This window comes from Mchenga conophoros, linkage group LG13 (genome assembly GCF_057382185.1).
Source record: "Mchenga conophoros isolate Kocher_MC1m ecotype Shallow Benthic linkage group LG13, M_conophoros_male_GT1.1, whole genome shotgun sequence".
Lineage (NCBI taxonomy): Eukaryota > Metazoa > Chordata > Actinopteri > Cichliformes > Cichlidae > Mchenga > Mchenga conophoros.
This window is the reverse complement of record NC_140538.1, coordinates 11,329,081-11,450,976: the sequence shown is the minus strand read 5'-3', so window position 1 is coordinate 11,450,976 and position 121,896 is coordinate 11,329,081. Positions and strand designations below refer to the sequence as shown.

Sequence of the window (121,896 nt, the reverse complement as noted above, 5' to 3'; positions counted from 1 at the left end):
CCAGGGGGCTGCAGCTCACACTTTGGGAATCACTGCAACAGGGGGTTGAGAGAACTCATTGGTACGCCCCTGAAATCAGACTTTATGCTGGTGTCAGGGGGACGAAATTTAAAGTTTGAATTGGTGCAATGATTAGTTGAACGTGTGCTGTAAACTAATTAAAGAAACACTTGTTTTGCCTCTGGGATATCTGTAAATAGTTTGCATTGCTGCGGCAGCAGCCACGGGGCGGGATATAACTTCAGCAGAGTGCGCGAGGAAAAAAAAAAAAAAAAAGACGCTCCTTTGACGTCAGCAACGGTAGGTTTCAGTAGTCCAAGATGGCGGCGGAGAGCGGGTTGGTTAACAGAACTCACTTGGAGAACAACTACAGCCACGGACTCGATGGCAAAGGTAAAGTATTTTTATTTGTGCGAAAAGACGTGTGACAGCGAGCTGATGGGGAGAGTGAAGCCGGGACAGCGTTTACGAGTTAAAGTGTTTATGTTTCGGTGGTCTTTGTCCCAGTCAGGGGGGTTTACCGTTAGCCAGACGTTTCTGTTTTCAGTTGGAGAGACCCGTGGTGTCCTGCCAAATGCCCCAGCCAGAATGTGTCTAGTGTAGCTCGCAAACAGAGGCAACTTGGTTTAAAGTCTGCGAATTTTACTTGAGTTGAAATGAGGGTTTGAGTCCTCACTGTTAAAGTGTGGGTTTTTTCTTAAGTAACTTGGGGAGAAAACGCAGCTGTAGAAAAGTGATTCCGACCCGGATACAAAATTCAAACGCGACACCTGTCTGCTCGTTTGTCCGGGCCGTCACTTTCACCTGGTTTCAGGAAGGACCCACGGCTTGTCCGCGCTTTTTTTTTTTTTTTTTTTTAAACTTTCCACATCCTGCATGCTCACTATAAACTGCCTTAAAGTGCTTTCATTCTTAAGTTTGAAACCAATGTCCTTAAACCGGATTGTAGGCAATACAAATCGAGTAACGTCGCGCTAATCTCATCCCACTAATGACTGGGATATTTTTACATACCCTATAAGTAGTCTGCTCACTTTGTTAGCAGACCTAAACAAGGTAATTGCCAATCAGATCTGCATTTGCTTGTGTTTTTTAGCAGAAAATAAAAATATCATAGCCGTGAACCTATGAAGATAATGTAGATCATTTGTCTCCTTTTTCATTTAGGTTTTTTGTATTGAATTTTATGTATTTTGTATATTCCTTGGCAGAGTTACATTAGCCTATTGCCATTGAGTGTAGTTGTGATGTAATACAAAGCTCTGACTTATTAACAATTTTAACACAAACGAGAGAATTTAACGTTTTCCAGATGATGATAACATGTCTTTGTGATAAAGCTTCTTAAGCCTTCTTTTCATCCCAGTGGGCAACTTCTATACCGTGCTGAGGAAAGTGGTTTTGCCATTTGTGTTTTTATTTTCCCTCCCCACACATTTGTCACACAGATAACCTGAGTAAATACAATATTCAGTTTTTAAATGAGGATGTAATTTATTAATGGAAAAAAGGTTAGCTACCTGGCCCTGTGTGGAAAAAGTAAGTAGCCTCCCTTATAAAATATGACTAAACACATTTTTGTGACCTTTCACTAATCACACCCAGCCCTGATTACTGCCAGACCTGTTGAATAAATAAATTATGCAAACTGAACCTGTCTGACAAAGTGAAGTCGGCTAAAACGTCTTAAAAAGTAACACATCAAGGAAAACTCTACTGAAACTCAACAAATGAGAAACAAAATCATTGACATCGATCAGTCTGAAAAGGATTACAAGGCTTTGAAACTCCAGTAATTCACTGTAAGAGCCATTATAAACAAATGGAGTAAACTTGGAGCAGTGGCGAGCTTTCCCAGGAGTGGCCTTTGGGAAAGTATTCTGTGTTCTGATGAAACAAAAATTTAAACTTTTTGGAAGTCAGGATCTGGCCTACTTGCTCTAATTGATGGAACCATAAATTCTATTCTCTACCACGAAATCCTGAAGGAGACTATGTGACTAGCAAGTTCAACCGCACTCACATTATGCAGCAGTACAATGATCTGAAACACACCAGAATAGTCCAATTCTGAATAGTTTAAAAATAATCATTTTGGAGTGACCTAGTCAAGTCCAGTCTTAAATCCAATTCAAAGGCTTTGGCATGACCTTAAACAGGTTGTTCAATCTCAAACCCTCCTGTGTGGCGGAATTAAAGCACTTGCGAAAAAAGAGTGGGCAAAAATTCCTCCACAGTGAAGTAAGACTCATTGTTATAAGCCCTGTGTGTGGCACAACCAGGTGTTAGGTTAGGGACCAGTTACTTTTTCACACATCAGGTGTTTTGGGGCTAATTTTCCCTTAATAAATTAAATCATTAAAAAAAAAAGAATATCTTTGTCTAATATTAAAATTTGTTTGTTTTTAGTTATAAATCAGAAAGGGGAAAATACTTTTTCACAGTACAGTATATTTAATTGTCTGCTAAAACTACATAGGCTACTACCTCAATCTTTTATAGCATAACTTTTTAGTAGATTTCATTTTAGGGTACAAAAGTTTTTTGACACCCAGGAAAGGGATTGTGACCTTCCCATAAAAGGAAAAATCCACAGGACTATGATAAAAATACTTTTAATCAGTTTAGAATAGAATAGCCTTTTATTGTCATTGTACAGAGTACAACGAAATTGGAGTGCCACTCCCTTGGTGCAAGTTTCAATAATAAATATAAATGTAAAATATAAAAAGTACAAAAAAACAATCGTAAGTACTTTGGTCTTAAAAGTTGGGTTTAGTTTACTTAACCTTAAAATACACGTTTGGTTATCAAATAACCATAAATAACATGAAAAAACATTTTGTTAAGTAAGATAACTGTTTACATCAATAGATAACCCCTGAGAGAGCTAGATGTCATATAAATAGTCTAAACCTGCAAAAATAAATAAGGCAACTAAATCTATATTCCTTTACAGGTAGAAAGAGAGGTATGGAAGGATTGATTTCAACATGCAGCAAATTTTACAGGAAATCTGCCATTTTTTATAGATCGTGCCAGGCTAAACCAGCAGTTTGCATAGAGACAATTTTCATTTTACCTCATTAAGACTGTGGTCAGGCAACAAGATATCCTTTTCATGTTTAACCCTGTTAAACAGACGGTTTGATAAAAGATTGTAATGGCTTTTACCTGCAACAGTTCCTTCAGTAATACAGTGAACAGAAGTGGTGTGCTATATCTTTGCTACCAACTGTGTGTAACAGAAAGGAGAGGCTGCAGCTTCACCATAAACCATCATATAATAGCTATTGGTCTAAATTGGACTGTTAACTTGCCCATGATACTTTTCACTGTTTTACTGAGCTGTGGTCATAATGGTATGTTGAAATCTACAGTTAATGTTAAATGTTGTTAAAACCTGTCACATCTTTCCCGTCTATGTTGCCATAACTTCAACTTGTTTTACAAATGTAGAAAATGGTCTGTTGTCAGCAGTTTAATGCAGCGTACATTTGTTAAACCAATTCAAAATATTTGACTGAATACTAAAGAGTTGCTGCTGTGACAGTCAGGAATCCTTATCGTGATAACCCTTATGTCTAGTTTGGAACACACCAGCTGACTCTGTGGCAACAACAACATTCACTCCGGTTGCTCTTAATCTGCACTTTGTCCTCGCAGACTTCACATTGGTCTGCTTGCTGCAACTCAACATTTCCCCTTGTTGACTCGTGTCCAGAGAGGCCAAGTCAGGTTGTCTTTTAGTGTTGGAGTGCAGGGAATTTAGCATAGCTGCATCTTAATAGCCTACAGTGAACTCCTCCTTCTTTATGCATTGAATAAAAAAGTATCACCTAGTAGTTAACATGTATATTCTGGATGTGCTATGGCTGGAAGAAGGAGTTTTAACCAGGCTTGTGACTAGCTGGTGTTACTAATCTGTGGTTGCAACAGTAGATTTTTGCTTGAAATTTTCTCCTTTTTTTCCCCCCCAACACTTTAAATGCCATTTTTCTTTCTTGTGACTCAACTAGAAATGTTAATTGTTTAATCATGCTTGACTAACTGGATATGTTTTCTTTTTATAGTACAGTTTTACTCCCAAAGGCCAGTTTCTTTGTAATTTTTGCACTCCTACACAGATATTGCCTGTTTAAGGTAGGAAACATTCCATATTTAGACAGCTGCTTAAGTTACTGGACTGTAGCTTTATCAAAGTCTGCCTCAGATGTAGTGCAGGAGTCGAGGGGAGGGGGTGAGGGCAGGGAAGCTCATTTGGGATATGCTGCTGAGATGTAGGCTACCTTGCATACTATTCTTGCACTTGATAGTTAAAGATAACTGTGTAATGCTTCGGAAACCTTACTGCACTAACCTGATGTTCACTAGGGCTGGGTATCGTCACTGATTTCTAGAATCGATTCAATTCCGATTCACAAGGTCCCGAATCGATTCGATCCACAATTCGATTTAATTCGATTCGATTCAATTTAAATCTGGGAAATTTTGACGGTCAGAAATATAATTCAGATCAGTACATTTACATATTTTTGTATCTATAAAAAGGAAGCTGACACTCGCAAGACTTTATCCAAGCTGTGAGCATCACAGCAGATGCCTTTGTGTCAAAGTAGCTGAAGATAAAACACAGAAAAACATGTAGGTGATTTTCCTGGCCTGGGATTTTATAAAAAATATTCTGCAGTACATCAAAAACGAAAGAAAACCATTAATTAATGAACATTACCTCTGACGTTACAGCGGTTTTATTAGAGACACGGCTAAGCATTTTGCATTTTGAATAATTTTAAAAAGTTTAAATTTGTTCAGTATTGAACAGCAGAAATGAGGTTTTCTTTTCGGAAGAATGTAAAAGGGAAAAAAACAGCGGCCGACAGCGCTGTAAGCAACAGTAGACTTGTGCGTAACAAGCAAGCGAATAATGAAGAAAGCAAAACTGTTCGAGAGAGAGAGAGAAAGGGAGAGGGAGAGAGGGAGAGAGAGAGAGAGCTGCGCATCGCAATGGAAGCAAAACAGTAAAAGAGTGAATTCATGACGATGTTTATGTGAAGCGTTTGGATCTTCTTTTGCTGCTGGTTCGGTCAATATTGTTTGGAGAGAGATCAAACTAACAGCCTTAGAATCAGCGCATAAAGGGCGTGAACACAAAGCGCGGACCCGGATCAGCGAGCTGTCGGCTTTCACTTTCAGCCCCGACTGTGAGAAAGGCGACATCTAACTGATTCTGATCCGCGGGTCACGCCCTGTGTTTAAGTCTATGTGAAGAATCCCTGTACCTGCTCTCATTTACTGTTTGGTGGTTCTTGAAATTTTGTGAGATGTCACCAGAGATTCTGGCATTTCGGACAAAATAAATTTATATTAAAAAATCGATTCAGGATTTTAATGAATCGATTTTACGTTATCCAAGCCAGAATCGATTTTAATCGATGAATCGATTATAAAAACCCACCCCTAATGTTCACCTCTACAAATGACAACATCTTGTACTATACTATTGTTTCCTTTACATTTCTTGTTAATCTTTCCGCCATTATTCAGATTTCGACGGCATAACTACAGATCACTGCAGGCACACAATGCACAAGTATTAGTTCTAGCAGCAGTATTGGTCAGTTGCAGACTTGCATTCTGTACATAGATTGATCACAGAGGAATAAATTGCCCTTTAGTGTCCTGATTGTGTTTACATATTGCTCCAGTGCCGATTAGAGCTGACTACACCACAAGCAGCACTGGTTTGCATGGTTGTTTTACACTTTGCTTGTTTACATCTTTCTGTCACAGAAATTGAGATGTTTCAATCCATCCCGAGTAGCATTGGAGCATTTCAAACAATAGTTAACTGATGGGGATTGTTTCACATTAACACTAGGGCTGCCACAAACGATTATTTTGATAGTCGACTAGTCACCGATTATTTTTGCGATTAGTCGACTAATCAGATCATCATCCATTGGACGTACAGCGTACAGCTTATTGCACCAGCAGCATCTGGTCTTATATAACTATCATTAGCTTACAGCTTGAAGTGTTTGTGCTAACTAAAAATAAAGACAAGATGGTAGTTTATTAATTTTTAATGAAATTTGCAGATTGTTTCGGTGAAGTTTAATAAACTCCTTGCTTTCTAAAATATAACAGGACACCAGAGTATATTCTCCAGCGTCTCACACTTCTGATAATCAGCTGTCTGCTTGACAGTTTTAGCTGTGCAAAAACTATAACTTTAATCTCAGCCAAACTGATTTACTCAGGAACAAATAAAATACTAAAGAAAGCCAAACAATAACATTTTTAAGTTATCTAAGTGACTTATATATATGTTTAACCTGACTAGCGAAAGACGGCGGTGGGTTTGAAAACGATTTGCCGGGAGTCCGGTGTTCTCACGGCTCTAGTTAGCCTTGCCCCCGCCTAGCTAACGAGCTAGTGGGTAACAGACGTCTCCGAAAACGTCGGAGCGCTTTTGAAAATATGTGGTGTCTTGATAAACTGAGCAGATATTTGAGGTTTACACAGCTACATTCTCGCCTGAAAATATGTTAAACGTTTATTTTGTGACCCAGAAAGAATAATAAGAGTAAAGTTAAAACTAACTAGCTGCCGCCATTGTTGACAGCTGCGCTATGAATTCTGGGACACAGCTTCTTCTTCTTCTTCGGGGTTTAACGGCAGCTGGCATCCTTGTACATGCAGTGCTGCCATCTTCTGTTTCAGTCCGTTATTACACTCTTAAATCCTACTACTCATTCCTGCGTCCTTTGTGATCTTACAAAGCTTCAAACGATGCGTCGACTATTAAATTAGTCGTCGATGATTTTAATAGTCGACATAATCGTGACTAGTCGACTAATCGTGGCAGCCCTAATTAACACTTACACTTATTAAGAAAATAAGAAGAATTTGTCTTCTAACGTCATCTAATGAGGGATCTAGTGTTTAAATGGCTTGTCAACTAGTCATGCATATCTCTAGGATTTGTGTGCTGCTTTATGCTTGTGTGATGCAAATTCCTCATCATCAATTGTGTGTCAGGGAATCGTGTAAGCCAGTTAACATCTGCTCTGTGCCATCATAAGATAACAAGTTAAGGAGGCTAATTTTAGGCCTGTCCTCATTTTCTGGAAGCGGAGGAGCAGGGCAGTGCATTTGCTAATATATCATGAAGTGTTGTAGTGAGTGCACATATCAGCAGAGCTAATGGGGTTTTACTGTCTGTTATGCTTTCTTGCATACTCGGCCTGTATTGTTTTTGTTTTGCAACATAGGCCCCTCACAGTCCTAGCAGAATAGTGTCTTTGTGTAGGTCTCTGCAGTCTGTGCCACTTCATTCTGCTAAGTGTTGCTTTGGTCTTGATGGAAACCTGCAGTGCCACAGACTAAGGAAATGCTCAGGGCTAATTTGTGTGCAGAGGAGATTACTGTAACTGCCCTGTGCTTACAACACTGCTGTGGCCCGTTTGCAGCTCCAAGAGGGTCTTTGGGTGTCCTATTTACAGTTGTTCTCTTAAGAAATATCACCTGATGTTCTCAAAAGCTTAAACTGTTAGACAGCTGTAATTAATCTTCAGGTTATTTAAAAAAAAAAATTGATTGTTTGCTTCTCCTTTGTGAGAAAACATTGAAAAACAGTGTTGTTGAACCCTGAAAACCTAGCGTAAGGTTCCAAAATATTAGACTAATGGTAAAGTCCAAAGATCCACATTATTAGTAGAAGTAGAATATTACAGAAAGAAAAGAAGCAAGACATCATAGATGAGGAGCTTAGAAGTCCAAGTATCACACCATTAGAAAAGTTTGACCCATCACCACAGAACTTTCTACAACCTTATATATTTCAGAAATTTTCCCTTTCCTTTACTTTGGTACAAATAGAAATTTATTATAGAAGTAAAGAATTAGGTAGACAAATATAACAGGAAAAAGGTTCAGTTAAGTAAGGCAGGACACATTCTTTGCTTCAACGATATTTAGTCAATCACGCTTGCATGCAAAGCCACTCCCAAATCCAATTTTGAGCTAGGAAAAACTTGGTTATAAAACTTAATTTGAACATTTAAAATGTATATGAAGTTAAGCTTAAACCCTAAGTCCACACTTAATGGGTGTCTCTCACAGGAAATACTGCTCCTTAGTTGCTTTAAAAGTTCTGCAAGAAGTTGAGGCGTTATTTCTATTATTTGTGTATTTCACAATCAAACATAACTGCCCAAATGGCTGCCGATCTGAGCTAGTTTTTAGTATGCTCTTAAACAAAGAATAATCACCTTTGTTACTTTCCACCATTGCTTTCCTTGCTGCAGCTGCTTATATTCTCTAAAGCACGCCAACTGTTCTGTGCTGGCTGTGTTCACTGCTGTGCTGCCAGCAGTGAACACAACTGTCACAACTGAAGCCCTCTGTTAGCTGATGTTCTGGTCATGTGCTCTGAATATTTCCTGATTGGCTTTGTTTCCCTGAGAAAAGACCTGTAACCAAAGTCATTTTCAAAAATATTTATTTCCTTTTTTAAAAAAAATTAAATTAAATTAAATTTAAAATCTGTGTATTCTCACATTTGAAGAACAGCAAATAATTCAATTTTGGCATTTTTCTTGATTTAAAAAAAAAAAATCTTTTGTGTACATGCTCTACCGGTACTTGCACAACTTTTTTTTTTTTTTTTTCCTTCTTCTTTAGGATTTCCACTTTATCTAAAAACATGCTCAATTTCTGTAAGAGGCCACGGACTCGCAAAACAGACTATTAATTTCAAGACTTGACTTTCTTGTTTAGTTAAAATGTTCGACTGAAATTTGTGTTATACATAAGTGATAGCGCTTTTTAAAATAACTTTCTTGTAAAATGACTAATGGCACAGCTTGTGGTCATGAATAGAAGAAGTTGTGTATAATTGCTCCATTTGTTTTTCAGTTAAACACACAAGTAATGCATAACCTTCCACTTTCATAATTGTGATGTCTTATCTTGTATTGTCAGTTTTGTTACTCCTGATAAATGCTTAGTATCTTGATGGTGTTTATGAAGCAGGAGCTCATAGTTATACATTTTTTTTGTAAATATCAGGACTTCGATGGAGGTCATGTACTTATCAAGAATGCCAAGCAAATTAGAAGAGACTGGTCACGTTGCTTTCCAGACAGCCCATTTGAATCTTGTGACAGACGTGACTGAGACAACTTGGTATGAATGGCTTGTAACCCAACCTGTTTCATAGGCTGTCAATAATTTATATTTAAGTACACAGTGAACTGTATATTTAAATAGTGTCATTTTAGCCTTTACCTGTGAATATTCTGAATCTTTAAAAGAAAAAATGATACAATGTTTTTGTTTTAAAAGATGATTTTGTATGTCATTCAAAGATGCAAGAAGCCATTCATCTGTAAATAATAGATTTTGGAGTTCATCAAACTCATGTTTACTGCCTTTATGCCAATGATACAGGAAGAAGTCAGTTTTTAAGGAAAGGGATTTAAGAGTTAGTAAATATTTACAGGACATTTTGGGGAAAAGGCTGAGAACAACACTAAAAGCACTGTCCTGCTGACTTACTTTACTTGTCCTTTTTTCCTGGCCCTTTGTGATTTTTCAACACATAGCTATTTTAGAGCTTGACCTAGTTGAAGGGAACCAGAGTGGATAGCAGTATTTAGCCCAATACACAAAGCTGGAAAGAGTCCCGTCTTTAGTTTGATCCATGTGGCATTTCTTTTTTTCTCTCTCTAGCTTTACAGAACAGTAGTCTAAAGGAAGTTATTTTCCTTAGAAATAAGGAAGTAAGCTTTTCCTTAGAAAATAAGCTGGTCGCAAAAGTCCCGTTTCTCACTTTATCTTTTATCATCTAGCATGGTGTTATGTAACCACTTTCATTTTAGCTTTTTATCTCCATTTGGTCTTAGGCTCTAAAGGTGTCAATGGATTCAAAGATTGCACCATTTCCCAACGCAAGGCTCCAAAACCTGAAGCGAAATCTGAAGATGACAATGATTTGTTTCCCAGAACCATGGATTTGGGCAAAAATATCAGTCCCACCCCCCAACCAAAGGAAGGGAGTCAAGAAAAAGATGTGAAGGTTTGATGTGTTTTCTACCATATTAGTCTATTAATGAGATTTAGGATATGTAAATATAACAATACTTTTATAAATGTTTGAAGTAAGCAACACTTAGGAGAATAATGTGACCAACTGAATTCTTTGAGGGTCACTACAAAAATCACCTGAACCTCCCCGACAAACCTGACTGTTTGCAAACTTGTGTCTTCAGCCTGTGGAAGAGAAAAAAGTGGCCGGGCCCATCCAGATTGTCCAGGCAAATGAGCACAACTTTGAGCTGAACGCCACGGCACTGGAGGAAGTCTTGCTGCAGAAACATGTGAAGGACCTGAACGTGGTTGTTGTGTCTGTGGCTGGAGCCTTTAGGAAGGGAAAGTCCTTCCTGCTGGATTTCATGCTGCGCTACATGCACAACCGGGTGAGACGACTGTTGTATTTACACTTTCTGTAGTAGGGATTTAAAAAATAAAATAAAATAAAATTTTAAAGGTACACATATTAGTTGCATTACATTTTCCAAATATTTAAAGAAATGTCAACCAACATGCATTTCTGAGCTGTCTCTTTCTGTCTGAGGTTTGCATCTTTTTCTCTCAGCCCGTGTGGCTGTTCTGGCTTCCTCCTACAGTCCAAAGACATGGAAGTAATTCTAAGCTGGCCATAGAGTATGGGAACATGAATGAATGTGTCTTTCTGTATTAGTCCTGGACATACACTAGAGACCTGTTCAGGCTGTAATCCACTACTTTCCCTATGACTTCTGGGATAAGCTCATTAAATTACACTGTGTCAGACCTGTTGTTGTTGTTGTTGTTAAAGAGTCATTATTTAATCATATTGGTACAACAACCCGGAGCATTAAAGATATTCTTTAGATATAAATAAAGACAGTCAAATTGATGTCTCCTCATATATAAAATTTACTACTTTCATTTGTACACAGTTTCACTGAGCTGAGATATAGATTAGTGCTAATTTTGAACCCAAGATGTGTTTACATGAGCTAAGTAAACATAAGAGTTTATCCTTGCTCAAAGGGTGACTATTGAGTAACATTTTCAGTCAGTAGAGATTGTGAAATTGGGTAGAAATGAACAAGGACAGCAGAGGACACTTCAACTAGTACTTGCATGCACAGGTGACGTGCAAAGACGAGTGCTTCCAGTTTTGATTTTGTACTGAGATACTTGCTGAACCAGGAGAGTAAGATTTTGAGTGTGGTCCACGTGAGCACAGTATCTTGTTTATTTCCTATAGAAGTGTAAACGGTGAGTCTTTGAGCCCCTCTAACAGCAGTTGGACACACAGAAGCAGTCAGGATCACCTTACACTTATTTTCAAATAACACACACGTGAACACATACCAGGAAATACAAAAGGGTGTTGCAAGTATGGTATTTCTCAAAGTTGTTGGGCATGAACATGGGCATTCATAAAGTTATTGATAATTAATTCAAGTTTATTCATGACTTAATGGTACCACTAGACTTAATAAGTGTGTGCAGCTTTTTTTTTTGTTTTTTTCCTTTTTATTACAGGGAGTATTGTCTGCAGGTATTTATTATCTGTCATCACATCACACTTGGACACTGCACAGATATGTACTAATGGGGAATCAGTACTCTGATGTACTCTGACCTTTAAATCACACATTTGCTTTGAAGCTGCATTTCCTATTTGTGGTCAGTGGGATAAACATTCATTGTCACAAAGAGTTACCATTAATTGACGTTTGTGCTCGCAATCACAGCAGTTGACTGGCAAAAATATACTATATTATGTGAAATTCTACATTAAGAAATCATTTTTTTATTCTACATTAAGAAATCATTTTTTTATTCTACATTAAGAAATCATTTTTTTATTCTACATTAAGAAATCATTTTTTATTCTACATTAAGAAATCATTTTTTTATTCTACATTAAGAAATCATTTTTTATTCATCTGTTTGTTCAGCTTGTGTTGATATCTCTTTGAACAATGTTTAGTTGAAACGTGTTGCTGTAATCATCATAGATGCTATAAAACATGTTGATGGTGATTAACCTTTGGTTGCTTTTCCTTCATTTGGCATACTGCATTAGTCTTACATGCACCATTCCAGAAACGTTACAACACACTGCACTGACAAAAGACCTCGGGTTCGGCCCCATTGGGCAGTGTACCTGTGCAATTTTCACTTTTATCTTTCATCCTCTCCCAGTCTTAGACAGGAATTCACATGGATCTAGATGACAAACAACCTTGGTTTTCATCTCCCTCTGTTCCCTTCTCTGTCTCATCTTGAATCTTTCCTTTTCAGGATAAAGACTCATGGATAGGAGGTAATGATGAGCCCCTGACTGGGTTCACCTGGAGAGGAGGGTGTGAGAGGGAAACCACAGGAATTCAGGTCTGGAGTGAAGTGTTTGTGGTGGAGAAGCCTGATGGCGACAAGGTAGATACAACACCTCCACTCATTGCCAGACATATTTATCATGAACAGTTATTTTAATATTTTGTTAATGAATTTTCAAGCATTTCAACACAAACTTGTGCTGAATGTGTTTTGAACTCGTTTAATCTCATCCCGACAGGTTGCTGTGCTCCTTGTTGACACACAAGGAGCATTTGACAGTCAGTCTACCATAAAGGACAGTGCTACAGTTTTTGCCCTCAGCACAATGACCAGCTCTGTTCAGGTGATATTCAAAGCATGTCTTTTCTTTAAATATAATATATTTACATATTTATTTTAACATATTAAGATGCAAGCCTTGCATTACATTTAAGTTCTGTTTTTTGTTTTTGGTTCTTTCAGGTGTACAATCTCTCTTCAAACATACAAGAGGATGACCTGCAGCACCTCCAGGTTTGTGTCATTTTGTTTCTTCTCTCACCAAAAAGTACCATCAGAATATTCAGTTCTTTCATCGTCATTTATTTTTCCTTTCATATGAAGCTCTTCACTGAATATGGCCGTCTTGCAATGGAAGAGGTGTCCGAGAAACCTTTCCAGGTACTGGCTTTTTCTTTTCGCTGTGTTTGTTGCAATTCACAGTGTACATTGTTTGAGGTTTGAGTCAGCCCTTTTACTGAAAACAAATGTAGTGTGGACAAGTAAAAAACTAAAAAAAGAAGAAAAATAGCCTCATTTATTTCAGTTACAATGTTGTTGTTTTGTTTATTTTTTTTTTCATAAAATGAAAGATATTCTCTGAGTTTCTGTACTGTTGGTTTTCTCTTTTAGTCTCTAATGTTCCTCATTCGGGATTGGTGTTTTCCTTACGAATTCTGTTATGGAATGAAAGGAGGCAATGAATTTCTGGATAAAAGATTGCAGGTGAGAATTATATTTCAACGCAGATTCAGAAAATAAAAGGGGGGAAAAGTGTCGGAGGTTACAGGCTTCTAGACAGAAGAAACCTACCATACCATACCCTGATGTTCACACAATGATTATTGCTTCCTGCAGCACAAATAATTTTAACAATGTTCCTGTTATGGATGGCGCATCTCTTCTTGAAAAACACAAAGTCAGTAACAAGCTCACATTTTCACTGTGTGTCGATGCAGGTTAAACATAATCAACATGAAGAGTTGCAGAATGTGAGAAATCATATCCAGCACTGTTTCTCCAACATCAACTGCTTCCTGCTGCCACATCCTGGCCTGAAGGTGGCTACTAACCCAAAATTTGACGGCAGGCTGAGAGGTGAGAACAAGGCACAGTAGTAATGTAGACTAATGGCTAAAGACGTGGTAGGTGCTGGTTGTACACGGAGCCTGCTCAAAACATTGCAGATTGGCGCCTATATGTTGTAGCTGTTACCTCAGCCAGTTTCAACTCTGCTGTCACTCCCCTTTCCTGTTCATGGCAGTTTTTCAACCAGTCAACTGCCATGGATTTATGCATGGCATTGTCCCTGTCAGGCTTAAAACCAGAAACCTGAGAGAGAGAGAGAGAGAGACGGAGAGAGAAAATTGTTTGAGTGGTATTTCTAACTTCAAAAATGATAGCTGTCCTAACCCTTGCTAATACTGATAAAAAGAGAATTACAACGTGTCTTCAGAGTGCCAAGTTTTACTTCTAGGATTATGTTGCCATAGCTCGTTGGACTGAAATTACACAACTTTCCATGTTTTAGACATTGATGAAGACTTCAAAAAAGAGTTGGCCCAGCTCGTGCCTCTTCTTCTGGCGCCGAGTCAGCTGGTAGAGAAAGAGATCGGAGGCAACAAGGTCACCTGCAAAGATCTTCTGGAGTACTTCAAGGTGGTGCATAATTTTAAATAAATACCAGTCTATGACCAAAATATGACCTATTGTTGTTAAGATAAAATTACATTTAAAAAGCGACAGAGGTCTCAGTGTATACAGGATTACAGCTGCTTGCACAAATGATTCCAGTGCTTTTCATACTGACCTCCTGCACTACAAATACAAAGCTTCAAATTGTACACCCTTCTGCCTTTTTTTTTTTTTTTTTTTTTTGATAAATCACAAAAGCTTGAGAGTGAATAAACGACACAGCAATCCAGAGCTTTTGGTAAACTGTGGTCTCACTGACAAAAGTATTCAGTTCTTTGTCATCAGATTTCATTTCTCCAACTTTCCAAAATAAGTGTGCCCAGTCATACTTGCATTAAATTTTATTTAGGGGTTTTTGCAGTATTAAGTCATTTTTAAAGATAACATCAGCCTTTTACTTGGAGTACTTGTTAAGTCACCTACCTGCCAGAGTGTTAACTAAAGAAACACTTTGGTGATGCTGAGACTCATTTTTCTTTCCTGCAGGCTTACATAAAGATCTACCAGGGAGAGGAGCTGCCTCACCCAAAGACCATGCTGCAGGTCAGTAATTGGGAATCTTTTAAGTCATCTCATTTTGATTAGGGTTGTGTTCAATCTTTTTGTCTTTCATTTTTTTTTGATAGGCAACAGCAGAGGCCAACAACCTGACAGCTGTGGCAGGAGCCAAAGACCTGTACAGCAAGAAAATGGAGCAGGTAAGGACCGGTTTATCCCTGATATTCATCGTGAATGAAGTCTAAAAGGTGCCCAAGTCCAGGGAGCAAATATGGGAATATCACTGCCTGATTAATTGACCTGCGCTTCCTACCTGATAATCACCTGGCATTTTGGGCAATAAGTTTCAGGCTACATTTTCCAGCCTGACAATAATCCCTGAGACATTGCCAGTGCAGTAAGAGTGTACCTGGATAGAAAAAATCCTCACAGTGAATAATAAAGTGAAAAGAAAAGAAAGAAAGAAAGTGTACTTTATTGGTCCCCGTGGGGAAAATCCCTCTCTGCATTTAACCCATTCACTCAGTGAACCAGTGGGCAGCCATTGGGTGCCCGGGGAGCAGTGTGTAGGGACGGTACCTTGCTCAGGGGTACCTCAGGGTAGCTGTTCAGGGGAATCGAACCCCCGACCTTCCAATCATGGGGCCACGACTCTACCTACTGAGCTATCCCTGCCCTTAAGTTCATTAGAATTGTACAAACTCTGCCTTTGCCTTATCAGTGCATTTCTATGTACGTTCGACCATGTTTCAGTAAATCACTGCAGCGTCCTTCCTTTTTTCTTTTTCTTTTCACAGTGCTGTACTTTGAGTGCTGGTAATTCTGATCGATCTAATTTTCATAGTATCGCAGTCAAGTATTTGCATGGATGCATTAAGTATATGAAAACTATCTTGCTGACTAGTTTTACATGACTGACTCAGGAAAATACAGTAAATATTTTCCTGTGTAAATGTAATAAGGTACCAACAAACAAACAGAATGACTTAGAATTTCATACTACTTAGAAATAAAAATTTAGAAGGAAAGACTTTCTCCTGATATCATCTCCTCCTCCCTACAGGTCTGCGGTGGGGACAAGCCTTACGTCGCCCCGGCTGATCTGAAGCGCTGCCACGAGGAGATCCGCGATTACTCTGTGTCTTACTTCCGCTCTGTGAAGAAAATGGGGGGCAAGGAGTTTTGCCAGCGCTACCAGAATCAGCTGGAGTCAGAGCTGGAGGAAACCTACACCAACCTCTCCAAGCAGAACGAAGGCAAAAACATCTTCTACGCAGCACGCACCCCTGCCACGCTTTTCGCTCTCATGTTCATCACATATGTGGTGTCTGGAGTGACGGGTTTCATCGGCCTGAGCACCTTAGCCACACTGGCTAACCTGGTCATGGGCATGGCGCTGCTGTCGCTCTGTGCCTGGGGTTACGTGAAGTACTCAGGAGAGTTTCGGGAGGTGGGAACGATTATTGATGAGGTGGCAGAAGCACTCTGGGTGCAGGTAGGTAGACAGTGTGAGAGGAGGGAGAAAAGTGTGTGTGTCTCTGTGTGTGTGCACAGACTTCAATCGACTGGCTTGGTTTTCATCTCCTAATTTTTTATGGTGGTTTTTTGTTTGTTTGTTTTATTTTTTTGTTGATATTGTGGCATTCCTTTTTTTTTTTTTAAGTCCAAAAATCAGTAATAGTTCAGTGCCTTTATATACTGAAAGCTAGCCAATAAGAAGGAAATCATAGTGCAGAAGCACCAAAGATCAGTTTGCAATAGAGGTTTGTCCTTTTTACATTTAAACCGAAACGTACAATTATGAACCTTATCGATGCATGAGTGTTCATCAAGCATAATGATCAGCCAGTTGTAACTCAAAAGAGACAGATTGACAACCATTTGATCTATTAAACTGTATCTCTGTTCACTGCGTCATTCAGCAGCAGCAAAGCAACGGTTACTAATGGGAGAAAGAACAAGGCTAACAGCAAAGAGTCAGTAGTTTGTTTTTCACAAATAAAGACAACATTTTTGATTTGAGCATCTTGTTAGACACTTGTCAAAGCGCTATTTGCTTGTAAAGTAGCCAAAAAAAACCTTGCAAACTCCAAGAAGGGCTTTTGTGAGGCACTACACTAAAGCAGGGACACATATATATTCTGCGTTCACAAACTTAATCATCAGACGGTTAGCACGAGGGTCCGTGCTGACATCTGCGTGCCTGCTGGTTTTTGACCATACGAAGCAGGGGCTCTCCCATTGAGAATTTACATATCATCACATTACATTTACATTCTGTCAACCAGGAATGACAAGTATAATCTAGACTTAAATGTGAGAAACTAGTGAAGAGAAATTCGAGTAGCTTGCAGCCCAATCTGATGCTGAGATGAAGTGAGAGTAGTTTGAATAATTCAGGTGAATAATTGGTTATGTGGTCCATCTTGGGCCAGTTAATTATTATCCTTCTAATAATATCCACAGAGTATAAATCTGATGGATTTGTGTATTTGTTCTTACTGTTTTGTGTATTTAGTTTAAGTTGAAGCTTAATGTAAAAGTCATTATGTTAACAGCTTATTTTTCTCCAGGTTCATTATATCTGTGCACATCTGGTTTATTTTCTTCCTTACATGCTTCTCTTCCTCTTTGTCTTCTAGCCTTTTTTTCTGTCCTCTTATCCTGTTATCCTTATATTCACTTCACCTTACAGAGCTCCAGTGAAACCCAGCCAGCACATCCTTCATCCTCGTTTGTTTGCCTTCCCTATTTTTTTTTTTTTTTTTTTAATATGTTTTATCACTCAACCTTCCTGTCTCTGTTTGTGCCTCTCCTGCTGTTTAGAGGATGGTAAGAAAGGTGAGCGATGTTGATTCCAGTTTTTGTCTGCCTGCATCATATCATTTCCTTCTCTGTTCTGATTTTATTTATCATTTTATTTATTTTTCCATCACTTCTTTCCCACGGCCTCTTCCAGTATCAGTGCCTGGTTCCCCTCTGTTTAACTCCCCCGTTCCTCCCTGCTTTCCTCTCAGGTCATTTCCAAACTTTTGGAGCCCGTCAGGAGCTGCCTGGCGTGGCCTATTTCTCTCCTCCCTTCCCTCCCGTCAGGAGCAACACTGGAATTGAAAGCTCTGTCTCCTCTCAACGACAACTACAAGAAGACCAACTAACTGCTGGTCAGCTGGTGGATTTGCAGACTCGTAAACGTGTATATCTTGTATCAAAACCTTCAGTTTGCTGGCCTCTTGATTTTTAATTTTCAGTCTGTTGATGCTGGATTTTTGTACTGGGTGTGAGCACGGAGCACGTCTGGGACACGGAGGCTGCACAAACGGTTTATAATTTTATTCTGTGTGGATAGAAACAAAGGTTTTCTTTTTCCTTGGCTTTGTTGTGAATCACGCGTCTTAAGAGTTTTCAGTTGTTTCCCTGGTCAGCACTTTGAAAAATACATCCTTTTTTTGTTTTCATTCCTTTTAAGTGCTTTTCTTCCCTAACCTACTTTCTTTTAGTTTCTGTCTCCTTTATCGACTATTTGTAACTGATAATCAGTTTGATCATCCGTTCATGCAGATCCTTTTTTTTTTTTTCTCCTCCTGCAGGTTCTGAAGCCAGTTACTGAGCAATACATGGGGGATAACATGAGACAGACAGTGATGAACTCTATTAGAGCCAGCTTGACAGAACAAGGCTCGCAGCAAACAAGGTTAAAGAGTGATTGATGCTCTTCCTCCTCAACTCTACCTGTTATCTTCATTATCATCATCCTCCACTGACTCGGCGTGTTCAGTCCTAGAACTGTGAAACTAGTTCAACACCAAAGCTGACCCACTTTTTTTGTTTTTCCTGCCAAATGTCCTTCATCACATAGCTGCCCCCCTCTTTATTTGCCTGTCGAGGACTTGAGGCCCTCTGCCTGCTCTGCTCTTCATCGCCCCCCAGTGCCTCAGCTCAGATATTGCATGTTGACTGAGCAGAGTCCAGCCTCCTGCCAAAACACCTGACAAATCTTCTCCAGTGTGCCATGCTGCATTGTGATGCATACTGAAGGCTGGCACACACGCGCACACAGATTGATGCTGGTAGTGAACTGCACTCGTATCATGATTAAGCTGTAATTCAGGGAAAACTGACACAGCTGTGGGCAGCTGTTATCAGCATTGGATGCAAACTGAATTCATTTCGTCTTACAGGCCAGCTCAGTTTACTTCCTCTTCTGCCTGGTGATAGCTTGTCCTGCAAGAACAGACAACTAATCGACTTAAAAAGCTCATGAAGATGTGACGCCCAAGTTTCTCTTGATTCTACTGAAGTGAAAGTAAATTAAAATCTGAGTCGGAGGCAATTTAAAGACATTTATCTACCACTGAAAATGTGACTTCTGGATAAAAATCAAAGCTGTAATTCTTTTTTTTCTCTCTCTTCTGTCTGCCTCCTTTATTAGTTTTCTGCACTACATTTGGAAGACAAGTTAATCAGGTAACATTTGTATAATCCACATCTGGGCTCCCATCTTTGCGCTTGTTTCATATTCCATTATTATCTCTTGAGTCTCAATCCTCTTGTTCTTTACGCGTTATATCTGGACTTCTTGTAACAGACCTGACAGATTTTGGCCCACTGCATGCTGTTAAGAGGAGCTGTGTTATATCATGAGGAGCTTTTAGAGTCCAGCTATAGTGAGGTAGTTCAGTTTAAGTCACACTAGTGCTGATTGTTTGCAGTTTTAGGACCTACAGGCTGTAAGTTTGACTGTTGCTTTGGGAGCCCCAGCTCAGATGTTTTGTACATTATTTATGGTAAATTTGATGCTTTTGTTTTTTTATAAACCTTATTAAAGGATTAAGTTTGAGGAGCTATGTTTGTCCACTTTCTTGCTGAAAGTTGGATGAGAAGCAACACTCAGCTGCTGGTTAGTTTAGCACAAAGACATGATTCAAATGAAACCAGTGTCGGTGAAGCTAAGCTGATCAGCTTTTACTTTAACTGACACGAGTGCTGTAGGTCTCGTCTTCTCAGCTCGCTCCCCAAACCCCTTACCTGACACTTTACCTGCCTTTTTGTTGAGGCAGCTGTCAGAGCTTCAATCTCCAGAATGAAATGAATAAAATGTGCTTGACTGTTAAATGATCTAAATAAATCTACCCTGTCGGTTTAACTCGTCGCACCTGTCTTTTTCACATTGATTCCATCCACTGCTCACCTTAAGCACCAGTCTTGTACTGTACAGTCTTTTGTTTTTTGGGTTTTTTTTTTTTTATGTGTTCATACTACAAATCGGGCATGTACGTTGGATTAAATATTTAAATAAACTTTGTGTACATTTTATAGCGAATCAGTTAAATGGTTATTTTTTTGTTTTCCTCTCTTGTTGATCAACTTACCAGTCTGTGGTTTAAGAATAAGTTGCTGCTGTAGGTTTAGTTTCTCCACGTGAGGATTGACGTTAGCGGAAACGCGTGAATAAATCTGACAGGAAAAGCATAGATTGTGATGCGCGGGCAGGAGAAGGTGTCTGTCTCTTTTAAAGATATCTCTGGTAATTTATTTTTGAATAAGATGTTTACCTTAAGAATAAATCATCAACACAACTCTTTCGGCTCCTTTTGTCTTTTATTCCTTGATGGAAGCATCTAAAAGGACCAGCAAGCAACACATGTATGTCGTGTATATGAAGAGTTGTCTTAACTGGGAAATGTGAATATTTTCTGCAGACTAACCAAACCTTTAATCCAAAATCTGATCATCACACAAGTGTAACAAAAAGAAACCACACTTTTCTTTGCATTCATTTAATTTGTGTTTCAAACACATTAAATGAATGCAATAGGTTTGGATTCATTCATTTTGCCAAAGGGATTAAAAAGATTCCACTGTGTTTATATATGTAAATATCTGTATTTACATATAAACATACAGGGTTTAACAAATGTGTAAGACCTGTTCAAAAACATTTTCGGAATCTGTCAAAACCCTGTTTAACCTGAAATCATGTTTTTATATACTCGAGCTGGCACACTGGAAATCTGAGGTCAGATTAATAAACTAAACAGTTCAACTGTTCAGGAATGCAAGTAAACTAATTTGGCATCTTAAAAAAATACTTTAGCCTTTTTGTGGATGCAAATTTGAACATTTGAATAACAATTATATTTTAGGGATAAAAATATCAGTTTGATCAAAGGGCTTGTGCATACTGGTGGATAAAACAGGATTCTAGTAATTAACAGTGCTGTTGATTTAGGGCACCTGTGACATAAACCTGGTGGACTAATAAAGCACATGGTATACATAGTAATAGTTCATGTGTTTCTTTCCTGATTGATAATGTGGAAAATGTTTGGGGAGGGGGTTGTTTGTTTTTTGGTAACACTGCTTTTGATACTAGTGATTTAGAATTGTAAATCTCCAGAGTTTGAAAAGAATACATTCATTTTCTCTCCTAAATAATACACTTAAAATAGTTTTTATCCTGTAGGATTATCGTATATTCCTACATATCTAAACACATTTAATGTTGCAAAAATTGAGAATTCTGGTTAAGAGATGAGGCGTCTGTTAATGTATTGTAAATGACTTATGGCTCATGTGCAGCACCAAGGAGCTGAGGCTCACGTTTACTGTTATTTACAGGTTTTATCTTGATGTGAAGCATGCTGTCTTCCTATATTTAGAGAAGGTGAAATCAAAGATGGAATAAATGTTCACATTTTACTCCCTCCCACTGTAATCTGTAATGTAATGACTAAACTCAGTGAAGATGGAAAAAGATCTATTGAAGAAATCTTTTTTTTTTTCTTTTTAAGGGTGAAAGGTTTCAGCCTGGTTTTACTGGAGGTCTCTTCCAGTTGAAAGGAAGTTCTTCCTCCCCACCGTCACCGAGTGCTTGCTCACTGGAGACCTTTCTGCTTTAATTTTGCAGGGTCCTTACCTTACAATATAAATCCTGTCTGTGAATCCCCGGAAGAAAAGCTAAAACTAACAGGGATCTGACTAAAGACTGAAAAATATAAATCACCCTGAGACAGCTGCTGGTGTGAACTGGCATTACATGAATAAGACTGAACTGAATGGGCTTGGCATCGCTTATATTTGGAAAGCAATTACACCACAGTCCCCAGGTTTGTTGTTTTTGTTTGAATTTACATAGAGTATTTTTATAGTATGGATTTCTTTTCTTTTCTTCAACAGTTTCTTCAGCACTGAAATGTCCCGAGACGTGAAGTGCTGCATTTCCAAAACTGACCAACAAGAGGAGCCAAAGTCTTAAAAATACACAGAATGACTTTATAGTGAAATACAACATTTTAATGGCCTGTGACAGATTCCTACCCACATTCAAACAGACTATAGAAGCCCAGACCAGAGTGCTTATAAACAAGCAGGCTGTTAGTATTCATAAGAATCCTGTGTACAATTAAAGCAGACTTCTTAGAAAATAAAGCCCTACAAGGCCACCAAAATGCAACAAATGACCAATTTTTATCTCCTATTGAGATACGAACGGCTCCCCAAAATAAGCTAAAAACTACATTTGCTATAAAACGTACAGAACATTTAAAAGAGAAAATACGCCATTTTTAAAGTCCCAATCTCACTCACATTGCCATGTAACGTGACTGACGGCTGCACGTTTTGCATGTTCATGATGCATTTATTCACAAAGTCTCATTTTTATCAGGTAGACGCAGCAATTTAAGAAAAAAACAAAACGTGTGACATCTGGATGAGTCAAACTGAAGCAAGAGAGACAATAATAATAATAATAATAATAACAATAATCTGAAACTACAAATGCTCGCTAAAACAAAGAAGATTCAGCAGGAGAAAAAAAAGTTATTTATAACCTCCGCTTTAGGATTCAGTCCATCTTTACATTCTTTGAGTTTTGACGTCTTTGTTGAGTAAAAAAAACTGAGCAGAGAGGAGTGAAGCAGTTCCTTAACCGAGTGATGGGTCAAGATTTCCCTTCAGAGTTCAAGATTTTCCCGTGTTGTCTTCATTTATTTGGCTTGATCCGCGTTAAAGACTGCAACGGTCTGGAGTGATTAACAGTTGCGTTTCATGTCTGATGTGTAAACGTTTTCAATTTACTGAATGAGCCACCGAGCACCATCTAAAAACCTCATTAACGACAGATTTGTTCTTTAAAAATGATTCCTTGAAGTAACTTATTTTAAAACATTTTAATCCTGTTTTGTTTTTTTAAATAACAGTTGATCAATGAGTCTGTGCTGTAAAGACTTTGTGCTCTTCTATAACAAGTACACTAAAACTAAAAGTTTTGGTTTTGATTTCCACTCCAAATATTGATCTGATCAGTGGTTACCAATTAGAAAATGTCCTCAAAAACAGGAGAAACAAAGGTTTGCACACTGTGCTGCTGAAAAAAAAAAAAAATCCCATTTCAGCTCTTGTTGAATGGATGAGTCTCAACTGTACACATGTCGAAAACTGAGGTCCTCTAGCCTGCTGTGCAGTCTCCTCTCTGTTACTGAAAGCTGCTCCCATACAGGATCATGACAGGGAAGATGTTGGAGGAAAGGATGGTCCACCTAAATCTACTTGAGGTTCTACTGCAGGTTTTAGATCGCAGCCCGGAAACCGAAGGAGACAGCAGCTCCCAGTGCCAAGCCGAGGGACAAGAAGAAGGCCATGATGGCCCCCGCCGTCTCTGCCTCGTGCTGCGACACCTTCCTGTAAGGTGACAGAGGGATAAAATCAGTTAAGAATGAGTCGTTAAGGAACACAAAGTGGAGTGTCAGTTCTGCTTTGGTGCTTTTTGAGAAATGGTTCACAAGCTGGGAGTACCATCCTCATTCAGGTTTGACAGGGTTTCTAGTAGCTGATGGCTTGGGCAAAACTTGAAGATTGAATCAGGTAGCTGGGCTCTGATGAACACTGGCACTGAAGCATTCTGGGATTTTGAGGTTGGAGATAATGACTCAACAGCTGGTGAAGTCTTAACGGTGAGTTTATCTTATAGATAGAATATGGAGAGGGGATTGTCTGGCTGGTTAGACTACCTTCAATGAAAACTTTCGTTTCATAAAAAACAAAAGGTACTGTTTGAATTCGGAAGGCCTATTAGCAAACAGCTTATAGTGCAGGGGCGTAATATATAGACAAAGAAGAAGAAGGGGCATGTATGGAGGCACGGTCCCACGCCTGAAATTCAGATTATTATCTCCACAAACACATTTGAGAACTGAAAGTTATGTAGTGTTGGAGAGAAACAATCCACAGAGGCCAAATGTTGTTTGTTTTCCAGTCTATTCATATCCCAAATTAACATGCGAGTCTATGGGGATGGGTTAGGTTTATGAAGCCGGCCTCAAATGGTCACCAGAGGAAATGCAGATTTGGAAACTTGAGCACTGGCATCATTTTCAGCCCTGCTCACAGCCACTGATGTCTGCAGTAGTGTGGTGCCAGATTTGTTGCTGCTTTAGGTAGAAACACATACGACCGGTTCTACGTTAGGCATCAATTTTTAATATTTTCTCTCTGCTATTACATGTTATGTTTGTTTTGGGGATATCATTAAAGTAAAAGCATGCTGCAGTTACCTCAGTGTGGACACAGAGTTAAAACAACCAGCAGCTTTCAATGGAATTCATTTGATTTTTACATTTGATCAAATTTGTATGTGGTTCGCAGTTTTAACTGAAGTTAGAAATGGGAACTATTTAATGATTTATTCACCGACTTGGCTTCTGTAGCTCTCAAAAGCCAAGTCAGCAGATGTGTACGAATTAATAGTTTTCATATTGTTTTGATTTCATTTAGCCTTTAGAGGTCCTGTTAGGAACAAGGTTTTAGGACAGGCAGGAAATATTTCTCCCCCCCGCCCTGATGGGTTTGTGATTTGTAGGTGAGCAGTCCTTACTTGGGTCCAAAGCACATGCAGAGGCTGGCCAGGTATCCGTTGGAAAAGGAGAAAAAAATCATGAAGATGATGTACCAGGCATCATGGCTGAACCACACGGTTTGGGAAATCACACGAGGCTGGACATTACAGAGCATGAAGAGGGGGATGAAGACGACCCGCAGGCCCACGAGGATAGGAAGCCAGATGCTGTCCTTGCCCGGCTGGAGAGAGAGAAACACAAAGAGTATTGATTGTTTGTCAGACAAAAAAAATATTTGAAGAGATCTGTTTGGTATCCAGAAACTAGCATTAGATAAGATACAATGCAAAAGAAGGCATGAATGCAATAAGTAATGAGATATAGATAAGATTAAAAACTTTCGTTGATTAAACACAGCACATAACAAAACAACTTAAATATTGTGAAATAGCTCAAAAGATAATGTGAAATATGACAAAATGTCTCAATAACATGAAGAAAACAAAAAAATTACACCGACCAGAAAAAATGAAGGTAAAAATAAACTCAGTTCAGGCCTTCTCTCACAGCCCAAAGATTTTTCTTTTGAATGAATATAAATCCAAAATAAAATAATGTGTTTATCATGTATTAACTCAATATATAGTAAAGCCCTTCAACAGAAGAGCATTTTCCCCTAAAAGATGTAATATGTTAAATATAGAAATCTTCTAGAGCAGTGGTTCCTAAACGTTTTTGTTATGAGCCCAAAAACACAGAATCAGCATTCTAGAGAAATTAGTGTGATTTTTTCCCCCAATGTCAGCGATATAAAATAATATCATGCAACGTCAACGTGCTCTCGATTTTTTTGACTTTCCAAAAGGCTCGAGCAGCATTAACTCCACAGGACAAACACAGATGTGGAATCACAAAGAGAGGAAAACAGTCGCCAATCTTTCATCTGACGATTTAAAAAACACATCACATGGTGCTGAATCAGCTGACAAGCGTTATCTGCAGCGAGAAGCTGCATTCCTGCCAGGTCAGAGGACGTCAACAGATTGTACTGGGCTTGATGATTAAATTAGATGAGTTCCTCTGCCGCACAGGAAATCTGACCTTCTTGGTAATTTGTTTTTTCTGGACGAGGTTTCAAAAGGTTTGAATAAATGTTTTTACCAGAAAGGAAGCGATGATTCTAAAAACAAACATCAGCATGACGCTGAGAAGTGGTGAACAGGATGAACTTCTTTCTTTTTGTTGTTGTTGTTTTTTTAAATATGCAAGTGCCAGTGTGTAGGATTTTCATCATTATCAAATGACTGGATTATGTGTTTAATATCTTAATCTTTTTATATATGTTTTGCCTTCCTTAGTAAAATCATCCGTTTGGATGGCCCTGTCACACGTTTGTGATTGGTTATCAGCTGCAAACACCGCCTCCTTCAAGTCAATGCACTTGTAGCTACGCTGGGCTGACTGGGCCTAGAGACTGGTTAGCAACCCCCTGGCAACCAGCGGTCGCTTGGGAAAAACGTGTATTGTCTGACCAGTTGGCAAGAGGTTACTAGAGATTGATGATGTATTTATAACATAGGATTGATAAATGACAACAGCATAAAGAAGTGATGGAAGAAACACCCATCAACCATGGCGCGCATATTGATATAGCATGGTTTGTTCACCAGAGGGCGCTCTGCAGCTTCCCCGTTTGCAACACAAAAATGCCACAAACAGGCGATCCAAGCAGAGCTGGTAACACCACATGAGGAAAACAAGATAGTTTCCAAGTATATTATCATGTCATCTGCATAAGTTTTCAGAAATAACTACATAACAAATGGGAAATCACTTAATGTTTTGTGTATTTGAAAGAAAAGAAAGAATATCGAATTACTTTGAATTACGAGTTTGACGACACTAAGCTTTTTGTTTTGTTGTGAAGTCTTCTGCATAAAAATGTCTTTATTACATACTTTTGGAATATTTAGCAGAACTGATGTAACAAACCAGATAAATATTGATGACTGCCACTTGATTTTCAGTTTAATATCAGCTAAAATATTTATGCATCTCTGTTGCAAACCTAAAACAGTCTATTAAAGCTTGTAGGAGAATAAAAGTTATCCAAAAATTATTTCACAATGGAAACAGACACCCGAGGGCTTTCTGCCTTTCTACCCAGGACCCATTGTTCATCCAGATGTGAGGGAAAGATTAGCAAACCCTGAAAAACACCAGTCACTTTTTTTTGACCCCTAAAATCCCTTTACACGCACAACACGTATGTGCGCGCACACGCACACACGCACACAAACACTCTTTCCTCCAATACAAACCTCTGATCTCAGCAGAAAAGCTCGTCCCTGAACGTCTTTTGTTTTTCCATCGTTCCCTTCATGACTCAGTTATTCATACAAGGGCAAACATTTTATGCAGCCAGAGGCTTTCTTTAATGTTGTTTGTAAATGCATTTAAAGGAGTTAATAATCAAGAATACTTGATCATCTGGTTCAAGCACTGGTCACTGTCATCGCTGCATATTTGTACAGGTTAAAACACGCTTAAGTAGTGTATTATATACTTTCAATGTGTGAGTTTTTGATGGATAAAGGCTTGTTAACTTGGCCGTGCAGCTATTTGGACCGAGCTCACAAACAAACAAAGCCAGCTCTGCACTCACCTGAAACCTGAAAAATTGGCTCCACAGCAAACAAGTTTCAACTAACTGTGGCTTTTTTTTTTTTTTAAGCTTCGTGATGTGGCCTCACTGGTAATTTTGGTAAGAAATCTCATTTGTGATTTACTGACCCACATACAGATGGCCGTCAGACTCCTGCCAGCCCAGTCCATCACGTTGAAAAGGAGGAAACACGACACGGGGATGAAGTACTTTTCTGAAAAGAGATCAAAACAAACCGACTGTAATCAAGAGCAACAAGACTGCAGAGATGCTTTCCTCAAATAAAAATACACAGGAATCCATTAAACCTCTGCTGGTTTAAGAGGAGGAGGTGAAGTTTGCTTTCACTTTTACGGAGGGATCCAGAGAACACCAAAGTAATTTCTAAAACTGATCTGGTGACACTTTAAACCTTATAGAAAAATGATGTTTAAATGGAAATAATTTCTAGAATTTTACAGGCTGCTCTGAAGTTCATAAATGAAGTCTCACCCATAATATTTTCAAATGAAACTATGCAGATGAGCACAAATGTCAGGTTTAGTGACTCTACAACACTTAAGTCTGAATTCTGGATATTTTCCACAGCACTGCTGGAAACACTGTGATTTCTAAAAACACAGCTCGTGTGTGAAAACAGAGAAAATGAGCAGCAATTTCATAGCACGTTGAACTAAAAGCCTTTCAAAAAACAGACATTTGGAATCCACGTCAACCAGCAGGCACCCCCTAGGAGATAGGATCTGATCAGTTTTTGTAATCTTCTTGTCATGATTATTTCGTTTTTATAAGAACTGGAAGGCGAATGAAATTCAATAACTTGTCCAGGCCTTAAAAATTCCCCATATCATGATTGGAGGTTAATGGGTAAGCAAATGATTCCCAGTTCAATCCTGGAAGGAGACAAATCCTTCTGGGGAAGAGTGTCCAACAAAAAACCCACTGTAACGACCACTTTCAGAGAAGAAGTTGAGAGCAGTTTCCATTACTGCTGGAGTTTAGGAGTTAAAGATTCTTAGCAGTCATCCAACTCCAATATCAGATTTTCAGAATTCCTGGCTCACTGATTACTGTAACAGTAACTGTTTGTATGAAAGGGACCTGCAGACTCACCCCAGGCACTTTCACCAGCAACTGTCGACTTGACATCGACGGTCACGGCTGGAAAAACTCCAATGGTGACAGTGAAGATGAAGCACACAGACAGAGCCATCACCCAAATCTGATTAGAGAGAACAAGAAGAGCTTTATCAATATTATGTAACCAGTCTGTCACACAGGTAGAAAATGCTTGCATGGAACAGATAATGTCCGACTTGTAATGAGATTGCTGGCTGCACAGCTTCAGTAGTAACTAGTTAATGTGATAGAAGCTTCTGCAACTCAATACACGATATTTATGATTTGAAAAAAAGACTCAAAAGTTTTGCCGGTAACAAAACTGGAGTTTCTGCCTTATAAGTTCTCATCTCACCTGCTTGAAGATGTTAAACACAGACGAGGTGGGTTTGGTCTCATCTTCCATGAGATTCACCACCGGCCGCTTTTCAGCTTCACGTTCTCAGGGGGAAAAAAACCCAAACTATTTATTGGTCAAGCAGCACCTGGAGTTTAGAGCATCATTACTATATTTGAGTGGGTGTACACACAAGATCCCCATTGTTACATCTTATATGTCAAAAGGGTTCCCATTAGGTACTCCTACTCCCTATAAAATTACACTGACTCAAGAAAATAACCTTTCATATCAAAGGAAACATGGTAAGAACTCCCGAAACAAGATGACTTCCCATTTATTTTCTCTAAAACCTCCAGAACTGCAGGAATCCACCTCCACCCTGGATTCCTGCAGCTCTGTTCACCCGCTTTAATGCTAATCGTGCAGCCTCATCATCATATGTGCAGCTGTGCAGAAGTGAGGAGGGGGTTTATTTTCACTTCTAGCATTAAAAAAGTGGGCAAAGGTAGGCACACATCAGCTGAATGTTTAAAGGTTTTAAAGGTTTTCAGCTGATAAGCATCATTTGCCTGGCTCTTTATAAAGAAGCGAAAAAAAGAGCAGTTTTCTAAACTGTCTTTGTGTGTTTAAACAGTTAACAGGAAGTTGGGGTGGGGGGTGAGGGGGTTCTTAGGAATAGTGGCTGCCACGCCTGTAATTACACTGGCAGAAAGACTTGTATGAAGCAAGCAGATTGAAGCCTTGGATGGAGATAAAGCCCTGCAGTCTGAATCCCATTTACCAGTCACATGCAATCTTTTTAAATAATGTCTTTGTCTAATCTAACAAGAGAAACAAAAGTACAATTTCCAAAGTGTTTCATCGTAGGAAACAGGCGAGGATGGAGCTTACTGAGTGCTGCCAACAGCACATGTGAGCTACAGATTGCACTTAATAGAAAACAGGTTTGTGGAATCTGCAGGTTTTGAGATTCTGGATCAGTTTAGATTTCAGCAGAATGTTGTTAAAACTACCGTTTAGATCAACCCCCGGGCTTTGGACCGGTACCGGTCCGTGAGTCGTTTGGTACCGGGCCACGAGAGTTGAGGCTCAGGTGTGAAATGTATGGTTTTCAGCGTTATTTTGTTATTGTTTTTATCATTTACTCGGTTTTCCTGGGTCTTTTCACGTGTGTTATGAATAAATTTTTTTTTCGGTACCGGTACTAGTTTTATTTTGTTGTATTTATTAGAGATGGACCGATCCGATATTACGTATCGGTATCGGTCCGATACTGACCTAAATTACTGGATCGGATATCGGAGAAAAATAAAAAATGTAATCCGATCCATTAAATATCACGAAAGCACCTGGCAAAACTTGCAACACGCCGTAACTCACCTCAGAACGTTAGCAGTCGGAGCAGTATGCATCACGTGATAGAGCAGCTGTGGCATGCCGGACCTGTCGGTGGTCTGGATAGCATGTGGAGCTTCGCTAGCAACCTGGCATTTCATCTCCGACAAAGTTATCCCCGAGAGAAGTAAAGCAAGTGTGTAAGTCCATCTCTGAATGTTTGTAAAGCATTCCCACGTTAAGCTTAACAAGCGACTGCCTCTCGCTCTCCGGCTGCTACTTCAATCATGAAACTGCTTAAATGATCAGCTGATCGGCTTTTCTGTCGCGAGTCCGTGTCTCTTGTTTGTTTTTGGCCCACTTTGCACCAGAAAGAGGAAACCAGCGGCTGAACAACAGCAGAACGTTTAAGCTTGATAAGCTGTTGTTAGAATTTATTTAATATTACTTTCTACACCAGGATCTTTTTCTATGTAGCTGACGCTGGTAACTGTGCAGGGGCGGATCTAGCAAAGTTTAGCCAGGGGGGCCGATAGGGCATGAACAGGGAAAAGGGGGCACAAAGACATACTTTTCTTTCTTATTCTCATTTAAAATGTCTAGCTTTTAATAAATAATTATCTGACACCCAAAGTTTTAATTTGATGTAAAATGAATAGAAGTCCATTACTGTATATAGTGACTATTAAGTCTAATATATATACCCTAGTAAGCTATAGTACTTTTTACTTTGGGAAGGTACCATCTGTGCAGTCTGCAATTTTGTTGAAGAAAGATGTTGAATCTATTTAATATTTCTTGAAAAATAATTGATTTCTGTGCATTTTTTTTCACACTGCATCAAATTAAGGTTGATTACGTCGATTAAGCATCATGAGGTGGAGTGTGAGGGGTGGTTCCCTATTTTTTATTTATTTCTTTTTGTTGTTGCTGGGAGTTGGAACCCTATTAGTTAGGTTGCTTAATATTTACGCTAAGTACTCTTTAAAATACCAGAATAGGGAGGATGGTGTAGGTCTAAGTTTATTAGATTGATCAGTATTGCTGAACTATGAAATATTTTTTTTGTATACAGGTATAACAGAATAGCTTTAGTGTAGTTGTTGTTTTAAACTTGAGTATGAACTTGCAGACTTGCAAAATGCAGCAAGATATTTTAAAAAACAGTTTTGTTGATTAAAAAACACTATATCGGATTCATATCGGTATCGGCAGATATCCAAATTTATGATATCGGTATCGGTATCGGACATAAAAAAGTGGTATCGTGCCATCTCTAGTATTTATCCGCGACACCTTAAAGGCCGGTCCGTGAAAATATTGTCGGGCATAAACCGGTCCGTGGTGCAAAAAACGTTGGAGACCGCTGGTTAAGATGGAAAAATACAAAACAGATGACAGAATTTCGAGAATCTGATCTAGCAGGGTACACATGTTGAACTTTATTGCTCTCCATGTGATGTCAGTTCTTGAGAATTTGCACAGCCAGAATCAAAGTCTGAGTTACAACAGCGTTATGCTTTTTTGCATCTGTAACATCCAAGAGGCAGAAATTTGTGACAGCACAGCCTCTACGGTACAAGCGGACTATAACGTAGCATAACATGAAAAGCTGTGTCCTAGCTTTAACCCCCTGACTAAAACATCTGCATTAGCTTCATTGCTGCTTCTTTTTTGCACACATCTAAAAGTTTCACACTGTTGTCCTTTTTTATAATGAGCAGGCCGGTAAGCACCTTTTTTGAGCAAGTCCATCTTGTTCTCCTCATCGGCTGATGGTGCAGATCTACTGCTCTCCATGTAGTACTGGAAGAACTCCTGTTAACAAAAACCATAATTAACTGATTCCACTAAACCAGCAGGACAAAGATGAGCAGCTTGTTCCCAGAGAAACTGAATTTTATTCGCCATCAATCAAAACGTCCTTTTCAAACAAATACCTTGTGAATAAAAAGCACTAGAAAGGAAGAAAACCAGGAAAAAATGTAAGTTCTATTTATAGATTGAGGCCTTACCATCTTGGGAAGAATGAGGTAGGACATTATAGCCAGAAGAATCACAATACAAGCTGTGATGAAGTAACCAAAAGCACTGTCCTGCAGTTCTGACCCACCTGAAGACAATCACACAGAGTCATTAGTGTGTTTTGTTATTATTGGATAATTTCATGAAAAATGAATCAGTTCCTCCCAAGTCCCTCAGAATCAGCTGATTTATTTCTCTAATAACTTAAGAACACTTAATAAAGCCACAGAAACTTTTACATTCTCGTTATGAACATTGTCAGAGTTACAGACCCCTGAAGTCCACAAGGGCTGAAATCTTGTGCCTTTAATTTCACATCATTTTTCCAGCCCTCATACCTTCTAAAGGACAGGACAGACTCAGGGGACATTAATAGGGCTGAAGAACACATTTACTCACTCAAGCATCACAGACTGAAGCCACTGGCACCGTGGCTTCACAAGTGCTTTACTCTGTGAATCACCATGTTGGGGGAGGAGCATGAACTGTGGGGTAAATTGACCCTTGATAGGGTAACCCAAAGCAAACTGGTTTTGGGTGAAGACAAAATGTGGTGATCCTGTATAAACTAAGTTACCTCACTTGGAGAAGGGATAAGGGGGAAACCACTCTGCAACCCTGGCCTTGTTGGCAAGTGCCTGCTCAAATAAACCACATGGGTTCACCACCTGCAAGAGGAGCTGTGGTGGTCTGGTGTTTTGTGGCAGTGACCTTGTCTGTTTGTTTTTTGGGGGCAATTCAGTGTAGTAGACATCTTGGGGTAAGTTACAGAAGCTAAAGTTTTTCATGGCTTCATTTAAAGTTGATGAACATAAAAAGTAAGCCGACTCAGAGGAGGGTCAGAACTTTTTCAGAATATAAGAAATGACCCCCGTATATTGTTTAATCCCAGACTTACTGGCCAGAGCGCAGATCATGGAGAAGGCAGCGAAGGTGCCGGCCAGCCCCTGTCCGCTCATGATGGGAGTGGTGTAAGAGGCAGGTAGAATCCCAGCCAGCCCGAACAGACTGCTCTGAAAAATCGCCCCAAACGCTGGAGAGGGATGAAAAAAGAGAAAAACACATTTGAGGAATTACAGAGTGACTGTGACACAGAAACACAAAAAAATGATCCACATCTACACAGTTATAGCCAACAAGCATGTCAGAGAGAAACAACATCCTTCTGATCAAAGTATTCAAGATAAGTGTTGCATAACACTTCTATCATTTTAATTGTCTCCCCTAAAAAAGGTTTTTTGTCAGTACAGACTTTCCAGACAAATTCCTTCCGCATTACAAACGAGTTAGTAGCTGCAGAAATCTCGAAACGTGTGAAACAGAGGAATGTGCCAACGCAGATATCAAAGCCTCAAAGTCACCGTGTCCTCCGCTCTAAAGCAAACACGATGGGCTGTTCCACATGCGAATCTGGGGGTCAGGACTGGCCCACTGGGGATAAGGAGGGGGGTAAGTTCATTCCTGCTGCTCTGTGGCTTATTGTAAACAAGCAAACACTGTGAGAGCGCAGCTTGTGTATCTTTGTCTGTGTGAATTTTCCCAACATGTTCAGGGGACGATTTTTATCAAAGAAAGATCCACAGAAATAATCAGTTATACGACTTCAACATGGAAATAAGGCCATGAATTAAATTCTTATTCTAATACAGATATCTTCATGAAGCTTATAATTGTTAGTTTTCTGTTTCTGGGCTCTTAAATTTATGATTATGTTGCTAATGCAGGATAATTCTTTGCAGATGTGCAGCAAGCTGTGTATCTTCATTTGCCTTTGGCACGTGCAGAAATCAGAAAACTCTCTGAGGCCTTTTCCCCACATTTTCTGTTTAACTGAACTACTTCTGTGTCATTTTTCCCCTTTTTGTACCCCTGGTGTGTGATTTTAAATGAATTTGTTGGTCACATCCTCATGTTTTGGCTGCTGTACCCCCCCTTACCCCCAGATCCCCGTTCTTGCTGTTGCCATTTAGATGTACTGTAGTTTGAATCAACATACAGTTTTCAACCCTCCATCATCTGACAAAGAGGTCATCTAAATCAGCGGTCCCCAACCTTTTTTCCGCCACGGACCAGTTTATGCCCGACAATATTTTCACAAACTGGCCTTTAAGGTGTCGCGGATAAATACAACAAAAATAAAATTAGTACCGGTACCGAAAAAATGAGGATTTATTCATAACACACGTGAAAAGTCCCAGGAAAACTGAGTTAACGATAAAAACGATAACAAAATGACGCTAAAAACCCTGAAAACCATACATTTCACACCTGAGCCTCAACTCTCACGGCTCGGTACCAAACGACTCCGGTCCATGGCCCGGGGGTTGGGGACCGCTGATCTAAATAACTGTGGCTGTGGATAATTAATGAAATTTGATTGTCCTCTGTACCAACGTTTAAATTTTATTCAGTTTGTCACCTGAAAAAGTTGATTTTCTGGGGTTGAACAGGGACACTAATCTGAGCGGACAGATGAAATGTTTTGGGACTGAAAAGTGGTGTGATCCCAGAAGTGATGCTTTGTGACCCGGATTCTGAACTGCTAGCTGCTGGAATCTGTTTCGCTTGCTGAGGTAATTCGTCCTTGTTTTTGTCTTTTGAATCTAGATTGAATCAATATATGCTTTTTCATCAGCTGGCAAAGAGGTCATGTAATTGACTGGATGTGGACATTTAATGGATCCTGACTGTCCTCTGCACCACTTACAGGACACGAAGCTGAACACTTATCCAACATCCATTTCAACTCCACTGCCCCAAGCAGAGATGTAGAAAAACTTCATAAAAACCTCCTCCCACACTACCTGCACTCATTTTAAGCTCTCTATTGTTTCTTTTCATCTAGTATTATTTAAATTTAGATTTACTGAATTACGTTTTTCACTTTATTCTTCTTCAACAAAGTCATTTAACATTTTCTCCACATTGTACAAACAAAGGGTTTACATGGCCTACAGGTGAATGCACATAATCAAAGTACCAACACTGCTCTTGTTATCAAGTAGGCTAGTTTAGCCTACTTTTTCTGAAGAACTGTGCATTTTTTTAAGCACTAGACACTCACAGTTGATGCAGACAATTTTGACCATGGTCAGGACAAAGAAGGGAAGAGGAGCCAGTTCTACTTTAACAACCACCGCTGTCACCAGAAAAACCACCAGGATGACAGTCAAGCTGCCCGAGATTCTCAATTTCTGAGGAATCCTGAAACAAAGAAAAACCACATTTAAAAACGCCCATACTGAAAGCACACAAGCATCACTCAGTTACTGCTCTTCAAAGAAATGCAAATTTCAAGAAAGCGGAAGTGCTTGAGTCAGTTGCAGTGACTAAGCCCTTTTTTTTCCCCATCTTAAGCTCATTTTTATGTCTTTCTGAAAGAACAGCAGTACATAGAAATGGCACATAAAGCAAAAACTAAGTGGTAAAAATGCTGAGAAATGAAACCAAGGAAGAGAGGGAGACAGAGGGAAACCAAAGTACAGCAAACCAGGAAGAGGTAAAGAAGATACATGAAGTAGGGAACATAAATAACATTCCTGAGTAAGCAGTGCAGGAGAAGGGTTCATTGTGGTTGAGGGCCACCCGGGATTGTTCTCAATCCTACTCTAATTAAACCAAACACACTAAACATAAGCTCATACAACAGGATCACGTTACTCACAGTGGCACGGGGTGACTGAAGGTTAAGGGCAGGAAAAGTTTACACTGTGCGTGTTAAGTCTTGTGTACACAATCTTCTCCGAATTAATTAAAAAAAACAGCTATGGTAAAATTACTTCATAGTACAGAAAACAGTTATAACTGAGTTATTACACCAGGGGATTTATATTACACTGAACTTGTGTAAGTAATGAAGATGATTAGAAATTCGAGCAATTAAAAGTTTGAGCCTGATGGATGAATGTGGAGGTCTCCTAATATACTAGCTCCATTGAGGCTAACTGTTTAGACAGCTTGCCTTGTGAGTGATTGGTTACTGTCGTTATGACGATTGTATCAGCAGAGATACCTCCCCAGAGATTAGACATAAGCGCTGTGAACCACTGAAGAAAAATCTAAATGTAAATTCTGCCTCAGAAAAATGCTGTATTAATAAATATTAGCTACTGGTGTACTCTCTGGAGACTGTCGATATTTATAACAATTAAAAACATTTTTTTTTAAAAGGGTTAATCACAATTAAAACAAAAGGGCAAAAATGTTTGAAAAACATGAAATATACTAATTAAAAATGTCTCAGTGCCATAAAATGAGAAAAGATACTAAACTGAAACCGAAAGCTAGTGCTGTTATTTCATTATAATGCAATACTGTGGCCACTAAACCCCAACTCGTGTTCCCTCAGATCTTTTCTCACTTCTAGCTTCATTAGAAATATTTACAGTTTGCCTCTTAATGAGTCGAGCTTTTTATTTAGACTGACGGTAGTTCGATACCTTTGGTGTATGAAGGAGTTGAGACAGGTGAAGATGAGCAGAGGCACCATGGCGCACAGCGTCATCACGTTGTTGAACTTGGACTCCAGCACATTGCGAGAGTCTCCGGCCGTCACGTTGGCTGTCTGATTGGAGGAGTGCACAGTGGGCACGTCCTTCAGTCTGCTGGTGAAGTACTGAAGATAACAGAGGGAAGAACACACATTTACCACAAGGGTTCTGCTGCAATTCATCACTAATATGGAGTCACAGGTTTATGTCACATGAATGTAATTTACAGAAAAAACTGAACTATGGGTGCAGTGTTTATTGTAGGACTCCTGCAACAGACTGAGGGTAAAATTTTGAGTCAAACTAAGCTGAATGAACATGATTTTTACACTCAAACAGTTTCCTGATGGTGTCAAGCAGAGCTGAGCAATCTCATTTTAATTTCAACTGAAACTTTGATGTGTGACAGCCACTAACATTAAGTGTATTAAAAAAAGAAAGGTACACCAGCCTTTGTTTTGCCAACCTTCCCATTAGTGAAGCCTAACCTTTCAAAGAACTACTTGTTAACCACAAAAGGCACCACCAGGGCTCTTCCTTTTATTTCCATCTGTCTCCTGATCTAGAGATAAACCACATTGGCCTGCAGACGCTCTCGCAATTACAAGATTAAAATTGTACTTTACCATTGTTGCCGTCATGAAGAAATTCCATGGCAAGAGGGTTCCCAAGCCCAGGATAAAGAAAATGAGCCATACTGAATTGTATCTGGGAAAGAAGCAAAAGGAAGTTCGCATGAAGGCACATCAATCAAGTCATTCATGTTAGTATCAACAAACAAATCGCAACAATATATACACTGGGACTCAACCAAATTTCAGTCAGAGAATATTAATGCCAAGATAAAACCCAACAAAGGCACAGCTTAAATCGTTTAAAAATTCTCCTCTTACTTGTCCCGAGGCGCATTGATGGCCGTCATGGTTCTCGATGGACAATCTTGGGGTCCGTGTTCAGTGTTGGATTAGTGCAGCACCAGGTCTGCAATGTGCAGATGACAAATGGAAGGTTACACAAGTAAAAATCTCCGACGTGTTATTATCAGCAGCCATTTGTTTCTTTCTGTATTTACATATTCACATGTAATAGAGTGAGCACCGAGTCTTGTGGATGCCTCAATATCCTCCACTTTCTTTCACACGATGCATTGTTTAACCTGGTTAAAATGTATACATTTCTCACCTCTCCTCTCAGCTGCGCTTGCAGCTTTGTTATACATTTTAAAAGCAATGCATAGCCTGTGATATCAAGTATTTACACGTGTTTTTTTTCCACTGGTAACTTTATTTATATACTGGTTAAACTCGTCCTGTAAATGAATCGCCTTACAAACTCGGAGTAGGATGAGCTATTTCTAAAAGAAACAATTGGAGCTTCTGCCAAGAGGAGGTCAGAACAAGCTGGCACGAGCAGGCCAACAGCTACTCACTCCCAACTAGGGCACTAACTAAAAGAGCAACTGAGCTTATTACGCTGCTGCTTCATTTTTTGGATTCTCCACCTACTCCACATGACGACCTTTTTATAGTTCAGAAACCCCCCGTTTTTGGTTTCCAAACAACCTCAGATTGAAAATCTAATTAATACACAAATTTCAATAAAAGCTTAATTTCATTTTCTAATTTATGCAACGTGAACAACCCCTCAGTCATTCCATTGTGTTTACAACACAAACTAACCGCAGCAACAAAGAGCAGCTTGACACTTCAGCAACAATAAGCCAGAGGCATCTTCCCACAAAGTTTTGAAATTCAAAAGTTCACAGCACAACTCCTCTTAAACACAACAAGTACAGGAACAAACAGCAAATAAACTTACTCTGAGAGGCGTTCAAACACAGACGGAGGCTCTCGCTTTCCACTGATCAGATCAGGGCTGAATAAGCTCTGCCTCGCTTATACTATACAGATGTTTCGTAGGCTGACACCCAACTGTCTTATGACCAGCCCCCTTTGCATCTAAGTGCCCATCCCTCCTTCTTCCCTTTACCTCGAACATCTTGTTCTCCTCGAGCCCTTCCAGCCCTTCCTACACATTTTTACATTTGGAGCACACAATACTCTTGTCATACAGACTACTACGTTACATAGTTGAGCAAAACCAAAAAAACCAAAAAGAGAAGAGTGATTAATTAAATCCACCAAGCGTCCCGTCTGCGTGATCCTATTTTTCCAATCTATCCATCCGCATGTTCCCTTTCATCCCCATGTGTCCTACTGTCTGGTAATTTCTCATCTCATTTCATCCACTTTTCCTCCTCAGCAGTTCTTTTATTATCAAGTTCACACTTTCTTGACCTGCTCCATCTATCACTTTCCCATCCACTTTGCTCTCACTGCCTCTTATTGACTTATCCAGAACTATTTGTGCTTCCCCAACTCCTTTCAAACCTTGAATCTGATGGAAGACATGTGCTCAGATATCTGTGTGACACACATCCAAACAGAAAATCTTCACTAGAAAACACTTACCCCTTTAAAAAAAAACAAAGCAATTTGGCATCAAGTCAATCCAAACAACATAAAGCAAAGTTTAAGCTAACAAACTGCACTATTCAACTTTAATGGGCTGAATTTAAAACGGTATCCTGTGGACTTGACGTATTCACAGTGGGTGCACTTCTTTGCCTCTAACATGGAGGGGAAACCTTTTTCGGTGAGAGGAAGCGTTACCCTAATCTGTCAGGGTGATCAGTGTTTATGGTGAAATTAAACACTGATATGGTGGTATGGTTCACGGCCGCACTCTCTTGTATCAAAAAGTCACTTTGTTTTGTTTGCATGAAATAGTGATTGGCTGATATGGCATTTTTATTATTAGTAGCAATCAGAAAGATTGATGACCAATATTTGAAGCAGATACAGTTTTGTAGTTTTGATTAAAAAGCCACACTAAAAATGAAACAAAACTTTCCTTCAAACACTCGTGAAGGATCACACACACCAAAAGTGCAGTCGGACCTGCTTGCACAAGCCGTGCTTGGGTGTAGCTCCGGCTTGTCGTGCACCTCTCCTATTGGACGCAGATGGGTCAGCTGTGACACCGGGAAAAACAAAAAAAAAGGAAATGTTTAAAATACTTCAAATTTAACCAAAATCATCAACAGAATGTGAAGTTAATCACATCAAGGAAACATATGTATACAATTTGACTTAGCTACAGTTGAATTAACTGCCTTTCCAAAGTGTGATAGAAGCTCTGTAGTGCTGCTGAGAGAACTTATGAATCCATGACCAGCCAGATCTAACTGGCTGGTCATGAGCGAGCTATGAGTGAGGACAGAGGGTCCTCTATATGCACACACAGGTTAGCTAATCGTACAAACATGGGACTGAACAAGCAGAATCCATCTGTGAGAAACCCCTGTCAGTGAGACGGGTCTATATGGATTGTTAGAGGGGCAGAGGACCAACAGACAAATACTGCAACAACGTCCCCTCACACTAGAAACAACCTTTGTTACATTTGTTACACTGTGCGCAAAGTTAAGGTTACAATATGCAAACTGAACGATGTGATTAAGAGTTTCAGCTTTCCTTTAAACACAGACACTATTCTTTTAAAAAATAGAGTTTGTCCTTGCCCACTAAAGGTTTTCACCATCTTCTGAATATTTCCCTACTTCCTTTTTCTTCCTCCCATTTAATCAACTAGGAAATTATGTATCAAAGCACGATTCCTGTTATGAAGGTCTTTGGCAGCTAAGTTTGACCTTTTGGGAAATTATCTTCGTGTTTCTGTTCACATGTGCCCATCCTGTCTCTGTGCTGCCTTCCTCCAGGTACTCAGGCTTCCTCCCACAATCAGAAGAGATGTTTGTTAGCTTAATTGATGAAAGTGAGTGTGTGTTTCGGTGTGTCTCAGTGTGATGGGTCTTACAACCTTTAATGGGATGAGCAGCTAAGAAAACAGATGTATGGATCCACAGGAGCACATATTGTCTGAGCTTTATTTATCCCCGTTTCCCCACACCTTTTCAATGTCAAAACTGAGAGAACTGTGACTCAACATTTTGTAACTTTCCAAAACCACTAATCTGACATTGACGCTCTTTTCACACAGTGACTAACTGGCTGCAGCCGTGCAGAAGTAAGAAAGGACCAGGATTAAACTTCTTTCTCCTGAAAAGCCTTTTGAGAATCACACCACTAAATCAGTATTTTAAACATCTCTCTTCTCTAGATAGACTGATAAATGTCAGTCTATCAGAGCAGCTTATTGAGGCTTGACGTTGACCATAGCCATACACTACAGTGTGCTTAAAATTCACCAGCTTTGCCTTGTCCCAGATTCCTGTAAAGTATGCCTCTCTCAACCTAACATGCCATCAAAACGAGCCAGTTGGCATAAGCTGCCTGGTGCTGAAATGGTGCCCAGCAAACACACACTCACTCACACAGGCACTTTGCAGTCTGTAGAGTGGTGCACTTTAACACTTTCAATGGCTAGCCTCTCAACGATGTCCAAGTCCAACAATCAGCACTTCAGTTAACAAAGACTTAACAGCACTGGTGGTAATTTATTGTTTCCTCCTCTAGGAGAACTAGGGCAATTCAGACCAGCCCAAAAATGTATGTGAAAAATCTGGTCTGGTCACGCCACAATGATGCTACAATAAAGTGGGCTTCTCATCCCGTATTCACCTCATTTTATACTTGATAAAATTGAAAAGTCATTTTTGTTCTTCTCACATTTGTGTCATTAATCCAACTATAAAGATTTTACACAGTGTAAAAATGATCTTCAAACTTAAATATTGCAAGACCCATGTTGTTTTTGTGTTGGAGCACAAACATAAATCCACATCCTCATCACAACCTCAACCAAATCTGAGCCAAAGCTCATTTACAGGAACGAATGAGAAAGCCCTCACAGACTTCTACACAAATCAGGCTATCTAAAACCACAGGGCTCTTTCTCCTGGTGGACGTTACAAAGAATGCATGTTTCAAGCATGTCTTTTATTCTGATTACAATTAAATCTTGAAAAGTTCTCATTACTAAGGTAAAAATGAATTTGAAATTATTAATGTATGTACTCAGAACATAAAACTTGTGACTATGTACCTATGTGTATACTGCATCAAAGCAGAGACAAAGAAACTCTATTGGCATCCTTTTTTATAGCAAGTCAAAGCTTGCTGTAAAATAACCTATATTGTGTAGGCTTAAAAGTTAAAGAGGTTCTGAATGCAGTTTCCTCATTAAGTTAAAACCAAGCAAAACAGCACACATAAGGAGTCATGTGCTCTGGGCATGATCTAAACTTTACCATCCACACTGAGAAGTTTAACCCTCTCAAGGCAGGCGTTGCTGATTTGCAACAGTTAAAAACTAACAACCTGATTACCCCACATACATATTTTATGAGGTTTTTTTACTCAGAAGTACCACTGCAGGACTTGGTTGTGCATTAGCAAGAAAAAGTTTAATTTGAGCCTGAGAGGGTTAAAAAGCAGTCGTTGAACGCAACATTCTCCATACAAATGTGTGTCCTGCGGGTATAGGTGGAACAATAGAGGCTGATTCCGAGAGCACAGATGGTATGACCATCTTCCTCATTGTGATCTCTCAGCAGTTATTGCTGGCATGTGAAAAAGAGTGGCACGTGTTATGGAAGTAATGCATGTCTATGTGGCGTGTTGGCCTGAATTTAGAGACAAGGACAGTGACAAGGGGTTTGGTGTATGGGGAAGTGAGCTTTTCAAAGTGGGATACAGTGGAGGGTAAGAAGTTAGAGTTAAAATGCCACTTAAATCAGAGCTAAACATGGATGGAAAAGGTTAGAAGTTCCTCTTTCTCACCTCTATAACAGAGACGCCTTTATCCCCAGGCTGAGTTACAGAATAGTTTGATGCTGGTCATATGATGAGGTGTGTGAAGAATAAACTCTCTCCTCGAGGTCATGTCCCAGTGCTAATGGGAGCCAAACCCTTTTCAAGTCACAGCATTTTGACTTAGTAATATTAAACTGCAACTAGACTGGAACTGGATTGTTTTTCTAGGAATTAACCAGAGGAAATGGATATGGTGGTGCTATTTATTTTAGCATGACTGCTGAAGACTGGATAGTTTTATACTGAGAATCTTGAAGAGACATGTCATGCTCAAGTTTGTGAACCCTCCCAACCCTGTGAATTAAATAACAGTCTGAGCAATAAGCTATCAGAACTTTTTCTGCAATTTGTACTGTTGAAATTAGACTTCTCTTTCTTAAATTGAGCTATTTTAGGGATTCAATAGTAGTTAAACTTCTTAACACTCACAGACAATGGAGCTTCATTGGTCAGGCCCACTTAAGATCAAAGTGGGCTGTATGTGGCCCACGATGTAAAATGATTTTGATATCAGTAGCATTAGCGTGTGCCATTAAATGATCAGTGTGTGCAACCAGTAGGACGGAGGGGTGTTGTTAAAAAAAAAACAAGCAATATGTAGCTGTGATTGGATAGCTTTTCAGGTCCGAAATTTCTCGAAGACAGAGCATGGAAACTACCACAATAGTGGTTTTGATCTACAGCACTTATCATCAAGCTTTCCAATACATCCCCTCCTACAGCGTGGGATTCCCCATCAGTATGTATTTACAACTCTCTATTCTAGCTCCACAACTGCATCCCACCACCGCAACACAAATAAACTTCCCACTAAATAAAGCCCTAAAAATATTAACCTACAAATCTGAATGTTTTTGGAATCCTCTCTAAGAAAAAAAAAAGGAATTTCTGCAATATTAACCCTCTGAGTCGTCATTGTGACTCGCTCCAAACTAGCTCTGAACCCGAACCTGAACATTCCAAGAAAGTAAGTTGGAATGATTTCCACAGGAGAACTTTTCTGAACTTCAATATGAGCAATTAAGGCAACAACAATAACAGTAAAGGATAGTGTTGATTGGCATATGACGGGGTGGCAAATACAACAGTTACCTAGGCAACTGTTACCTGCAACACCCACTAGCAATTGACCGTCAGCTACAAAGGGATGTGTGCTGAGTGAATCAGTTCCTGTGTGGACACTCCTTTAACTTTAACTGGCACTTCCAGTCTCCTGTTTTTGCTACCGGCTGGCTTTTGGCCCAGGTTGCTCCTTTGGCCGCCCTTTAGGCCATTCAGCACCTTCCCAGAAAGAATCTCACACAGTTGGATGTACTCCAATTCAACCTCAGGGACTGCTTGCTCTGCTCTGGTAATCTGCTGTGCACTTGAGGGCCAAATTAACCACAACCTGCAGGAGGTGAAAAGCTGGTTCATGTGCCGCTACGCTGAGCTCACCGAGGCAGCAGAGCAGAACAAAGACTACAAGCCGGCTGCTCCAGAGTTGGAGTTCATAAGCACTCACACAAGAGGCACATGGATATACAGCTGTTATTTTCACAATTTAGTTAGCAAATATAATGTTTGCAAAGTAAAACTTCGGTGTTTATTTGTGATTAATTGAAATCTGCACCTGACATCTTCATGTCTTTGACTGTAATATTTAACATAGAGAGGGAGAGAAAGGGCGAGAGCAGGATGAAGACGGCAAAGAGAAGGAGCAAAAATAAACAGGTAAGACAGGACGTGTAGTAAAATTCACTAAAAATTATAAAGCTGTGTTGTCCCGTTATCGATTGTGGATCCCCCACTTGCTCTTATAAATTATTATAAGGTTATATTTTTGCCATTTTTTAATTTCTAGTTGAGTGCGGAGGATAGAGAGAGGACAAAGGAGAAAGAAGGAGGCAGCAGATGGTGAAGTTAGCTGGAAAAACAATACTTGGGTTTCACAAAGTAGTTTTTCATTTATTTCATGGATGCTTTGTGTGCTTTCCAGCAGCACACTTAAAAAATGCCAGTGGATATTCTAAACAACGCATATTAATATGAATGGTAGTTTATTCAGGATTCATACCACTCTAAACATGGCTCAAACAGGATGACTGCCACTACACTGACGAAGAGACTTCAGATCTATTCTCTAGTCATAAAAATTGGGATATACGACGATACTTCTTTCCTGACTGAGCCTTTGCCTCGGGTTTGATAACTAAAGCCTCCACCCTAAAATGGCTGGATTAGACTGAGATCTCCGACTATTCACTCGGCTTATTCTTAAACACTACAATAGGTCATCCAACCAATTAGGTTGCTTTTGAAGGTAACATGGTAAAGCAACTCCAACTGAATTGAAGTTTGCAAATGTGAAAAGGGCTGATGACATTTGCAAACGGCATATCTTTTTTAATTAATTAGAAGGCACTGTATGGATAACGTTATGATTGGGAGCTGAAACCCTCTAGAAGTTTGAACTAGAATCGCCCTGGGTTCAAGTATGACACACAAACTGAGGCACACACAGAAATTTCTGTTTGCTCCACAGCTCAGACTGAGGACACCCAGGAATACTTTATAGCTACGTTGTAGTATGTTGACTTTTACAGTCTTGATTTCAATTTCACGCAGTCTCTCCTCCAGTTTGTGTCATGGACAGTTTCACTATCTTGATTCTGTCTAAAGAGAACAACAAACTGAACGACTGAAAAAAAAGGAGGAAGACATGGGTGAAGCAAAAAATTCCATTTTTAAAAAAAAAAAAAGGGCCAGAAAAAATTTTCAACATGTTTGAGCTCATTTTTGAACAAAGAAGAGAGAATAAGAGAGGAGTTCTGGGTTGAATAAGGTTTACAGCTCAGTTTCTCAAAGCTTAAAGTGTGAAGCTGCGTTATTGACCATCACTTTATTGGCAGACTACATAAGGAAGTGGTTTACTCTGGTTGCCAATTCTCGTAGAGAGCGAGCAACCACTCACCCTGACTTTTATGCAAGTTAAGAGCAATGAACAGCAAAAAACTGCAACACTTTCATTTGAGATACAAGTTATATGCTGTCAAAGTATATATGTTGCTACAGTGATGTGCAAAGATCTTGAGCCACCCCTCATTTCTTTACATTGCGCTATCAAGGAGCTAGAAATGTGTCATTCATTTAGTCCAGTCCTGTACTTGACCGTTTTCAGACCAACCTGTTTTTGTGTGTGTGTGTCAAAAGAATTATTCAAGCATAAAAAAGGCACCTAATTAGAGGTGTGTCTACACATATGACAAAACCTAGTTTAAACTATGTGTCTAGTCACTTTGTTACACATTTCAATAAATCCAATGCATCCATTTCTCATGTTTCTATTCCTAATAGGATAAAGAACTGAATAAAGATTTGAGGGATGGTACAAGACTTTTACATGTACTTTATCTCTTAACGTATTTTAGGTTCACATGCTCATACATGTTCTTGCACACCCTCCTGCCTCACTGCAAACTAAGTACAGTAAACAGTAACACAATATCTTCACACTGCTTTCCAATTTTCACTGGGCCATGCATCAGTATAGCAACCACCTGCCCTGGCAGCAAATTTATGCTGCATAAAAGTTCAGTTTTTCATCACCTCAAAGCTGCTATTTGGTGTCAACGTCACAGTCAGTGGACATCACCAAACGCCGTGCCTGTACAGGCCTTTTATTCAGTCAGTGATAAAATAAATAAATAAATACAAACAATGACTGTGACAGCTCATATTCAAGGAATATCCTGAGACGTTGGCAAATACCTTAATCTCATCACGTATACAAAAAAGGGATTTGAGTTGTCACGTTCACAGCAAGCAGACCTGCACAACAACCCAATACACAATGAAAGCAGATCAATGAAGGTAATTCAACAAACCTCTAACATCACTGGAGCTGGGAGTGGAAATACAATTGAAACACAATATCTGGCTTATTACTCATAACTCCATCTATTTACGTATAAGAAGTGAAAAACAACAGGAAGCACTCTCTACTGCAATCTTTATTTAGAAACAAACTACTACCTACTGCAACCATGCTGTCTAGGTTTTTCCCCTTTTTAGATTTTACCTACAAAAGCAATCCAGTGACTTACATAGATTGCTGTCTCAAACTGGGAATAATTATTTGCATGGGCAAATAAGAGCAGGAATCAATAACACAGGGAGATAAGGGAGACTTCAGTGAGGTACTGAGAGTATCAGGATTATAAATCCTTAGAATTTACAAAGAAATCCAATTCACACCAGAAGAAAGGGTGTTAAAAGGTCTCCAGATCTGTTGTCTTCACTGTGACCTGCTGTCTTTACACTCATTTTCCTTTCCCGCCACTCTAGCGGGAGCAGGAACAAAGCCTTTCTCCAGCTGCCCATCTTTTCAGTTGGTTCAGGTGGTTTGGATGAATAGCAGACTGGCAACAGCAGCTCCATGACTGCACTACAGTCGGCACAGTTGAGTTGAAATACAAGGCAGTGAGTCAGTTTAGCCTAATCATTTCCTTCACATTAGCCAAAAATGATCTATGCTATATTCTGTAACCAAGAAGACTGGTTAAAGCTCAGGAAACAGGTGAAAACTTAACTCCCACTCTTACTAGTCACCCTGTGGTGGTCACAGCACCATCAGCTGTTCACTGGGGGGGGGGGAAGTTGCCATTCTGGCGCACTCTTCTCTCTGTTCAGGGGTCACAGAGTCACAAATAGACACAGATTCATGTGACCTGAAGCCAGGCCAGGAAAGACACTCAGTAAGGGAGAGAGCCTGCAACAGAACTACCCCCTATAAATCATCTAAGTATCACAAAACCACAAGAGAAAGAACCCCACAGGATGCCCACTCCCCTGTTCCAACCACACTTATGGTTTCAGATTACAACTGGCACGCTTAAGCGGTGAATGCATTCATTTCACCTGCTCATCAATTCATTTCATTAGCTCCTGTGTGATACCATCACGCACGTTGAAGAGCCCATTACAGCTGCCAACACACACACACACACACACACACAAAACCAACCACGTGTCCAACGACTGATCACAAGGTTATCTAAAAATGTAGCACTGCTATATGCAATTCTTTCATTCGACAAGAGTTTCATTAGAGTCTTTTGTTTTTTAATCACAAAATTCGGGAAGAAGCTGCAGCAGTGGTTTAGATGTGTCACTCTCGTGCTGAGAGAAACAAAAACCGGCGAAATGCGAAGCGCAGGAATGAAAAAATGCGTTAAGAAACAGCGTTTTTTAGCACCACAATGTTTCCATTAGTCAGCCCTCTTCTCTAGCCGGACCGTCTGTGTCTAATTGCCGGGATAGAGCGCGAAAACGTGGCGCTAAATTTAATTTAAATCAACAAAGGACACACGCGGCCACGGAGTAACGAAAGCCCCGGTCAGTCTGCCTGTTTTTCTACCTCTTTAGATTATTTTAGGTATAAAAACGAACCACGGCCTCGTAACTTTAACATAACAGCACAAATCAGCATCCGATACAACAGCAACGTTATTTTTACGCTTAATCTGAAGGCGGTTTCAAACTACCGCGCATTTATGTGGCGATCCTTGATGATAAAGGTAAAATAAGCGTCTGTGAGTACAGACTAGCGCTCATTGACTGCAGTGTGATGTCTTACCTTACCGGAGTTGGTGGAGTTTCTTGTCCCCATCCACTCGTCTACTCAAATGAACAGACAGACACGCCTTCGTGGCATGATCATCACCCAATCATTTATCGCAAGTTTAGAACAACAAAAGGCGCACAGGGGACGAAAATAAGCCTGTTATTGGGTGGTAGCCCGCCAGGGTATAAAAACAAATATCTAAAATTAATAAATGAGCCCAAACACAACACGAAAGGATCCCTTTGTCACAGTCTGTGAGTTTTGCTCCGAGCCTTTAAGTTTTCTGCATTGTTTTTAATTTGTAGTTCAGGCTTATTCGTTTCAGACAGTGTTTCATCGAGCTTTTTCGTTTCAGCACTATCCGCAGGGGCGGATCTAGAAGGGTGGCATGGGGTGGCATGCCACCCCATGCCACGTTTTTTGTGTGATTTCAAATCCGTTTTGTTAATACAGTATGTCAGTGAAAAATAACTGACATAACTAAGGTTATTTTTTTCCTATTTTTTTGTTAAACACTTCCCATTTACACTTACTACAATGATTTGACATGCTCAACTACAACTACTAGATACAACCTTGCAGCTCAAGATTATTAATATATAACATAATAAACAAACAAACTGCTGTGTAGTAGAAGGCTGTTATATTAGCTTTTCCTCAATAAGCATATTTTGACACTAGTCAGGTGTACTTTTTTCATAAACAATGAATAAAAAAATTACTCATAAGAAAGTGTTTCTACACTGTAATTCTATTTAAAAGGAAAAAACGGAAAGAATACAATTTATGGAAACACACTATAAAATGTTATGGCTCGGCAAGTCAACTGCACTTTCAAAATCATCCCTGAATGGCACGCCGTGAAGCCTAACCAGTGACGAGGCGGAGGAAGCTTGAGTATTCGATGTGGGACGACAATAAAATGTCATCTGCCACCCAAGACTTTCTGGATGTGTAATGCCAATGTCTGTGACTGTTTTTGAAACATCTCTGATGAGTAATCATATCACTACTGATGTGACCAGCACAACCATAAATGTGGCAATTATATCACTCTAAAGAAGCAGCTTGTGGTACAAATGAAACCAAGTAATGCAAAAGTACTTGCCACAGCACAGCATGGTTTTTCTTTGTTTTTGCTACAAGAATTCAGAACTTCAAAATAACAACGAAAAAAACAAAGTAAGCAAAAATACCACCAACTAAATATATTCTATAACAAAGCAACCACCTTTTGCTTTGATAACACCTTTGCACAGTCAGCATCATAAGCAAGTCTTGAGGGAGTTTCCACATTTGCTGAGCAAGAAGCACGAAACAAAGTTTCTGCAAGGCACCATTACATAGATTGGAAGTGATGCAAACAGAGATAAATCCAGGTTTGAGTGATGTTTCAACTTTGGTCATGAAAACCCATCAGCTGCGATTCTCCCATAGAGGAAGAAAAGGAATTTAATGTGTCTTCTACTTGAAGCCTGAGAAGCAATGATTCAGAATTCAATCACAAAGTTCGACAATCCTAATGAATGTATTCTTTGATCCTATTCTCTGATGTAGACAGAAATCAGTACATAAGGCAAAAACAGAGTTTGTACAGTTATAATTTTTGAAAGAGTTTGAAAGTCAATATTTGGTATGAGCACCTTTACTCTTCAGCACTGCCATTCTCTTAGACAAGCTTTCTAGTAATTTCTTAAAGTAGTCTTCGGGAATACTTCTCCAGGCTTCTTGAAAGACAATTAAAGCTTTTCTTTGAATGCTGGCTGCTTTTTGCTCCGTTTTCTATCAAGATGATCCCACACTGCTTCAGTAATGTCGAGTTTTGAGCTCTGCCAATCCATGACATGACATGCAGAAAAATAAACCTGTTGCCAAAAAAGACATTTTTCAGATGGTATCAGTGGTTTAAAATCAAACCCTTCTTTCTGCATTCCCAGCTCCATCAGTTTTGACAAGATCCCCAACACAACAGGCTGAAATGCAGCCCCACACCATGACAGAGCCTCCATCATATTTTACAGATGCTATAAACACTCATTGTTGCACCTCTCCTCACCTCCTCCAGGTGAGGAGAGGTGAGGTCAGTTCCTTGATCATTAATATGCAAATATTCATGACTACTGATCAACAACCACTGATCTTTTGGGATTTCCTTACCTGGATGATTGAGCTTGCATCAAAATGGTTTTCTCAAATGTTTTAAGGATAGATGTTACTGAGAAATATCTAGTTTTAGCTAATATAGCTCCTTGGGAATCACCTTGTTGGGGCAACCACTTTTTAAAATCAGATTTTGCCATGTGCCATGAGTTCGGCACATTTTATGCTTGAGTGATTCATAGGTCTGTGTTAAGTGGTTTAACAAACAAAACAACATTCTGGTCAGATACAAAGACTGGACTGACAGTGAGTAAAAAAGCAGCCAATATCCAAAGACAAAGATCTTCAGAGAGCCTGGATAACTATTGCCCAAGACCCCTTCAGAAAATTACAAGAAAAGTCTGGCTCCTTGGAAACAAAATAAAGAAATAAGAGGTATCTCAAGAGTTTTGCACAGTACTGTATTTCCAAAGCAGCACAATACAGATAGTTACCAGTAATTAATTCGGTGTTAAATATGGAGGGAGTTGTTTTAATTAAAAATGTACAATCAATTATTTACCATGCATTACTAATATTCACACTAACCTACAGTATTTTCGAATGCAAAGACATTAGGCACAGGAATTTGCCCTGAAGGCCAAAGCTGACTAAGTTTAACAGTCTGAGGCATATAGAGAAGGGCAAATCACCCACAGACAAGATTAGAAAGCCTATTTAGTATTCCTAAAGAGCTGTATTTGTGTAAAACAAAAAAAATGCCGAAAACATTTTTTTTCCCTTGTACTAGAAGAACTGAGTCCAGTTTTTGTCGTGATCAAAAGCTGGAAACAGATGAAATCGGTTATTGCTGTTGTGCAACACTTTGGCCTGCTGTATCTCTAAATAAAATACAAACATCTTACAGAATCTTTTAGAGTACAGCTTGTCTCAAGAGTGTGCAAAAAGAGACACCAGCATATAATTTCATCATAAAACGTGGGCCGTTGTTTGTGGACATTTTTGTGTCGAGTCTGGATACACTTAACCCTGTTTACTCATATAGTTGTGGTAGGTACACAGTCATCCACACCCTGTCTCCCCTCCGTCTAAAAAAAGCTTGCGGCGGTTTCGGACAGAAACCATCTGTGACGGAGAACAAGTCTGTCTGCTTCCCTGCAAACCCAAACCCAGTGAACGACGAGCTGAGCAAAGAGGACTGAGGGTCCACTGTCTCTCTCTCTCTCTGCTGGTGTGAAGACACAAAACTGCACAGCATTTCCATCACTGGCCTTTCAAATGTATTTTTGTAACTATATATGTCTGTGGCTTGTTTATTGGCTTGTGTAGCCAAAGAGGAAAGTCGGTTAGCAGCTTGTCAGTGCTGTAAGGCACAAACTTAACTGGGTTTTTCCATGAAGAGGACTGAGACTGCCAGGGAGAAGGAAAATAAAAGAAAGGAAAAAAAGAGAATATGGGTTCTATGAGAGACTTCTTTCATGAGGCAATGTTGAGCATGAACGCAGAGATATCTGACGGGTAATGTGGGAAAGATAAATGCAGGTGACGACCAGAAAATTGGGGCAGAGAAAGGAGCAGCAACTGTAACCCAACGGGTGTGCGTGTTTGTGGTCTTTGGCGAAAACTGACTCCTTTGGAGCGCCTGTGTGACATCTGGCAGAGGCGGTTTTAGCCTGCACAAGCTGAACATGCAGCCAAAGCAACCTTTCATATTGTCAATGAGAGCCTGAAAAAACAATCAATGGCCTTCTTCTTTTTGTTGTGTTGCTGTCAGATGAAATGCTTAACCCCTTCGCTTCCCGCTGACCCACGAACAGCTTCCTTGTTTTGCCATTTTTAGAACAAAAGTTAAGCAAATAAACATCACACGTCTAATTCGAGAACATCTTGTGAAGTTTGTGGCATAAGAGGTGCACGCAGAGAGAGGAGGAGGGCATGACGTGAATAGGCTGGAAGTGGCTTTCTGACCACATACTGAGATTTAAGAAGACAGTGGTAAAGAAAGGAATCCCAACGGATGGCCTCTAAACCCCCGAATGGCTTAGGAAGCAGGGTGAAGTAAGCTCTCTACTGGAGGATGAGGATTTTAAGACCTGGCTCCATTTTTAGGGTTTAAAACTTGGACTGAAGTGATAAAGACAAACAAACAAAGAAAAACTCCTCACAAAGATATGTGAGAGTGGAATCCCTGTTTTCATTACCTCAGAAGCCCCTTCAAACTCCCAACTGAGTGCGAGTCGTTGCAAGGGTCACGCGGTACTATGAAATCCCTGTCACAATGGACCATCAGCAAATCTGCTACTGCACAGACAAGGAATTCCCCTCAATCTGGAGGTGCGTTGAGGGACAGGATTTTGAAACAGTCCATTATGGGATTTACATCCAAATCCAGAAAATTTAAAACTGGCATTAGTCCCAAATTGTGCAACTTGAAGAGTTGCTGCTCACATTCTTCTGTGTGACCATGAAATAAAACAGAAACCATCAGACTTTAATTTGCTGAATTCCCTTAAATCACTTCTTCATATATCACTAACTTGGTATGTATAAGTGTTGATAAAAGCTTATCTAAGCGTATCTGAAAAATGAATCGCTCCTGCACATAAAAATGATCTTTTCCATCAATCACTGAGCTCATTTTTCATTTCAGGATGGACAAACAGGTGTGCACATTTATACGAAACTGGAGACAGAGAACAGAAGTTATTTATGTCAGTTTGAGCAGGTTTTAACCTTCCACTGAATGCTGTTAAAATGTATGAATTACATGATGTTAAAACAAAGAAATGCTTCATTTTACAAGGTGTGTTTGTTCTGTACACAGAAATTTTGAGTCCATCCATGTGCAATGAACACACACGGAGAAGGCAGCGGGGAGAAGTCGGGGGGTTAGGTGCCTTACTTAAGAGCACTTGACACGTAGATCTTCTGAGATAGCGGGAACCCACCCACAAATTTCTCACACCACTCTCAGTCACAGTTGCCCTCAAAAAAACAGTTGCGAACAGTTGCGAGTCTGTTCTGCACATGCGGAGGCGGAGGCTGTGTGAGTGTGCATTCTTGTCATTTCTACATTTCTATTATCCTTAAAATTAATTTGTGTTGTAGCAGATTTGTTCTGACAACAGGACAGAGACCAGTTCTCTGGAAAGAGCTGCTGTTATCCCAGGAAATAAAGTGGTACTAAAAAAAGCCCAGAAATATGGAAACTGGAACCAACAAACAATTAATTGCTTTATTCCACAGTTCATAACAAATGGCAAGTGCTTCTCAGGCATAAAAGGTCAACATTTAATACATTGAAATGTTTGCAGTGCATTTCAATCACATTTAATCCCAATGTGGTGTAAGGAAGGTGTCAGCAACCTGCAGCTCTGAACCCAGATTCTTAAGGTGGCTTTATCTGATTTCATCCTTAAGACTGCTGGCTTACAGGCATGGTTAATATGCAGCTGGAGTTAATTCTAAATTAACTGAAGAAATCCTTCATTTTACAAGGGGTTGGGGCTCTAGGTGCCTTACTTGAGAGAAATTGGCCCTTTATTTTAGACTCTTAACCAGTCTGTTGTAGGGCTAACACACCATTGAGTCTCACACCTACATCCAATTTAGAATCACCACGTAACCTAACATCTAACATCTAACATCCATGTCACTGGACTTCTGCAGGAAGCCAGAGTAAGATGCAAACTCTGCAGGGTCCAGGACCTTCTTGCAATGAAGCAGCAGGGCTAACCAGTGCACCACCATGCAGCCCCTAAGCACAAACCAACATTCAAGAATATTAAACAGGAACTCAAATCTCAAAGCATCACGAGGTACCAAGACTTCAAGCCACGAGTTACATTCACGTATCATCATCATCGTTCAGATGAGAATTGCAGAAAGATAGAAAGGTATAATCGGTGACCAACCGAACACAAAGCAAGAACTGCGTGACAAACAAACCAACCTAAAAAAAACATCCACGTTTTCCCTCACTCATTCTAGAACTGAATCCACACAAGCACTGTCATAAAAAGCCTTCCCACAAAGCTCTATATTGGCTAATAAGAAGCACTAAAAACATGCTCTGTGCATCCCTGATTAAAGCTCCTCCAGCAAGTCTCCTCTGTCCTTCTGATGCAATCTAGGAACTGATTGCATTCAACATGACACACTGAAATTGCTTTATGTGTCACAGGCAAGAAGACAGAGGGAACGAGGAGGCACAAATTAAAGATGACGAAACGCTCTGCCTCTATGTCAAAACAATGCAAACAGTGTCTGAATATCTATCTATCTATCTATCTATCTAAGGTCAGTCAATTGTAAGTGAGCTAAAAGTGTGTTTTCATGTAGAGAAAAGCAGAAACTGCACAGAAAAAACTTAAAAACATAAAATCCCTGTTTATTATGGAACGCCAGGACTGCCATAATGAATTAATTAAATACACCATTAAATAATTAATTAAATGTGTCAATGATTAATTAAAATTGGAATTAATTAATTAAATAAATAGTTATGACACATGTAATTAATTAATTATTGACACATTTAATTAATTATTTAATGGTGTATTTAATTAATTCATTATGGCAGTCCTGGCGTTCCATAGTTTTTATGTGGGCACTAGCTAACTCAATCTGTGATGTCACAACATGTGTTTTTCATAACTGCTTAACAAGGTTAGTGTCTTTGAAATTGTTGAATCCAAAGTCTCCATGCCCAGTTTTACTATGAACTAACCGCACAGACATTCACCGCGACACACACAACAAATATTAAACTGCAGTAAATGTGAGAAATCTCGCGATTCTGCACATGATCTGAACTGCAGCTGAAGTCCATGACTGCATGCGTGTAAACGTATACGTGTTTGCATGCAGCCGCCTGTGTTTTCTTTGAGTATCTACTTACATAACATCATCTGTGAAAACAGCTCAGGAAATCTGAATTCCCCACTGACAGACAGCTGTTACAAGACTTTAGGTCCGGAGTACATTTGGCTATCAGATCATGACCATCTATAGATCTACTCTTCTCCTTGATGTTGTTTGCCACTCTTCTTAATGCCATCAGTTTTCGCCCAGGCCCTGCTTTACATCTTATCAGGAGCTTACAGCCATCCTGTTGGTCTGTCCCCATAAGGGAAAATAATCAAGCAGAGGTAACCAGATGCAAAGGCTTTATTTTTTTAACATTTTGGAGGTCTGTTTTCTGTGGTGTGGTTGCCCATTTGAAACCCAGTACTCAATTGTTCTTGATTTCCCAGTCTTATTTAACCTTGACTGTTTTCATCTCCCTCCACTTCACACACAGGCCATCTGTTGAAACCATAATGGAAACAAAGGCACACTTGAGGCTGTAATTGCTTAAGAAATGTGTTTAGTGAAATTATATTTTCACAGTGGCACAGCACATAATTTCAGACTGTCAGAGTCAGGTGATGAGGCTCTCTACAGTCACTTTAAAAAAAAAAATTGCAGTTCTTCAGTTTCACCCTGGATTTCAAAGGATTAGTAATGGAGTCAGATATTTATTTAAACTATGGAAATTTTCTGCATAGTTTATCCAGAACATTAACAATGAATTGCAGTTCATGTTCTGCATGAAAATACAGAGTTTTTTCTGTGCTTGGTCTTAGGAATTCATATAAAAATGTTGTTTTCACTCGCTGGGCCCATGTCCTCATTTTCGGTTTGTCAGCGTCTTAGTAGGTAAAGGTGAATGGCTTGGACATGAATTGAGCTGCGGTTTGGGGAAAGGGGAATGGCTCCCGGGCCTGGCAGATCCCCATGTGCCAAAGAGAATTGAAGAAGTTAAAGAATTGAAAAGGGGAGGGAGGGTGGGGCACGTAAATGAGAATGAACAGCTTGTAGAACTGGGGGAACTTATATAGATGAGAACTGGAAGGAGGGTGTTGGAGGCAGCTGCTAAAGTTCATTTTTAATTGTCAAAAAAGTAAAATTAAAATTGCTGGTTACAATAAGCCTGTGTGTGTACGCAATGACTGCAGAGCTCCAGTTAGTTAAAAAACTGGATGCACTTCCAAAAGTATGAGTATTTTCCTCAGTCTCCTGACTAGTCGTGGTGTTGTAGAGCTTTATATTCTACTTCCATCTGAGAATAGTTTGAAGCATCTACAAGGATGTCCAAACAGAGTGGAAGTGTGTAGGATGTGTGGGCAGGATTGGTAGAAAAGTAAAGGGACACCTTTGTGGTCAGGCTTTATTCTACGTGGCCATCCTTCCACCTTTCCCAACCTCTCGGTCCTTACCAACTATATCCAGCATAGAGACAGTTACAACCGTGGGCCTAAAGAACCGTATCTCTGGTTGCTTTCTTTCAAAATTTTATGTCATAATCACTGATCACATGAGTGCTCCTTGATGGCAAGAAGAGTCTGGATGGTCAGAGGAGTCATCAAAAAAGCAAAGCTATACAACGGCGCAGTATAAAGTGATAAAAACAGATTTATTCTGTTTTATGGAGAAAAAAAAACAAGACTTTGGTGATATTGTTCAAGGTTCAAGGTTCTTTATTTGTCACATACATAGTTATACAAGTATAACACACAGGTAGAGGAAGAACATTATATATATATATATATATATATATATATATATATATATATATATATATATATATATATCACTGACCCTTTTTGAAATAAGTTTAAACTTGAAATTTTATTTATGATAAAATAAATGATAAATGATTATTAAAAAAATTACAGAGTTTTGGGCACAAGCTTTTCAACTTTTGAAAGGCGGCATTTAAGAAAGACAGCCACTAGCTTAAAGAGAGGTAGAAGGACACTGTAACAGCTTGTTTCACACTGAGGATGAACTGTAGGCTGGCCTTTATTTGCTCGTTAAGCTGACACCAGATCCCTCAGCTGCGTGTGGACCACATGGCAGTGTGACACTTGATGATTAAGTGTGAGGCATCTGCCACATGCATGGCCAAACAGTGACTGTGAGACGTGTCATGGGCACCATCATCAATGCATCTCAAACAGAGATGTGGGAAAGGTTCAGTTCTACAGTTTTTCATTTATTATTAATAGATAATGAACAAAGGAAGCATGTTTATCATATATTATATTGTGTTTGTTTACATGACACCTCTACTCTCTTTTAGCCTCAAGTTGCACTGCTGAGACTTTGACCACAAGTGGCATGACATCATCACACAGACGATCATGCAACAGACCCCGACATCTGTCAACAATATCATTATTTGGAGGCGGAGTTAGCATTTTGCAAAAGCATTGTTTGATAAAGGTGTGATATGCTTTTAAATGTTTAAGGAGGATTTAAGATCTCAGTAAATCAGAGATAAAAGACTAAATGATGCCTCAAGGATTTTAATTTTTTCCAAAAGGTTTTTTAAAAAAACTGAATATGAAACAAACAAAAACAAACAAACAACGCAACAGTATCTAGAATCTAACAACATTCATTTTTGTAAAGAAAATAAAGATAAACATTCTCTTTTTATACTGACCTTGGATTTATCTATTGTTTAGGATGTTTTAATAGACGGACTTATAGACATTACCCAAAGGAGGTGAAAGTCTTTTACCTGCCAGCTCCCAGCTAAAAAACGATGTCATGTCTGATTGCACTGACGTGAGAACACTCCAAGTAATGGGGCACAGAATTCCTACCTTGCAGATATGCTGCCTCCAGCATGCTCACTCTAAACCAGGGAATACACGCAAGAGTGAGAATACTACTGATGCAGCTAGTCTCCTGCTGTGTGCTACATATGAGGAAGGACGAAAAAGGACACTGACTCTTCAAACATATTTAAACAGCTACAGACTGGAGAACACTCTTTATATGATGTAAAGATACCAAAACACAGGAAAGCCTGCTTTGCCCTCTTATGCATGCAACCTTGTCGCACTGGTGTGCAATGAGCTTGTGGTTGTCTTGCAGTCTAGCCTGGTTGCAAAATGTTTTCAGAATTAAGGAAACCATAAACCTCAAAAGACGTATACTGTGTGCTGTATGCGTGTATCACAAAATGGCATGCATATATCAGTCTGCAGATTTAGATATGTTGGGCAACAACATTATTCACATGACTTGAATGTTTTTTGAGTAGACCCAAGTCATCTAGTAAGTCATACATTTCTATCAATAGCCTCAGAATTGTTTCTCTTTCTTCTAAATCTTAAACTTAGTATTTCCCAGATCTTTGGGTAAAGCTTTGTAGTCCAGATCAAAGAAACTGGGCTTAATTTCAGTGCAAGTGAGAAGAGAAATTACAGTCAGCCTTGTGCCTGTAATCCATTTAGTTTTCGCCCTTGGCTCACTCTTTGTGTGTGGTCTTGACTCTTGCTCATTCTCCACAAATGTCCCAATTATACCACAGTATCAAAATCAGCCCTGTCCTTTTCTTTCATCTTTTCTTTCTTTTTTCTTTTGAGGAAAAGCAGCAGCAGCAGCAGCAGAAAGCTGTGATCCTGGTGTAACGGAAACCAGATTCACAGCACTCAACATGGCATATCAGAATAAATACCTCGTACCAACTGTCAACCTTGGTGGTGAAGACGTGATGATTTAGGCTTGTTTTGCAGCCACAGTCACCATTTTTTGTAAAATTATTCTTCACAAATCTGATATAAGATCGGATTAGGAATGTCTGATAATTATCTGAATTTCTGCTAGTGTTTTCTCAAAGTGTGTAAAAAGCCTTTTGCTCTGTTATTTACAGGCAGTTTACTTTGTGGACACTGAAAACAACAAATTTGAAGCTGCCTGGAAGTTAAACAACGTTCCAATTTTAGCTGAAAGATTTAAATGGCAAACATATGTTTCTGATTATTTCGAGGAGTTTCCCTGAACTCTCATCATTGGTATGTTATGTAATCGTAACTTCTATCTTCACATGAAAAAACATGAAGCAACTACCTCATTTTTATGAAATCTACTTTGCTTGACCAGCAACGAAGACAAATAGGCGTGAGCCTTAGTTGACAAAAACCAAACTGACCTCAGTTTGCTCAACTAAACTCAACAAACTTCTGTGTTTGTGTAAAATATGCCTTATTCGACTTCTGAAAACAAACCTGAGATTATTTACTGATGAAACTTAATCAGACCACATTCCTGGGTATTTTCTGCAGAAATACGCTCAGGTTATTTGTAATCTCAGACTTCTTTATTTTTAGTGACTGTAGAAGCCCTCTCAGTTTAGTTCAGACACCCTCCTTTTGTCCCTTTTGTTTCTATAGTAAGTTAATCATAATATCCATCATGGAAGTCTGTATACATACTAACAGCTTTGTGAAGTTGTAGTTACATGTTAACCAGTACTTAACTAGTGATACACTGTTATCAATGCAGATGTTTAAAATAACTAGCTGACTGCAGTTTCACTTTTTCTGTTTCTTGCTTTTGTTTTTGTTGGTATTTACTTTGTGATAATGAACTAAATAAACCTTCTTTAGATGAGCACAACTAATTGTTTAAAGTCTTTCAGCACTTAATCATGCTTATTTTGAACATTTCACAAAGACAAAACTGCCCTAAAACATTTCAACAAACAACTGCTCTTGCTAATGGTAAAACAACACTGCAGAAAGCAGTGTCACCTGAGTATGTTAGCACACAAACTAGCACTACTTACAGTAGACTGTAAGTGAGATGCACAAGGTCAGCAACAATACTGAGGTTTTGGGTGTTTAAATGATCCACGGGTTCAAAGTGCGCAAAGAAAATATGCCCCACACCCTTACACTACAGGCACTAGCCTGAACCTTTGTTACATGCCAAGATGGATCCATACTTTCATGTTGCTTACACTAAATTCTGACTCAGCCGAATGTCGCAGCAGAAACTGGGACTCATTAGATCAACATCCTATTGTCTAATTTGTCTAATCTGTTTCAGAGATGCTCTTCTGCAGATCAGCAGCTTCTACAATACTCAGACCAACAACCATGCTACATTCACAGTCACTTAAATCCCCATTCTTGCTCATTCAGCAGATCATCTTGACCATGTCTACATGCCTAAATGCATTAAGTTGAACAAGTGTCCCTAACAAAATGACCATAAAGTGTACATTAAACAATAAGTAGACATCTGAAGCGGTTTGTGCCACCAAAGATGAAGAAAGGTTTGGAGGTAACCAAAGACACTGGGATCCTCCTCTGGGCCATGTCAAAGCAGGACAGGATTTCCTTTCCTTTGCATTTATTTCAACTGTTGTTTTCATGAAACTGTGAAGGACATTTCCTTCTATTTCACCAGTTAAATACATAAACAGATTGGTTTGTCTCTACAAAATAAAGTCAGTTGTGTTTAAGACCTTGATTCAGTTTTGGTTAGTCCACTGCATCATGTTACCCTGCTGCACACTCACACTACGTGCTGTTCCACCCCCGTCTGATTTTCAAATTCAACTTTCTAATTATAGCTGCATAATTGTCTCAGGGCATAACGTCCTGGTAGGAGATCAAAAAGAGAGAGCTGCAGAAAAGGACAGTAAACTGGGCTCAGTTAATAAGGTGCTGAAGGCCGGTTACAGAGCTAGTAGGGAGTTCAGCATCTTGCTCAAACTCACAATGATCCTCGGCTTCTGCAGTCTGTAATCTAATCACTTCTATCTATGTGCCTCTGTTACAAGAACAAGAGAAAACAATCAGGATGTCACATAGTTTTATTGTTTTCCTAATGAATAGGAAACTTAACAGATTTTGCAAACAAAGGCCCATTAACTAGTAAAGTGCTACTCACTGGGGTGTTGCTAAAGTGGGGACGTGGGGTGGGGGTGGTTTCTTTTCCCCCTGGAATTTGATTGACATCCCCTCCCAGTTTCCCCCAGAATTGTTTTATCAAATCAGTGCAAGTGGGAAAAACTACAGGAGGGACGAGGAGGTCTGGATCCAGTGATCGGGTTCACTGCTTAAAGTACCACTCCCTAAACTCCATTACATTTCAGATGTCAGCCTAAAACTCTGTTCTACAACTGAGCAGAACAAAACATGCTTACAGTTGCAACCAGACTGCACTTTGTTGAATCTTGGCTGCTATGTTCTTATAGGTCAGCTGCATCTCCGAATGCATGGCTAAATTATGGAAACCGGTAATGTTTTTAAACCTCCGAAGGAGGAGGAGCAGGAATAGCTGACACCCGATGATGTTTTAGTGATGTTTATGGTTTTGTATGGTTTGGGGTTTTTAATAATCAGCATATAGGAAATGTAGTTCTCCTTTAATTGGCAAGTCTATAAAGTAACTGAACATTAGGAGCGGCATGAGTTCACAAAGCTCTGCGGTCATCTTGCCTTTATCTTTTGTCAAGTTCAAATCCAAATATTTTCAGTTTCAGTGAGATAAGACTGAGAACAAATCAATTCTTCTAATGATCAACTACATTTTTGATGACTGTTTTTGAACTGAGAACATCAGCTCCAGTGAGGATGTAACCTGCTCCTCTTTACATGCACAGCTGTGTTCACTGCAGGAGAAAACCAACAGACCATATTATCACTGAGAGAATAGCAGCTTTCTCAAAGCCACAGGAGCGCTGATATGCAAGCAGCTTTAAAGGTGCAACACACTCCACCAACATTATAGCAAGCACACAGAGGACAGGGAGAGAGAGAGTCTGAAATGGTGTATGAGCACTGAAAACACCAGCCAAATGTTCACATGATACAGTAGTGTTTTTAGATCAGTGGGGTCTATTCTCGGAGCTCTTTCATGTTATCTCCTGCTGCATAGAGTGTGTGTGTGAGTATTTGAAAGGAGGGATCTCCATTCTCACACTGCCACCTGCTGTGGCACCTCAACTCAAACCGTGCACAAGTCTCAACCTCTGGCCTGCACCAACGTTGAGTCCAAACGAGTCATCTTTCAACTTCCTCTGCAGCTATCACAACAAAAACGCGGGGTTTGTGTGGACTGTTCCACAGCTATTCCGCCTCACATCAAAATTCGAGTACAGCTCTCTGCCCTCAGTCACGCGTCATCTGGCGCACTTTCAGCACCATGCGCAGCATTTGACCTTGTCACCGGTTCTGCTGGAGTTTCACCAGCTCGTCCCAAACAGACAGGAACACAGACTTACCTAATGCAACCAGCCTGCGATAACCTCACATTCGAGCAGCACGGAGCTTTGTGGGGAACAGCGTTGACGCGTTCATTCGTCTGTTTTCTCTCGTCTCATTCAGCCGCGAAATTAGACCCTGTTCGTGCAGCTGGCACACATAGATGGGCTACTGACTGCAGGGTGGGGGTGGCAGGCGAAAGGGATTTCTGTGACTGGTCTAGATTTCGTCAAATAGCGGGCCAGGGTTTTTACAAATAAGCCACCAGATTATAATCCTTTTAAAACTACAACCAGAGCTTGATACTGGGTCAGAGAGAGAGAGGACACAGTTATCTAAGTATTCGTCCATGCATTTTGTCACCACAGTCTGTCTCACACTGTTGTGGACCAGCAGCCACCTACTCTTAACCATAAGAGTCTCATAAGAGTGTTAATTTATGCACTATTAATTGTATGCATCCTCCCAGGTCCCATGTATATCTTCTACATATACTGCAGCTGTCTGTGTTTAAAAGTAAACATGGCTCAAATCGTTGTAAAGACTTGGAAACAAATTAGATACACTATCAGTGAATATTTCGCAGGCATGTTCTGGATGAACATTTCGTGACTTTTTTATCGGGGAGTGCTGATAAGAAAATGCAACCCATATGGCATTATTTTCATTAAAAACACGGAGAGGTATTTATTGTTACAGAGTAGATGTTGCGAATCTGTAAGAAGTGAGAAATGTTTTAAGTAAATATTTTTTCAAAAAATAGCTTAAACCTGATATTTATGAGCGAAGTCCGGCGCAGAGATACGATTTCCCTTTCGGGATTAACTTGGTGATCGAGAAAGGAGGGTGTAATTTGAGAAATGTTTGCTTGAATTAGTGATGGTATATTCTGAAACTCACCAATAAATTAGAAGGAAATCATATTTATGGTTGGGTTTTTTTCTCACTTAATGTTGGATAAGAAATGTGCGCGCCTTCTGTGGATGCTTTACAGCACAGATGGTTTATTTTGTAACCCCGAATTCCATTTTTTATTCATGTTGCTGGTTTGTTATAAATAAAGTTACAGATGACAAACGAGGCTTTGCTTGATCCAGCTCTGTGCAGAGAGCTGGGACATGTGAGGAAACAGCTTCTACCCCCAGCTGCAGCATCATCATCAGTTATTCTTTCTTCTTTGGAATTTGTAAAATTCCTGATCATGGCTGAATCCCAGCTCAATTCAAAGTCTTATTACTATACTCAGTGCACAATACTACTTCTCAGATACCCTGCAGACACACACACAAACACACACACTGAGAAAAGCATAACCCTTCTTCTCATGAGCTCAACTGTGAGACACGTCCTGACCCACATAAGGAAAATTCCTCCAATTCCCTTGCGTAAGTTTCACATAATTTAAATCGCAGGAGATTAACCACTTGACTGTTTTTTTTTCTCAACAAGGTATGGGAGGATTATATCAAATAACCTTAGTTAGGATCAAACACTGCTGCTATATAGAGACTATACACTCTTACTTACTGTAGCTCAGACTGTCTATAATGAAGTAGTGGTTGAAGCACATCAAGCCACGTCAGGGAACTGTAAACAAATTATCTGGTGAGGTTTGAGCCACTGAGTCCCCATTTGGGCTGGACATGAACAGACATGTGGGAAATAGTGTCCAAGGATCCAGTGGTGTCTGCTGATGATCCCGTGTCTTTGTGGGTGGTTGCATAACCAGATTAGGGCAGTTAGTTTTAGGCTCTGGGGTCACTGGGGCCTGATTATGCTCTTTAGCTTTTTCAATCTGAATCGCCTGAAGCAGCTTCCCAAACACTGAGATTCCTGAATGTGCTGCTGTTCTGTGTGAAACTTTTAGGCCACATGGAAGAGATTCTCGGGAAAGGCCTAAAAAAAGGCTTAACAAGTTCCTGAACAAGTCATAGATGATGGCGAATGTAGCTTTCCAGCTGCTGTTCTCAAGAGTGAGTGATTAAAATTGAAAAATGAAAGCTCTAGAAAAAATATAAACCATGACAGAAAAAACATTTGAGGAGTAAATACCAAGTTTAATAAAGGTTTTGAAATCAATGCATGAACAGAGTTCATTTAGTTGACTAAGATGTGCTACATGTCATGATTAAGCAGGATTGTGAGGCAAGCTTAAATACAACAATTGAAATGTTCAAAAATCAACTACTGGAGGTGGGAAAATATATTTTCTTACACCGACTGAGACGTTGGATAGATAAATAAAGGTTCTTGCAGTACCACCTAGTGGTGAATTATTTTCTTCTCAGGCTGGACAGAGGTATGCAAAAAGTAAAGTGGGTAAACGCTTCAGGGTAAACTCCATTATTAACCAATCAAAACACACACAAGACACTGCACAGCACACTCTCTGTGTTGTAAACTGGAGGTCATATATATCACTCAGTCTAAAAAATCAAAAACCAACTTTGTTCCTCAGCTTTAACTTCAACAGGTTGTTTTGATTATATCTTCATGTCTAAATGCATTGAGTTGCTGCCATGTGGCTGATTAGATATTTGTGTTAATGAGCAGCTGAACAGGTGTACCTATTGCACAATGATATAATTCACTCCCAAATTTCCCAACCTGCGCTCAGTGTACAAACATTCACTCGTGTGCAGACTGTTTCGATGGTTTTGGATCTATTCCCTGGGTCCTTGTGTTTATCTTCTGATTTCTGTTTACTTTGTTCTGGACTTTGTTATTTTATTGGACTTATTTCAGCATTAATGCTTGTTTTTTTCATCAATCATTCTATCTCTGGTGTCCTGCTTTTGGCTTCTCTTGTCCACATAATTGATGATAATTCCAGCTCTTCTTTTACTTTTTAAAATCTGTTTTTAAAACTGTGTTTTGTCACGTTGACCTCTGTGCATATTTGAATGAATGGTGCTGTAAAAATGACAATGTAGTTTCCCACCGTAAGCAAACACACTTCTAGAGAGAAGCAATCATCTTGAAAATAAACACTCTTATTCATTAGACTGTAGTAGTCCATGATAATTCACCACTACAGCACACTGTGGAGGTTATATTTCCAAACTGACATCTGAAGATTGTTCACTTTCAGAGTTACATTCAGATACTCTTGAACTCATCTACAGCATGAAGGCAAAACATGTCTGGATGGAGAAACAACCAGTGAACTTTTACATCCAGAGATTCTCTGCAGGTACATGAGGTCATGTGACCAGAGCCTGCTGGCTGTGCATCACACAGACTCCCCAAGAGCTCTCGCCCAGTGTGAAGTTAGTGACAAACTTGTGATGAATGTAAAACATCTAGCTGGTAAAGAAAAGTGTCCTTTTGAGACCAAAAAAAGAACTGAAAAAGAAACAGAGGAACAGAAACCAAAAAAAGAAAAGATTTGCTATGTAGATGTTTTTTAAACTTTTAAGCTGATTCTGAATTTCTTCCGTTAGTAGAAAAAAAAACAATTCAGCACTCGTGGTCCATCTTTACATAGAAATATAGCTCAGCGTACGCACTAATGCACTAATCAAGTATAACCAAACCCTCATTATTATTTTTTTTAGTGATGGGAAGCACAGAAAAATATGACTCTGCATGTATGCAAATCTTCATTTCTAGAAAAATAAATCAGTAGTGATGAACGAATGCTTGAAACTGAGCTACTTTCATCTGTAATAAGAACCTACTGCTTTGAATTAGTTGAAATGTGACCAACTGTGGTCTTTGCAGACCACAGAAGAACATTATACAGACACAAATCATTTTCATTCCATCATTTCTATCTATTTGTTCCTAATGACGTGACAATGCAGCTTTGTTGTGTGTTATTGCTTTTTAAAAATATAAATGTTTTGGGGTTGCAGGTGAATCGTGTCTGCAGTGGTGAAGAGAGAGCTCACTATGAAGCTGTCCATTTATAGGCTCATATATATTCTGACCCTCAGCTTTGGCGATGAGCTCTGGGTTGTGACTGAAAAATTAAATTGTTGATGTATGCAGACATGAGCTCATTGTCAAGAATGTCTAGGCTCTCCCTTACAGATAGAGATGTCTTCACATTGTTTGGGTATCCAACCAGAAGGCCTCCTGGACAGCCCTTAAATATGGGCAAGTTCTAGGAGGACTGAACCTGATAGGTTATCACACAAACATGTCATATATGTTTACTGGAGTTTGCATGTTCTCCCAGTGTTTGTGCTGGGATAGGCTCCCGCCTCCCCACGACCCTGAATTGGATAAGTGGAAGAGAACGGACGAATGGATATTATTTGGCTATTATAATTGCTCTTAACAGTAAATTATTCTTGGTGTACCCAAAGATCACAGGAAGTACATATGTGAAAAAATGTCAGTGGGATGATTAGTAGGAAAATTACTTTTAATAATAAAGGTTATAATTAATGAATCACAGAGCAGAAGAGATCTGGTTGATGAAGAGGTCAGCACACGGCTCTGAAAGTGTGACAGTGTTTTAAGTTTGCATGACCAGGCGAGCTGCAGCTGTACCAGAGAGCACATCTGCTGAACATCTGCTTACTTGAAAAATAAGAGTGGAAAAGGGCACTGTGTCCCACTTTGCTCTTTCTGAGTAAAATAAACTGATGATTTAACACCAATCAGATTCTGTTGTATAAAAGCAATCATTACAAGCTGGACGTTATCGGCAATGTTATTGCTCAAAGTGGGGATCAGAGGTCATGTCAACAGTAAAGAGAAACATAGTGTGAAGCTCAGAGCCTGCGCTCATCAAACTGTTAAAATACTTTTCCTTCACTTTACTTTTTAGCTGGTTACACTGCTTAAATTTAAAAGAGGTTTGCAGCTTTCTTTAGCACTTTTCATGCATCTTATAACGATGTTATAAACAAACACTTTTATTTAAAACCCAAGTTAAGAATTCATTTTCTGCTCCACTTTGGTTTTCTATAACACATCTTTCAGTGACATGTGATTTTTATTAAAGAAAATGAATCAGATACATCAGAACATACAGACGATTAATCACAGTGTCACCTGATAGCAGCTATTAAAGAGAAACTACAAAACAACAAAGTGTTAACTTCCAGAGGAAAACCTTCCTTAAAAATGTATTTTAGGGGAAGTCATCGGACATTTTAAAGTGCTTTATTTAGTTTTGAGATTTAACTGGTGATTCTATACATGCAGCATCAAATTTCAAGTTAATTTAGTTCATGCTTCAATTGATTTCTCAAAATAATAACCTGCTGCTGAGTGCAGAGACTTGTTTTTACAAGGGTGCTGCTCAGAGGACCTAAAAACATGTTTTTCAGGCAGTGGATGAACTGGAGGGCTGCACCGAGGCCCAGAATAGAATAAATAAGGATTATTTTGAACTGTGAATCATGCAATGCCCAAGAACAAAAACATGGAGCTAAAAATAATTGAATTAGACCCACTTTAAATGTTACTGACATTTTGCTTTAAGCATCTTTATAATGGGTCTTCTTGCTCTTTACAGCAAAGTTTGGCGTCTCTGTTGAACATTTTTCATTATTAAATATGAGCCCAGGAGGATGAATGAGTCAATATTTCTGAGTGTGAGTCCCCAGGTGATATTTCAAGTGTGCACTCTGTAGAAACCCTCTGCCACAGATACCACAGCGGTGAGGCCTCTCGCCTGTGTGGCTTCTCATGTGCTTCCTCAGGTGTCCGCTGTGGGTGAAACTTTTGCAACAAAAGGAGCAGCAGAAAGGCTTCTCGCCCGTGTGAATCCTCATATGTATCTTTAAATCCCCTTTGCGGCTGCACTCTTTCCCACACACGTGGCAACGATGCAGTTTCACCCCGGCGTGGCTCGCCATGTGCTCGGTCAGTGCGGTCGTGCTGTTGCACTGCTTACCGCACATGTGGCAACATTTTGAGCCCTTGTGCGATTTGAGGTGCATGTTAAGGCTTTCGGTGGATTCAAACATCTTTCCACACACGGCACAGATGGCACCTGCGTCTGCTGAATGCACGTGGAAAGCATGATTTATCAGGTGATGGCTGGAGGAAAATGATTTATTGCACAAATGGCAATGATAGTCAGGTGCAGCAGAGTTAAAATGAGGTAACTCAGTGGATTCTCTGAAAGTGCTAAAGGGCGCCTGGGTTTGTTCTGATGAAAAACTAGCAGCAGGTCTTTCGCTTTCCCTTCCGTCCTGGACGCTTTCACTTTGGGCTAGAGTTTGTGAAGAAGATGTCAATGTGAGAGGCAAAATGAACTGCACAGTTCTGGTTTCCTGCTCCTCCAGAAACTCCTCATCACGTTCACAGTTTTGCACTTCAGGCTGCAGAGACGGTTTCGTGTCCTCTAGCTCATTTTCCTCCCAAACAGAAGAGTGAGGTGGATATGAGGCATCAGCATCATGAAACTCTTCGGCCTGTTTTTCATCTTGCTCCTGACCAGCCCAGAGTTCGCTGTCTTCCTCTTTAATATGTTGAGGCTCTGCATTGCTCTTATGGACGCTGATGCTCGGTGTGCGCTCACATGGCTCCTGCTCAGGCGGTGACTCCTCTTTACAAACAGACAACTGAAGAACATCTGAAAAAGAAAATGTAATCTTTCTTTTACTACTTTATTACTATAAACAAGGATTAACAATCATGTTTGTTACTCTCAAAAGGTCCTTTAAAAGCTTTCAGATGATCAAATACAAATGAATTAAAACCTTATCATTTACTGATAAAAAGCAGATATCAGCAGTTTGCTGGTCTGGAGCATTCAGGTGTGTGTTAACACAATACTACAATCTTCCCAGGAGTGGACGTTCACCCCAACTCACCCCCTGAAGCTGAAAGAAACCCAAGAGCTACATCTCAGGCTCTATAGGAGAAAGCCTCAGCAGAGCTTAGAGCAAACCCCACGACTTCTGACACAATGTCATGCCGACTGTTGGTGGTGGAGGGGTAATGATTTAAAGCTTGTTTTGCAGCCACAGGTCCTGGGCACCTTGCAAACGAACACTTCTTTGTCCTAAAGTATCCTAGAGACAAATGTGTGGCCATCTGTTTGACAGCTGAAGCTTGGCTGAAAATGGGTCATGTAACAGAACGCATTGCCAAGCACAGCAGCAAATCTCCACCAGAAGGGCTGAAAAAGAAAAGATTCAAGATGTTGCAGTGGCGCAATCAAAGTCCAGACTTCATCTGACTGAAATGCTGTGGTGGAACCTTAAGAGAGCTGTGTGTAAACAAATGCCCAGAAACCTCAATGAACTGAAGCAATGTTGGACAGTGGGACAAAATTTCTCTACAATGATGAGAGAGATGTATAGTTGTACAGAAAGCGATTATTTCAAGTCACTGCAGCTAAAAATGGTTCCATAACCTACTGAATGATGTGGGTGCAGTGAATCAACTTTTTCACATGAGAGTATGAGGTCTTGAATAATCAGGCCCCAACACAGTGACCACAACAACACCTCATAGTATCTTATTATTGAAACAGTGTTATTCTCAGACTGCAGGCTTACTTGCACTTCCTAGAGTTTTTAAAAGTAGAATGGGAGGCTGGGCCTTCAACTATCAGGACCATCTGCTGTGGACCCAGCTCCCACTTTGGCTTCAGGAGACCGATACCCTCTCTACTTTTAAGATCACAATAGAAACTTGACATTTTGATAAAGTTCATAGTTAGTGCTGGATCAGGTGGCCCCAAACCATACCTTAGTTACTACTAAGTAAATACTTAATGCTTGACTATTATTTTTTCACAACATTTCAAAATTCCTCATTCAGGAAAATCAGAAATAATATGAGTTTTAGACTGTCTTCCAGTCAGTTGCTGGAGCACAAATTAAAGTGTTAAATAAAATTAAACACACTTCACAAATTACGTTGCAGAAAAGAAACTTCGTCTGCAAGGTTACATTTTAGGTTAATAATTCCAGTCTAGTCGGACACCCACAGATAAGTAAAAAATAAGACCCCACAGACCTCTTTTCTGGTTTGTCATGAACTCCAGCAGCAGACCTCTGAGTCGCTCGATCTCCTGCTGGGAGCTGCTCGCTTCTTCCTCATATTTTTCTATCGTCCTCTCAAACACCTGAAATATTTCCTCCGCGGCGGCTGTCAGGCGCTCGGTCACGAAGGCCCTGAGAAGAAGCGGTGAAGACATTTTAGAATACGTGTTACTCTAGAAGCACGGGAAGAGGTTTAAAAGACAGCGGGGGTTGCGCTAGCTAGAAGCTACGGAAGCAGAAGTAAACAAAGTACCGAGAGGAAGAGCGCTGACAGCACCCACAAATCAGACAGGTGCTGCCCTCTGGTGGACACCAGCGAAACTGCTCGGAAACCTTTAACTGGGCATGTTCTATGCAAGGTGATTAGACTTGATGATTTTATAAAAATTATAGTTAACTCAATTAACTACCCTCTGCACCATAAAATAAATATTTAGCTTTCAGTTGCAGGAAGTCTTCATTCTCCTGTTGCTGCTTAACTGCTCACCTCAGCATCCTGTGCTTGGCCTGTCTCCTCCAGCACATTTTAGTGCATCATTTGTATTTGTATTCTGCTATTTTATGTTATTATGATTATTATGATTATTATTATTATTATTATTATTATTATTATTATTATTATTATTATTATTATTATTATTATTTTGTTGTTTTATTTTACTTCACAAATGTGTTTGATTTGTTGTGTATTTTTTACTTTTAAGCTCCTTTATTTACTTTATTTATTATAAACATAGCTCTTTCATAGTGAGTATTTGTTTTTTTCTTTTTAAGCTATTTTGATTGACTATATTGTATTTAACTGTGGAACTTAATTGGCACTAACACAGACATCTCACATTTTTTAATAAATTAAGTATATCTTTATAAAACTAAAAGAATCAAATAAAAATGTAAGCATGTCTTTAATATTATTTTTTGTTATTTTCACATTGAACACAAACCCTCATTCTCATTTACTCAGAAATTGTTGAAAACTCCTGCTAAAACCGGGCAAAGACCCTGTATACCCCTTAAGCTATCGTCCAATATCCCTTATAAATGTAAACCTTAAAATAATCTGCAAAGTGCTTTTAAAGAGATTAGAGAAAATAACCCCCCTCTTAATTCATCCTGACCAAACTGGTTTCATAAAGGCACTCATCTCATGAGTAGGCACTCATCAACAAATACACGTAGATTACTTAATTTGATTGACTACTCATGCAGTAAAAACATCGAAACTACAATATTATCTCTAGATGCAGGAAAGGCGTTTGACAGAGTTAACTGGAAATTTTTATTTGCAACTTTACACAAAATTGGTAATCAGTCTTTATGCAGTTGATGTGTTACTTTTTCTGGGGTATTTGCATTGATAAACTCTTTTGCAAGAGTATCAGATTATTCAATTAACTGGTCAAAATCTTCAGTCCTTCCGATTAATTGCTCCTTCCTAAATTCTTCTTCTACACCACTGCAATCGGGAAATATAAAATATTTAGGTCATAATGTTTCTCCCAAGCTTGCAGATTTAACTAAATTAAACCATATCCCACTTTTAAAGTAAGTTGCTGGATGGAAATGTCTACCCATATCACTCAGGGGAAGGGTTGCCGCTATAAAAATGATGGTCTTACCAAAAATAAATTATTTATTCTCAATGATCCCAACTAAACCACCACAAGATTGGTTCAGATCTCTAGATTTGTATATGTCTAAATTCCTTTGGGAAGATAAACCACCACATATAAGCTTAAAAACACTACAAAAGACCAACAATAAAGGAGGATTCGATCTACCTAACTTTCAGGCTTCAATTTATCTCAGGATGGCTAAAACATACCTTCTTAGACGACCTTGGCTAGATGTAGAACAAGCACTTATAATACTCTAGAGATTTCAGACCTACCATTTATCAGCTCAAACATCCAACGACATGAATGCTTTAAAAGCGTCAACATCAGCTCTTCTCTGACAGCATGGTGGGAGTTTCTAAAATTGATGGAGTCTTCATTAATCCCATGCAAACGTACACCTATCTGGAACAACCCTGACATATTACAAAACAATAATATGATAAACTTGTCAGATTGGAGTGGTAAAGGACTCAAATACTTAGAACATATATTAGAGGAACAGAATTTATTCCATTTGACAGACTAGTTACACAATATGGGATCAACAAGAAAAGATTTTTAGAATATCAACAAATTAAATCCATAGTAAAAAAGAAATTTAAACCGGGTCAAGTTGAACTACAAACACCATCAAGTGTGGTTCAATTTCTTACTTATAAAACCCCCAAATTACTTTCCAAAATATACAGATTGCTTTCTGTAAAACTTTGTATTCAATTAATTCAATACAAAATATTACATAGAGTACACTATACAGGTCATCGGATGATTTCTGTGGGTGCTCCGTCTCCAGGCTGGGGCTCTGGCTGGACCTTGGGGGCTTGGGTCCTGGTTGGTGTGTCACCGAGGTTGTGTGCGGGTGGGTGCATGGGGGCTCAGCCCTGGTGCGGGGTGCCTCTGGTGCATCAAAGTTGAAAAGCATGAAGCAATAAAATGAAAATGTATAAAATCAAATGTTTAGTTAGGGAAATATGCTAAAATATAAATCAAATGCATGTAAGTCAAGTAAATTTCATGTCCCCAGATTCTATTAATTTAGATTTATTGTATCACTTCTTTGTATTTTTGACTACCACATCATCCTATTTGTTGCTGGTATTTGTCAGCAGGTAGGAACTTGAAAGATTTATGCCAGCCTGACTAGAGGACTCATCCAGTGAGTCTCGATTAATAAATTAATAAATCCATATTGTTGTTTCATTTCATAAACCAAGGTCAGAGTGAAAAACCTTTGTAGCATTAATTTATAACTGACTCCACAGAGTCTGAGTCGTGACCTGGGCCCACTGCTCCCACACTGTGCTCTCCTGTCTACCCACTTGACCATCTGTCCCACGCTGAGCTCAAAGGAAACAAAAGGGACATGATGTAAGCTGTACCTGGCACCGCTGATGTCCATCTGCAGCAGGTAAACAGTTAGACTTTGTATGTAACACTTGTCTAAAAATACTAGGCAAATTGCAGACATACTTTTATATTGTTTTATTTTAGGTTTCTTTTCACTGCTGAGCCTTTGTCAAGGAAACAGTTTCAACCAATCCAGTAATGCTCCAGGGATATTGGCCTTGCATGCATTATGATCACCAGCAGAGGGAGCTGAATAATAAGAAATATATCTCATATGCAGTACAACAAGACTGTGCGTAAGTATGTTTTAACTTGGTTTTAATGAAAAGCTTGCTCCTGTTTCTGTTCATTTCACTCCTTGACTAGCAGGACTGTAGTCTGCAGAATATTTGCTTACAGTCAGATTCTGAAAACTTTAAAGGCTCAATACTGCACATGCTTTTATTCGACTTATTCCACTGTGGTTTGAAGCTGCAGCTGCAGAGGTCCTTGTGGGTTTTCAATCCAAACTTCTGTATCTTAATTGCGATTTCAGACTCATGCACAGAGTGTACCGCTAACTCAAACAGCCTTCATGTCTAATATGTAAGTTCATGTATTCGATCACAGATTAAAGACGAGAGGTTATCAGCTCACTGACTTGCACTCTCTGGTGAAATGTGATCTGTCATGATTTATTTGATGGCCACTGTGGCATAATGTGGAGTAACCTGCAAATAAAGCTGTTATGTTATTACAATTAAACACCAACAATGATAATAATAAGTTTAATAAAGTGCTTCCCATTAAACTCATAATTATTTAGACACGTACTTTATGCATCCAGCGCAAGTATTTCTCCAGCTTTTATTGAGAAAATGAAATTAGTCTTTACCAAAATAGTAATAAGTGTGTTATTAACTGTTAAACTCCCTCATATATTAGCCTCCAGGCAATCAAAACATGCATATATTTATTAAGAGGAAACATTTAATCTTTTCTAAATCTAAGAATCTACTGGAATTTTTGAAATTACTTAAAGAACATATTTTTTCTTGATTTTTCCTTTCTTTCTTTCTTTCTTTCTTTCTTTCTTTCTGTTTAAACTTCCATCAAGCAGACAAACAAATATAGGAATATTAACATTGTGCAAGCTCAGAAAGTTTGCTATAGGAAAGAATAATAAAGTACTAAATTTAACCATCTCCTAGTATAATAGTACCAATAAGTAATTTCAATTGTTTGTTTGTTCTTTTTAAATCAAAGTGTGATAATAATGAGTCGTACTTAGGTAGAACAAACATAAAAACAAATAAATAATTAAAATACGATAAAACGGGGAGTATTATTATCTCAGAAGAATGTTGTGCTTTTCTTTGTCTAGAAACAGAAGCTGCACAAAAAGAAACGTTTTGCTCATTGACAAAACTGAATTTTATTGTGAAAGGACTGGGAAGAAGAATTTTTCGCACATGCGTAGAATAAGCCAGGTTTCCGGTTCGGCTCAGTTGCTGGTAGTTCCTCCAGTCTAGGTCGGTGAGGAGTGGAGACAGCCAGGTACCGAGCTGAAATGTCGGACAGCGGGAGTCAGGAAGCCCCGAAAACACGGATACCCAGGCCGACGGTTGGCAACAAAGTGACCGTGGTACTCGGCGCTCAGTGGGGCGATGAGGGGAAGGGGAAAGTTGTGGATCTGCTGGCACAGGACGCGGACATGGTGTGCAGATGCCAGGTACGTTAGGTGAGCTCTGTCGTCAGGAGAGAGTCCGCAGGTAACTGCTGCTCGTTAGCTGAAACACCCGCCTCTCTGATGTTCTGCCGCATTCTTTATGAAAACCTACTGTCAGCTTCCGACTTCCAGCCACTCAGTGGGAGCTGTCACGCCACGGAAATATTGCGCGAATCATGCAAATACAAATCTGCACGAACTCGACAGCAATACATTCAGCTCCTTTTATACAGCACCTCTGTTTCGTGCCGGGCTTCACCCGTACTGTCCCGAACTACCAATACCCAACATAACAGGTGCGATTTCACCAATTTCACACCTCGTGAAAGTGGTTAGCACCGGAAAAAGCGGGGTCTTCCTCCCCCTTTTTTCTGTCATCCTCACAAGACCGTGTGAATTGAATCCAACAAGCCAGCGACTATTTCCTGGCTGACGAACATCCCAGGCAGGCTGGCTCTCTGTGTTTTTGCTAAAGTCACCTTGAATTCCTGCTAGCTGCCTAGCTCCCCAAACACCTGTAAAGCTGTGGTGACTTCATGTGCACACGTAAAACAGATACCTAGAGCTGGTTATTTAAAGAGAGAAGGCGCAAAACAGCGGCTATCCTCGGTTTGTGTTTATTCTCGCCGAGCTCTTCATTAATGCTTGTGTCTTGGCGGTATTGGCACAATTAAAGTTATCTTAAGGCATTTTCTTCTTCTTTCTTTTCTTCTTTTAAATCTTAATTGCTGTTGGCCTCAAAATTGACCCGTGTTGACATTTGACAGCGTTTCAAACGTCACCCAAAATACACAAAAATATAAACTTTAAAAATGTGCAGGTACTACAAACTCTAACACACTGATGCTGTTGGAGTCAAACTAGAGAATCTTGAAACTCTGAAGTTGTACATGCCATGTCTCTGTGTATGTTTTTATGGGACAGTTGTGACATGCGATCTATCTGTGCACCTGCTGGTCTCTAAAGTGTCATGGGAGGAATTGCTAAACAGTGCAATAGTAAAACAGCACAGGAGGGATGTGTATGGGGGCACAAAAGGAATAGAGGTCATACAGAGGTCAAAGGTTTCCTTGAGAGAGGGTACCTCAGTGCCACGGTGGAAAAGTGGGTAATGGTGTTGCTTCACATAAAGAAGGTTCCTGGTACCAAGCCTGTCTGCGTGCAGTTTGCCTATATGAGTACTCCTTTTCCTTGTACAATCCTACGACACACATTGGTGAATTGATCATAGATGTGAGTTGCAAAAAGTGCTTGAAGTTTACAGTACTGTATGAATATGTGGTTACAGTGTAACTTGCAATTAAAGGCACTTTGAGTGGTCAGTAAGGTTATTTTTCCTCCAAAAACAAGTGTTGTAAAACCTAAAGAATGCCCTCTTCCTGCTTTCTGAAGCATTAATTAAGGATTACTAATTGATTACTAATAATCAGCATTTGTTGTAGACACTTACTTTACCTCATAATAAGTGACGCACTTCAATTCTTTTTATATGAGGACTTTATATACACTCCACAATGCTTTTGTATGTTTTATACAAAAGCATTTTAGAGCCATGTTTATACAAATTCAAAAGTAGATGGAGAGACTGGCATAAGGACTGTTTTCAATACTTGGATAAAAATCCTTTGCGGTCAATGACTGCCTGAAGTGTAGAAACCATGGACGTCACCAAATGCTGCGTGTCCTCCCCTGAGATGCTCTGCCAGACCTTAACTGCAGCCAACTTCAGCTGCTGCTTGTTTGTTTGCTCTCTTGGGTTGAGATCAAGTGACTGACTATGCCATTGAAGAATATCCCCTTTCTTTGCCTTGTACGGTTTCTTTTAAAGCATGCTTTATTTACATTGTTCATTTGCTCTGTGAAGCGTTGCCTGGTCAGTTTTGCAACATGGAGATTTGGGTGAATCTCCATGTTATAAGGAATATTGACGTGACACTTATGGTCCTCTGTAAGCATTACCACGATGGTCACAGAGTGGCACAGCTTGCTTTTAGAGAGATTTTAGTGTTTTAGCTTTTTTAAAACCTGTTAACTGCATAGACAATGGCTAGAGCCACTCATTGGTTCTTTTGACCATCTTTTGAAGCCAGACATGACAATTGAGGCCTGACGGTGACACAGAGGACACTAATTTCAAAATTCAAATTCAAATTTTTATTTGTCACGTACACAGTCATACACAGTACGATATGTAGTGAAATGCTTGGACAACTGCTCGTGACCTAAAGAAAACAAAAAAGGAAAAGGCTATGAATAAGATAGGAAATAAATATGAAAAATTAAAAAGGGTAAATTTAACTACGAAGGAATAAAATATAAATTAAGGTTAAAAATGAAATAACTGTACAACACACTGGGAAAGAATAAGATAAAATATATAAATTAAATTGAAAATAAAATAACTGTACAACAAAATACACAATATAGAACTATATAACTACACACTCATTGGCTAACAACTTGTAGTTGACAAAATCATGAGCCAGTGAGCATACCCTAAGTAGTCCTCCAGACTCTAATAATGACCACAATCTACAAAATGAATTTCACCTTTTTAATTTAGCAAGACTAAAGACAGAGCCCATAATCTCACATAGAATAAAATTAAGCTTGCTAGTGAAATGGTGACAGTACAAAGACTGCAAGGACTTTTGAATTGCATCCACTGTGGTTTCCTCATGCAAAATGAGTGGATTCAACTTTAAAATACCCGGATATGTTATCCCTGGGCTTTTAATATGCCTCTCCTCTTTTTGTCCAGCCTGTATCTGCCCTTGATCTGCTTAAATAAAAAGGTTTAAAACCCTCAGTTAAAAAGAAATTCTTAAAACCCTGCTGTTATTGTGGAAAGCAACAGAAAGAAGACTGCTGACGTCTGGCAAGGCTGCATCAGACTGCTTATATTAGGGCTGTGATGTATGTTGTTACGCATCATACAGTGTCTGGATTTGAAATGCAGCAACCTTATGTTTTGGACTGGTTTAGGTATTGCCTTAGCAACAAAACATGCAAACTAGTCAGCTGAGTGTGTTGTGTTTGCAGAACAATGCGCAGGACTTCCTATTTTGGAAGAAAAGGCATCAAAGCTTTGCAGATCGCAAACAGGCAGTTTGTCAGCCTGAATCTGTGCATGTAATGCAGTGAGGAGTGGGGAAGCAAACTAATCACAGTATGTTTTACAAGCCTGCCAGGCTTATGCACCAGGTTTATTATTTTCTTTTCTAGGCAAAAGCTTCAACGGTTAAGTCTGTCTCTGTTAACTGTTTTTGTATGCATTTAAACAAAAAGCAGGTGAAATTAAATACTTTATCGCTCTGTCACAATGAGGTAAAATGTGATTTTGGTACTTCCTCTTCATGCTGTAAGAGGGAAACAAATAAAAACCCCAGTGCCTCCCTCCTCTTTCCAGTAATCCGGCTGTGCCTACGCACAATTAATAACAGCGTCAGGATAGTCCACATCAATTCACTGCAATGTTAATTTATCCTCCGTATACCCACTTCTTGGTTGCAGCAACTGCGATGACAGATTTTCCAACATGTCCCTGTAGTAATTGCACAGATTGGCTCAGAAACACACTGGTTTAAATTCTTCTTGGCAAGGTGTGAAAATCTGATTCAGAGGTTTGAAACTTGCTTGAGAGAAGTGCCTTAAAAAGAGAAAAGCATCACACCGTTTCACCTTAAAGATCTGATCACTAACATATGGTGAATGCATTTATGATGTGTTGTTCTGGCCTCCAGCACTGTAACTTTTTTGAAAATTAGACTCAAGATAGTCCTTTCAGCTCACCTAGCTCATGGGTGTCAAACATAAGAACCGGGGGCCAGCATCGGCCCGTTAAAGACCCCGATCTGGCCGGTTGGATGGTTATGGAAAATGTGAAGGAGGGCATAGCAAAGCAGTATTTCTTTACCATGTAGACAAAGTGAGGCAAAATGTTGAAATATCTCTTCTTTGTCTTATATTAAAGTATCTAATTGATTAAATATGCATTTAAACTTTTTACACTGTCAGAAATTGGAGTTTCAGCAGTCCATCCCACATAAGATCAAAGTAAGCTGTTTGTGGCCCTCGATATAAAATAAGTTTGACATCCCTGCTCTAACTCAAGCTCAAACCTGCACTCTTCCACTAAGTAGACTCACAAAGCTCCTACCAAGTGAACCGGCAAAATATTAACCATATCCTCTAATCAGGCAGCGATACCAAAGCAGTTAAAATGCATAATAAACATCTCAAAATTATGATTTAAATCTGTTTGACAGCAGATGGGGAGGATTTCCTGTTAAACTGATAAGCACTATAAGCAAACCTTGTTCCTAATAAAAAAGCAAAGCTTAATAACACCTTGTGATGTGCACTTGGTTCAATTTTTAATTAAAATTTTAATGTTGGCTTCCAAAATTATAAAACAAGATACTGAGATAAAACAATTACTGCACCATATTTATTGCTCTCCACTCAAAAAAGTCCAAATTAACCCACAACAGTCTGTGGCTTCTTTCTTTTTTTCAGCTGAAATATAATTAATGTTTAAAGAAGTCGATGTAATTATACAGAATTGCTCGATAAGCCTAGAATTACTTTTGGAAAGTGCGTGTATAAACCTGTCAGATAATTTCAACAGGAGCCAAAATAATTGTGGTTTATAATTCTGCTGTAATCAAACAGCCTCTTTCACTAACGCAGACGGTCCAGTGAATCTGCCGAGTGCTCGTGAAAACTGGTTGTTCAGGAAACTCCCTTTTCCGTCCAGTTGTCTGTCAGGCGACCCTGCACAGACGTGCTTCCCCTCACTGCATTATGATGTTATGACATGTGTGCTTGATGTGTAAGTGAGCGGTGAAGTGCTGCAGCAGGCACCCTTAGTCTTTTTATAAAATCAGCTTTGCCAAGCAGTCCTGCTCGGTGTCCCTTACAGCCCAGACCTCTAAGATGCTGTTGGTGACAGTTGGGTGTGTGAGTCAGAGGTGTGTAGCAGACAGGGCGTGATACCAGCAAAACACATTTACAGTAATATATTTCTGTACAAGCTGCTCACACCTTTTAAACGTTTAAACATTCGTTGAATGCACAATGCGAAGACAATTCAATCAGTGATTAAAGTAAACTGTGACTGCGTGCTTTTAACAAAAGGAAAACATACAAACTGTAAAGTGTTATAGCTGAGTACATTGATGCCTATGTGGGATTGAAATTACTCAACACGTACTTTAATAGCTGATTATTTAAGTAGTTTTCTAAACAACAGCTCCAGATTGTCATATTTTTACTTTTTTATTTATCATTTTGGACAAAGTGTTTTTCACTATTCAGACATTTTACAGTTAAAAGTTTAGAGTGGCTCGATCACCTGATCGGAGATGGGAAACGTACCTGATCCAGAACAAAGGGCTGTGAAGCAAGGTTATCTGGTGAAACTGATAATACTTCCTCTCAAGTTTTAAAGCCCATTTTGTCCAGTTTTGTTTACAGTGTAGGTTTAGCTTACAATGGTTTGTATTATAATGGTGTACGAGTTCAGCTGGAGACGTGGTTGCCGCACGTCGACTCAGTTTCTATAGAGATGTTTGCAAAAGGAAAAGAAAACAGAGACTGTTGCCCTGTTAGCCCTTCGACTTTGATGCATTTGGTCTTTCAAGACTTAAAGGGATCCGATAAAAATCGTATAAATCATCTGTAATGAACTGAAGTCAGACCTTCCTACCAGAAAAAGAGGGGAAATATCAAACCACGGCAGGATTTTTCCTGGCTCACAACAGGGATTCACATAAGGAGAACTAATCATTAGTTTTTATATGCAGGAAAGCTTCTGCACAGTGACCAGTTAGAGGCAGATGCTGGCGGTCAATTTTAAGTTAAAGACCCCTGGGCACAACTATGTGGTGGGACCAGAGCAACTTGGTTTGATTCAGCTAATCTCATCAATAACACAGTCAGATCTACTGCTCACGGATTAATGTTGAAAGAGTAATAAAGTATAGAGCTCAGAGAGCTTCTCGGGTAAAATACTCTTGCCCAATTAGAAAAGGAACTTTCTTTGTTGAACAAAACATAAATAATAATGCAGGTAAAATATTCTCTCGATATTCACTGCTTTGGTCGAGAGCTGCAGCAACCCCTGCACTGGTCAGGGCAGCCTGGCTCCTTCATTTAGATTGGACCAAAGTTTCACGTCATAAATTCACTGCATTGCTAGTTTTTCCATTTTCCTCCATCACTTCTGTTTCATTCGTTTTTGTAGTACTGTATCATTTAGCCAGCTGACTCTGAGAGTTACTACTAGCCTCACCAGTGTCTATGATGAACTACTGTGTTCTACCAATTATATCATTTAAATAGATCTGCGTTTTGGTAATATATAGATTGAGGAAACATTTAAACAAATACAGTTATATTGTTTTTTTTCATTTGCCCGTTGGATGGGCTCCTAACTGTACATGGGCACGAACCCAGAATGGAGTGGAACAAAGCCTAGGTTTAGCTCATCTGGCCAAAGGATATCTCAGTCTCCTTCTGTGCTTCTTTTTTGGGCCTTTTATTTATTCATTTATTCATTTATTTTCGAGTGGAAGGCCAAAACTTTTTAGAGGGGGCTTCTAAATCTTTTTGAAAAACCCCAATCTGTTAAGGTTGCTCGGGGTGTGATCACATCCAGCCTTAGCTTAAACTACCTGCCTGTTTTATGTTTTTTTGCTTGCATCACAAAGAAGAAAAGTAACTGTGAGCATCCCCAACGGCTAGTTAATATCTTATAAATATACATACACGCTCCAAGTTCTGGAGTATGGTATTTGATTTTATTTAATGATTGATTCGTAAGATGTAGTTAATCTTTTGCAGCATTGTAAGGTAGTACAGAAAATGACAGTGACCTGCAATTTAGTGTCAGAGTACACTTGAGTAAGGCAAATGGTTGCCAACAAAACATGAGCCTGTTTAGGAGGAAGATCCTGTCCTCACTATGACTCCCTGGTTCTCAGAGACAAAGTGTCAGGTACAACTGATCTGTTTAGCAAAGTTGTTATCTGGCATTAAATGACTGAACAGAACGGAGTTGGTGCTGAACGGTTTTGACTGTTTTGCACATTACTTGATTCAGATGAAAAGCGGCAGCGCTAAAAAAAAGTCCCTGTTTTTGTGCTAACACATGGGATTCAGTGTGGTAACGTGAACACAGTTTGGTGAGGCGTCAAAGCTTTTTTAAAATAAGTCAAATGTAATAACTATATTTAGTTTAAAAAGCAGGATTTGTGGTTGAAGTAGTCCAGTGTTCTCCCAAACTCTCAAAACGTCTATGAAAAGTGTTTCTTTCTCCAACTGCAGATACTGTGTCCCATCAAGCATCACTTTTCCTGCTGTGGTATATCACAGTATCTTCTGTGAAAAAAACAATATTTATCTGACAGCGATCTGAGATATAAATACTGAGTCGTACCCAGCCTCTGAAAATGTAAATGTCTTTGAATCTACTGAACCCACTGCTGTCTCTGTGTAAAACTCTGTGGGTGACATTTGTAAAAATCAGGTTTATCTTGCAGGTAGGATCTAATAATGAGTCTGATGAAAAGCATCATGTTCATCATCAAGGCTGAGTGTTATTCATAGCAACCTAAATCCAATTATCATGATCATACTCAAAAAGTCATTCAGACTCTAAGTTTTTATTGAGTTTTTGGCCACCTGCTGACCACCTGCTGACCTGCTGGCCACCAGTTCTAGCGATGTGTGCCTGCTGTTCGCTGTTTGGTATGCCCAGTGGGTTTGAGCAGTTTGGGTTTTCTTTTCAGTGCTATTAGTTGTAAAAGTAAAAAAAGAAGAGAAAATATAAGTGTGAACATCAAAACCGCTGAACTGAGCTCATTTTGGAAATCGATGCTACCTAAAAGATCAGATGCGCCAGCAAGACATCGACTTACCCAACTTACCATTCTGACATAGCAGTAAAAACAGAGGCGTTGAGACATTAAAATCTTATACAATGAGTAGAAGTTTCTGCTTGCTCTTTTCTAAGCTGCTTATTTTTGCAAAATAAATGAAATCTGAGACCAACGAGTGCTTTTCAAAAGTACCGTACTTGCATCACAACATTAATGAGAGGATGGGGCAAAAAATGCATTTTAAACACATTAACCAAATAAAGATCCAAAGATTGGATCAGCTTAAGATCTCTTAAAGCTGAAGCCAAATAATCTGTAAATTAATCTTATGTAATTATGTCTTTCAGAAGAAACTACCAGTAGCGCCTGATGACGTAGGGATTGACTAATTGTCCAGTTAATTCCAATGGCTAAGAGATGCATAGCTGCAAGATGAACTCATGTTTTTCCTTTCACATCAAAGCATTTATCCCAGGTTAGAGTCGCATGATTCATTATTACCAACAGCAAGGTCAGATTTTTCCTCAGGTCCTTTATCTATTGTCAAAAAGCTTCTACAGCTTTAGTTTTGTCTCTTTTTTAATAATAGTAATCATTTCTGTTATTGTTGAAGTATGTTTGCATAGCAGAGACCTTCTATTGTACCCTTAGAGCAGTAATCACACTGCCCCTGCAGTTCCCAAACTAAAGGGCAGTAGGTGACCATCGTAAAAATTTGTGTCTTGTGATGGGTACGAGAAGCCGATCATGGGACTGCTGGAAGACCGGAGTTCTTCGGTTCTTTGGGGGGATGGGGTGAATTGTAAAAGTCATATCTAAAAAGGAGAGGCATCTGCCCCCCATCTGTTTCCCCTCTCCACCTTCAGGGTGCTGCTGTAGCCAGGAATAACTCCATGTGGCCAAAGCACATGCTGAGCCTGATTTATGTCCACAGGCATAAGTTGAATAGGCACCGTGGGTTGTGGGTAGTGACGCAAGCTGCAGCAGAAAAAATGGATCAGCAGTTTAATTTTTCATCACAGCAAAAGAAAAAGAAATTTAAAAAAGGAAGTACTTGCTTAAGTATCTGTTTGTTTCTCCCCTTCTTTTCCGTGTACCTCGTGTTCTTTTTTACCTTAACATCTGACTGATAAACATGAAGAAGAGAGGAGTAAAGCAGGTCAGATTGTGATGTTCTAGTCCAAGAACTCACCATTCCTTTTCTGGGTCCCCCCCATTTTTATATCTAAAGTCAGATGTGCTAAATCATCTGCAGGCGTCTGTGCTACATCCTATCAGATTAACTCACAGAAGCATGATTAAATACAACAAGATTAAATGGTCTCTGCTTGTCTGAAATTGTAGTTTCCTTTAGCCAGTGGATGTCTTGTGCTGCAAACAAATTGGTGTACAGATATAGTTCAGTACTGAGCGTCTACACACCGATAGTGATACTGCTTTCGCTTCTCAGAACCTGCACTTCCAAGAGTCCACAGTCTGAATGATTAGCTGATTTTGTTCTTGTCATAAATTTGTCATCACTATTGTGATTTATCATCACTATTATCATAAAAAAAACTGATGAGGTTCTGTTTTCTCACCAACTTAGCTGTCAGGCAGATAGCGTCGTCTTGTTAAGTGTGAGGAGTTGGCCTTTTATACATGTCAAAGTCAGTTTAAGTGTTGGCGAGCGTTGCTGCAAATGTGAACAGTGTTTGTATAAAGTTGCACAGAGTCTGATGAGCTATTATAAGTGTCGTTGCTTTGCCTCACTGGTTAAATACTTAAAAATTAGAAATCTGAGTGTGGAGTTGGAAAGAAGTAGCATTACCATATCCTTTTTTCTTGCTAGTAATCTCTTCTCAACTGTAGAAGATTATTGAGGCCATATAAGCTGCTAATAAGGCTCAATAAACAAAAAAGACAGATTATGGTTAATATAGGCACCAATTTTGACAAGAAAAGGACTGAAGAGCTTGTAAAGCCCTATATAAATCTAAATTCTGAGTATTAGAACCTGTAGACAAATTGCATATTGTTACGCAAATATTATAAACTTCAGTCTAGCTTTTACTTTTGTAATCACAGCTTGTTGTAAGGAGGGGCGCAAGAACTCGTTATTCCTCCAGCTTCATTTCCTTTCTTGGAGTACCATGTCCTTCAGGCGTAACTACGAATATTTCTTTATTATATATTCTTAAAGTGTACGTTTGTAGTTGTAGAGTCTTGACAGAACATGTCGCTGTGTTTGGGTGTGCAGACTAGAGGATTATGAACGCGTTCTTAACACACATTACCAACAGTTCGTTTGACATGCCCTTCCATGCATCTGTCAGTAGGTTTAAACTGGGTTGATACCTCTGCTTTCTGACCTCAAAGTAAGCAGAAGTTTCTAAGCAACAGCGCAGAGCAACACATACCCTAACAGGCAGCGCTTCGTGGTTTGTGTATGATGCTTGTTGCTTCTCGCCAAACTATTTGGCTTTTCAAAACAAAGTTGGAGAGCCTCCTCTAGTTTCTGTTTGGCTTTAGTCATCAGTTTCTGTTTTTTCCCCCCTCTCTCCCTGCAGGGCGGCAACAACGCAGGACACACAGTGGTGGTCGACTCAGTCGAGTACGACTTTCACCTCCTACCCAGCGGCATCATCAACCCCAAGGTCACCGCTTTCATTGGTGTGTATTGCATGCAGAAATACACTTACATTGCTGCACGATACAAACACAGTTCCTCGCTATTTTCTTCTTGAACTGATCGCGATCCCTTTTAGTTGGCTGTTCGTCATCGCTCATATAGCCTCCATCCTGACGACTCTTACAGCGAGTGCGATCGGCTTGACTCGGAGCCAGACTGCAGGCTACATTGTATCCACCCATCTGCAGTAATTTCATTAGCTAATGGATCCAACTTTTCCTTTAAGGCTTCCAGTCCCTGTACACATCTGCAGTTGACCACGTACAGTCTATCAATACTTAATACTGTTTCTGCTTTGTTTTTGCTTACGACTGTGGCACTCATGTGTAGAGGCTTATTTCTGTTTGTTGTGACATAACTTTGCCTCCTGTGTAGATTTTGAGAACGTCTCATTTAGTGAGCACATTCATTCTGACAGTGTCATTAAAAGAGCTTTTTTAATGCTTTTATAGCTAATTTCCTTGTTTCCTATATTTAATTTGGTTAAAGTAATTACCTCATTGCCTCCACGTAATGAAGCTCCAGTTAAAAGCTAATTAGAGCCAGCTGTTTGAATACTCCAGTGAGTAAAGAAAGCTCTGCTCTGTCTCTTGGCATTACATTCAGGCACACCTAAGACTGCTTTCACAATGACGGGCGCTGACTTTGGTTTAGATGCAACTTACACACAGTCGAATGAAGCGACTCTGCCCACAAATGGGAATGATAAGCTTATCTTCCAACTAAGTTAAAACATTTCCAGATGCAGGCTATCCTGTTTGGCCAGTTCCGCATTCAGGTTTGCTTCCACTGTGGTCTGAACAGCAGACAGTATAGAACAAACAACAGACAAGGCAAATTTAGCGTCACCTATATGTATTTTGAACCATGATGCGAGGAGTAATGGGTAGATCTGACTGAAACGAACACTGGTTGGTGCTCATGAAACAACTGTAACTGTACAAAAGTCTTGATTAGCCAGGATGAGTGTGTTCAAGGTCACAGAAACTTTCGATGCGACTATTCGCTGGAAACAAAATCACTTATCTGTGAAAGTAACTGTCAGCTCTGGCCAGAAATGATAGGCTGGTATCTAAACGCTTTGTGCCCTGGTCAGAGGAGAGATTTAAGATTCAGTAACACATCTGTTAGTGTCTAGGTTTCAGAGGTCACACTCTCTCTCCTCATTTGCCCTTAATTTTCACTCTCTCAGAGCACAAAGCTGCTTGATAGAGGCTGACTGCACAGTAACACCAGCAGGCTGAAGTTAATACAGTGGAGTGCTATAAAGACAGGGTTTAAATTTGATCAGGTTTATTTTAGTTCATCCAGAGTAATAAGCCTGGATTGGCCTCGATATCACTCCATAGAGCTACTCAGGACATCTCCGATCGACAGCATCACAAATGACAGCCCCCAACAGAGCTGCATCATCAACAGTGTGTGAAGCATAACATGTCAGAAAGTTTGACTTGTCTTTGTAATAAGTTTTGTTTCTAATATCATTAATGAAGCCTCCGTTCTGTTCAAACATCCCAAAGTGTGACATTGTGGTGATGATAGAATTTTATACTACCTGTAATTTCTCTGTTGTAGGACAATCTGAACCTTCACTGTGGCATTGAAACATTTTACTTTCGTATCAAAAGTCACTCTTCTTTCTTTAAACATAATTTTGTGTATTCTTTAAGGGATCATAAACCAAAATAGGGCATATACTGATAGTTTACAGAGAAATAAACTCAGCTTTGACTCTTTTGATTTGAAACCAAGAACTGTAATGTCACATAGCTTTGTTTTTACATCAGGCAATGGTGTGGTGATCCATCTTCCAGGCCTGTTCGAAGAAGCAGAAAAAAATGAACGCAAAGGAAAAAGTGAGTGCTGTACTTACTTTTTTTTTCTTTTTCTGAGCAAAACATGGTGTTAGTTATCTGTGTGGAACTCACAGCATATATGCGTGTGTAGGTCTAAAAGGCTGGGAGAAACGGTTGATCATCTCGGACAGAGCACACATTGGTAAGTCCTCACAGATCTGCCCCTGCACTCGTTTACTTTAGAGAGTGTGCGACAGTTTGAATGCATGCAAGAAGAAGTGTGTGTGTGTGTGTGTGTGTGTGTGCGCGCGTGTATGTGTGTGTGAATGCGGGAGCTCTGCTTTCTTTGAGGTGTGTGAGTGTGTGTGTGTCCTCTCTCCCTCCTTCGCAGTGTTTGACTTCCACCAAGCGGTTGATGGCGTTCAGGAACAGCAGAGACAAGAGCAAGCAGGCCAGAAGTAAGAAACCTGTTGCTTACAAATGGCTGCAATGTACACACAGCGTGCACACACTTTAAGTTTCAGGTACTCCGTATATTAGCAAACACAGCTTCAAACACTAAAGTTAGTCGTTGATTGAATAAATGCCACTCCTTGTGTTCCTTATCTTGGATTGCGTTCTGTTTTCGGTATTCATCTTTGCACTGAGTCAAGCTTTTCTTTCTTTTTGTCATGTGAATCTTAGTCAGGCCTCTGGATAGTTTTGCAGTTTGCTGTCACAGGGTCAGGGTACTATTCCACATGTTACACACTAACAGCTGCCAGCTGTAGCTGCTAGTGGTGCACCGGATCACGGTTGAGCCGAAATCCGAACCATTCCCGCTCCACGGTTCGGTATGCGCGTGATCCGAAGATTCGAGAAAGGGGAAAAAAAGGTATGTGTATGGTGCGCGTGGTGGGTCTGTCAAGCGGTGGTTATGGCCAGCGCTAGCGGTCCAAGTGGCGGAGCAGAGGAGTTTGCGGCATTTAAGCAGCTCTTTGCTGCCCAATCCAACCGGGCTAAAGATATTACAAAAGCTACTGGGGTGTTTAGCTGCAGACGGGAGGCCGTATTCCGTTGTGCAAAACAAGGGGTTTAAACTGTGATAAACGTGCTTGAGCCACGCTATGATATCTCGTTGCGCGTCCACTTCAGTGACAAGATCGTTCCAAGCAAGTATGCGCAGGAGAAGTTTAAAGTTATGGCTGAACTGTCCCAGGCATCTTCTGTTGCCTTAACTACAAATGGGTGGACCTCCAGGTCAACGGAAAGCCACGTGACCGTGACCGCTTGTTATATCACAGCGGAGTGGTAGATACAAAGCCCTGTACTGCCCTATAGATCACATTAGATTAGATGAAACTTTATTTATCCCTCGGGTGGGTTCCTCCGGGAAATTCAGTTTCCAGTAGCACAGCACCGACAGAAGTTGCAGAATCTGAGCAGAAATATACCATATATACACAAATATAAATACAGAGTATACAAAGGGGATAAATAGAATAATTAGGAATAAGAATACAAGGAATGGCACATTTCAAGTATTGTGAGTCTATTATACCGTTGGATATTAACAAAAACTATTGCACAGTGAAAAGGCACTACAGCTTATTTGTTGCCCCTCCTTTGTCCCCGTTTCCCCTCCCTCTCCCCTCCAGCGAGGAGTTAAACAGTTTGATGGCGTGTGGGACAAAGGACTTTTTAAGTCTGCTGGTCCTTGACTTTGGGAGAAGCAACCTGTCACTGAACAGACTCCTGGTTGTTTATGGCCGTATGCAGAGGATGCCCAGCATGGTCCATAATGTCCATATTGCACCTTAATTTGTTTTTATATAAGTGCGTGGAATGAATCTTCAGTTGAATGTTTTTTAATAGGCAAAAAATACTTAAATAAGTAAATGGCGAGTCTAATTTTTGTCTTTTTTTTTCTATTTTTGCTGATCCGAAAATTGATCCGATCCGAACCGTGAGATTTTTGATCCGTTGCACCATTAGTAGCTGCTGAATGCGGTTAACAACAGTATGACTGTAAATCCAGGTAGAAGAATGTTACGGCACCTTTGAACACGATCCCAGCATGTTGGATTTCTTCTATAAACATCTTAGTCTCCTTTCTATAAATAAACACGACATTGATCCTCACATACAAACTTGAAGCACTGACATTTTTTGTAATAACACCTAAAACTGCTCCCACCCTCGGCTTTGCAGAGCATCGTGGTGACTCTCGGCTCCATGCACACCTTTCATTTTCTGTGTTCTCATAGTGTAATTTTACACAAGGATCTCTGAACATCCACTCTGTGCACTCATCGCTAAACAGCTGAAAGGCAAAGAGACTAGATGGTGAACATCGTGGAGGATTTAGCAGCCAAAATGCCAGATATTTCCACGAGGAGTTAAAAGCGGATTATTGGACTTAATGTCATCCTGTTGCTGCTCGATGTGTAAATATTCAGCTGTTAAACAAAACAGCTTAAAACATAATATGTTAATGTTGTTTGTAGTCCGTCGGGAGGTTTAAACTGGGTAATTGCTGCCAAAGAGTGTTATAGTACTTTGGAAGATAAACCTCATTCACACAGACCTAGAGACCGGTCGACAACGTCCTCTGGCAAATTCCAGCCGCTAGGGAAAAATTTTCATCGACAACTCGGTCGATCACATCTGCTTTTGTGTGATTTGGTTGCAGAGAAGGAACACACAAAAATCGCCTTGTGATTGCTTTATTCTCCCTGCAGATGCAGTTTTCATTTTAATCTAATTTAATTTAATTTAATTTCTGGCTTGCAGTGAAACTTGAAAAAGTTCTGAGCAACACTGAAACTACTGGTGTCTGTGGCAACCTGCCTGTGACCATCAGCAACCACTCGTTGGCTTGCTAATCTCAGAATACACATTTTCCTCTAGACCGGTGGTTACCAGGAGGTCACTAACCGGTCTCTAGGCCTGCATGAATGGAGTTTAGCAGTCGATTTCACAGCAGCTGCCAGCAGCCTGTTGGGGAATGCATGATTTTCATTTGTGACCAGAGACCACCAGATGATTTCCCACAGGTCTCTAGGCTTGTGCAGGTGAGGCCTTAATAAAAGCATTTTTAATATCTCTTGCTGATGGTTTCAATAATAGGTTTACCTGCCATCAGACAGAGTAAGAGGGCCTTTGCACTCTACTATTAATTAAATCCTCACAACAAATGGGAGTCTGTCTAGTCTAGTGTCGTTAGTTTGTGTCATTGTGTGACTTTGGCCATTTCATGGGTCAGTACAGACCGAAAGTAGTTTGTTAAATTGTAAAAGTCTCAGAAAATAAACCAGGATTTATTTGCATGAACAAATCTACAGACTCTTCTGTGTGCTCCCTCACCTGCACAGTTAATTTATTTTGTATGAATACCTTTAAACTTTGAGTTATTTTCCAATTTTGGGGACAGAATTAGCTAGATCCTGTAAAATGTAACAGAACTATATTCATATATACAATACTGTTTTATTCTGTATCTGAAACCATATGGATACATATCACAGAGCCCATTATATTATATATAGTAACTTAAAAAGATAGATATAGCATTTTCTCCTTTACTTATTCACACATAGGCTTATCTTTACTTTGCATGTGTGCACGAACGTCTCTCCACAGTGACACTGTGCGTGTAACCTACGCTTTCCTCTGCCTGGAGGCGTCCTCGGAGAAGTTGGAGGGCAGGCAGAGAGTAGCAGCCCTGCAGCAGGTGTTGTTTCTGTAGCGCGAGACAGAGTAGCACAGCTTCAACAAGTGACTAAGTAAAGCAGCAGGCTCCTGCTGACGGTCTGCCTTCTAAACTCTCCACAAGGACACAAGCAATAAAATAGGTAGTAAAACGAGATATTCAATCATCTAATTCAGTACTCGCCCGGGCACTGCGTCATACTGATATGTGTGAGGAATGTTATGCTAAGCCTGAGGAACATTCAGAATGCTAATCTAAATTCAGACCCAGCATACTCCTGTTAAAAGCAGCCACGGTCCCAAACTCACAGCCGGCTCACGTGTTTCTGAGAGCGACAGAGTGCATGTGCTTTAATGGCCGAGTCATTATAAGCTTTCAGCAGATTGCGATGTCAGGCTGGTGGATTTCCAGCATCTGCAGGCACGCTGTAGTGTAAGGTCTGCTGAAAGTCAGAGCAGAATACGATCACAGAACCAGGCAACACAATTCAGAGTGCTGGAATATCACAGCAGCCGGTGTTATACTGCTGATCTAACCTCACACATTTAAGTTAGTAACTCTCAATTCCATGTTATAATCAAGATTCATAATCAAGATTATTCTACCATAAAATTAAAAGTGTCTGTAAAACAGTTCAAGGCTGGGATCTCTGTGCGACTGTCATAAATTTCATCTCTGACAAATTTACCAGCATTCCAAGTAAAAAAGAAACAAAAACTTTAATATATAAATTAATATTTAAAGTTTTCTACAAATATTTGAAAAAAGATGATGCGTCACTCATTCCCAGCTTTGCACTGCTGTAAGATCACTCATTTGCCAGTGAAATGGACATTAAGTTGCACACATTTAATTTTCCACTTGTCTAATATTTCTTTTCAAATTTTGTTGCCTCACTTTAAATGTAAAGTCTACTATTCCGTACTGTATTCAAACTTTGGGGGTAAAGCTCAAATTAAATCCAATTTAATTCCACTGAAATATCATGCTTTATATTGCACAGTTTTTTTTTATCACAGCTATTGTAGATTGGGCTCCCCTTTGCGTCAGAAGTGACTTAATTGTTGTCGCACAGATTCCACAAGGAACTAGAAACACTCCTGCTGCTCTGTTTGAACTTCAGCAGGACATCTTGACCATGTCTGCTTGCTGAATTGCACCGAGTTGCTGCCATATAATTGGCTGATTAGATATTTGCATCAGTGAGCGGTTGAACAGAAGTACATAACAGAATAGCCAGTGAGTGTAGTGTTTCTGAGTTTGTTCCCAGTTGTACTTAAGAGTTCATCCCTTTTCAAACATCTCTGACAGTTGTATTTAAATAAGTGTTATTAAGATGTCAAATGATGCAATATTTCAGATAAAGCAAAAATGTGTTTAAAAATAAATCAAAGGTTTGTACGACTGGACTTTCCTTCTTACTTTCTTACTTCTCTGGCAGAAACAGCTGACTTTTCACTCATGCACATTGGCACATATGGTTACTGGATACTACATGAGTTATATTGGCTGCACTGATGATGAAGTGCAATAACTGTAGGGCATATTTATCTATTTCTGTTCTGTAGTTGCATGTATGGTGTAAATATTCTGCTGTGCCAAGACTTCCTTTTAATAGGGCGTCTTATTAGAGGTACATGATGACATGGTAAGCTTTTGTATGTAGATGTGTATTTAGGTGGGCATGCTGTCTCTGTAGTAATTCTGTGGTGATAGCACGTCAGACTGTAATACTCTAGTGTGAGAAGATGCTTTCTGTCTGAGTTTATAATATTTTGGAGTCTGTAGAGAAGAAGCAAATGGCTCAGTGACAGTTAAACATCTGCATTTTGTCATTTTTCAGAGAATAAAAGTTTCCACATCACGAGTTCGGACTTGCTAGTCTGTGACTATAACTTGAAACCGTTTTAGTGATATTAAATGAGAGGTGGCAGGTCAAATGTTTTTTATGTTGTATTGTTTTAGAAACAGCGTAATGAACTTTTGTTCTTGTGAGAACCACTGAGCTGCTCCTTTTTCATTTGTGTGCAACTGTGCATAGCATGAAATGATTTTACAGTTTCAGAGTTCATGTTGCGGAGTAAGACTGCATGTAAATGCTGTTTTTCTTTTCTCTGTGTTTCCTTCCCTCCTCTCTTGGCCTTGCTCAGCCTCGGGACGACAAAGAAGGGGATTGGTCCGGTGTACTCGGCTAAGGCGGCACGCTCCGGGCTCAGGATATGTGACTTGCTGGCAGACTTCACACAGTTCTCTGAAAGGTCAGTCTCACCAACAACATTATATATGTCACATCTACCTTTCAGAATACAGGTTTGGACACTGGAAAGGCCCACAGTCTATAAACACTCAACATGCAGTGCTCGTTCACCCTGATCACTTTTGCATATCAGCAGCAGGAGTCTGGTTGTCTGGTAACTGTTGCTGTTGTGCCAGTATCACAAAAAAAGCTTTAGACCATAGTTTAGACCATAAATGATATAAAACTTGGATGCAACCACCGTGTTACCCATTGGTTAGTAAAATAGTGTTTCCACCATCGCCATCTAGTGTTTTGAAACGGCATGTGACCAACCAGTGGGTGAATCTGGCTGTGAAACCGCAAGCCTGTGAAAGTTGCTAGCTAATGAGCGTACCCTGGAGAATCCTCCTGACTTCTACTTTCCAAAATGAACTCCAGGTTTTATTCAGTGTAATCTTAAACTAGTGATCGAGTCCGTAAAGTTATCAGGAAAGCGTTCACAGAGCTCACAGAGGAAGGCAGCTGAGGGTCACTTCCCCACAGACTTCCACCAGTGGATTTGCCCCATTAATAAGTAAATGTAAATGAGACATTGAGTCTCAACGGGACTGTCTCTGTAAGTAAGGGTTAAATAAAATATCTTATCTTTACTTTTCAGAAGCTGAAGTTGGTGTGAAGCTGGTTGTTTAGTTTAGTTTCAGGTGGACTGGTTTGCAATTTAAATATGCTGCATTAATAAACAACTGTAGAAGTGAAACAAAAATAAAGTTGAACTGTTTAAACACATTTCATTTCTGCAGTCACCGCTCAGCCTACCCTGACAGCGACACTGTCACTATGCAAAGGTTTAAGATTACTAATTAATTAAAGGCTGAGTAGTATTTTATATCTTTTGAACCACCGAGCTCAGAAATTTTAACTGGCTGACGAGCCTTTTTTCGGTGCCATAAACTCAGGCGCTTTTACTGGAAGCAGATCTAAGCAGGTGTTCAGATGAAATCCAGCTCTGTAAGTTGCTTCACTTACTCAGAGTTGAAATTCAAGATGGTTCAGCTGTTATGGTCATCTCAAGGTGGTTTTGAATACTTACAGGGAGAATTTTACAACTTAGGTGACGGTTATGCAAAGTGATTAATTAAAATAAAGTTTCCAACCAGTTGCTACCTGCTGTAGTAACTCATTGTGATTAAGGAAGCAACCCCAAAGTATTCACACAGACCAACAGAAATCTGCTAGTGTTATTTAACTATAATCATTATTCAAGTGAAAAGCACAAGTGGACATGTCACAGTATGGGAGGGGAGTTTTATGGAGGGTAATGTAAAAGGAAAATAAGAAATATAAAAAAATATCTTTATCTCATATGTATTCTTTTAATAATCATTGGAGGTAGAAAAAAATGAGTTTGATCGCACAGGCCTAGTAGGTAACACCATGATAGACATTTGAATTTCTATGCTAAACCCTTCTACTTTCACTGACCTCCTTCAAAGGGTTGATCTCTTTCTGAATGTGGCCATTCCTGGTTGTTCCTACTTCCCCGCCAGAAAAGGAGGGGGGAAATAGTCCAACCGATAGTTATTTTCTGTGCTGCTATTTTTCATTTGTGTTAAAATGCAAACAAAAATGAAAAGTGTGACCAAGGTGCATGAATGATTGAAATAAATCAGAATCATTCTTTGTTGCAGGTATAAAGCTTTGGCCCAGCAGTACCAGTCTATGTACCCCACTCTAAAGATCGACATAGACGGAGAGCTGCTCAAGTTAAAGGTAATAAAACTAAAAGGAAATCTGAAAACATTTAGCTGTGCTCTTTGCAGATCTCCCTGTATTTTATTTATTATTTATGTTGGGTTTTTTGCGAGTTTTTTTATTTTTTTTATTTTAGGACTATGTTGAGCAGATCAAGCCCATGGTAAGAGATGGTGTGCACTACATGTACGAGGCACTTCATGGTCCTCCTAAGAAAATCCTGGTGGAAGGAGCCAATGCAGCGCTGCTGGACATCGACTTTGGTCAGTAAATCAGTGTTTACTTCACTTCTTTGTTTCTTTGTGTTAACCTGTAGTGTCAGTATAAATCTTGTTTCTGATTGCAAAGTGCTGTTTAGTGCACCCACGGTGAGCTGATGACGTTGTCCAAGAAACACTTAAAGCTTTGTGATGCTCTTTGCAAAAGCCTGCATGGAGCTCAGGGTAGGGACGATGGTAAGTTTAAGCGTTATTATTGCGCTTTGTGCATCTGGGCTTGGCGTGCACAATCACAAGTTCAAACCACTCACCTGTGCATGAGCACGGAGGCACCCTGAGTCTATCGGTCAGTTGATCAGAATTAGAGGGCCTCTTTAACTGTTCTCATAATACTTTAAAGTATGACAATTTGATTGTTCCTTTCATTAAATGATACGGTAGACTTAACCATAATATCTCTCTGTAAGAGCATAAACCTGTCATTGAGAGCAGATTAAATTACAGTCAAAGTTCAACATGATCCAGAGACGATGCCTGTAGTTTCTGTGGTGTCAGAGCGAAACACATCCCCTCTTTCTGACAGGCTGGATCTACACATGATCAGAACATGTCACATGGGAGCATGCAGGGTGTCGGCGTTTACATAAAGAGCACTTTGACAGGACACGCTTGATGGTTTAGACACCAAAACTGCTGTTTGATTACACAACAGTCTCTCCTCACAATGGGTTTACCTCCATGTCAGCAGCCTCCAGCAACTGGTTTTGTGATCCCAGCACTTATTTGCTTTTAAAAATTTCCAAGCATGTCATTTTTCTGATTGATTGTTCTGTTTGTGTCGGTCTGTCTGTATGTTTCCTAAGGTGCAACCGCAGGTCTAATCAGACAACAGGACAGACTAGGAAAATTACTTTAAATTTAACTGAGTGTCACGTAGAAGCCATCTGGTTTCTAGTCCAGTCACAGCTTGTTTTGCAGGTTTTGTCACAAATCTCTGGACAAATATGAAAGCCTTTGTACAAATCAGTACAAATCAGGACACTTGCTAAAACAAGCCTGCGATGACATCACCTTTTCAGAGCTCACACCAGTAAAGGAGATGTGACATGAGAAAGTATGACCCGACTTCACCTCTGGTGTCGTTGCAGGAACGTACCCGTTTGTGACGTCGTCCAACTGCACGGTGGGCGGGGTGTGCACGGGCCTCGGGATGCCGCCTCAGAACGTCGGCGAGGTTTATGGGGTCGTCAAGGCGTACACCACAAGAGTGGGCATCGGTGCTTTCCCCTCAGAGCAGAAGAATGTACGAGCACACACCGATACGAAATATAAACACGATAAAAGTTTGGTTCAGATCGGGTTTTATTTTTAATAAGCACGACTTCATATTTCACATGGAGAATTAAAAGCTGCACGTTACATACACATTAACTGTTTCGTACATACAGTATCTACTGTGTCTGCATGGTTAAAACATGGCCTAATCACTTAATTTGTCTGTGTGAAATATGAGTAGATTTTCAAATAGCACCACCTGGAGGAGTTTTGCCACACTGCCAGCAGTAAACCAGCTGTAGCTTAGAATTCGTTTCAAAGATTTAGAGACAAATTTAGAGTATTTTTGTTTTCTGCGATTGCAAACATTTACAGAAAACCTACATAAGAACTGATGTTCAAGTTTAGACTCTTGTTTTCATTAGGAGATCGGAGACCTGCTGCAGACTCGAGGGAAGGAGGTCGGCGTGACCACAGGCAGAAAACGACGGTGCGGTTGGCTGGATCTGGTGCTCATCAAATATGCACATATGATTAATGGCTTCACTGCGTGAGTTTTAAATCATTTTTTTGTATATTTTAAGAGAAAAGAAAGTATTTTAGAGTAGAGTCACAACTCCAGTTAGGATGCTTGGGCACCTTAGGGCACAGTCGCAACACTTTGGCGAGATTATGTCACTAAGTTGGTTTTGTGTCCCTACAGAAGGAAGTTTCTGTATCTTTGATTATTGTATCTAAACACTTCAGGACATCATGTAACCTGTTTATATGTTATATGAAGTATTTAGAGGAAGAGAAGAAGAGAGGGAACTGCTCTGTTAAAAGCTTACATGGATATAAGGGAGTTTTTCCTTCCCACTGTCGCCAAAACACTTGGTCATATGGTCGGGGATTTCTCTGTTATCTCTGTATTATTGCAGGATCTTGACCTTACTATACAAAGCACCTTGAGGCAACTGTTTTGTGAATTGAATTGAATATTGTGATGTGACGCTAATAGGTTTTAGGACCGCTAATAGGTTTTGCCGGTGACTATTATTCATTTTTAAAAAGTCTTGTTTTTCTTGTTTTCTGACAGTTTTTCATCCCTTTTGTCACATTTTGTTTAAAGCAGATTTGTTTTATCTGTTTACTGATTTACTGTAAAAATATATAAAGTATCTTTATCCAGTTGTTGTAAAGCTGTCCGTCTTCTCTTTCAGTTTAGCTCTCACCAAACTCGACATACTTGACGTTTTCACCGAGATCAAAGTGGGCATAGGGTACAAAGTCGACAACCAAACTATACCTCACTTTCCAGGTGAGGAAAAATTTGAACATGTGAGCTATGTTAATGAATTTTGTTTTGCTTGGTAGTCTTAAACTGGATCTTGGTAGGTGGAGAATCTTCTGCCTTCATGGGAGATCATCGGGCAGCCTTTTCTCTTCTTCCAGTCTATTTGATCATTTACAGAGAGCTCCGTTTTCAGAGAGAACACATCGATCTGTTGCTGTTGCCCTTCGAGTGATTCCTACTGTCAAGTTAATGGTGTGATGCTGTTATTGATTTGTGCCAGCCAATCAGGAGGTGCTGCAGCGTGTGGAGGTTCAGTACGAGACCCTGCCCGGCTGGGACAGCGACACTTCGGCCGCTAGAAGCTTCGAGGAGCTGCCCGAGAACGCACAGAAATACGTTCGCTTCATTGAGGAGCATGTGGGAGTGCCTGGTAAGAAGTCACGCATGGAAGTGCAAGAACTGATGAGCAGCTTTTTAAATTGATAGATTTTCAGTATTTCCCCTAAGATGATTGCTTCTTCTGCTTCTCACCTCATCAGTCAAATGGATCGGAGTAGGGAAGTCCCGGGAGTCCATGATCCAGCTCTTCTAGACAAATGGAAAGAAACACAGCCTACCTACCTGTTTTAAACCTCCAAACAAAGACGCCACCGTCATCAGACTGTGCCGGACTGGACTTCTCCAGTCTGTTTGGATTTTTAACAGTTTTAAACTTTATTAAAACAGCATCACAAGGCGCTCTGCTAACATTGCAGCGTTTTGTTTCATATACAACACACTGGGCAACGCCAGCTGCCATCAGGTGAGGGCGTGAAGGAACGGCCACGAGACACGCAGGCACCGGATCGCTCGTTTGGTTGAACACATTGTTTGACTGTATTTTGGTTGATCTATGCTGTGATTTTAACGCGCTGTGTTTTCCCCCTCAGCACTTTAGATGCTTTGGACTGTATGTGCTTTATGTTTTATTCTTCCAGGTGTACGGCGCATCCTCACACGATAAAGGGATCGGTTTATATTTTAAATGTGTCTTTCTGTGTTCTCAGTGTTAAAACTTGCCTTGTCATTCAACTCCAAAAAAACAAAAACAAAAAAAAACCTAGCTTTTAAATTTTTTCCGTAGCTAGCGGTTGCTTCCACTGATCGCTGTGGGAACGCTTGAGTTTTAAGGATTAATCTCAGCAGGTGAGCTCTCCTCTAACCACTAACAGGCACAGAAATGTTTATGTAACTTAGATTTTCGAAGTAAACAAATCAAATTAGTCTGTCAGCACTTTTCCACGCCTCACATTCTTGTGATTAATGTTGTTTTGTCTTTGCACTGTCAGCACATTGTTCTGGTAACATGGGATGAAGGCAATGATTCGATGTATGCTGTTTTTTTTTTTTTTTGCCCAGTTTTCTGCAAGACTGTAATTCCACAGTCTTGATTTAGAGTACTGCATTGAATCCCCACCTTAGTGGATGACGACATTGTTTGCATTTACAGTTCTGTGCAATGAAGACATTTTGTGTGTTGGATCAAAAGGTGATCATGAGAAGAGACACAAAAAAGTTTCAGCTTTTATTCAGTATACATTAAATAAACTTTAGATTTCCTGTTTCTTCACTGGTCATGCCTTTACAGGATTTTACTGCACCATCATGTAGTTGTCAGATTTGTTGGGGTTTTCAGGTTTTTAAGTGCATGGTCATTATGTATCCTGCTGAAGTCCTTTGTTGAGGTGGTGGTGTGCTTTGGATTATTATCTTGCCACATAATAAAGATCCTCCTGATTATTTTGGATGAATTTCTTTGTAAATTGTCAGAGTATGTTTTTGGAGACTTCTTCATTCATTTTGCTACTGCAGTCATGATCAATGAAAGCGACGGAGCCCAAGCCATGACAGCACCTCCACCGTGCTTTATAAATGAGCTTGTATGTTTAGGATCATGAGCAGATCCATGCTTTTCTGCAGACACTGGTCTTTCCATCTATATGGTAGTAGTTAAGCTTTGTCCCATCAGGCCATAAAGCTGTTCCCTAACTGATGGAGCTTATATCTGTACAGTTTTGTAAATTGCAATCCTGTTTTTTGATTTTTGCTGCTGGTGAGTGGTTGGCATCTTGCAGTGTGGCCTCTGCATTGCTGTTCTCAAAGTCTCATTAGTGTTTTGGGGGTTTCCTTGCTGCTTTCACCATTTGTGTTTTATCAGCTCTTGTTTTTTGTTTTGTTTATTTTTAGCTTGGAGAGCCATTTAGATGCCTGTTGCTCTGTACATCATTTCTTTTTCAGGACAATCCAGATACTTTTACTGACTTTGCTCAGCTTCTTTCCAGTTTCTCAGCTTCAGAATAACATGCTTTTCTCACTGGTCTTCATGTTGGTCTACCCAGAGGTGAAAGCTTAAACTGAGAGGAGATATCCATGATTAAACAATGGACCTTGTGGAACAACACTGTACCACAAACTCACCCATGGTTAGCTGTGGGGGAAAAAAAACTACAACTTTAGAAAAAAGTGAAGAAAAATGCAGCTGTGAAATGAGTGTGAGCAACAGGAAACATGCTGTATGAATGTGTGAGCAGTTTAAACATTTTGGTCAGTCCAGCTCAAAAACATCTGTGCCTATTTGAAGTATGGAAGAAAAGCTGCGACTGTGTAAGTTTAGAGACTTAAGTGTCACAGAATCTGAGCAAGCTTCACCATTAAATTCATGTTTAAATATGTACAAAACCCAGTGGTGTTTAAAATTCTCAGTAAAGAGTGAATATAAAATTGCACAAGGGGAGTCGAGGAATCTGTGTTGGGCTACTGATGTAAGATATCACTGACATCCGCACACAGAGGTTGGTTTGATCTTCCTAGAATTGTGACGACATTTTCTGGAGAATTAATTGATCAGTGTGCTGCGATTTTGTAAAAGTTAAACTTAACCTGTTCCTGGTTATAGAGTCTAACCCAGCTGTCATGACGCAAGAGGCAGGATGCACCCTGGACAAGTCGCCAGTCCATCACAGTCAATACTTAGAGACAGACAGCCGCTCACACTCACATTCATACATATGATCAATTTAGAATCACCCATTAGCCTAACCCCATGCGTGCCTTTGGACTACAGAGAACCCAAATGGACGGTGTGAGGCCCAGACTGTGCCGCTCATCTAGATGTAAATACCAGGAAATAAAAGCTGAAACTCTGATCTCTCTTCTCATGTTCATCATTCAATCTCACACACAAATGTCTTCAGTGCACAGCAAAAACAAGTTAATGCTGTATGCTTTTAAACTTGTGTGTCTCCACTGATCAAGAGGGAAACTGGGCTGCTCTTGTTGGACTTGGAGCTAATAATGAATAACATTACTTTTACTGAGACAAAACTGAGTCGGCGTGCATACAATGAATGTCAGAGCAATGAAAATCAGAAAAATGGTATACGTGCCCACACAGTACTAGCAAGCTGGGTACAACTGCAACAGTTTCTGAAAGGTATTATCTCTGTGCTATTTAATATACTGTGTCTACATGGCGTATTATTACTTACGATAGCTACGTGTGGTTACATATTTGGGAATGTTCACGTTCTGCCATGAGTTGGATTTAATACAGTACTGTAAATGATGCAGAAACAGCTCTGATTTTGTTTGTAAACCTAAATTTGAACACTGTTTCTTTTTTAAAGGTGTTGTTAAAGAAAACAGTCCAGCATGAACTGATACAGTGACTTCAATGGGTCTTCTTTTAAACTGAATAAAAAAATAAAATAAAGGGGTCTGTAAATTAAAAAAACAACAACTATATAGTTTGTCTACAAGGTGATTTGGCTTTTGAGGCAAAAAAGGGTGAATGAAACCAGAATCTGGATCTGGCAACCAGACCTCAGAGGAGATGTGAGGTCACCGCAGGAAAAATGGTAACGTGTCTAATCCTGCGTTCGTATTTCTTACTCCAACGTGGGCGTGCTCACAGACCAATGCAGCAAGGCCGCCACGACAGCTGCTTTAGTAGCCGCATTGTTTGAATTGCGTTAATCAGGTGGAGATTCCACGTATGGGTATAAATGAACAGTTTAGATCGGTTTGCTTTGTGCCATCATCAGAGTGTATTTAATATCATCTGCAGCCATTCTGTCGAAGGTTTAAAGGAAGCAGCTGATGCAACATTTTCCCACTTGGTTCAAATGTTGCAGCATGAACATGGTGGTAGTCTTCCACTTTGTTGTGTAAATCGGCTTTATTTATTGTTTGATCTCATCTTAAGATGTCTGGATTTGAATGTTGAAAGAGTTTTCATGTTACTAAGTAAAGCTCTTCCATAACGTTGTGGCTCAGACATACTTTTAAAACAAGTGTGACACCTCGTACCTCCCTCCACATCGTGTGTGAATCGAGTCTCTGGATGTAAAAATATTTCAGGACACTGGGATAATATTTTCTGGAAAACATGATGACGTTGTGTGGCAGTACTTCATGTTTCAGTTTGTATGCATATGTGATGATATGATGAGAAATGTTCAATCTTCCTTAATCTCGCAATAGCCAAAAACAAAAACCCCAAATACTAAGAGTTCTTGGATCCAGATCTGGACCTACTGCAGAAGTTAATCACTTTTAATATTTTGAGCAATCCTGCTAACAAACTGAACCCATTGCATAACCTTCTTGGCAATCACAGGAAAAAAGAGAAAGCAGAGGTCTGAATTATCCCCAATTTTTATCCTAATGAGGTGTCGATTCATGGAAGGATGGTGCAGACGGAGTTTAATCATTTTCGCAGCAGCAGCAGCTTTAAAGCTGAGCTGTTTTAAAGCTTCCAGGGTTGAGTTTTGATGTTATTTACAAGCTGGACGAGGTGCTTCGACATGAATGAATCGACTTGACATGAATGTAGCATTTAATCAGACCTCAGAAAGCTCACAGAGCAAATAACGCCTGTGTTTACAGGCTACACATGACATGTAAACAAAACTTTAGGAGTACAATTCAGTTGAATCTTCCTTTAATGAGCTGCAGGCGGCTGCTCTGATCCAAGGTGAACGTTGGAAATTTCACACAGACAAATAAAATTTACCATCACGAAGAATACTCTGCTCTGTATTTTTAAAACCACCTTTTCCAAAGCAAAATAATTAAACTGGTGATGGAAGTTATATGATACTGTATATGATCTGCCTCTCATCTGGTGTCCTAGACATCGCACTTATACAGTGAGGACATTAAAAAAAAAAAAAAAAAATTGTATTTTTTGTGTTTCTGTTGTTTGTGACTCACTCAACGAAAGTTGGTTTTTCCTCATATACTCTTATAAGCAGAAAAATGGTGTTTTCTGATTTCCTGATTGTCTCCTGCTTCTGTCTGTCCACAGCAGATGTTGGCACGTTTGCTCTCATGAACTCTCTGAGCCTTTATTTCCTTTTTCTTAACAGCAGCTCTGACTTTTTTTTTTCTTCCAGCTGCTGTTTCGAGCGAACTTTTATCCCTTTACTTGTCCAAACTGCCTGAATCATAAACAGACTAAATGGCTGCATGCGCACAATGTTCACACGAAACCTTACCATGTTACACTGCCTCTTTTTGTCCTTAACACTTTTAAACACAGTTTTCCTTTTCAGGTTATAAAAAAAGTCTCCACATCTTGATATTCCTCCTGTACTGCTCGTGTATTTTGTGACTTTGGGATCTTGACTGGAATTTCAAATAAAGTTCTTCGGGTTTAAACAACATTTCGCTGCAGAGTATTTCTTCAGATCTGAGGAATGTCTGGCACCGATGAAAACCAGATTTTATCAGACCTCTCCGTCAGTGTGATCTTATAAACTTTAAATCTTGAAGTTTTGCTTTTAACCTTGATGGACTCTTGCATGCTTATAAGACACCTTGGCCTGGAAACTTTCCTTAATTTTGATTGCTGTCAGGTGAATTTCTTTGGGGGGGGCTGATGTGGGGATACATCTCTTGTATTTTTTGTGTTATGTTTGTATCACTTTACTTTGCGTGTGTGTGTGTGTGTGTGTGTGTGTGTGTGTACATGTTTACATATCCTTGTGGGGACCAAACATTGGAAGATTACTTGTGGGGACCAACAGCCCTTATGGGGACAAAGTCCCCGTTCCCATGAGTTTGAATTTTTAAGACTCAAAACATAGTTTTAGTGTCAGGATTACAATTAGCTTAGATACAGTTATCACAGTGTTTCCAATTATCAAGAACTGGAGTGACAAATTCAAAGAAGACACTCTGTACAGAAACAACATTGGGAGAGGTAGAAAGTGAAAGATTTCAAAGACTCTGGACAGAAAACTAGTGAGAGATTTGTCTAAAGACCCCAGAACAGCTGAAAAGATACTCGTTAATGTTTTGCCAACTCAAGAATGTAGTCTCAAAAAGGCAACAGGAGTGGACTGTGAGGTTGCAGATCAGTAAAACCTTCACACCTTGAAGTAGGACAACCTGGACAAAACTCATGTACTGGAACGTATTGGAAGCACGTTCTTAATTAAGTTAGGTGAGGTGAAATTACAGTTCTTTGGATACAGAGATGCTGCTTATGCTTGGAGAACAAAGAACACCATCCCCACATTTAAACACGGTGGTTGGAGTATTTTGAGAACTGAAGACCGAGGTCCACCCGAGAAGACTATTGATTAAGAGAGATTTGCCAAAGAAGAATGGGATTGCTCAGGAGATGTGTGCGAGACTTCTACAAACATGTGTGAAAGAATGGGTTGTTCCCAGGAGCTCAGTGAATTCCAGTGTGGTAGTGTGATCAGCTGCAACCTGTGCAACTACTAAATATTGCACAATATTGAAAGACGTGAGACTTGAAAACTAAACGACTACAGGCTGTTCCAGTATACAATTATCTATTAGCATAGGGGGATAATCATTTTAACCCTTGTAGTAAAAAAAAAAAAAAAGCTGCATTTAACTTTTGTCTTAAACACCAGGTGACTATTGGAAGAAAGACTTTTATAAAACCTTTAATTTCAACCAGAATCTCTTCAGCATGAAAAGAGTTTTTAATTTGTTTTTTAAGGTCTTTTGCAAAGGAGATCAGGGCTTTACTGTTCCATATTTATGAAACAAGCAAAGCATTCACATCAAGACCTTTTCATAACTTTTAAATCAAATATTGCTTTTTAGTTGCTGTTACGTCACTTTATTTTAATCTCTTAGCTGCGCAGCGCTTCAATAAACACCTGGTGCTTTTAAATGTCCTTACAAACACATTGACTTACCTATTTTCCTTTTTGTTGCTGATCCTTGCACAATAATTTCGCAGCATGTGGCAGATACAGAGCAACAGTAAATTTGCAGACCAGAGGACAACTTGTTTTGATCAAATCTAGGTTGCAGCTTATTGTCTACCTTATCACAGCTGGAAATAACAGTTTTAAATTGCTTTTGGGAGAGTGGATGGTTTAGATTTCCTGATATACATGCTCTTATATGCATAAATGACAACTGCAATCGCATTTTGCCCAGTTTTTATTTTCTTGTCTCTCACTCTGGTTTAATGCCTGGGATCAACTGCAGGCTAAATCCAAACTCATTTTATTTTTCTTTCTTTTAACCTATTGTTTCTGCAACAGTAACTAGCTTCATTTCTAAAACTGCAAAAAGCATGCTAAAGTTCTTTTTATGGAGAAAATTTAATGTCACTATTTTTTTTTGAAAATATGGGTTTTGACGTGAAACCCATATTGACCTGCCTGGGTCCATAATATAGGCTACCTCAAATAGAGTGTGCAGTGTTGTTAGTTGTTCTTTATTCATGAATGTATCTGCTTCTCATTAATAGGAGTTTGACAACACATCTTTACAGCACACATGCTGGCCTGTCATAGCAGGAATTTCACAGTTATTAATGGTTCTCTATTGATACAGTAACGCTGAAGGCAGCAGTTAAATCTAGTCACACTAGCAAGGTGAAACAGAATCTTGCTAGTATTCCTGTATTCATTACACTTCCAGCACAAAGTATTGACTCAGGGGGCTGAATAACAACGCACACACCCCACTTTTCAGTTATTTATTTGCAAAAATGTTTGGAATCATGTATGATTTTCACTCCACTTCTCACATGTACAGCACTTTGTATTGGTCTTTCACGTGGAATTCCAAAAAAATTGATACATGATTGTGGCTGTAATGTGACAAAATGTGGAAAAGTTCAAGGGGGCCGAATACTTTTGCAAGCCCCTGTAGTTTAACATATTTAAATATGTCTGGTCGATGCACAAAATTATAGTTAAACTCAGAAACGTGAGGGATTGTCACTTATAATAATAATAATTTTATCTATTCATTATTTATATTTAATAATAATTTATCTTTATGTTTATTTAGTTCATTTATCACATGAAAATTTCACTCCTTCTTTCTTTTTTCTTTTAAATAAATCAAACAACTAACCAGAGAGACATAGGTTAAAGTCACAGCTTATATAACATTTAAGGAAGTTTAAATTAACTACAACTGATGCAAATTAACAACTAATATATTGTACAACCTTGCGAAAAAACATTTTTTTCAGTATAGTTACCAGTTTATTGCATGCAATGCACCACCTAGTGGCAGGTTAATGAGAGAAAATGCCCCCCTGAGTTTATTCCAAACAGGTCCTGGATGATTTAGAAAATGACAAATTTAAATAAATATTCAAAACAACATTTTAAATACAAGTAAAAAGCTGCAGATGAAATTGGATTCAGCTGAATAAAGTTACAGAAACAAAGCTTTGGTTTCCAAAAATACCAGAAGATTAAAGATTTAGATTCAGAGGGAAACAGAGCCCAGATGTGGCACAGACAGAAGCACGAGACTTTAAAAAGTGTTACACAGGTGTGCAGAGTTAGGGAGTATTGAGCTGCATCTGACTGAACCGACTGAAGTCGTATTAGATTTTGGAGAAGCTTTCAGGCAGTTCAGCTGCATTAATATTTGTTAATTAATACTGTGGTGACTCCCAACGAAAACATGAGCTTCTCCACTTCCAGCCTGGCCTCCTGTGTTTTTATTAGTGCCAGACTAGACATCACTGCAGTCTTGGAAACCCAGCAGGCGTTCCTGCACATTCCTGTTAATACTGTTAAGTTTATGGATGATCTTTAAAAATTTGAAAACAATTTACAATAAAATCAGTTTAGTATCTTTTTTTTCCCTAAAATCAACATGTGGCTCTTTGTTGTATTTTTTATACATTATCAAAAACCTTCCTGGGCCTGTGTGGAAAAAGTAACTGCCCTTTTTGATAAAAACATGAATTAAATGATTAACTGAGTTTTTTTGGAAAGCTGAGTTAAATTGATTTAGCCACACCCAGGCCTGAACAAAATCACCGACATCTGTCAGTGCAGAAAGCTTTGATTCTATAAACATGAACTCATTTCAACCATAGGGTTTAATATGATGTCGGCCCACTCTTTGCAGATATAACACCACCAACTTTCCTGGAAATACTTTCCACAAGGTTCAGGAGTGTGTTTATAGGAATTTTTGACCATTATTCCAGTAGAGGGTTTGTGACGTCAGACACTAATGTTGGATAAGAAGGCCTGGCTTGGACTCTTCGCTCCAGTTCATTCTAAAAGTGTTCTGTTGGGTTGAGGTCAGGACTCTGCAAGCCAGGCGAGTTCTTCCTACAGTGAGTGTGGTGGAAACTCGCTGATCCATGTTTTAATTAGCCTTGCGTTGTGTAGTTGTGTTTGCTCATGTTGGAACAGGAAGGGGCCATCCCCAAAATGTTCCCACAAAGTTGGGAGCATGAAATTGTCCAAAGGGCCACAGTTCAGTCAGACAAAGGTTGTTCTCCTGGCAAATCCAGACTCATCCATCAGACTGACAGATAAAAAAAAAAAGATGGAGTTGTCATTCTAGAGAACACTTCGCCACTTCTCTAGAGTCCAGCGGCGGTGTGCTTTACAGCACTGCATCCAGTGCTTTGCATTGCACTTGGTGATGCAAGGCTTGGATGCAGCTGCTTGGCTGTGGAAACCAATTCCTTGAAGCTCTCTCTGAATCCGAAGCACTGTGTTGCTGAATTGGTGTTGTTCCAAATGGCTTTCACTATGTGATAATACCATTAACAGCTTATAACCTTACTTTATCCTTATAAATGATTGACCCAATCGTTTTTTAATCTGCTTCTGTGGTCTTTGCCAAATGTAAAAAATAGTTTTCTACATAAGCACTAGAGGGAGCCATTTGACTGCAAATGAGTGCAAAACAAATGACCAGCGAGGTCATTTTCTCTCCTCGGGATTTTTCCCCCCTGTGCAGATATATATAATTCCACAGAAAACCAAATAAACCACACAAAACTAAACTCAAATCTCAAATAAAGGGGTTTGCATTAGCCTCTCTGCCCCCTTTATTTGTATTGACTTTTGCTGTGACCGCAGATTGGCTTTAACCACAGCCTCACCTGCAACTCATTTCCCTGCTTTTGCCAAGCTTCCTCTCCTTATTTGACTGCATCTGAATGCCCCAACAACCTCTAAAAACTCACAAAAACTCACAGAGGAATCGTCCAGATGCGCCTCGCTTTCATGACGAGTACAAAAACACCTCGCCTGCATGTTTATTCATCACCGAGCTCACAAAACTCCTCGGCTGCCCAGAGTGAGGCCATCCTGTTTAATAAAGTGTGTCACCTTGAAGCGCACAGAAACACACGCAGTGGCATCTGGCATGAAGCCTGGCCTTTTTATGTATTGTGTGACTATGTTGATGAGAGGTTGGGAGGCATCTCAGCAGGCTGGAAGGCACCACTGCCCCACAGTTTGGTCTGGAGGTGCACAAACACCTCTCCGCCTTCCTCTTCCTCACCCCTCAACATCTCTCACCTCTCTTCTTCATGCACAGCTCATTCAATGCTGTCTACATAACTCAACCTCCATACTCCACCAATAACCCCTTCAACCTCCCTGCCCCCTCCTCCCCCTTCATTTGAATCCCACAGTGAGGCCTCTTTGTCCAGCATTGTGCTGCGAAGGGAAGCTCAGTAAATGGACAAGCAAATGAGTTTTCAGTCGACTGTGGTGTTTGGACACACACTCAGCCTCATGTGCACAAACATACAAGCAAATCACCCATTCAGGAAGCTTTCAGTGTCTTATTGAGCTGAATATCTGTTTGTTGCTTGTCTCTAATCTTGGACCTGGAAACAGAGGCCTCTATAAGAAAGGGAAGACAGTGGCTAGTACACTTTTGACCATATTCACTGTGATCTCCATCTTTGAGGCTTGATCCTTTTCATTTAATATTTTGTTAAATCTTCATTTCTCTGTTAAATGCTGGGACTTGTGGTCACCAGCTTCTTCTGTCAGCCATTTGGCTCCTGGCAGGTAGTGCAAAACTGTGTTTATCTTATCCTTTTATTTGAAACAGCTGCCTGCTGCAGCTGGAAAAGTAACGAGAGCAGAATGAGAGCGAACCAAAACAGGAAACTGTGGGCTGTGAGGCCAAAACATGGAGCTGAAAGATGGTAAAATGTTCCACATAGCAGATCTGGGCTCCTCTCTGCAAGCAGCTTGCTTCACCTTGCGCATACGATTTATTCATTTAAAGAAATAAAAATGTCAACTGGCTGTAACCTTTCTGGAACTCTGAACTGAGATTTAACAAACTCAAAAAAGAAAATTGTCTTAAAATTATCTTAAATATATTATTTTGTTTTCGATTAAAAAAAATTGGAAAACTGACACAGTTAAGTAAATAAGTTATTTCTTTTTAACACCTAGCATACAGAGGAGGAAGTAAATTTTTTCTATCATCTCTTATAGTTAAAGGAATAGTTCAGTAAGTACACATATTCACTTTCTTGCATCTACAGCACTTTTTTAGAAGTATTAATCCAACACTGAATTTGGAGAAAGTGAGCTTAAGCTTAATATGAAAGGCTTGAAATATAAGAAACAGCTGGCCCGCACTGGCACCTAACCCTGAAAAACCCTGCAAAAAAAAATTGTCATTTTTACACTTGAGCTCCTGTTAAGGTAAAAATAAACGTGTTAATTAACCTAAAAGGTGCTGGTTATATTTGTACAGGCTGCAATAACTTATTGTTCTAAAGTTTGCAGCCATAGACTGAGATCTGAAAATGCACCATGCTCATCATTTCAGCCGTTGCTAAGCTGGTGTTTTGAAAGTGGTTGTGATGAACGAGGTGCAGATCTCACTTAGAACCTTAAAGCTCGCTGCTTTCGCCTCCTCTTTGGTTCTCAGTGTGACCAGAATTGAGTAAATAAAGTTAATGTTCCTAATGTTCTAAGACCATAAAGCCATCAGGAAAGTATTTAAGGAGGTTACAGAGGTCAACTGTGCTCGTTTTTAGAAGCAGACAACTTGCTCCCCTAGTGGCTGCTAAAAAGAAAAGAAGTTTAAGAAGCTTCTCAGTTATCATTGCTTTTCAGAGTCAGGTGCTATATACATCTTTTATATACAGTCTTGCAGATCTTGCATTTATCTTCTAACTCAAAAAGATTCCTAACGCCACAAACTATCTCTTTAAGTAACAGATGTGATATATTGCTGAGGTGTAAGGTGGAAACGTACGCTTGCCTGATGGTGTTTGCCCACAGCTCGTGCTATCTCTTAAGGTGGTCTGACGTGTGTGCAAAGGTCAACAGCTATAGTGGCGTTTAGGTCACACGTGTGCTTTTGTTCAGGCCGAGCTGACCGCATTTTAATGCATTCCCACATTTTAAAGGGACTTTTGACCCCCAAAATAAGTTAAAAATTAAAGATGAATAAAAACATTTTGTTCTTTTCTGGGAGTTTTGTCTTTGAGAATGTAATATCAACCACGCATGGGTAAAGTCATGCTGATGTCAGGTCTTCTATCTGAAGTTTGTAGGTTATTATTCATTTATCTACGAAATCCAGCACACAGTCTTTTATTTGCCTTTTCATTTTATCAAGCGCTACCATTTATTTGATCGCTCTGCACCACTTCTTGAGCAACCCAATGACCCTCCACCCGTGACTCTGACCCCTCTGAGGAATGCGTGGCTGTAAAAAGCCTGTAAAGTTGTTTTTATTCACCAGCTTCTTTGACCCTCCTTCACCTGCTTCAGTTTTTCTCTCCTCCTGTTTTCCAGCCCCTCCCTCCCCTCTCAGCTCCTGAACTGTGGCCGCTCTGTAAAACAGCCCGATCACAGCAGATGTGTGACGACCGGCGCTGCTAACAGCTGTCAGCTCTTATATCAGCTCCTGTTCAGCCTCTCAACCGCCCCCAGCACACACCAGCCCTCAGTTTACGGTTTCCGAACAACAATCTCGAGCAGTTGCGGTGCAAACTTCAAGGGTGTCTGCTTTTTCTTCATGTCTCTTACATATCTGTAACATCTTGCTTTTTCCTTATTCACCTAAACAAAGTAGCAAGACCAGATCAACTGTATGCTTCTATTCAAAAACAGGCAGGTGAAGAGCACAAGAGCTGCCCTTTAATTTTCAGAGGGAAAAAAGTTCTGATTGTTCTTATTATCCTATTGCATGCATGCGGGGATCTCTTTAACTTGGATGTCTTCATTTTATCCATATTTTTTGCTCTATCCCCTAATTATTCACTCAGTCTATAAAAAATCAACAAACTTCATCTGAGTTTGAAGTTTGGTTTATTTCATTTGCTCACGACGACAATCAAAAACACACTAATGTCCTGTTTCATTTGTACTATAACACATAGGTTATGTTAATGCTTTAGTTTTGTTGTCTTATTCTAGATGTTTGCCCATGTTTTGTACTGCAGAATGTTTTTTTTTGCTTCTTCATAGACGCCAAGAGTTTGTCTAACTTTCAGAAATCCAGACAATGCTGCATTCATGCACGCCTCACTCCGTGATTGGTCAGGTGTGTGGAGGTGTGACGGTAGGCTGGATTTGTAGCTTCTCCAGATCTCACGCTCTTCTTTTATTTCACAATGTGGTAAGTAAATCTGAGGAGTGACTGTCAGTAAACCGCATTTATGTTTCACCTACTTTTAGTAAGCCAGCGGGTTTTCTTTTAGATTCAGAAGTGGACTGCATAGTTTGTTTCAAGCGCACCCCGGCTCAAACTCTACTTGATCCAACCTCATTGTTTCTTTCTGGCATCCATCCCCTGCTCAGCATCTGGCTGCTGTCCAAGGGGCTCGCTGCTCATCTCTGGCAGCTCTGTCCCTAGCCTGTTACCCCTACTGATCCCCTCCCCTCAGCTGAAAACTCACTCCTGTCTGGCCTTTAATGTGCCCCCAGCTTCAACTCTGTTCCCACTTCCAGCCTGTAAGCTTCAACCCCCTAGCCCCGACCTCGACTCCAACCTCAGGGTCCCAGCTTCTGGCCCTGAGCTTTTACCTTCTCTCCAGCCCAGCTGCTGTCGCCTTCCCAGCCGTCCAGCCCAGCATGAGAAGCCTAGCAGCTGTTGATCAATGGGCAGCCGGGGCCAACGCCTGCCTGTCCCCTCCCCTGACCTCCTACCCTTACACACACATACACACACATGCAAGCACATCCACACACGCGCGCGCACAGAGAGATACACACACACTCACACGCTCCCTCGGGATGCAGCAGATGGGGGTCAGCCAGAGGAAAGGGTTGTGGTGCGCTACAAAGGGTTGGATTAGGTGTGTTTTCTGTGTGTCTTGGTTGTGTATGTGTCTCTTTTATGTATGTGTGTTTGTGTGTCACACAGCTTATTCCACAGTTTGTGATAAATTTGTGCGTGTGTGTGTGTGTGTGTGTGTGTGTGTGTGTGTGTGTGTGTGTGTGTGAGGGGCTGTGGTTGGACATTTGCTAGCCGCGTGTCCCCAGTATGGACAGGTGTTGGCGTCAGCAGTGTCCAGACTCGTTTCGGCAGCTGCTGCCACCCCGCTTCTCCACCCAGCTCTCCCCTCTCATCTCTCCCCCTCCGACAGATGTATCCACACCACCACCACCTCTCAGCTTTTTATGGGCCCAGCCTGTTTTGACTTTAAATATTTGCCCAGGAGGCGCTTGTTCTCTATGGGCAAAGAGGGATTGAAGAAGAGTGGGGTATGCGCATGAAATGACACACACGCCCATAAACAGGAGTACAGTAAAACTCCAACAGGTACAATCTACGCAAAGCAGTTATGTGTCAGAAATGTGCATATTTGCACCATTTCTTCTAGATTTCAAAGTGCAATATTAGGATGTATGCTCATTTTATTCTTAGATTATAAAGTTTTGCTGTTTCCTTACCTTTGTATTCAGATAAAAGCCTTTAATACAACCTGAAATGTTTAATTTAATCTAATGCACGGTGGTTTAACTCTTCGCTGGGGCCTTTGTGGACATTAGGTAAATTTAGTGGTTTTCCTCTGGCATGCCTAACTCCAAAAGACAAAACATTATCACAGCCCACAATTTGAGAATAAGAATGAAAGGGAGTCAGAACTGCATTTAAGATGAATAAAAGTTAGAACAATAAGATTAATCTCTTCTCACATTTTCCTAAAAGCAACAGACAAAAAGCCCCACTGGATTAATTCATTTGATTTTGCCTAAAAGTGCAGGTGTACGATATGAGAGAGCTAGAAAAAGCTTTGAGTTGGTAAAACCAGAAAAATGTTCTCTAAATGTCACTCAGTTTCAATGTGTGCAAATCAATAAACATGAATTAATGTGTTGCACTTTTATGTTTTTTAAAGGTCAGTTTTTGTATCATCTTAGAGGCTGACAGCAGGTCTTCATGTGACATAAACCATAAAGAGCCAAATAAGTATGCTTTGTCTAGGGCAGTTATTGTCCTAGTAAGAAGTCATTGTGCCCCTAAAGGTACAATCAGGTACTTTATTTTCTGAGAGTGTGCTCACACAAACACAGTCATTGTGCGTTGAATGTGAGCCCCTCCTTTTCATGTATACACACCTGGATGGGCAGTGACTGGGGGCTGATTTTTCCTGTTTTGACTCAGCAGAATAAAAGCCTGGTAGCAGCCACACATGGCAAATAAAACTGTTCATCCAGTGATGTGCACCCCTGCAAAGATCAGCTGGCACCTGTGTGTGTGTGTGTGTGTGTGTGTGTGTGTGTGTGTGTGTGTGTGTGTGTGTGTGTGTGTGTGTGTGTGTGTGTGTGTGTGTGTGTGTGTGTATCTTTACTGCATGGTTACTCTATACCATGGGTCAGTGATATTCATAGTAAACCTCAGTCTTCGCCTACATTGCATGTTGTATTCTCAGGTCAGATGGTCCTCCCGTGGGCTCAGCCGCTGGTATATTTTTACTTATAAAGCTATTCTCAGTCTGCTTTCATCTTACCTGTGCTATTTCATGCAACGCAGCCCGGAATTTTTCTGCCTCACAGAGGTGCATATGAGAACAAAAATGTGAGAAGCAATCAGATCAAACAATGGACAGTCTTTAACGACTGAGCTCCCCTCTAAATATCCTATGTGTTGTCCAGTTTTTCCCGAAGTGTGAACACAGCAGCTAATGTTCGGGCACGTTCACCACTGGGAAGTGGGCAAACTGCTTTATATAGAAGGCTGTCTCACCTCAACCAAACAGAGTATTTCCAGGAGTCCAAAGGTGTTTGAATTGAACTACTTCCTGTTATGTGCCCTCTTTAGGTACATACAGTATGTCCCTAAAGGCCAAGAGGGACCTGGTGGAAAAGTTGCCTGCTGTTGAAAGCCAGGGAAAAATGGTAAGTGGATGCTTGGACATAGCATGTTTTAGATAAAGTATGCCTATTTCTTCCCTTGTGTTATCATAGTTTGCTCACGTCTTTGTGTGTATATTGTGTATTTTACCATAAAAACCAAATTGAGTCGAGTCGAGCTGAGCTGAGTAGGCACTAGTGGAAAAGGGAAATCTTTTCTCCAAAAGGAACATTGTTTGCAAAGTTGCATCTGAACAAACAACGAGACTGCTGGAACAATGTAGACCAAAGTGGAAGTGTTTGGTCATGATATACAGCAGCAGGTGTGTTAAAAACCAAACGCAGCGTGTCAGTTCAAAGGTCTCAGTGCAACTGTCAAGCACGGTGATGGGGGGGTGTAATGATTTTGGCTTGTTTTGTAGCCACAGGATCTGGACATCTTGCAGTCATTGAGTCGACCATGAAATCATCTCTCTACTAATGAATTCTAGAATCAAACATGAGACCATCTGCCTGACAGCTAAAGCTTGGCCAAAAACGGGTCATGCAATAGGACAATGATCCCAAGCGCAGCAGCAAAAGAAAAGAATGAAGGTGTTGCAATGACCCAGTCAAAGTGAAGACTTCAGACTTGATTGAAATGCTGCAGCAGGACCCTAAGAGAGGCCACAAATCTCAATCAACTGAAGCAACGTTATAGAGAAATGTGGGAAAAAATGTCTCTGCAATGATGTCAGACACTGATAAAGTCATATAGTAAACAGTGGAAGTTATTGCTGCTAAAAGTGGTTCTACAAGCTGTTGACTCATGTCGTGTACTTACCTTTTTCTTCATGGCATCTTGTGAAAATCTTTTTTGTGACTGTTCACAAATCAGGACCCTAAAATGTGTCTCCAAATAAAGATTGCTGTTTGGGTAAATTATTGTCAGATCAAATTCATTAAGTGATTTTATGCCGTGCTGAGTTTACAGTTACAGTATCAAACACTGAGCTTCAGATTAAGAAAAAAAAATTCCACCTATATCACTGTGTAAATATTGAAATAATATGCAAGCTTTTGGGCACATTCTTACCTTTTCTGCATCCAGTCAAAGTGAATTTATGATCCCCTTTGATCCTGCACAGTAGCCAAATAATTCCTCCTCCTATAAGGAACCGCCGAGCAGACGTTCAGAGAAGAAAAACCACTGCTGCTCAACCTTTTCCATGTTTTATACAGAAACAAAGGCAGATAAAGTGATGGAGTAAAACTCTACATCAACAAATGCTAATCACAAGGTGACACATGGGCGGCGAAATGTTGTGCTTTTCCAAAAATCTCTAAACACTGACTGAAGCTTCTGCTTGTGATCCCAGAGAGAGGGAGAAAGAGGAGTTAGAGAGGAATGTGGATATAAAAGAATGATATACAGTTGGGGTTTGGAGTTGAAAGATAATTAGAACAGCAGTGAAGGATTCTGCTGCTGATCCCAGAAAAAACACCTCCGCCAGCTGGGTTCAAAGTCCAGGAGGGAGAAAAGACAAGAGGAGGGGAAGACAGAGAGAGGGCCACAGGAAGGGAGAGATTTGGGGATCTAGCAGAAGAGTGGTGGAGCGCACCTTGTTGTGCCATCTGGGCCGACTCCCCCACTACAATCACACACACATATATCTCGTTCCCCTTCTCCTCCTCCTCCTCCCAGCCCATTAGGATGGAGGATTAAGGTGGTGGAAATTACAAGATGCAGCAGACAGGAGCGTACCTGGCAATACATTTAACTGTCCAGGGGAGGAAAATGAGAAGGTGAGAGAGGGGAGAAACCGAGGAAGGCTGCAAAGGAGGAGGAACAAATGAGATGGGTGGGGGGGGGGAGATAATTAGGGAAAAAGAGGACAACACGCTCACATCAGGACTGCAGAAAAAAGAAACTTTCTTCATCGCACGCTCAGCCGACTCATCTTCAAAAGTGGCAGTGTGAGCAAGAGGGTGCCAAACAGATGCTGGTACAATTGCTGCCATGCCCCCCACTCCCTACAACCACCACCACCAACAACTCTGCTCCTCACCCATTCCATCCACCTAGCCAGCCAGGGGGGCGGGGGAGGTGGGGGACTACGGCTATGGATGGCGCCCATATGGCCGCAGCTGATGGGGGTGATTGTCGGTATTGTTCACTTTGTCAGCGATCCTGGGGATGCGGGAGAGAGCTAATGATAATGCAGAGTGCAGATGTGCTCCGGAGCAGCCCAGTCGTTAAGCAACAACAGCTTGTGTTTTGTGTGTGCGTGTGTGTGTGTGTGTGTGTGTGTGTGTGTGTGTGTGTGTGTGTGTGTGTGTGTGTGTGTGTGTGTGTGTGTATGAGGAAAAAAGAGAGTTACAACCACAGCTGCTTGCCAGCCTGTCTGCCTTCTTGTGAAGACCTTCTGGAAAGCCCACTATATGAACACACACAACCTTACATGTCACGTTGACGCACACAGACACACACACACACACACAGCTGTTTGGTTCTTTAATGTTGATCTGCACGTTTACTCATCCAAAATGTTTCCTGTGCACAACATACAGAGCTCGAGCTTTGAGGTGTTTTATAGAAATAAAATCTTTCCAAAGTGAGTTATTTTTGGACTTTTTTAAAGCGTGTTTGCTTTGTCCACTCACTGAAAAAGTGATGCATCGATGGCATTTGGACTGATACTGACCTGCATCCAGAAACAGCCGTGAATAAATCACAGCACAGTAAGTGCTGTGTCCTTATCGAAGGAACATAGTTCCTCCTTTTATTTTTGAGTATTTACTACTTTCTCTTGTTCTGTTTATTTCCTCACATTTCCATTTACCAGACATCACCATACTGGATTGATGATCTTTTCAGCCCCTTCCCTCAAGCCAATCAGTCTTTGGATGCTTTTCTTTGGATATGATTGCAATTCTGTCAGTCTCCAGAAGTCCCGAACTAAAGGTTTCCATCAACCACATGCTGGCTTTACTCCACTACAACCAGCATCTGGACTCCAGGGGATCTTATGAAGATGTATCACGCATCAAACTGCCAAAATCCTTCTCTGCTGTAACCTCAAAAATATTCTTTAATACTACTGATCTCTGATTGAGCTGCCAGTTGTTGTTTTTGTTTTTTGTTTTTATAAAAAGTCAAGAGGACTACCAACTTAATTTTTAGTGACACAACACTCACTGGTCTTGTGCTGCTTTTCATAAAACACACTGGAATCTAAACTGGGGAAGTAAAAACTGCGGTCCAAGACAAATTTAGTGATCAGGTTGCATGCGACATTTCTTTGCATACTTGTTCCCATCATCACTCATCATTTGGTAAATGGTAAATGGTCTGTATTTGTATAGCGCTTTACTCAGTCCCTAAGGACCCCAAAGCGCTTTACACTACATTCAGTCATTCACCCATTCACACACACATTCACACACTGGCAATGCCAAGCTACATTGTAGCCACAGCTGCCCTGGGGCGCACTGACAGAGGCTTTGTGTGAACCAGTGTCTGTAAATAGTTTGCAGGGGTACACAAGTTAGTCCGTGGATTATTTCCTCATGTTGTTACACTATCCAATAAATTATATAAGCTTTGGTCTGAAGAAGCTTCTCAGATGAGAGGTGAAACGTCTTCAAGCAACTTAAAGAAGTCCAGACGCTTTTCTTTGCAAGCTCCTTTGACTACGTTGACCTGGATGACTGAGAACCTTCACAGACAAGCTTTGGTCTTGAATCTCTCCTGGTCATTTTAATGCAGAAGGTTCCGTTAACACCACTGTTAGCGACACTTCCTGACACATGGTGAAGGTTTAGGGTCAATTTTCAACATGATTAGGAAGAAAAACATACATACATCCAAGTCAGGAGGTAGTGTGGCTGGCAGATGGCACAATCACATGAATCACATCTTCAGTGTTTGAGGTCTGGGAGGGGATCATGGTTTGTTTTCAGTACATCCTTTCACATCCTAAAGCACACGTTAAAAGGCAAATTTCCCTTTTCAACCAATCTTTTCCTTAGCTTCTTTAGCTATCCCAGTTATGCCTCCTATGAATGTGACAATACCAGCTGAGCATTTTTGCCCCTAAATTCATGACATCAATGTCCAGTGACTCCTATTGAACAATATTTGACTAATCTGCACATTAAAACCACTATGGTCCTAAGTATCAATATGTAAAGTCTTAGAAGTGAGAAGTGGTGGTGATAATGCACACTCATCCTCAGTTTTGGCCAAGCTTCAGCTTTTGGAGAGATAGCCTCATATTTGATTCTGAAATACGATTCAGAGGAGTTCATGGTTAACTCACTGACTGCAAGGTGCTCGGGTCCTGTGACTGCAAAACAAGCCCAAATCATTGCTCCTCTACCACCGTGTTTGACATTAGGTGTGAGGTGTTTGTGCTGATGAGCTGCGTTTGGTTTTCTCAAAACATGGTGCTCCACTTTCCCAACTTTGGTCTTTGTGAAGTTTTGTGGTTGCACCTCATTCATTTGTCTCTATTATCAAGTTTAGTGTTAGCCTTCAGCTTTCAGTGTCAGTTAACTGTCCTTTGGTTACTTCCTGTTTTACTTTGAAGATCTCTTGTGTCATGTTTGGTTTTACTTCCTGTAATTGTTTCCCTCCGTCCATTGTAATTGCATGTCTTGCCCTAATTCGTCTCACATGTGTTGCATTTCAAAAAAAAATTTTTTTTTCCCATTTTATCCTTTTCAGTTCATGTTTTTGCACCATGTGTTTCATTTATGTTCATGTGTTTTTGTCTTTCTGTGTTTTTATCACCCTCTCTCCACCACTCCAACAGCCGCATTCTGGTAGTAAAGTTTGCTGCCATCTCCCAAAAAAATCTGATTTCATATTTGGAAACCACTTATTTTATGCAATGAGATGACCTGACAATAAATTCTGTATTCATGATCATGAAGCTGAGGCAGGTGAATTCACCTGTGTTGGATTAGTTTGCACAGAAGCAGTGTAAGAACAAATCAAAGATGCATACACAAAGAAGGAAAACATCTCTTTTATAGCTCACTTTCACTCCTTTGGTTCTTTTCTGTTCTCCTCTCCTCCTTCTCTACTTCTTCCCTACCAACATACAGATGGTCCCAAGCTGCCTTCAATAATCCAATGCACAGCCATGCCAGTACACCCCAGGCTACACCCCTGATGCTACACTACTCACACACACATACACAGACAGTGCCAGTTCCCTAGGCAGGACCCCTGTCTCTCTAGCCCAGATTGGATCACTTTGGTTCAGCATGGAGCAGTAACACTGGGCCTTAGGGTTCTACATGGGCCTGCAGGGCCCCACGTTGGCCCCGACTACCTTGGGCTGCAATGGAAAAAAGCTCTGAGGCTTGGTTGTGTTATCTTTTGATGATTACTATTATTATTGCTACACAAGCTGGAGTGGCCACATGTTTTGTTTTGTTTTCTAATCAGTTTAAGCCTGTGCAGGCACTCGAGAGCTGACAAAGACAATAAAGATAGAGTGGTGGAAGAAAAGCAGTGAAGGAGAGATGAGCAAACACTGAAAAGGAACTTCTGAGGAGAAAAACAGAGGACTTTCCAGAGAGGACTGATAAAGTAGGAGAAGAGCGATGGTGATGGAAGGATGGAGGTAAATAAAGAAACAGGGGGGATGGAAAAGGAGGATGGATACGCAGAGGGAGGGATGGACAGAGTGTGGTGGATGGGGGAGGGATGGAAGAAGGGATGGAAGGAAGAATGTGACAGATGGGTCGTGCCTGGCCAGAGCTGGGAGGGTGCGGAGAGGTTGGCATCACAGGGTGAGAGAACACACACAAACACACACAATACACACACTAACTGCACGCATACACGCGTGTGCGCTGTTTAACTCATCTCACGCACATTCTCTGCTGTCAGGAGTGTTTTCAATGTCTTTCCTCGTGTCAAGAAAACGTCGGCCATATGATAAATAGACAAATAAATGACGCAGCGGACATGTTTCGACATATTGCTTGCATAAATTTATTTTCTGCTCCTGCAATCAATTTCCCCGTTGGCAGGCTGAGATAATAGTTCAATATGTTGGGTCTAATTTATGCTTTCACATCAGAATTGCCCAAAGTTGTCTATGAAATCAAGATTATCTTAAGGCAGTAGGAGCAAAAGATTACACATTTAAGTTGCTGAAAACAGACGCAACAGATATGTGCTGTTTTATACCTTAAACAAAACCGGGCTTGTTTATGATTGATTTCAGTGGATAAAGTATGTTAAGAAAACTACAGAGATCTTTATCTGAATAGTAAGCAGAGTCAATATGTTTCAGTGTGTCTGTCCCTCCTTCGTGTAGCACGAAGAATAAATAATCCCAATACACTGTATAGTATTAGATATTATGTGCGCCGCATCAAAAGATGGCAGAAAGTGGATTCTTATTTTAATGCTAAGTGTTTAGAAAACTACTCATATATGATGTTACTTTGACAGTGCAACAAAACTTCATTGAAAGAAGTGTAATTTGATTATTTTTACCCTGTGCAACTTTGTGGCTTGTAACCTAGTTCATTCTCTATAGGAACACTTCTTTCTTCGATGGCTGTATTTGTGTTTAGCATGCCTCTCCTGTCTCAGTGATCTATGACAGATATCTAAATCATCAGTGTAATTAATTTATACAATTATTATGCAAAACCAGTTAGAATGAGGATGCAAGCTTCTGCAGCAGTAAATCTTTGTGTCTGTTAACCATTGGTGCACTGCAAAATGTAATGATTAGCAAGTGGAAAATTACAATAAAATCTTCCATCCGTCCATTCAAACATGCAACCAACCCACCCTATAATGTCAGAATATATATACATATATTTTCAGGGTCATAAATGACTTTACACAGCCGTCCATTATTCTCAAATAGCAGACAAATTCAATGTAGGTAACATTTTCACAGTTAAAAATATAAGCGCAGTGCATATATAGCTTTACATTAAATTCATTCAGTTCAATTCAGTTTTATTCATATAGCGCCAAATCACAACAACGGTTGCCTCAAAGCCCTTAATATGTAAAGAGCCTACTCTAATAGAGTGAAAACCCCCAACAATCAAACCTATGACCAGCACATGGCGACAGTGGGAAGGAAAAACTCCCTTTTAACAGGAAGAAACCTTCAGCAGGGGTGGCCGCATGTTTTAGGGGTGGCTGTAGCTCAGGTAGCAGAGCGGATCAGCCACTAACCAGAAGGTCAGTGGTTCGATCCCAGGCTGCTCCAGTCTGCATGCCAAATATCCTTGGGCAAGATAATAACCCCATGTTGCTCTCCGATGCATCCATCGGAGTGTGAATGTGTATGAATGTTAAATACTTAGCACTTAAGCTTAGAAGTGCTGGTGTGATTGGGTGAATGAATTAGCTGTATAAAGCGTGCTCGGACAGAGTAGAAAAGCGCTATATAAGAACCAGTCCATTTACCATTCAGCAGAACCAGGCTCAGGGAGGGCAGCCATCTGCCTCGTCTGATCTCCTGTTGGCCGTGTGTTTTAAAGTGAGTACATTATGTGTTAATATTCCTCTGTGTGAATGTGCAACATGAACATGTTCAAAAACATGAAGGAACAACGATGTTTAATAACGCATTTTTTTATTT

General features: G+C 39.9%; 4 protein-coding genes across 12 annotated transcripts; 2 read left to right on the top strand and 2 right to left on the bottom strand.

Annotated features, from left to right (window-relative positions):
- The first annotated feature begins 211 nt into the window (after positions 1-211).
- On the top strand, positions 212-20,432 carry LOC146560887 (atlastin-2-like). Of its 3 annotated transcripts, none has more exons than XM_085296446.1 (15): positions 212-393; positions 9,912-10,084; positions 10,278-10,484; positions 12,370-12,504; positions 12,644-12,748; positions 12,868-12,918; positions 13,009-13,065; positions 13,297-13,389; positions 13,623-13,761; positions 14,195-14,322; positions 14,845-14,901; positions 14,985-15,056; positions 15,920-16,351; positions 17,874-18,017; positions 18,444-20,432. In XM_085296446.1, exons 1-14 carry the CDS (start codon positions 321-323, stop codon positions 18,009-18,011), a joined length of 1,860 nt encoding a protein of 619 aa, XP_085152572.1. In that variant the 5' UTR covers positions 212-320; the 3' UTR covers positions 18,012-18,017; positions 18,444-20,432. The 3 variants fall into 3 exon arrangements, with proteins under 3 accessions (XP_085152572.1, XP_085152573.1, XP_085152574.1); XM_085296447.1 differs by having other exon boundaries at positions 17,874-18,047; positions 18,444-18,530; XM_085296448.1 differs by lacking the exon at positions 17,874-18,017 and having other exon boundaries at positions 217-393.
- Positions 20,433-22,107: 1,675 nt separating this feature from the next.
- Positions 22,108-62,419, bottom strand: LOC146560886 (equilibrative nucleoside transporter 1-like). 7 transcript variants are annotated; one of them, XM_085296454.1, is made up of 14 exons: positions 62,282-62,419; positions 39,610-39,700; positions 37,560-37,647; positions 37,293-37,374; positions 36,616-36,791; positions 35,241-35,380; positions 33,075-33,209; positions 32,167-32,264; positions 31,888-31,969; positions 28,832-28,917; positions 28,471-28,579; positions 27,486-27,571; positions 24,731-24,933; positions 22,108-23,538 (listed from the first exon to the last, which is right to left on the bottom strand). In XM_085296454.1, the coding sequence occupies exons 3-14, from the start codon at positions 37,586-37,588 to the stop codon at positions 23,427-23,429; spliced, it is 1,338 nt and encodes a 445-aa protein (XP_085152580.1). In that variant the 5' UTR covers positions 37,589-37,647; positions 39,610-39,700; positions 62,282-62,419; the 3' UTR covers positions 22,108-23,426. The 7 variants fall into 7 exon arrangements, with proteins under 7 accessions (XP_085152580.1, XP_085152576.1, XP_085152577.1 ...); XM_085296450.1 differs by having other exon boundaries at positions 39,627-39,700; XM_085296451.1 differs by lacking the exon at positions 62,282-62,419 and adding an exon at positions 48,121-48,181 and having other exon boundaries at positions 39,627-39,700.
- Positions 62,420-67,169: 4,750 nt separating this feature from the next.
- Positions 67,170-70,463, bottom strand: LOC146560885 (uncharacterized). Its single transcript, XM_085296445.1, has 2 exons — positions 70,194-70,463; positions 67,170-68,799 (listed from the first exon to the last, which is right to left on the bottom strand). Exons 1-2 carry the CDS (start codon positions 70,372-70,374, stop codon positions 67,799-67,801), a joined length of 1,182 nt encoding a protein of 393 aa, XP_085152571.1. The 5' UTR covers positions 70,375-70,463; the 3' UTR covers positions 67,170-67,798.
- A 4,188-nt stretch (positions 70,464-74,651) lies between these two features.
- Positions 74,652-99,291, top strand: adss2 (adenylosuccinate synthase 2). The gene is made up of 13 exons (XM_085296444.1): positions 74,652-74,896; positions 85,326-85,428; positions 87,235-87,303; positions 87,395-87,445; positions 87,635-87,701; positions 93,085-93,192; positions 94,862-94,943; positions 95,062-95,188; positions 96,292-96,446; positions 96,844-96,968; positions 97,621-97,718; positions 97,975-98,124; positions 98,234-99,291. Exons 1-13 carry the CDS (start codon positions 74,735-74,737, stop codon positions 98,284-98,286), a joined length of 1,350 nt encoding a protein of 449 aa, XP_085152570.1. The 5' UTR covers positions 74,652-74,734; the 3' UTR covers positions 98,287-99,291.
- The last annotated feature ends 22,605 nt before the right edge of the window (positions 99,292-121,896 follow it).

Excerpts from the sequence above, each read along its gene's own strand:
- LOC146560885 (XM_085296445.1), bottom strand. The coding sequence starts at position 70,374 with ATGTCTTCACCGCTTCTTCTCAGGGCCTTCGTGACCGAGCGCCTGACA. Across the intron at positions 68,800-70,193 it reads CATGACAAACCAGAAAAGAG|ATGTTCTTCAGTTGTCTGTT; the intron begins GTCTGTGGGGTC and ends TTTCTTTTTCAG.
- adss2 (XM_085296444.1), top strand. The coding sequence starts at position 74,735 with ATGTCGGACAGCGGGAGTCAGGAAGCCCCGAAAACACGGATACCCAGG. Across the intron at positions 93,193-94,861 it reads TTCACACAGTTCTCTGAAAG|GTATAAAGCTTTGGCCCAGC; the intron begins GTCAGTCTCACC and ends TCTTTGTTGCAG. Across the intron at positions 97,719-97,974 it reads AACTATACCTCACTTTCCAG|CCAATCAGGAGGTGCTGCAG; the intron begins GTGAGGAAAAAT and ends GATTTGTGCCAG.
- LOC146560886 (XM_085296454.1), bottom strand. The coding sequence starts at position 37,588 with ATGACGGCCATCAATGCGCCTCGGGACAA. Across the intron at positions 33,210-35,240 it reads CAAAATTGTCTGCATCAACT|CGTTTGGGGCGATTTTTCAG; the intron begins GTGAGTGTCTAG and ends ATCCCTCTCCAG. Across the intron at positions 27,572-28,470 it reads TGCTGGTGAAAGTGCCTGGG|AAAAGTACTTCATCCCCGTG; the intron begins GTGAGTCTGCAG and ends ATCTCTTTTCAG.
- LOC146560887 (XM_085296446.1), top strand. The coding sequence starts at position 321 with ATGGCGGCGGAGAGCGGGTTGGTTAACAGAACTCACTTGGAGAACAAC. Across the intron at positions 394-9,911 it reads CCACGGACTCGATGGCAAAG|GCTCTAAAGGTGTCAATGGA; the intron begins GTAAAGTATTTT and ends ATTTGGTCTTAG. Across the intron at positions 14,902-14,984 it reads ACCCAAAGACCATGCTGCAG|GCAACAGCAGAGGCCAACAA; the intron begins GTCAGTAATTGG and ends TTTTTTTGATAG.